This window comes from Dasypus novemcinctus, chromosome 21 (genome assembly GCF_030445035.2).
Source record: "Dasypus novemcinctus isolate mDasNov1 chromosome 21, mDasNov1.1.hap2, whole genome shotgun sequence".
Lineage (NCBI taxonomy): Eukaryota > Metazoa > Chordata > Mammalia > Cingulata > Dasypodidae > Dasypus > Dasypus novemcinctus.
Window position 1 is genome coordinate 35,124,217 of NC_080693.1, and position 124,979 is coordinate 35,249,195.

The 124,979-nt window shown below is 50.2% G+C and overlaps 4 protein-coding genes and 1 long non-coding RNA gene across 11 annotated transcripts; 4 read left to right on the forward strand and 1 right to left on the reverse strand.

Moving 5' to 3' along the window:
* Nucleotides 1-390: 390 nt before the first annotated feature.
* SEZ6 (seizure related 6 homolog) lies at nt 391-44,677 on the forward strand. 3 transcript variants are annotated; one of them, XM_004454336.4, is made up of 17 exons: nt 391-620; nt 18,898-19,545; nt 19,959-20,092; nt 29,915-30,110; nt 34,117-34,302; nt 36,658-36,826; nt 36,959-37,125; nt 37,737-37,931; nt 38,171-38,309; nt 38,438-38,634; nt 39,199-39,393; nt 39,801-39,992; nt 40,099-40,296; nt 40,576-40,614; nt 40,927-41,044; nt 41,141-41,243; nt 41,403-42,429. In XM_004454336.4, exons 1-17 carry the CDS (start codon nt 566-568, stop codon nt 41,433-41,435), a joined length of 2,964 nt encoding a protein of 987 aa, XP_004454393.1. In that variant the 5' UTR covers nt 391-565; the 3' UTR covers nt 41,436-42,429. The 3 variants fall into 3 exon arrangements, with proteins under 3 accessions (XP_004454393.1, XP_058139133.1, XP_004454394.1); XM_058283150.2 differs by lacking the exon at nt 41,403-42,429 and adding an exon at nt 44,565-44,677 and having other exon boundaries at nt 393-620; XM_004454337.3 differs by having other exon boundaries at nt 393-620; nt 41,419-42,429.
* LOC131274840 (uncharacterized) lies at nt 38,468-45,373 on the reverse strand. Its single transcript, XR_009182162.2, has 3 exons — nt 44,755-45,373; nt 42,807-42,883; nt 38,468-38,663 (listed from the first exon to the last, which is right to left on the reverse strand). It is a non-coding gene; the product is annotated as an uncharacterized lncRNA (long non-coding RNA).
* Nucleotides 45,374-45,775: 402 nt separating this feature from the next.
* On the forward strand, nt 45,776-99,439 carry PHF12 (PHD finger protein 12). 3 transcript variants are annotated; one of them, XM_058283151.2, is made up of 15 exons: nt 45,776-46,338; nt 46,984-47,165; nt 69,059-69,131; nt 71,778-72,171; nt 74,483-74,603; nt 75,836-75,968; nt 88,589-88,753; nt 91,506-91,664; nt 92,268-93,063; nt 94,236-94,361; nt 95,105-95,248; nt 96,313-96,411; nt 96,951-97,033; nt 97,641-97,779; nt 98,152-99,439. In XM_058283151.2, exons 1-15 carry the CDS (start codon nt 46,273-46,275, stop codon nt 98,484-98,486), a joined length of 3,015 nt encoding a protein of 1,004 aa, XP_058139134.1. In that variant the 5' UTR covers nt 45,776-46,272; the 3' UTR covers nt 98,487-99,439. The 3 variants fall into 3 exon arrangements, with proteins under 3 accessions (XP_058139134.1, XP_071066564.1, XP_058139135.1); XM_071210463.1 differs by lacking the exon at nt 45,776-46,338 and having other exon boundaries at nt 46,718-47,165; XM_058283152.2 differs by lacking the exons at nt 45,776-46,338; nt 46,984-47,165 and adding an exon at nt 48,583-48,859.
* Nucleotides 99,440-101,200: 1,761 nt separating this feature from the next.
* Nucleotides 101,201-105,222, forward strand: DHRS13 (dehydrogenase/reductase 13). The gene is made up of 5 exons (XM_004454326.4): nt 101,201-101,428; nt 101,519-101,637; nt 102,556-102,679; nt 102,844-103,155; nt 104,438-105,222. Exons 1-5 carry the CDS (start codon nt 101,302-101,304, stop codon nt 104,887-104,889), a joined length of 1,134 nt encoding a protein of 377 aa, XP_004454383.1. The 5' UTR covers nt 101,201-101,301; the 3' UTR covers nt 104,890-105,222.
* A 368-nt stretch (nt 105,223-105,590) lies between these two features.
* FLOT2 (flotillin 2) lies at nt 105,591-122,524 on the forward strand. Of its 3 annotated transcripts, XM_071210464.1 has the most exons (12): nt 105,591-105,780; nt 112,501-112,582; nt 115,549-115,639; nt 117,605-117,695; nt 118,644-118,767; nt 119,211-119,329; nt 119,442-119,555; nt 119,657-119,776; nt 119,865-120,079; nt 120,506-120,689; nt 121,053-121,202; nt 121,290-122,524. In XM_071210464.1, exons 4-12 carry the CDS (start codon nt 117,621-117,623, stop codon nt 121,326-121,328), a joined length of 1,140 nt encoding a protein of 379 aa, XP_071066565.1. In that variant the 5' UTR covers nt 105,591-105,780; nt 112,501-112,582; nt 115,549-115,639; nt 117,605-117,620; the 3' UTR covers nt 121,329-122,524. The 3 variants fall into 3 exon arrangements, with proteins under 3 accessions (XP_071066565.1, XP_004454380.1, XP_004454381.1); XM_004454323.4 differs by lacking the exon at nt 115,549-115,639; XM_004454324.4 differs by lacking the exon at nt 117,605-117,695 and having other exon boundaries at nt 105,595-105,780.
* Nucleotides 122,525-124,979: the final 2,455 nt, after the last annotated feature.

Here is a 124,979-nt window from a genome sequence, read left to right on the forward strand (position 1 = left end):
GCCATCTTCATTATCGGCCCAGGATGTAGCTGCCACAAGGGCACGCGTGCCTCGCCAGCTGCCTCACTCGCGGACATCTTCTCAGGTCATCCTTTGAGCCCTCAGGTATCAGGATGAGGTGGGAAGAGGTGGAGAGAGGATTGCTGGAGAATCGTGTTAGAACCCCACCTCCTTGGGTAAGCTGCTAAAGGGGGAGAGGGTGGCAGGCTTGGCTGGGCGTGGGCAGCGCGAAGAGGCGGGAGTCGTGTGCCCATATTAATAGGGCAATTCTTCCCCTGAGCAGGCGGCGGCTCCGGAGCCTGTGCTCCTGCCGCTGAGGCTTTACGCCTTTGCTCGAGACTTTACGGTAAGCCGCTCCTCCCGCGCCCCCGCCCCCAGCCCCGCGCAGCGAACCCCGCGCCGACGCCAGGCGCTGGCCGTGGTGCTGATTCTGTCAGGAGCTGGCGGCGGCAGCGGCGGCCGCACTCCGTCTTCTTCGCCGGACCCCCGCTCTGTCCCCGCTCCCCGCCGAGCCCCCCGCCCTCCCGCCGCGGCCCCGGCCCGGGGCGCGGCTGCAGCGGGCGCCATGCACCTGGCAGCCCTGCTGCTCCTGCCCTCGCTGCTGGCGCTCCCGGCTCACGGTAAGGGACCCGGGCGTCCGGCGGCAGGACCGGGGTGGCGGCGGGGTCCCGGGGGCTTATGAGGGGAGATCGTCCCGGCGCCCTGTTCCACACGTCCGGCCGCCCAGTCCAGACACCGCGCCTCGCCGCCCGCGCTGACCCCCGCGTGGGCCGAGCCGGGCGGGGCGCGGGCTCCGCGGGCGGGAACTGCCGCGGCTCCCGCCATTCGCGCCGGGCCGAGACCTCGCCTTTAATCATCTCTCTGGATCTAATGGGATTTCTCTGCTGCAATTCATCACGCCACCCCCTCCCCGCACACACACTCCCGCGTTCACCCGCGCGCTACCTCGCCACGCTCCGGGCGTCGGGGGGCGCCGGGGCGCGCGGGGGTGGGGGCGCGGGGCGGTGAGTTGGGACGCCCCGGCTGGCGGCCCACGGTGCCGCCTCTCCCGCCGCCCGCCAAACTTCGCTCGACTTTGCCGCCGTTTCGGGGCCTGCCTGCGGAGAGGCGGGGGCGGCCGGCGGCCGGACTAGGGGTTGGGACGTCGCTCGCCACCCTCCGCCTTGGCGCTGCCGTGCGGGAGTCGGAACCTAAGGACACAATTCCGGGGAGAATCTCGGGGGACTGGCAGCCCCACTCGGCTCCTTGCTCTGTCCCGGGCTGCGGCCGCCGAGGTCCCGAGACGGAGACTCTGTCCTCCCCAAAGTCTTCTCCTTGCACGCGCACCCCCTCTCACGCTCAGAGCTCGGCCTCCCTCCGGATCTGCCCTTCTACCTGCCCCCGCCCATCCCAGCGCCGCAGACTCGTCGTGGAAGACCCTACGCCCACCTCCGCTCGGAGCCGGGTCCCCAACTTCATCGGCTCTGGGTCGAGGGGAGCTTGGCCTTGGGGTGGGCAGCAAGGGGTGTTAGGAAGAGGATGGGGTTTCTATGCCCCAAGGAAGGAAGGTTTCCAAGTCTCCTCTAGCTCTACCTTCCAGGTTAAAGCAAACTCTCACCAAAGCTACGGCCGTCGGGGTCGTTCTGCTGGTGCAGTGAGTTGGCTGGTGGGGTCACCTGATCGCACTTGGAGTTGGGACCCACCGTCCCTTGCCATATGGCTCGTAGTACCTGGGGTGGAGAGGGAGACGATGGGCATATATACCTCCTCCTTCCATCCTTCCAGGCAGCGTCGGAGGCCAGGGTAGCCGGGCCAGGCTGGGCCCCTGGACGGCACTTTTTTTGGTTCTGCGGCCCCAGGGACGCAGGGGCCTCTCTCTGGGCCTCTGGCTCCACCCAGACGCAGTCTTGTGCTCTCATCCCACCGCCTGGCTGCCCAGGCCGGGTCCTCAGGAAGCACCTGGAACTCGAAACCATGTGCTCCTGTTGGGGGTGAGGTCCCGCAGGCCCCAGCTGCCCTGGACGAGGGAGGACCCAGGAGGAGATGGTTTCCAGGCTCAGCAGTCTGAGAGAGTTCGGAGCCTGTCTGGGAGTCGGGCCACGTCCCCAAGCTGGACAGCTCCCCTGGGGTGCAAGGCTCTCTGTTCGACAGGTTGTAGTCTCAGGCTGCAGGTGTGGGTGGGTGTGTGGGTCTGAGTGTGAGTGTGATCAGAGCCTTGTGGGTCTGGGGTGACGGATCCGAGTGAGTCGGTGTTTCAGGAGGTCTGGGTGTTGCGTGAGGGCTCAGCAGTAAGGGAGTGTGATGAATGCGGGAGGCCACTGGTGTGTGGGTGCAGCCCCAGCTGGCAAGCTCCCTGCAGGGCTGAAGTGAGATTGCGGGTCTCGGAAGGCTGTTGTGGCTGCCAGTTGGAGAATATATGAGCACTGCTGGGGGTAAGGGGCTGCATTTTGGGAGGAATCTGTCCCCTCTGGGGCCTCAAATCCATGTGTCCCCAGCCTGTGCCTTTCTCCAACACTCGCAGCTCTCTCTAGCGCCTGTAGGGCCACACACCCAAGGGGTGGGTGGGGTAGGGGTGCGTCTGTTGGGGAAGATCTTTATTTTAGCTCGCCAAGGGAGAGGAGGAAATTCCCCTCCGTGCCAGTACTGGATAGGTGAGAGAGCCACAACCTCAGAGCCGGGCTCCTGGGTGCACCTTCCCTCCCTGGTGGAGCTACAAGGTCCCAGTCTTGGGACACTGAGTCATCTGCTTGAGACAGTGTGCTTGTCCCTCTCCTGGCTTCTAGGGCCTTCAGCCCTTTGAAAGCGAGCCTGTGTCTCATTGCCACACAATGGACCTGCAGGGCTCTACTTACAAGCAGACCGCAGGCCTTGGGATGCCCTGGGTCAACCCAGCAGACAGAGGCCTGGCAGGTGGAGGCCACGGGGGCAGGGCGACATCACTCAGGGCTTCGCCCAGCTCAGCTGGTTCAGTCCCTTATGCTCCCCACAGGCATTGGGGCACGATTGGCCTCAGGAGTGAGGGGTACCAGGGGCCGTGGGATGTCTGCCCAACCCCAGGCCTGTGCCCCAGCGCCTTCTGCCACCGGAGTGAGGGAGGCTGTGTGGGAGGGGCAGCGCCTTGCCGGGCCTGCTGTGTCAGTTTAATGATTTTTAATGAGCAATTACCTTTAGTCATTCTCCTAATTTCTGAATATCAATAAAGTTAATTAAACTCTGCGTGTGTGAATGTGGCCTGGGGAGAATGCGAAGGTGGAAGCAGCAGGGATTGGGGTGGGGTTGGGCCTTGAGGGGCAGAGGCTGGCTCCCAGTGGCTGTGTGACCTTGGACCTGCTACTCCCCCTCTCTGAGTTCCAGGAGTGTGTGAGGGGGAAGGGGAGAAGGGGATAGCAAGGCGGGATTAGTCACTCTCTCAGGAACTGGGGAAGAATGTCTGGCAAGTGAGGCCCTGAGGAGGCCGGGAGAGAAGGGAAGAGGGCATGGCCTCCAGAAGCCCCAGGGCTGCAGGGGTTAACAAGCCCAGGCTGCCAAGTAACCTAAAATGGAAATTGCTGTTTCCTGCAGACTCCTTGGAGGGTGCAGGATTCTGACAGCACATTCCTGAGTCAGGGGGCTGCAGCAGAAGCTGACACGAGGCCCTGTTCCCGTCACCCTGCCTGGTACTACAGGGTCAGGAAATAGGTGCTGGGGACAAAGCCCAAGGGAGACATTCTGGATTCCACTCAGAGCCCCAGAAGTTTACATGGCAGGAGGGGGCTCCCCTGGGCTTCTGAGGAGACTAGAAGACCAGAGACTGCCATCCGAGGGAGGAGAAGGCTCGGTTGGCTCTTTGCCCCTCTCGGGCCTAAGGCCATCAGGCTTGGCAGGCCCTGGCAGCAGGCCCAGCCTCCTCAGCTGGGTGACAGTTTAAAATGCCTTGGGGACATGGTGGGGTGCTAATGGGGAGCAAAGAGACATGGGGACTGGGCTTAATTTGAAACTGGGCTTAATTAGAAATTGAGCTTCCAAGCACCCCTTCCTGCCCCTGTCCCTGCCCCCCACCCCTGGGCTGCCTAAATGATGGGGGCCTGTGAGAGAGCCTGCTTCCTTAGCCCCTCCCACCACCTAGCCTCAGGTCCCCACGCCTCCACCTGCCCTTCTTGTTCCTACCTCTCCAGACCCCTAGTTCCATTCAGCACCTGACTTGGTTCAGCTTGGGGCTGCTGCGCCCCCACCTGGGCGGAGCTGTCAGGGCTTGGAACCTTATCCCCAAGCAAAAAAAGAAGGTGTGGAAAGGACCTATAGGCAAGTATTTCTTTAGCAAAGGGACCTCTCAGCTCAGATGGTTAGGAGCTCAGGCTTCCTGTGTACTCTCAAGCAAGCCCCTAATCTCTCTGGGCCTCCACTTTCTGGAGCATTCAGTGTAAAACTGCACCAAGCCCACTGTTGCCAAGCCTGGGAGTCCATCAGGGGTTCCCAGGGCTGGTTAGTCATGCAGATTTCTGGGCCTCCACCTTACTGGCCTGCTCTCAGGAAAGGGGAGCTGGGATCTATGTGTGCAAGAGTTTCCTGAGCGAGACCGTGCTGCCCACCCAGGTCGGAAGCTGGGGTGTGGGAAGCAGGTACTAGGAGGTCTCCAATGCCCCCTCCACACTTGAGACTGCACTTCCAGCAGGGAAGCAGCAGGTCCAGCCAGCCAACTCAGCCTATTGTGCCAGCGGATTTTCAGCTTCAGTTCCCAAACCAGCCACATTCTCAACAGCCCTTGCTGTTTCCTCTGCCTGAAATTCTTTCCCTACCCTGGGCCAACCTGGTGCTAGCTCCACCTCAGCCTTCAGGGGTCAGCTTAGCTGGCACTTCCTGCAGTTCTTAAGCACTTATTTATGGGGCACCCCAGCCCTGGGTCTGGGACTCTTCTGTGCTCCCGCCATGCCCTGGCGTCCCCCATCAGGCCACCCATTTATTGGTCAGGAGCACCAGCTTGCTTGATGCTCCTACCCAGCAGCAAGGCTGATCTCAGAAAGGAGGGCACCAGGTCTATCTTGCTCATCTCCAGAATTCCTATTTCAGAAAAATTTAGGGTCAGCTGCTGGGATGGAATGGTGGGGTAGGCACATGGCAGCTGGGTTTGCGTAGCAAGCACACTATTTTTACATAGATTGTATGTTATATTTTTTTCTCCTTCCTAACAGTTGGCCAATTATCCCAACTGTAAATTACAGCCTTTACTTGGTTTTTTTTTTCCTTCCACAAATTAAGCTGTCATGCCGTCAGCCTGAGGTCGCTTGGGGGCGGGGTGCTGATGGCCACTCTAAGAGGCTAAAGCCTCTCCCCAGCCATTCTTAATGCCACTTCTTGAGTCCCCAGTGGCACAGAGCCTAGCACATGGGAGACATTGAATATATGTTGAATCAAATCATGGGAGTTGCACAGGGAAATAGCCACAGAGTAAAGCTAGGAGACCAGGCTTCAATGGAGAGGTATCCTTTGAATACCTAGAAGGCATCCCAGACCATAACAATTCAGATCCGCCAGTCTTCAGAGCTCCTAAAAGAGCAGGCCCTGGGGTACTTCCAGTCACCACCCATCCATCCATTCATTCATTCCACAAACAAGTACCAAGGTGCAAGGCCTGGCCCAAGACCCCTAAGGGCCCAGCCTTCCCAGGTCAGGTTTTTCACAAGCCTTTTCTATTTAATACTTATAACAAGAGACTAGTTATCCCCGCTTTATAGATAGGGAAACTGAGTTTCAGAGAGATTAAGTCACTCACTCTGGGTTTCACAGCCATGCCTGCTCATTTTGCTAAACCTCCCTGGGGCCAGCACTGGGTCTACTCCCCCAAATTACAACAGAGCTTCATTACAAGCATATGGGAACGAAGAAGATAATCACTGTTCAAATAATAATAATAATAAAAGCAGCAATAATATAGAGAACATTTTTTAGGTACCAACTGTGCCTGTCACTGTACTCAGTGCATTTAATGCATTAAATCATTTAGTCCTCATATTGTCTCCATGAGATATAGAAATATTATCTGCATTTTACAGGTCAAGGTCAAGCCCATCACCGAAACCCAAGACAGAAATGGCCCCTAACTCGCCTTTAGCACCCATTTCTGGTGATGCCAGTTGCTCATCTCCCTGAGGTCTTCCCTCAGTCCTTATTGCTGCAGGTTAGGGACATCTTATCTTGTTCAGTCCTTAGTGACAAAGGAGTAAAACATGTTTTCTGACACTTTGAGGACAGGAAAGAGCCTGGGGCCTGGAGTCAGGTGACCTGTTCTTATTAACATTTTGGTCCAGAGGTCAGTGACCTTGGATGACTGTTTATCTCCAACCCTTTGGGTGGCCTTGGTGAAAGAGAGGACCAGTCCCTCCTGTCCTGGCATCGTGGGCTGTCCCATTCCACCCTCTCAGCCTCCTCCGTGGCCCAGCCCCCATGTGGCAAGGGCCAAGCTTGCCTAAAGTTCACCTGGGCAGGGCTGGGCGCCAAACCCGCCCCAGCTTCCCTCCTCCTGCCTACCTGCTGCCCAGCCTCCAGTCCTGGAAGGGGAGGATCGATGCCACAGCCAGAGGCAGTGTTGTTGGCCATTGATTGTTGAGATTTCTCGGCGGGCTCCAGAGCAAACAAACCTGCCGCTTCTCTAACAACAATCCAGGTCTCTGGCTGCAGAGTCTGCAGCCTTGCTGGCAGGCAGGCTGGTGACAAGTGGAAGTGGTGGAAGGTCCTGGCTGGGCCCAGCAGGGACTTTGGGCATGGGAAGAGTGGTGATGGGGAGATCGGGTGAGGATGCTAGGATAATTCCTAGAACCTGTGCATGCCTTGTTTTGATCCAACTTTATATTTTTGCTTAGCCATTTTTCCCTCCCTGGTATGCCATCCTGGATCCTTCTGATTATTTTAGTTCTCCCACCCTCATCACCAAGTCAGAGTGTTCCCTGTCCTCCAAACATCAGGGGTGTTCTCTACTAGCCATCTGGAACTTAGTAGGTCCATCCTTCATCCACCCACCCATTCTCCATTTAACAGCTCTCCATTGAGCATCTACCAGGTGCTTTGCTAGGCAGGAAGACAACATAGTGTCTGCCCTGAAGGAACTGTTTGGAGGGGGAGCTGCCTTTAATAAGCTACACCAGGGACCCACTGATTTTAATTAAGTGAGATACAAATGAGATGCCAAATAGCACCTACATAATCCAATCACTCTGGCCTTCAGAAGTACTAGTGACTCCTGGCCAGAGATTGCTCTGGGCCTCAATTTCTCATCTTTGGCAAGACGGTCTTTGTGGGACCAGAAAGTCTTTTGGGGCCTTGGGGCACCTTGGCCAGGCCACGCTGCATGCCCTCCATCATGAGTCTCTCACCTCTAATGGCCCTGGGTATCCCCCTACCTCCCAACATGGCAGAGCAGGTGCACAGCTCCTCCTGCCCCCAACATCCTATGCTGCAGAGTACAAGCATTGGGCCCCCCCATTCAGTCCCCAGGGTCCGGTCAGAACGCTGACACCACTGTTTTATCAATCCCAGCATCTCCCTCAATCCTCTCTTCCTCCCCTCCCTACAGACTCCACTCTACCCTCAGGACCGGCCCTCTAGCTGGTGATCCGCTGGGACTGGAGAACTACGAGGCCCCTGTGAAAAGTGCCTGAACCACTGAGCCCCCCCAGATGCTCATTTGCATGCTGTTTCCTTGTTAAAGGCATAGACGCAGGCCCTACCCTTCCCCCCTCCCAGCCCAGCAGCTGAGCACCAGCTCCTTTGTCCTCCAAGCAGCCACTTGCTGACTGTCTGGCCGGGGTCCCATCAGCCAGCAGGTGCCTAGGGAGTCCCAGAGCCTGGGGTGGGGGTGGGGAATCAGGCAGCATGGGGAAGTCAAGTTATGTCTCAGGGAAGAAGGGCAGCCCAAAGGAAGAACGTGATCAAAACAGCCCTGGTCCTGGAGTCAGGACCTGGGGCCTGTACTCGTTCTTGCTGGCTGGGTGACCTTGGGTAAGTCAAGTCAGCTCCCTGTGCCTCAGTTTCTTCAGGAATTCGTGGTGCCTGTCCCACCTCTTTCATGGAACAGCATCAGGAGCAAAAGAAATCAGAGGGATGGTGCCGGGGACACCAGAAGCCCCATGTGAGGGGAGGCTCCTCCAGCAGCCAGAGCTGTTCAGCACTGCGCTGTCACCGGAGGGGTTGGATTAGACACTGGAGGAGCCCAGGATTGGCTGTGGGAATGAGAGAGTACCAGGTGGTCCAGGTTGGATGAGGAAGCTGAAATCAGCTGTGCAGAGGGTTAAAGACTGGGGTTCAGGTGGCTGGTTGGAGGAAAAGGGGGAGATGGGGTCACCTTCTTTGAGGACAGAAGAGCTCTAGTGTCTCCAGGCAAAGGTGTGAAGGTGGAACCAAACAAGGCTGTAATGAGAGACCTCACCCATGCCTTTCCTTACCCAGATCCCCAAACTACCCTTCCCACACCGCCCATCTCCTGGCCTGATGGAGCAGAGCCCTAGTTCTCCCTACTGGGTGCAGCCAGCTCCCTCCCATCCCCCTCTGCCTGCCAGCTAGCGTGGGAGGAGGCCTGCTGCTTAGGTCGAGGTGGCGCTCCTGAGGCCCCAGCCACCCGGGGGGGTGCCTGAGTCTGGTCCCTGCTGCACCCGCATCCTCATGCTGCCTCTGGTGCCCCTGCTCCTCCTCTGCTCTGGGCCTCAGGCACCAGGGTCCAGCCTGGTGGGGTCCTTGGAGGTCATGCCAAGGTTGGAGCAGGGAAGAGGCCTGAAGGGTCCATCTGTTCCTGGGCGTTTTGAGGGGGCGGGATGAAGAAGCCCCAGGTGTATACAGGTAACCTTGTCTGTGTGTGTCTCTGCCTGGCTCATCTACCTGTCCCTGGGTGTTGGTGTCCACATGTCCCCACATATCTGTACCCTCCTGTGCCCGGATGCCTCTGGCCCCATGTCCTATGGGCCTGGGTGTAGGCTCAGCAGGCCCCAGCTCAGGCTGGTCTCTCCCCTCTCTCTCTTCCTCCCCAATCTTGGGCTCCATTGACCCCTCAAGGAGACTCGTAGCTGGAGCTGCTGCTGCTATTTTTAGCAGCTCTGCACCCCTCCCCTCCCCCACGAAGGCTTGCTGAGGGAGTTGAGGGGAGACAGGCCAAGCCTGAGGGGGATCACAGGCTGGGGTGCTGGACAGGTGAAACCCTTTCCCTCAGATCACAACGCCACGGAGTCAAGGGGTCCTGGGCCTGTCCGCAGGTACTGGGTGCAGGCCCTGGGGCAGGCCAGGTATCCTCGCAGCTGCCTGGGGCCGGGAGAAGGCGCCCAACTGCCCCCCCTTCCTCCCCACAAGCCCCAGCCTCCCGCTGCCCTTGCACTTCCCAGAGGGATTTCACACCCCTGATGTGGCTCAACTTTGGCAAAAGGCCATGACGACAGCTCACTGCCACCAGACGCTTGGGGCACCCCGGCCTCCCCATTCCCACCCCACCTGCTCTGGAACTGGCAACAGCTGGAGGGGGACAGGGTGGAGCAGGGTAGAATAAGCACAAGGGGCCTGAACAGAGGGACTGAGGAGGGAGGCAGCCCTGAGCTCAGGCCACCCTTGCTTTCAGAGCACTTTTGTTCCCACATCTGTCCTGTCTGGCTCCTGAGCTCAGCAGGGCAAGGATGGCTCCAGGTCTGCCTCCTGGGCCCAGTCAGGCCAGACCCTCTGATCAGTTCAGCTCTGAGCCTATTTATCTGAGGGATAGAGGAGATTCGTCAGATGGTGCCAGTGGTGAATGGGCCCAGCACAGAGCCTGGAACAGAAGGTGCTCAGAGTACAGCCTCAATGGTTTTGCCTTCTGAGCCTCAAGATGGTAGGAGAGGCAGCAGCCCAGAGATGCTGGTTTGGAGCCCAGAGATGCTGCTCCTAGGCCCTGGTGCCTTAGGCTCCTGTCTTGCTGGGCTCAGTGGCTGGGAAGGACTGTCCTTAGAGGGTGTGTGGAGCCAGCAAGGGAGCAGAGGACGGGGGACATGGCTACTCATCCGTAGATCATCCCGTGTCCCTTAGTTCCACCCCTAGGCCATGCTGGGCAGGCCCTGGTTCTGGCTCCAGGGAGAATGCGTTTCCTGCCTCTGCAGTCTTCCGAGTCCTAGCTGACATTTCCAAGGTTTTCCATACAAAGAAATACGATTTCTGCTGCTGACATGCTAGTGGAGGAACAGGCTGGCGCTGGGGGGAGGGCCGACCCAAGCAGCCAGCTCAGGCCACCATCCCTCTGGCCACCCACTGCACACTTCCATCTTGGGACCAGCGGGTCGCTCCCTCACCCCTCTGCCTCCTGCCTCACATAGCAAGCAGGAGAAGGGGCTGTGAGAAGTGGGGGTAGCACATGGACAGAAAACCCTCCGGCAAGGGAAGGATGCCCAGCATCTCACCTCTGTTCCTACCTACGCAGTTGGCATGATCCGGGTGGGACTACAACGGAATGATTCGCTCTTTAGGGTGGGGTAGGGTGGGAGGGGTGGTGTCAAAGGAGGCCCCTGCTGTTCCTCCCACCCCTGCCAGACTTGCCCCCGCGGCTGGGGGTCAACTGTACTGCCAGTCCCTTCCTCTCCCCCAACTCCCACTCCAGGCCCCCAGCTCCTCCACCACCTGGCAGGGCCAGGGTCCCTGGATCCCCCGGGGCCAGCGAGCAGGCAGGAGGGGGGACACAAGGCCGCAGGAGAAGGTGTAGAGCGCAGCAGGTGACGCTGTAGCAGAGGCCTCATTAATCACTCCTCCAGCCCCCAGCTCTGCAGTGGCGAGACCATATTAGATTTTAAATTGGAAAGTGGCAAACATGGCAGTTAGCCGGGAGCTCCATGGACCCTGAGCCCTGGTCACAGCCTTGCGGGAGGCAGACAGTGGGGCGAAGCCTGGCCCAGCCGAGACCCAGAGAAGTCTGCCCTCCCCCCACCTCCCGCACTCTCCCCACCACATACCCACTTTCCAGACCAGATGCCCCTGGGCAAGGGTCAGATTAGAGTCCAAGAAGGGGTGGTGTGAAAAGCAGGGAGCAGGGCAACCACCTCAGGGACAAGCACATCCCTCCTTTAGGGAGCTGGGGCCTTTCTGGGCCTGAACTGTGTGAAGCCAGGCTCAGGGGGTGGGGGTGGGGTCCACAGGCAAGGACAAATGGAGGTGGTTTAAGCCCCGTGCGCGTGTCTGGATCTGCCACCACACATGCTTGCACACACATGCACCCACACACTTATAAGGGCACAATCACAGGTGAGAGAAATGTTGAGCCCAGGCTGTGGAACAGACTGGTTCAAGCCCCTCATTGGCCACTTTTCTTCTGTGTAAACTAGGATGAAGTACTTTGCCTCCCAGCCTCAGTTTCTTGGTCTGTAAGTATAGTGACTCCTAGCACAGAGGGCTGCGGCTCTGGGGGGGAAGAGAGCCCTCTGAGAGGTGCATGCCTGGCCCAGCGGTGATGGACAGGACATGTGGGTATCCTCCCCTGCCTGCATGGCCAAGCTCCCCACCCTCAGAGCTCCTGACTGGGCAGTGATGTAGGGCAAATCAGTCAAGTACAGCCATGTGTGGCCATGGAACATCCTGGGCCAAATCACATGAGGTCCAGTGCCCATGGCTGTCCTCTATCCACCTAAAGCTCTCCTATCGCGTTCTGCTGCAGCTTCCAAAATTGCCCATCAAACTCCCACCACTCACAGCACCAGTGCTCGGCCAAGTCTGGGAAGAAGAGACTGCTCTTTATTGAGGAGCGAGTGGTTGCTAGGCCAGGCTCAGTAATCCTGATGGCTGAATATCTCTGGGCTCCTTGACTCCTCACCTTACCCAACCCCAGACCCCAGTGTCCCCAGGCCCAACAGTAGTGTAGGGGAGCAGACACTACCACCTCATCTAAACTCTTTAACAGGAACCCCTGCCCAAGGCTCTTCCCTCCTTAGAGGTGGTGAACACGTAGGGGTTGAGAGGTCAGCCTCCAAAGCTATACGGCAACCCCTAACCACAGGGATATTTAAATGGAAATGCATAAACATAAAAGAAAATTCAAAAATTCAGCTTCTCAGTCTCACTACCACATTCCAAGTTTTCAGTAGCTACCTACAGTTCCTGGCTACCATATCGGACACATGATAGAAACATTTCCATCGCCCCAAAAAGTTTGACTGGACAGTGCTGCTCTAGAGTTGGACACCCTAGATTTGAATCTGAATTCTGACACATCCAAGCTGGTGACCTTGGGTAGCTGCTTTTCCCTGGTTGACAGGTTCCTTATCTATATATCAGGATAATAAAAGTGATACCTCATAGGGATATGTAGGGATTAAATGAATTGATGTGGGTAAAGTGCTTAGAATGGCACTGGGCGTGTGGCAAGTGGTCAGAAAATGGTAGAGTTCAACATTCTTATTCACAAAGCTCCTTCCTGGCTCAGGGATCCTGGAATGAGAGTTAGAGACTTTCTCCATTTTACTGACAGGGAAATGGAGGCTCAGGTTGGGAAAGTGACTTGTGCAGAGGAACCTGGTGTGTTAGGGGCAGGACCAGGACAGGGTGGCCCAACTTCTCCATTGCGCCCTCCATCTGAGAAGAAGACCCCAACCCTGGAGATGCCAAAGCCCAGGAACCCCAGGATCCCAAGAGAGGTAGCTGCCCCTGATGGTTCAGGAGGCAGTGAGCTCCCTGACCCTGGAGGTATGCCCAAATATGCTAGGCAACCCCAGGGGCCCTGGAGGACTCATTCTTCAGAGCAGTTGGGCCAGATGTCCTCTGAGTCCTTGACCTCCTGAGTTCCAACCCTGCCCCAAGCTTGCTGTGTGACCCTAGGAAAATCCTTTCCTCCTCTGGAGTGTTTCCTCACAGGAACATGAGGAAGGGACAAGATGCCCACAAAGGATAAAAGGGCTCATATTCTAGGGACCAATCTCGTCCTTGACTGGAGCCTGACCAAGAAAAGCTACCTCCATCCAGATTTGCCTTCCAGATCTGATTGGACTACGAGGGCCTGGTCAGGAAAAAGAGGGCGTGAGAGAGTAGGATGGGGGTGGTCAGCGGGAGGGGCTGGGGGCCACTAGCATGTGCTGGCAGGCACTTTCCATCACTTGCCAGTTGAGGCTGTGCTGGGGCACTGCCAAGGCTGGCTGCCCATCTTCTCCCTGCAGGACCCGCCCCTGCATGCCCCCACCCTCCCCTACCCACCCCTGCTGGCCAAAGGCCAGGCACTTTGGGGAGCAGAGAGACCTCCAAGTGTGTAGGCAGCAAACTGGCTGGGAGCCCGTGCTCCCTGAGCCCACCCTCCACTGTGCCAAGCACCAGGGGGCAATATCTGTGGGCAGAGATGTGGGAGGGGGATGCCTGATGCTGGACCCCTGCCCTGGTATTGGAGACACAAGCCCTACACATGCTGAAGTGCCCCCTAGGAGGTCAGATGAGGGTACTGTTGTCAACCACTGGTTTGGGCAGGATGGCTCCCCAGAGGAGGGCATGGCAGGTCTGAAGACTCACAAAGCTGCGGAGAAGCACATCAGGATGGGGCATCCTTGTGAGCAAAGGGACAGAAGGCGGAAGGCACCTCTTCTGGCAATGAGAAAGTCCCTTTCGAACTTTCTCTGTGCCCACCACAACAATGGGCCCTCCAGGACACCACCAGGACTTCCTCCCCAACCCCCTGAGCTGTAGGGCTCCTGGCACAAGTGCCCAGGAATCATGGCAGCCAGGCTGGTGGTGAAACGAGGGCCACGTGCTACAGCACAGGGGCAGTGGGTGTAGCACCCATGGCGGAGACGTGGAGCTGCCCAGCTCTGAGTTCTAGCCCAGGCTCTGCTACTCGCCCATGACCTTGACAAGTGACTTAAGCATTCTGGGTCTCAGCATCTTTATCTCTGGGGACAGTGACCCAAACCTTCCTGGATTGGGGGGAAGTTAGGGAATTAGGTACTTAGGGTGCAGGGTGTGTGTCAGGCACACAATACTTCCATCCCCAGCTGCTGCCTCCAGGTTATAGGAAGCAGGGGACCCAAACAAGGGTCTACTCTGGCTCTGCCATATCTCCCAGAGGCCTTAGAAAAGCCAAACACATACCAGCTCTGGGCCTCAGTTTCCCCATTTTTCATATGGGAGGGTTATATTGCTTTCCCTGTTAATACAAGAAGCCAGGCAGCAGCAAACCTACTTCAGATGGCAGGACACTGTGGGGCTAATTATTTCAGTAGCACATGGACTCAGAAACCTCTAGAACTGTGCCTCAGGCCTCAACGGCCCTGTGTAGCTCTGCCAGTCTCTAGCTGGGGACCCTCAAAACAGGGAGCAGGGCTGGGCCCAGTGGAATTGTCACTGTAGAGACCTGGCTCTGGCTCTAGGGGGCCCAGGAGCTCTCATTCCCAGGGCCCCCATTCTTTCTCTTGGGACTCTGGATAATGGGGGTCTACAGAGGCCAGGCCCTCACTAATCCCCTATTAGAACTTGAAAGGGGCCAGGGAACCTCCAGAATAAACTCATTAACTTTTATGGGATAATAAATGGATCCCATTAAATTCTCATTCTCCCAGTGCAGGGCTAAGTTAACCTCGGGAACCCAGAGGGCTGGGCTCCCTGCCCTCTACCTCCCTGGCTTCCCCTGGCTCCACCTGCTGTCGACTGCCCTAGCTGAGAGCCGCTGCTGCCACCGTGGGGCCGGTGGCCTGGACCCTGGAGGGGGAATGCCTGGTGCCTCTGCACCAGAGTGACAGGCAGCCACTCCTGGGGTGGGGCTGGCAGATGGGTGCCCCCACCTCTCTCTAGATGAACCTTCACCACTCCATGGATGACAAAACGGAGGCTCGAGTGGGCCAGCCTCCTGTCCAGGTCACACACCAGTGAGGCACAGATTCAGGATTGGATCCTAAAGCTTTCTGGCCATCAGGGATTAGGCCAGGTGCTCCTGAGGCTGGTTAAGTGGTTCCCCCAGGCAGGAGTTACTGCCTGATGACCCCTCACCCTTCAGGTTTGGCCTCTACCTTCACACAGACCCATTCCAGCTCCGCGGCCCACCAGCGCTGGGACCCGGCAGGCTCCTGGGCCTCTCCAAGCCTCGGCTTCCCCACACGTAAGACCAGGATGGTAACACCCATTAGCTGGCTTAGGTGAGGAAGGGTCCCCAGTTGTACTGCCCTCCCGTCAACAGAGGATGCGCCCATTCCGACCCTGGCAGCGGGGATGGGGCCCTGGGGGTCCGGGGGGAGGGAGGCAGGGCAGGCAGCCCTGCCAGGAGAGCCCAGGCTGGGGGGTGGGGCGTCTAATCCCCGGAGGGGCCACAGTGGGGGCGCGGCCAGGAGGCGGGAGCCGGAGAGAATCCACCGGGGAGGCATCCTGAATGGCTCATTAGTGCCGATGAAAGCCTTTTTTCATTTCGTCTAAATACTTTAAACAGGGCTCCCTCCGATGTCTATTTGCATAGCTTAAGAGCTAATGCGGGGGGAGGGCCCAGGCGCTGGCAGGGCCACGCCGGGCTGGGGGCTGCCGGGAAGCTCCGGGTGTCCTCTGTGCCGTGGGTGGAGGGGAGGAGGGTTTCCCCCGACCCAGCCGCTGGGAGGATGCAGCCCCCAGCCCTGCAGGAGGGGAAGGCAGAGGAGCAGCCAGGGAGTCCGTTCTTGGGTTCTGGCACCAAGTGGGGCAGGCAGGTGGGAGTGCCGGGGGTGCTGCCGTGCTCTGGGCCACAGCCCTGTCCCCCGGGGTCGTGCAGGGCTATGAAGGTGGCTACCCTTGCATGGATGCAGCAGTACTACCTCCATTCTATAGGTGAGGATGCCGAGGACCAGGTGCCCTTGGCATGCTGGGGTCACACACACCAACACCCAACACCCCCAGATTGGAGAGGCCTCATCCCTGGGCCAGTCCCTCCCCACTCTAGACTTGCCTCAGCAGAGCCCTAGCAGAGGCCACCCAACCTCTAACTATGGTCTATCCCTCACCCCCTGGGCACTGCTATTTAAAACATTCAGATTCTCTCAAAACCATTTCCAAGTACTCATTTCATAGCTGCGGAAGCAAAGGCCCAAGCTCCCATGACTTTTAAGTGGCAGGGCTGACACATGAACCCAGTTCCATGTGACTCTGAGCCCCAGCCCTGTGGAGCTGTGGAATTGGGTCTCTGGCTTGGATCCCAGACTCAGATGTGCTTCAGGCTTGGGGTGGGTGCTCCCTGGATCCCACACAGCCAGGCTTCCCAAGGATCCAGGTGGCTCAGGCTCAGCGCAGATCCCAGATGTCAGAAGCCTGTGCTCCATTCCCTGCTCCACTTCTAACCTGCATGAGATCTTGGGCTGTCCATTCCAATCTCTGGGCCTCAGTTTCCTCAACTGGCCAGAGTGATCTTCCCTGCTGGATCGCTCCAGTCTCCTCCTGAGAGGCAGCCTGGTGCCCAAGAGACAAAAGTTCAAATTCCAGCTCCTTAGGCAAGGTCTAGGCTTCAGTTTCTTTGTAAAGCAGGAATAAGACTCTCGTCTCACAGAGTTGCTATGTGAAGGGCTTGAGTCAGGGTCCAGCACACAGTAGGTGCTTGGTGAGCTGGGCAGCTGGGCCCCAAAACCTCCTTCCACTGTCCCATACATCACACTCTTCCCATTTGTCCACTCTCTTCATCCCTGAACTCCATCAGACCAGGCAGAGAGAAGCCCCTGACCTCCAGGTCCAAACTCCAGGAACATGGGGTCACAGGGCCTCAGGCCTGGAGGATACCTGGAGATGCCCTCTTCCCAGAAATGGCTTGTGTCCCAGTGTGTCTGACAGTGGGTGGCACCCGCCAGGACCAAGTGGCAGCTGACTCCAGAATCAATTTGCTCGTCTGATATGCTATCTCCATCTCATTTAACCAAGTGCTCAGTCCCCCCAGATAACACAATCAGTGCAATCGACAGTGACGGGAGGTGCCCATTAGCTCCGCTCTACTGCTCAGCACCCACCTGGCAGCCAGCAGAAGCTGTGCCCGCTGTGTCATTTCCCGAGACACAGGGCCTCTGTATACTCCCTCTCCCAAAGTAAAGTTCCACACAGATGCCTACCCCGGGAGCCATGGGCCACATGTCTCATTGGACCAGCCTGAAAAGGGCCACGTGAACAATGCACAACTCCCAGGGGTCCCTGTCTATGTGATGAGAAAGGTTCCTCCTCCTTGTACCATGCTCAGATCAGTCTCAGCTCACCTGACAAGATTGTGTGACATCTGATGGTTGGGGATGCTATGGGAGCAGCCCTGCCCTGGCATATCTCATATCACTAGGAGAGTGAGCACTGCCTGGGCCCTCACACAGAGTCAGATGAAAAACGCAGGGCACAGGCGACCATCTGCTCCAGGGGGCATGGGCCTGGCTGGGCATCTGGTTGGGCACCTCTGTCAGTGCCAGGCACAGAGTGCCAGAGCACAGATGGGCTGCTTCAGTGGGCATCTCAAGATAGGGTCCTGGTTCCTCAGAGTTTGGGGGGCCCAGGGCCCTCTGACCCAGAAGAATGGGGGGCCCTCCAACCTGTACCTGCCCCCCCACCCCAATTTTCTCCCTCCTCCCATGTGTCTGACACATTAGAGCTGCCATGGTCTCCTGAACAGAATGTAGGCCATCTGCTGCTTCCTCATGCCTGCCAATCCATGGGGTGGGTGTGAGCCCATGGAATGACAGCCCCATCACCAGACATGCAGAGGAACCAACCTTCTCCTTGCAAACTGCATTATCTCGTCCTGGCTGTATTTCCCTTCAAGTCATCCTGCAGCCATTTTGAGAGCTGTAAGGATCAGGAATAGCCTCCCGGCCTTCTCAGAAAAATTCTTTGTGAACTGAGACTGGAGGCAGTGTCCGCTGACCTTTTCCTGGCAGTTAAGGATCTGGGAAACCCAATGGGCCACATGCAGAAATGGATCATCTCCTCAGCTATGCAGTTGAATAAATCAACATCATCAATTGCAGAGCAATCTATACCTCAGACCAGAGATAGCAAATGTTTCTTCTCCACAGTCTAGCTAACCCATTGGTAGTGGCTGCCTAGGCAGCTGTGTTGAGGAGGATTCTGAAGTCCCATATGGCTTCAACATGAAAGACCCAAAATCAATCAGCAATGTCTGCCACAGGTGGGGTGGGGCAGAGCTAGTAGTATGCCTGTTGTGTATCTGTTGCACCTGCTTTAGACCCTGCCGTTGATGGACCCTGACTAGTATTCCAAGAAAGATTATGGGAATTCAGGAACTCATATCAAATGAGGAAGAACGTGTATTTGTTTGTTTCTGGAAGTTAATCATTATTTCCCCCATTTTACAGAGGAGGTAACAGGTTATGTGCCTGAGGTCACACAGCCCCAAAGTGATGAATCTGGGATTTGAAGTCACATCTGCCTGACCGCAGAGCTTGGCTTTTCCTACTCTACTCACATTATTGCTTATAAGGACCATTTTTAAAAGAAGGAAAAAGGGGGGATAGAAGAAATTATTTTCTGAAAAGTGAGAGACATGAGACATAAATGAGACTCCTTAACAACAAAGTCATGAACACACAAGGGATTCTAAAATAAAATTCTGAATATACAAAGCATTTGACTGAGGCTCTTGACCAGTAGTTTCACCGAGAACAGAAAATGAACTTGAATTCCCTGCATGCAAATACTTATTTGTCATGTCAGTCTGAGGCATTGTGCATGGCTGCCTGGAGTGCTGTGTTGAGAAGGATTCTGAGGCTGAATCTAAGAATAGCAGGAAATAGTGCAATGGTTCATCAGCAGTGTCTGCCTCTGATGCTGGATTAGAAAGGATATCTCCTCTGCCATCCTCGAAGTACACGATATCACCTCACTTCTGTCTCTAAAATTCTGTAGCTCCGTGACTGTCCACAGTGAGCACACTCCCCAAAGCTCTCTGTCAAAAGAAGGAGGGCTGTCCTGCCGGGCTCCTGTGAGGCTGCTCACTGTGCGGCCGGGGGCAAACCTGATCATCTCTTATTATTTCAGGACTCTCCTCAGAGGCCCCAACCATGGGGGAAGGGAAGGCCCCAGGCATCAATGAGCCAACAGCAGCCCCCACACCTGAGCAGCCAGAACTAGCCATCCACTTTGTCACCACTGCCCCCACTCTGAAGCTGCTCAACCACCACCCGCTGCTGGAGGAATTCCTACAGGAGGGCCTGGAGAGGAGCCAGGAGGAGCCGAAGCCCTTCCAGCCTGACCCACCTGTGCCCCTCACCCCAAGCCCCCTGCCCCGCCTGGCCAACCAGGACAGCCGCCCTGTCTTCACCAGCCCCACACCAGCCATGGCAGCAGTGCCCACTCAGCCCCAGTCCAGGGAGGGCCCCTGGAGCCTGGGCCCCAAGCCCTCTGTGCTTCATACTGCAGTCCCCCTACCTCCAGAGCCCAGCATGGCAGTGCCCACCCCGGGCCCTGGGGAGAGGCCCAGTACAACACCCCCAAGCAGGGCATGGACTCCAACCCAAGAGGGTCCTGGTGACATGGGCAGGCCATGGGTGCCAGAGATCACGTCCCAGACCACAGGGCTCGGGATCGAGGGGACTGTTGCCGCCTCCCCAGCTTCAGGGGATGACGAGGAGCCCACCACCACCACCACCATCGTCACCACTACCATCACCACAGTCCAGCCACCAGGTCAGTTAGCTGCGGGGCTTCCACATCTGGCAGGGCCATGGGGGAAGGGAGCTGTGGGGCCCTACATTCCTCTGTCATGGATACCATGCCAGCTTGCCCTGCCTTTGGCAGCAAGAGTCTACGGGGGGCCCATGGACTGTAACCAGACAGACCCTAGTTCTAATTCTGATTCTTCCAACTAAAACATGACCCTAGGAATTTTATTTAAACTCTCTGAGCCTCATCTGTAAAGTGGAGCTAAGAAGACCTATCTCATAGAGCTATTGTGAGTTGAGAGTAGAGCGAGTGTACACAGTAGATGCTCAATGAAATGAAGTCCCCTTCTTTAAACAAGAGATGGACTTCAATACACACACACACTAATCAGCCTTACTTGGACCCACTTTAGCCTTGTGTCTCCTCCTGCCTCCCAGGCCCTTGTAGCTGGAACTTCTCGGGCCCAGAAGGCTCCCTGGACTCCCCCACAGCCTCCAGCTTATCTCCCGATGTTGGCCTGGACTGTTCCTATTACATCTCTGTCTACCCTGGCTATGGCGTGGAAATCAAGGTGAGTGGAGTGGCCTGGGTCCAGAGAGTGGGGGCTAAAGCATTCTCTTGCCCAGGAAGGCATCAGCTATAGGGAAGTGGGGTTGCTCAGGGGCAGCGGTCGTCAGTTGGAGAGGGGGCCTGGGACCAGGGCTGGGTATACCTAAACCATGGTGAGATTTTGCCTGTTCACCAGAGAGTGGAGAGGGCCATTGCTCCCACTCAGCCCTAGGCTGAAAGGGGCTGTGGGAGGGGCAGGGGTGCCTACCTTCCCCACCCCGGGGATCTGATTAGGGGCTTAGGAGAGCCTGGAAGGTGGCTCTAGCCTTGGATGGGCAGGGGATTGATTGGGTGAGTGCAAACTCTATGTCTGAATCTAAGTGGCTGAGTGGAGAGAATTCAGGGCTGCCTGTGGGGGCCTAAGAGAGCCACAGAGTCATTCACCCACTCACTTATTCACTCATTCATTCCCTCAGCAAAGATTCCCTGAGCAGTTGCTCTGGGCCAGGCCCTAGGCTGGCTGCTGGGATACAAAGGTAGGGAAGATAGAAGCCCTTGTCTGACACAGAGGTGACAGTCCGGTTGGGAGTCAGACCCACAGGCAGCAGTGACTGCAGGATAGGTTGGCGCTGGCCCCTGCCCTCAGCCCAGCCCCCCTGGGAAATCTCATTTGTGCCCTGGTGGCATCTCTCTGCTGGTGATTCACACCCCCAAACTCCAGCTCATACTCGGTCTTATAGAGATCTATGGTTCTCACGGATGTCCCAAAGGCTCCTCAACCTCGATATGTCCCAAGCCCAACTCTTGCCCCTTATCCCCCCAAACCCACTCCGGGGTGCAACTGGATGGTGCCCTGGAGCTGTACAGGGTATGCGGAGGTAGGGCACCTTGGCCCTTCTCTCCTCCTCTCCACCCAGTCCCATCAACTCACCCCCAATTTCTGTCACCACAGCAGTCCCTGAAGCCCTTGGGTCTGCCTGCCTCTCCCCCTCCATCCCTGTAGCCATCAAGTAGACCAGTCATCCCTCCCCCAGAGCACTGCAGTGGCTTCCTCACTGCCCCACCCCACGCCAGCCCCCTCCTATCCCTCCTTCATCGGCACTGGAACCCTTTTCCTCAAGTGAAATAGATCCTGCCCCCAAGCCTCCGCATCAAGGCCAGGTCCCCTGGGCTCCACTCACACCCCTGGGGTTCACCTCTAGCCACTCCTCCCTTGTTCTCCTCTCCCCACTGCAATGAACTTGCAACTAACCCCATGGGCCAGGTAGTTCACCAAAAGCACCAACTGCACCTGCTCTTCCCCCTCAGCCTGGACCAGTTGTCCCACCATCCCCCCGTTAGGACTCACCCCCATCCTAGCTCTTACCACACTGCCTTCTCGCAGTCCCCTGACAGCTGTCTACCTCCCCAGCTAGCCTGTGGGCATCTTGAGGGGTGCCCTGGAGTACGGGGTCCAGGATGAAACTCTGTGTACTTACTGAATGAACAAAGGAGGGGAGGGAGGGAAGAGAGTAGGAGGGAAGGAGACAAGGAAAGAAGGTGAGATTTTACCTGGACCTTAGAGACCCATCGGGGCTGGGGAAGAAAGATGCATTCAGTCAGTCGAGGGAATCAGGCAGGTGACTGAGGAGCCACAGGGGAGGGGCAGGGGAGGAGTGCAGGGCACGGGGCAGCACTGCCATGTCCCCACTTCCCTGGCCTGCTGCCCCCACCCCCACACACCCCCTTTCCCCTGGGTCTGGCCCTGGAGCCATCTCTTCCTGTCGTGGGGTGGTGGCTCCAGCCCTCCCCTCTGAGGATGTTACATCTAGCAGATCTGGAGGTCTGTGAGCCAGGCCCTGTGGAGGGGGCACCCTCTCAGGCCCGCTCCAGCCCCCTCTCACCCCTGTGGGCCCCTCCCTTCTTCCTGCAACTGTTTGTTCCTGCTCTGCCAAACCCTGTGCCCCTCACTCTGGGCTGACTGGGAGGGTAATTAGGAACAGCCACCCCCTCCCAAGCCATTAGCACTCAGCACTGCTTAATTAAGGTAATTAATGTAAAATCATCACCTAATGAGAGGTGGCACCGGCTGTGGCTCACCGGGCGGAAGGCATGAGCTGCAGGTGTGGGGAAGGGGGTGGGAGGGGCAGATGCCAGGCTGGGTGCCCCCCTGCAGGTTTGGGCTGACTCCCTGCCTGCCCCTAAGCCTACCACCCCCACTGAAGCCCACTGGGCCAGGCTGGGTCCAGTCCTGGTATCACACACAATAGGGCGAAATGCTGCCTTAGCCTGTCCCTGCCCTGGCCCAGGCCACAACCTGGATGTCCAGCCCCTCATGAAAGCCCTGTGTCTGTTGTCTTGTGCTGCCACATTTTTCCATCAGAATGCAAAAGCTGTTACCAGGCAACCTTGAGATGAAGCCCTGCCACAGCCCTGGATTGCTGTCAGGAATTGTGGACACGCATGCCGGCCCTACCCTCCACCTGAGAATCATGGGGCAGGGCCCTTGGGGATGCTGTCAGCCCTGAGCTAGAGCCAGAGGCCAAGGGAGGAAGGTAGCATGGGGGACAGAATGGCCAGAGCTGGGTCAGCACCAGAGTTGGGGAAGGAGCAAGACACAGAATCAACCAGGGCTGAAGCAGGACTTAAGGTTCTTCTCTCAGGGCCGGTTCTAGCAACCTCCACGTCACCCAGGCTTCCCAGCCACACCACACAGGCCATGGGATCTGAAGAATCACTGACACTGCAAGCAAGCACCCAACAGATAGTTAAAAACAAACCAAAACCAAAAAAAAAAAACCAAAAACTGAGGTCCAGGCAAGGGAAGGGAATTGCCCAGCTGGCCTCTTTAATCATTCACTGTTTTTTGATGAACAAATTTGTTCCATGCACATGAATTGAGCACTTACTGTATACTAGGCCCTGTGCTGGGCGCTGGGGACACAGATCTTCACAGCCAGTGGGGGAGACAGGAATCATAAATGACCTCAGAAGGCTCAGAGCTGTTGGGGAAGGGGTAGGATGCACAGGGGACTGTGGGCACTCAGGGCAGGGCACACTCCACTGGTCTGGGGGTCAGGGCAGGCCTCCAGGATGCACAGGGGACTGTGGGCACTCAGGGCAGGGCACACTCCACTGGTCTGGGGGTCAGGGCAGGCCTCCAGGAGGGGATGGTACCTGCTCTGAGGCCTGAAGGGTAAGGAACCAGCAGCCAAGCCTGGACCCTTGAAGGCCATTTGGGAAAGGTGACTTTATTACATAGAACCTTCTAGGCTTCTGGATTGCACTCCTCTCAGAGGCCAGGCCTGAGAGTAGGGATGTCCTGCCTGGGGCTGGCAGTTGGGCCAGGCCGTACTGGCCATTGGGGCTGGGGTGAGTGAGGTGCTGGAGGCCTGGAAGTCTGCCCAGCACTCCTTTAGGCTTGAGGAGAGAGGCCATTGATAGCTTCTCTCTATCATGGAGAAGCCCCTGCCCACCCTTCCATGGATTCACAGAGGTGGTTCAGGGAACGAGGGAGTGACTGAGACCAGACAAGGAGGATAAGAAGAGTAATGGGAAGACAGGATTGTATACAGGACCCTGAAATCACACCTGTCAGCCTGACACCAGGCCAAGCATCAGCCCTGGGAATGCAGCCCTTGCTGGAGGCTGGGGTGCTGGGCAAGACCCTCCCACTTCCCTATTTGTGAGAAGTGGCCTCAGAAGAGTGCCAAGTCCCCGAAAGCCCCGCTCCCCGTGGCTGGGACACTTCATCCCTGCCTCTTACCTCCTTTCTTTGTGCTGCAGCTGTTTGTACCTTCTGAGGCTGAGGGGCTGAGCAGCCACAGGGTGGAAGCCAGGTCAAGCCCTCCATGATAGGGGAGCCTGGTCTGCTCTGGCCAGGGATTGGCCACTGAATAGGCCTTTTCTTGAAAGATCCAGAGACACCCCTCCCTTCAGGATGAGTGGGAACAAGCCCTAAGGCTCTTGTGGGTCCTACCTCCCGTGGGTGGCCAGCCCCCCTTGAGGGTTCTGGGCCTTTCTGGGCCTGATGCCTGTCTATCTCTGAGCTTGGCATTCCAGGAGCCTTCCCACTGCCAGCCTCCACCATGGCTTGGCTGCTCTCTGTACCATCTGGAGCCTGGGCACAGCTGCCCACAGCCTCTGCCCTCATGCTCCAGGTGGCCCTGTTGGCACACGGCTCTCCCATGCCAGGCTAGCTGCCAGTTTGATAGCCAGAACACCCTGTGCCTTAAAGCCATGTCAGGACCATACCTGATACAGGGTGGTAGGTTGATGGAGTGACATTTCTGGGCAACCTGCCTCTAACCTAAGGCTCTTTCCTGGTTCCTAAAAGAGCCATCTGAGGGGGACCACACAGGTGGCAGTAGGTCTGGCCCCATAGATTTGGGCTTCTCTCCCCATCCCTAAAAGAGACGTTACCCCATAGGGTTTTATGGGATAAGCATCAGTTCAGACAAAGGCACAGTCACGTAGGCCCTGGCTTTGTAGCCCACCTCCTGGTCACTAGGCTAAGTCACCTTCTCTGGGCCTCAGTTTCCCTCTATGTAAGAGGAGGAGGTTGAGCCAGATGATGCAGAAAGCCCCTCTCAGCCTGTCCTTATGTGTGTGGCTCCTTTTCTGGGTCCAGTAAGCTCCCCCACAGGCCAGAATGAGCAGTGGTACCTTGGGCCCTGCAGAGCCTGTACCAGGAAGAAGATGGTTCCCAGGTATGGTGCCTTCCAGGCAGAGCCCTGGCAGACCTGAGGGTGAGGTGGGCCCACAGTCAGCTGTCGCTATGACAAATGCCCAGGTTTTATCAGGGTGGGGCCAGGGCTCCTCAAGAAAGGGACTGCTAGTGCTGTGCCCCCTCCAGGCACCAGGACCTGGGCTGAGCCCCCTACGGGCAGGACCTTACCTCGCCCTCACAACCCCAGGTGGTGGCTGTGGTTCTCCATTCCACAGATGAAACTAGGGCTCAGAGAAGTCACACAACTTGCCCAAGGCCCCTCTGCTAGTCATTGGCAGAGCTGGGATGTGATCCCAGGACTCAGAAGCCCTGTCCTCCCCTGGCCAGACGGTGGGCGTGAGTGTGGCATGGGGCAAGTCCAGAGAGGGAAGGAGTTCTGGGCAGGGACAGGTGCCTCTCTGGGCTCCACCCCAGGCCCCCTTCCTCAGCCCAGTCCCACCTGGTCCAAGCCTGTAGGACACCCACCTGGAACCTTCCCAGTCCTGGGGCGGGGCCTCGGATGCTGTGTGTGAAGACAATGCTGGACCAGGAATCCGGGATCCTGGCTTTGCCCTGGACCTCCCAACTTCTCTGATGGCAAGGTTTCCTTATTCATAAAACGGAGGTAAACACAGCCTGCCCTGCTCCCCTTATTAGGTTTTGTGAGATCTGAGAGGATAATGGGTATAACGGAGCTTGGAAAATTGTGACTATACCTCTATTGGCGAGAGGGAGCAGGCTGTGTGCCTGCAAGTGGGCCTGTGCCAGAGTACACATGTGGGTAGGAGAGTCTAATGTGGAGCAGGGGCTGTGGCCAGCACCTCTGGGGAATGGGGGGAGGCTCATGGGCTGGGGGTGGCAGAGAGCAACCTGCACCCTCCCCACCTCCCATCCAGAAAGGAGCCAGCCACCCAAGTTGGCTGTATCTCCTTTTCTGCAGTGACCCCATGTTCTGCAGGAAGATAGCCCAGGTCCTGTGGGAGTTGTCTTCTGGTCCCTCTGCTGCTGTCTTCCCTCTGCCCCTCTGCCCCACGTCCCCTCCTGTCATTGGCTCTGGGTGTGGGAAGACAGTCCTCATGAGCAGAGCTGACATTTCAATCTGTCTCCCAAGCTCTGCAGATGCCTGCAAATTGCATCAAGACTTCATCACCCTCTTGTCCGACACTCAGCCCTGTCTGGCCTCTGTCAGGCTCGGCCCTCAAACAAGTGACAAATTACATTCCAGCCATCACAGCAGGCCCACAAGTGGGTGCCTGAAACCTGGGGGGACCAGAGCTGCCTTGACAGCCCCTGACTGAAAACATGGTGCCTTCTGGATAGGAGCCCCGGGTGACCCCGGCCCACTCCAGTACCTGCCGGGACCTGGGCATAAAGATGTCTAGAAGTCTGTTTCTGCAGGTGACCCCCCAAGAGGTGAGGAGAGGGAGGGAGCTGCCTTTCCTTCCTGAAAGGCTCTGCTCTGCTATTTATGTCTGCAAGTTCCTTAGCCTCTCCGAGCTTCTGATTACTTGCGGGGATTGTACCAACTACCTTCCAGAAAAAGTTTCACAGGCTGAAAGAACTTGCGTAAAGCACCCAGTGCAAGGCTGCCTGCACCTCGTTGCCCCAGGAATGGTCGTTACTGTGGCTGCTGTTGTGCTAGAAGCCAGAGGCCAAAAAGGGGGCGGCGGGGAGCTAAGAAGAAAATGCCACGTTAATTTCTATGTCCCTGCCTTTGCTGCTGCCCTTTCCCTGCAGGGACGGCCCGCCCTTCCCCACCCCCAGGTCCCTTCAAAGCACCTCCAGACCCCACCTGCTCTTTACACTCTCCCTGAGCCTCGAACCCCTCCAGCTCTCCCTTGAGGATTCCTGCTGCACGCATTCAGCGCCACTTAAGGCAGAATTACATGCTGCCTGGCATCTCTCGGTAATTACAGATTCCACGGGTGTGAGTCTTGTTTTCCCAACTCTAGAATCACAGAATCTCCAAGTTTGAAGGGACCTCATCCAGCCTCTGCCTGCTGCAGGAATTCCCTGAGGAGTGTCCCCGGCAGATGGTCAGGCAGCCTCCACCCCAACGTGCTGGGTGGGGAGCTCTTCACAGAGAGGAGAGGAGGTGCTTCTGTCCCCAGGACCCTGCCGTGAGCCTTCTCTTTGCCCCCTAGGATCCACCAGGTCTTACTTTCCAGGCAGGAGTGGGGACCCCCCCTCCCGGAGTCCCATTGGCACATCCATTCACCGCATCCACAGTCTGAAGGGCCCAGAGCCTGACAGGGGGCTGTGTCCCTGCACCTGGCTGGACTCAGAATCCCCTGTGCTTCTTAGCTCACAGGAAGCTGGTGAGGAACAAAACTCCAGTGGCCACTCATTCACTCTCTCCACACATCTTTTTTTTAAGTTTTTAAAAAATTTTTAAAAGTTTATTGAAATATATCACTCATACATAAACATACCTAAACAATAAGTGTATAATAGTTGTGAACTCTACACATCTTTATTGAGCCTGACCAGCAAAGAGGGCACCAGGACCCCAAATGCCACCCCAGACTTTAATAGAGAGATGGATAGAAGATGGGTGGGGAGAGCCTGAAGCAGAGGATGGTGGCCCTGAGATCTAAAAGGATGACTAGTTTCACCAGGAGAAAAAGACAGAAAGGCATTCCCTGTGCTGGGAGTCACAAATACAAAGTCCAAAGGGGTGGACGTGAGGGCTGACCTGTGGCTGCAGTGCAGGTAAATGAGGCTGGCAAACGGGGAGCTGGTGTAGCTCAGTGACTGAGCTCCTGTTTCCCACGTATGAAGTCTCGGGCTCAATCGCTGGTGCGGCCTTTAAAAAGAAAAAAAGAAAAAAGAAAAAAAAGGAGGGTGGCAAAGCTACTGGGGCCACTCTAGGCTGAGAAGTTTGTTCCTTATCCTCTGGGCAATCTGAAGTCACCAGCAGAGGTTGGGTAGGGAAAGACATGATCCAATCTGAGGCAACCAGAGACCCAGAGATGAGCTGGGGACAAGAAAAGTGAGACAGATACAGCCAGAAGGTCATTTTCCAGTTGAGAAACAGTGGGCAGGAACAATCAAAGCCAAGACTGTGACTAAGGGATGGGGAAGAGGAGTCAATTGGAAAGATGTCTGAGATAAGAATGGGAAGGATTTGGGACGCAGACTTGGTCCAATGGATAGGGCGTCCGCCTACCACATGGGAGATCCGCGGTTCAAACCCGGGCCTCCTTCACCTGTGTGGAGCTGGCCCATGCACTGTGCTCACGTGCACAAGGAGTGCCCTGCCACGCAGGGGTGTCCCCACGTAGGGGAGCCCTACGCGCAAGGAGTGCACCCCGGAAGGAGAGCCTCCCGGCGCAAAAGAAAGTGCAGCCTACACAGGAATGGTGCTGCACCACGGACAGCTGACACAAGATGATGCAACAAAAGGAAACACAAACACAGATTTCCGGTGCTGCTGATAAGGAAAGAAGCGGTCACAGAAGAACACACAGTGAATGGACAGAGAGCAGACAACTGGGGGCGGGGAGGGGAGAGAAATAAATCTTAAAAAAAAAAAAAAAAGAATGGGAAGGATTTGGTGACTCACTGGATGCCATTTAACCAGCCCAGGTGGTTTACCCTTGAAGGCCCTATCTAGGAGTAACCTGGTAGGGACGCTGGAGACCATGGAGATCAGTTCTTTGGAATCACCAAGGTCTCTTGCTGAGATTCTGCATTTCTAACAATCTCCCTACTGATGCTGCTGCTGTTGGTCTGGGGACCACATTTTGAGGAGCAAGGCTCTACGTACTTGAAGCACAGATCGTCAGCGTCCTCATCCAACATCACATAGTTAAGGTTCTATGGTTCCCAACCCAGTGCTGCTTCTACAGGCCACACTTTCACTAACCCCTCCAAGCAGAGTCCATTGTTCCTAGTCTTTATTTGACTAGAGGGAGGCAAGAAGCCCAGAAAGAATTCTCCAGGGATAGAAAGCCTGAGGATTGGGGTGATGGCAGAGGAGCCTGTGACAACCCAAGGGAGGAGGGCTGAGAGAGAGGCCCAGAAAAGAGAATCATGGCTGGGCACGAGAGGGGCATGGTGTACGGCCAGGCTGAGCAGTGCACAGTGGGTAACTTAGGCAGACCTTTCAGGACCACAGGAAGGAGCTTAGAGTAGATTGTACAGGATCCATGGGCTCCATGGGGAGCTGCTGGAAGATTAAACAAGGAAATAGCATGATCAGCAACAGGTTTGATCAGCAACATTGATCAGCACTATTAACTGGCTGCAGATCAGAGAATATTGATGTGTGGAAAGGAGTGGGTTAAGCCCTCCAGGCAAGGGGGCCAGCCAGGAGGCTGCTGCAGTGACCAAGTGAGCACTAAGAGTGGTGAACTGAGGAGCTGGCAGTGGGGATGGAAGGTAGAGAATGGCTGTGAGACCCAACTGACAGGACTAAATAACTAATCAGATATAGGGTCTGAGGGAGAAGACAAGATGCACTCAAGTGGCTGGTGAGATCATTCCCTGAGATGGGGAACCAGAGAACCTGCTGGCTGGGGAAAGTTTATCCAGTACGTATAAGGCAGGCAGGGTGCGAGGTGCCTGTGAGGTATCCAACAGGGCATGTCCATGGCAGCTGGGCACATAGGACTGATGCTTAGGACCTCACATTGCTGGCCAGGTCCTCAGAAGTCATCTAGGTCACACATCTACTCCACTCCCATTTTACAGAGGAGAAAACTGAGCCCAGGGAGGGGAAGGAACAGGAAGCAGCAGGTGTAGCTGAAAAGCTTTGAAAACAGAGACCTGTTTACAGATCCCAGTTCTGCTAATAATCTCTGTGACCCCGAGTAATGTACTTAATGTCTTTGAGCTTCAGGTTCCATCTTACACAGGAAGCAGCAGGTGTAGCTGAAAAGCTTTGAAAACAGAGACCTGTTTACAGATCCCAGTTCTGCTAATAATCTCTGTGACCCCGAGTAATGTACTTAATGTCTTTGAGCTTCAGGTTCCATCTTACAGAGGTGCTGGGAAGGACATCTGAGCTTCTACTGCACTGCAGTGCCTAGCTCAGGACCTGGGGGCTCCAGTGCCCAAGAGGCAAGGAGGTAGCACACTGGCCATGGCCCCGCCCTGCAGGAGGCAGATCCCAGGAAGAGGCCTGACGGCTCTGCTTCTCTACTCTCCTGGCAGGTGCAGAACATCAGCCTCTTGGAGGGGGAGATGGTGACCGTGGAGGGCCTGGGAGGGCCGGACCCACTGCCCCTGGCCAATCAGTCCTTCCTGCTGCGGGGCCAGGTCATCCGCAGCCCCACCCACCAAGCAGCCCTGAGGTTCCAGAGCCTCCCGCCACCTGCAGGGCCTGGCACCTTTCATTTCCACTACCAAGGTAGGCCTGGGATAGGAGCCAGCCTGGACTGGCTGCCCTCCTGGGGGACTCTGGTGCTTTTACACTCTGGGGAGAAATAGGGAGGGGCTAGTAACATACAAATCAGGGGCCCAGCGAAGTTCTGTATACCAAGAGGTGGGTTTTACCCATCTGACACTTCCAGGGCCTTTCCTCCACCACCTACCCACCCTGCAGGCAGTTGGTCTTGAAAAAGGAGTGACTAGGACCAGAGAGCCACTGGTGTGCCCACTGCCACTCACTCATTCATTCATGCAGTAAACTTTTCCCAGGCACCTGCTCTCTGCCAGGCCTGTGCTAGACTTTGGCAATATCAAGGTGACCATCCAAGGTCCCTGCCTTCAACAAGTTTATAATCTTAGGGGGAAGCAGATACACAGGCCATAAAAATTGAAGCCCTCCTCCCGAATGCAAGACAGTCAAGGTCAAAGAGGTTTGACAATGTCTAACTGGAGGTCCTTAGCTGTCAGTCTAACCTTTCTGAACTGCCTCAACCACACTGGACTCTGTCTGCCCCGTAAGCTGCTTAGAACACCTCTGGAAAGAGAGGAGTAACGTAATGTTCTAGGAAAATCACAGGCTCAGAAGACGAATCTTCTCACTGGCTGTTGACCTTGGACATCTCATTGGAACTCTCTGACCCTCTTTTTCCTCTGCTATAAGCTGAGACCTCAACACCTACCCCACAAAGTCATGGTGAGGATCAAACAAAATGGTGAATGCCAAGTGCTTAGCCCATGCTCCATCAAGGAAACTTGTATTAAATCATGGGCAGATGGGGAAGGGTGGGAAAGAGTGCCTGGGGTTGTGGCTCTGCTGCTCTCCCTTTGGCACTCTCCTATCTCTCCATCCCCAACCCCCACTGCAGGGCACAAGGTCATCTTAATTCTCTGGCAGAGCTGCCACAGCTTAACCCAGTTCAGATTGAGGAGTACTAATGAGGAACTAATTGGCGTAAACAATTTCAGGATTGTCCTGCACTGGTCTGGACCACTTCCCCAGTCCTGCACAGCCAGGAGGGAGGGCAGGCACTCCTCCTGGGACGCTGAATGCTTGGAACCCCAGCTGAGGAGCACTTGTCCCCTCCTGGCCTCTCCACCCAATGCCGGGTAACAGTCCTGCCATTGGCAGCAGAGAGCCCAGCAGAGGGCAAGGCCTGGATAGGGCTTGGCAGAGGCAAGGGGCCAGCTGAGGCAAGGGTGAGCATCTGGGCAGCCCCGGCCACTCTCCCTACTGGCTCGTCAATCCTCCCTGGAAGCGGGCATAATTTCACACCATGGTAACCTCTCTTGCTGCAAATTCCTTTGCACAAATGCCTGGACCTCCTCTCTGCTGGGCCAAAAGGTGGCTCAAAGGCAGGGAGTTGAGGCCCAGTGAGGATGAACAGACCCCAAGGAGAGGCTGGGAGAGACAGCTCAGTCCTGCCTCCTTTTCACTCCCAGAAGCCCTTCCTCCTCAGCCCAGTTTTTGTCAATGATCAGCTCTTTTCTTAATGAGTGTAATTCCCCTAATTATAGGCTGTAATTAGCCCTTATCCCAGAGATGGGAACAGAAGGAACGTGTGCCCACATGCATATCTCCGTGGGCTGGAGAAAGGGTGCCAGACGGGGAGATGAGGGGCCTAGGACCCACACCCCTGCCAGAGATGCCCAGGCTGCTGTTGGAGGTCACAACCATGAGCCCCACAAAGGCCTGGTCTGCAGGGCCAGGTTCCAACTCCCCTCACAGCCTCAGCCAGGGGGGGAGGCAGAGGGCCCTGCCAGGCATTCCCCTGTTCTATCCTGAGCATGCCTGGCACTGGACTTGGCCCCAGGAACAGATGCCAGTGAAGAAATAATTCCACAGATTGCAGTGGTGTGGGCTCCCCAGGAATGGTCGTCATGGCAACAGGAGGAAGCTCACCCCAGGAAGTGGCACTGCACCCACTATGGAAGCTGGGAGCTTTATCACCTGCCCTCATTCTATCACAGCCCAATTTTCTCATCTGTGAAATGGGAGACCTCCTTCCTTCCCAGAGTTGAATGAGAACTGAAGGGGAAAGATGTAAGCAAAATTGCTGAGCAGATGGCATCTGGCCTGTAGCCTACGCATTCCTGGGGGTCAGCCTCTCGCCCCTCACCCCACTCTGGGTTTTGTGCCCCACAATCTCTTCCCCAACCTGGCCCAGGATTCCTCCCCAGGTCAGTGTGACTGGCCACCAGCAACAACCACAAAGGGCAATTTGGCTGTTACTCTCGGGTTTTTCTGACCGAGCCCAGGTTTCCACTTCACCTGTAGAAGCAAGACAGGGGTATGGAAAGCAAGTGCACTCTAGAGTCAGGAGTGTCAGGTACCCACTCCACCACCTACTTGCTGTGTGACATGGGCAAGTCCCTCAGTCTCTCTCTGAACTTGTTTTCCTCATCTGAAAATGGGCTAATAGCCCCTACCTTGTCTTCCTTCTTCCCAAGCATGTTGTAGACATCAATAAGAAGAGTGTGAAGGCATTTTAGAAGCTGGTGGTGCAGGCCGATTGTGAGGTACTATTACCAATCAAGATTATAAACAATACAGCAGTGTCAGTGTGTTAGCTATTTGTTCTGTGCCAGGCACTGCACATATGTCCTCTCATTTAGCCTCTACAATGTTGGATGCAATACTCTAAATGGGTAGGTAAATAAGGAAACTGAGGCACAGAGAAGTTAAGTAACTTGCCCACGGTTGCACAGCAACTAGGGGAACTCATATTCAAACCCAGGCAGTCTGATCCCAGAGCCCACTTCCTAAGCACTGCCCTGTTCTGCCTGCCAATCACAATAAGCCTCTCATTTGCCACTCCCAAGAACCCTGTGAGACAGTAGGACTCACCCTCCCCCATTTCACGAACAGTGAGGAAGGCCAGGACAAGTGAAAGTCACAAAACTTGTTTCTGTGGACCCTGGCCTGCCCAGGGGCGGCCCCACTTTCTATGCACACAAAGGCTTCCAGAGGCCAGTGGAGCTAGCCCCTACCTAGACCTCTCTTCCCATCCACCTGGTGCCATCGTAAGGGCCGGTCTCCTCCACCCCAAGACCCAGGAGTATTTCTTCTCATTTGAAGCAGTCCCCATCCCTCCTACCACCCCCAGGGTTTTCGGGCGCTGTAGCCCGTCTTCCTCAGCCTCTTTGCTTGCCATACCCCCTACCTCCAGCCTCTTCATCTCTCTGACCGGAGGAGCTCTGACCCCCATTTTTAGCCACCACCTAAGCTGGGCCTCAAGCTGGGATTTGCCAGGTTATTTTTGTAGGATTTGCTGCCACCACTTGGTTATACTTGGTATGACAATTCCACAAGCTACCAAGTTTTCCAGGGCAACTTGTCCTTCCCCCAATTTTCCTGAAGCCTTGACCTGCCTCCCCACCTTCATCCTGGTTTTAAAAGACATCCAAAGCCTTGGCCATTGAACTTCTTAGTATTTCTCAGTGAATACTGGAGAAGCTTTTACGGCCTGGCTTTAATCTCTCCTGCTCAATTCATATGTCCCCTATAGGAAAAATAGTATCAACACATTACATTAGCATAAGCTTTTGACTATTTCAAGTGCTTTCACATCTACATGCCATTCAAAAAACATTTCTTGAAATGCTATCAGCTGGGTGCCAGGGATAACAAGCTGAATAAAATACAATCACATTTAATCTCACAACAACCCTGTAGGTAGGCTGGCATTTTGAACCTCATTTAATGAATGAGGAAATTATAATTACGACACAAAAAGGTTAAGGAATCAACCCAAGGTGTCACAAAATTGGACCAGTACCCAACTCTCATAACTTCCAGCTCTGTGCTTGTTCCACTGACCAGCCCAGATTGCTGGAAATATCATTGACAGCATGTGGTGAAAGGGATTGGAGTTTTTTCTGGAATTTCTTGTGCTTTCTCCAGCCCCAAATGACACCTCATTTTTCCCCTGGCTATGGCTCAGCACCCCCTACTCCCATATAACCTTCTCTCCCCTCCCCCTCTTCAGCCTACCTGCTGAGCTGCCACTTTCCCCGACATCCAACTTATGGAGATGTGACTGTCACCAGCCTCCACCCAGGAGGCAGCGCCCGCTTCCGCTGTGCTACTGGCTATCAGTTGAAGGGAGCCAGGCTCCTTACCTGTCTCAATGCCACCCAGCCCTTCTGGGATTCCCTGGAGCCTGTCTGTATCGGTGAGTGACCCAGGGGAGAGGACTCAGTGCTGAGCTCTCTGGTGTTATCTGGCACCTTTGCTGAACCTTGCCTTCCATTAGGAAACAGAAAATGGTCACACGCTTCAGTGGCATTCATCCAACCTGCACTTATTGAGCACCTACTATATGGAGGCACCCCCAGGTATATGGAGCTGAATTATATAGGGACTCTGCCCTCAAAGAGCTCACAATTCTAGGAAAGGGGAGAAGAAAGCACATAGGATAACTACCAGAGCAGGAAGTAAAAAGTACCATACAGGAGAAAACAGTGCCCTGGAGGAGAGGAAGCAATCACTTAATTGGGTATCTAGGAGGCTTCCTAGAGAAGGTGGCACTGAAGGTCTGATGTTTTAGTGAAGGAATAGGCAGTGGCACAGTGGCAGGCGGGTGAAGGGGGTGTTTGGGGATACTGCAGACAGCCAGGTTTGGCTGAAGCCTGAGATTTGTGACAGGGGCAGTGGGAGGGCCCTAAATGTCAAGCCAAGACACTAGCGATCCAGGTGGTTGGTGGCTGGTCTGAGGAAGCAGATTCTGGAGTCTGGGAGGCCAGCCAGGCAAGAGGGTCTGAACTTAGTGATCTTAGCAATGGAGAGGAAGGGAAACATTCCAGGAACACTCAAGAGGGAAAGGGCAAGAGCGAAAGGAGACTCCCAGATTCTGGCCCTGGTGATCAGAAGGTCTAGGGGTGCTGCCCATGGACCAGGGGCTTGTTGGAAGAAGAAAGATAGAGCATTTGGTTTGGGGTAGAAGAGGCAGTTTGGGCTTCTGAATCTTATTTCATTCTATACATCCTTCTTGGGTGCCAGGTACAACCAGAGATGAGTAAGACAGACATGGGCTCTGCCCTCCAGGAGCTCTCCATCTAGTGAGAAGACTGGCAAGAAGCCGAGAGAGTACAGTTCAGTGCAGAGAATACTGTGACAGGGTGCTATGGGAATCCAATGGAGGGAGAGCCGATCCAAAAGGCCAAAATGAGAGAGGGGGCAAGGAGGCTTCCTGAATAGATGGCAGGAAGGACTATGGGAATGTTAGCTAGAGGAAGTAGGCTGGATCCTGGAACAGCTTATGCATAGGTGTAGAGGCATGAAAGACAGAGTGAAGGAAGTGAGGTATGCCTGCAGAGATGTGGCTGAAGCTGAGAAAAGAGCCAGATTCATAAGGGCCTTGAAAGCCATTTTCAGCTTGGACTCTGTCCTGAGGATAATAGAGAGCCCCTGAGGAATTTTAAGGAAAGTATGAGGCATGATCAGATTTGAAGGGCAGTTCCATCCTGAAGCTAAGCAGACAGGAGAGCCTGCCTTCTCTGCAGAGAAGCTCATCCCCACCCCAGAAACTTTATTAGGTTAAAACAGTCCGCTGCCTTGAACATCTGGGGGCAGTGGTACTGTGAATCCATCATGGCAGCCTGGCACCTGAAAGCCAGGAGGGTCCTGAGCTTTGTATCCAGGAGGAAAGTGCTGCCTGGAACTGGCCATGCTCCTCCTGCCTGAGGCCCCTTCTCTGGACACCTAACTGCAGGAGCATGGGCCAAGTAACCCAACAGTCCTCATCAGTTGGGTGGGCGAACTGCTCAGCCTCTCCTTGGAAAGACAGGACAGGCCCAGGCCAGAGGGGTCAGAGCTGGAAAGTCCCTAAGGGGTAAGTCCAAGAACAACAGTGGTAGTGACGCATAGAGAGCCATTTCAGAAAGTGCCCATGCCCTGGCTCAACAGTGTCTGCTAAGGGCACAGATTTGGGGGTGGATGGCATGCACACCAAGTGTCTGTCATCCCTGATCTAGTCCTGCCCACTTTTTTACATTCATTCACTCATCTTACTCACCAAACAGCCACTCTGTGCCAGAACTGAAAAAACTAGTCCCTGCCCTGGGGGGTCCTAGTTAAAGGGCAGAGCAAACAAATTAGGAAAGTGGCATGAGGTGGTGGTAATAGATAAACCCAAAAAGGTTGGAGTCCGGAGTAAGAGGCTTTAATAAAGTCAACCTGTGGGAGAATCAGGGAAGGCCTCACAGAGGAGTCAGAAGAGAGAAATGACTTACCCAGGGCCACTCAGCCAGGCAGCAGTGGATCTACCTACAATCGAGACAGTTGTACACAAACAGTCCCAGAGGTGTGAAAGGTTACAAGGTAGGATTCTGGAGTCCAGACTGCCTGGAGCTGCAGGGCCACAGGGTATAAGATTCAGGATCCTGTGGGATGATGGGGACAAAGGCAGCAGGGAGGCAGAGGTCCCTGCTGCCCCATGCAGGGGGTACAGAGCTGGGGCGGGGAGAGAAGGCTTGTTAGGGCCCAGAGCAGTAAGGCTGCCTCACATGCCTGGGTTTCTGTCTCGCAGCTGCCTGTGGTGGGGTGATCCGCAACGCCACCACTGGCCGCATCGTCTCGCCGGGCTTCCCGGGCAACTACAGCAACAACCTCACCTGCCACTGGCTGCTGGAGGCTCCCGAGGGCCAGCGGCTTCACCTGCACTTTGAGAAGGTTTCCCTGGCAGAGGATGATGACAGGTGAGGGGCAGTCACAGTGAGATGGGAGGGACCGGCCCACTAATATCCTGCTGGAGGGGCGGTCCCTAAGCCCTGGGTCATGTCCCACCTGGGTCAGGGACCAGCCACCCAGCTGCCACTCTCCTGGCCCAGGCTCATCATCCGCAATGGGGACAACGTGGAGGCCCCACCCATGTACGATTCCTACGAGGTGGAGTACCTGCCCATCGAGGGCCTGCTCAGCTCTGGCCGACACTTCTTTGTGGAGCTCAGTACTGACAGCAGCGGGGCAGCTGCAGGCATGGCCCTGCGTTATGAGGGTGAGCCTGCTGAGCCTGCTTGGGGTAGGGTGCCTAGGAGGAGGGTCCTGGGCCTAGGATCTCTTCTCTTACACCCTCTCCTCTTCGCCCCCGCATTCCATCACCTCTTCCAACTTGGCCCCTGTCTACCTGGCACTTAGACCTCCTCTCCTTGCCCCTGCCCCTCCACCCTCTGGCCCAGGATTCCTGCTCCATCTTTGATTGAGACTCTGCCTATACCCACACTCTCTGGTCCAAGAGAAAAAGTTCTTCAGAATCTGAAGGCTCCAACCCTTAGAGAAGGAGAATTGCTGCAAAGAGACATTCTAGAGCCATTCATGCATATATGTTGTTTTACAACAACAACAACAACAAAACAAAACCTGTATTGAGTACCTTCAGTGTGCTAGGCATAAAACTTGGTGCTGGGAATACAACAGTGATCAAGATGGCCTCTGGAGCATAATGAGGATGGATGCCCTTGGCTGTCCCTGCCCCCTACTCCAAGCCCAGGAAATAAATTTGCTCATCAGTATTTGAAGAGCAAGGCCCTGGGGATGGGAGCAGGAGGATGCCTGCCCCTTTGTTTGCCCCAGTGGAGGGTGAGCTAGGCTGGGTTTTGTGGTTTACAGCCTTCCAGCAGGGCCACTGCTATGAGCCCTTCGTCAAATATGGCAACTTCAGCAGCAGTGCACGCTCCTATCCTGTGGGCACCACCGTGGAGTTCAGCTGTGACCCTGGCTACACCCTAGAGCAAGGCTCCATCATCATTGAATGCGTTGACCCCCATGATCCCCAGTGGAATGAGACAGAGCCGGCCTGCCGAGGTCAGTAGGTACCAGTGGATGGGCCTGCCGGGGGCAGGGAACAGGGTGGGCACCAGGGGGCCAACTGCAGAGCTTGGGGCTGCAGGGGCCCTGTGACATGTATAAGTCAAACTTCCCCTTGAGGAGGTGGGGGCTCCCAACAGTGGTTAGATACTCCTGCGGGCAGGTGACAGCCCCAGGACATGGCACTGGGGAGAACGCGGAGGGGACGCGCCTCCCGGGCCTCCCCTGCCTTCCAGCCGTGTGCAGTGGGGAGATCACGGACGCGGCCGGCGTGGTGCTCTCCCCCAACTGGCCGGAGCCCTACGGCCGTGGGCAGGACTGCATCTGGGGTGTGCATGTGGAGGAAGACAAGCGCATCATGCTGGACGTCCGAGTGTGAGTGGCCACGGGACCAGGCTAGCCCACTCCTGAGGCACGGGGGCCACAGGAGGCCTGGGGACAGTCTTGCCTAGCCCACCCTGGGTCCCCCAGGCCTGCCCTGCCCTGACAGTCCTCCTCCGCAGGCTGCGCATTGGCCCAGGGGATGTACTTACCTTCTATGATGGGGATGACCTGACGGCCCGGGTCCTGGGCCAGTACTCAGGGCCCCGTGGCCACTTCAAGCTCTTCACCTCTATGGCTGACGTCACCATCCAGTTCCAGTCCGATCCTGGGGCCTCAGTGCTGGGCTACCAACAGGGCTTTGTCATTCACTTCTTTGGTAAGCTTGCCCCTGCCCCACTCTGCCACCTGGGGGAGAAGGGAGGCCAGCATGCAGACCCCAAACCATTGAAAGTGAGAGAGACCAGAGAGTGCTCTAATCTGACAAGGGAACTCTGGAAAAGCCTCAGGTATCACCTGAAGAAAGCTGGCCTAGTTCTCCATCTTCCCTGAGGGCCCGATAAGAGAAAGGGAGTAATCTGTTACAGCAAGAGGGACTTGAGTTAGACAACAGAAAGAACTTCATAACAAAAATCAGGAACCAAAGAAGTGACATCCTATCCTACCTAGCACCATCTCTCTAGACTGAGGAACTTGCCCAGATGCTTTTGGAAGTAAGGCCAAAGCCTAGATGATAATCCTGGAGGCTAGGACACAGAGGGATGCCAGGGACAGGCAAGGAGCGGCCCTTGAGTATGGAGGAAGGAATCACTGAACCTGCCCAGGCCAGGATAGACTCAGGATAAACTGGCAGGAGTCTGAATGGCCTTGGGTGAGGTGGGCTGGCACACAGTTGCTTTGTCTCTGGCTGAGGGCCTGTATCTTGCTGCGCCTGTACCCCTAGAGGTGCCCCGCAATGACACGTGTCCAGAGCTGCCTGAGATCCCCAATGGCTGGAAGAACCCATCGCAGCCTGAGCTGGTGCACGGCACGGTGGTCACTTACCAGTGCTACCCTGGCTACCAGGTGGTGGGGTCCAGTGTCCTCATGTGCCAGTGGGACCTAACCTGGAGTGAGGACCTGCCCTCCTGCCAGAGGGGTGAGTGTACCTGTTCCCCACGCTCCCATGCCCAACACAACCTAAAAGCCTCTCTCCTGGATTCTGAATGAGACTCCAGCTGTTATTATTAGCTGGTATCTTCAAAGTTCTTTCATCTCTCATGGCCTCAGGGCAGTCTTCTGTAAAAATGGGGATAATACCTTTCCATGGGGTTATCAGCCAAGTATGCCAAGTACTGTTCCTGGAAATGCCTAATCATTGTGGACACTGGTGGGTGGGAATGGGGGACACATGAGGGGATACACCAGCAAAATGGTAGGGAAAGATAAGTAAGAGGTAGAGCCATATGGCATGAAGATGTTGGCAGGCCTGGAACATAGCCAGGTGGACTGACTTTTGCTGAGTTCTCCTGGAGCTACTTCCCTCCATCACCTGCCATGCCACAGTGACTTCCTGCCATGACCCTGGGGATGTGGAACACAGCCGACGCCTCATTTCCAGCAACAAGTTTCCTGTGGGGGCTACTGTACAATATATCTGCGACCAGGGTTTCGTGCTGACGGGCAGCGCCATCATCACCTGCCATGACCGCCAGGCCAGCAGCCCCAAGTGGAGTGACCGTGCCCCCAAATGTCTCTGTAAGTCTCAGAGGGATAGCAGGGGAAGCTGCTGGAAGGAGAGAGAAGATGCTGCCCCTGGAGGCTAGGAGCCTGGCACCCTCACTGAGCTCTGCCTGCTTTGCAGTGGAACAGCTTAAGCCATGCCATGGCCTGAGTGCCCCTGAGAATGGTGCCCGCAGTCCTGAGAAGCGGCTCCACCCAGCAGGGGCCACTGTCCACTTCTCCTGTGCCCCTGGCTATGTACTGAAGGGCCAGGCCAGCATCAAGTGTGTGCCCGGGCATCCCTCGCACTGGAGTGACTCCCCACCCATCTGTAGGGCTGGTGAGTGTGCTGCTACCCCACAACCCCTACCTGGCCCAAGGGGCTACTCTGGCAAAGATGCCCAATGTCAGAACCCCCTGCCCATGCCGTCTTCCTGTTATACTTGGTCTCTCCCCAGTTTCTGCCAGATCCTTCTGACCTGGCATCACCAGGACAAAGTCTGGGTGGGGCTCTCCTTGGACAAATCCTCCCCAAGATCAGTCCACCACCTACACTCTGCCTTAGTGGTTTGGCCCAGTGGGCTCACCCACTGCCCTTGGCCCTCCCCTCTTGTTCCAGCCTCTCTGGATGGGTTCTACAGCAGCCGCAGCCTGGACGGTGAGCCCCTACCCTTAGGGCCAGGAAGTGGTCTCCCTGCCAGTGGTTCTCATAGCTTCCAGGCTATGAGAATTCCCAGGTTCTCCAAGGAGGGTGGGTAGAAAAGGAGAGGTTTGAGCCTAGCAGGGCAAAGAGCTCCTTCTCTGCCAGGCCAGACTAGGTTCAGGATAACTGGCAGGAGCCTGAGGGCCCTGAGGTGAGGTGGGCTGGCACAGAGGGAGCTGGTGGCCAGATGCCCCTGGACAGGGGTGAGGGGATGTGGGCTCCAGGTGACAGAGACCTGTGCCTAAATCTCACCCTCTGTGCCTTCAGTTGCCAAGGCACCTGCTGCCTCCAGCACCCTGGATGCTGCCCACATTGCAGTGGCCATCTTCTTGCCGCTGGTAGTGATGGTGCTGTTGGTGGGAGGTGTGTACCTCTACTTCTCCAGGTGAGTCTTACTTCCCTTCCTGCCCTGCAGACCTGGGGGCTGCTGGATCCAGCTCTGCCCAGTACTCCTGATGCATAGGCTTCTCTTCCCCCATAGGCTTCAGGGGAAAAGCCCCCTGCAACTACCCCGGACACGTTCCCGCCCCTATGACCGCATCACCGTGGAGTCAGCATTTGACAATCCAACTTACGAGACTGGAGTAAGTACCCATGCCAGCCTTGGCACCCTATCCAGGACTCAGTTCTCTGCTCCCTCGGGCAGGTACCCTTGAGGTACTGCCAAGCTCTCTCACTCTCTTTTCCTTGGGAAGGTGGGTTATGGCCTGGCAACCCGTATACAAGTTTCCAACTCCCAGCAGTCTCTTTCCTTTGCAGGAGATGAGAGAATATGAAGTCTCCATCTAGGTGGGGGCAGCTTGGGAAAGCCGGCTCAGCCCTGTGTCACAGCCCGGCAGGACTCCTGACTTCCTGCTGCCCCTCCACCTCCTGTATATACCACCTGGGAAGAGACACCATCAATTCCCCAAAAAGCTGTGCCCTTCCCTGCGTGCAATGCCCACCAGGGCCTATAATCTGGGTTCAAGTCAGCAGGCATCTTCTATGGGCAGAACTCAGCTGGGGCACAGGCATCAAGAATCAGCATTCTCCTGACCCTCCCTCATGCCTGGACCTCTAGCCTGGCATCCACAGGCAGAGCAGGAATATCTCTCTCCACATGACCACCATCCAGCTCTGGCATGTAGGGCCCTGCGGCACAGTTAACTTGAGAGTGGTAAGAGTTGAGCCAGGCTGCTCCTCACAGGGCCATCACCAGTGGGCAAAATTTCTCTCTCAAGGGTGCCCTCTGGGCAGTCCTGGCATGACCACACCAGCCCCTCGGGAGAGACCTCTGGTTCTTCTCTGAGGTCCAGAGACCTCTGGAGATTCTGTCTCCTGTCTCTCCCCAGTGGAGGCTATAATTCTAAGAGATTCTAAATGGCTCAAGCTCATGTTGGGCTTCCCTGGGCACTCAGGTTCCACCCCAAGGCAGTACACCCCACTGCTCCCTGGGCAGCCCCAAACCCTGAGGAGAGGGGAGACTTTCCTCTGATGTCAATTGCTGTTACAAACACCCTCCCTACTCCAACCTCAGCCACTTGCCAGCCTCTCTTCCTGGCCACTGTGTTTTCGGATTAGGTGAGTGAGCAGGCTTATTACGGGAAACAGCAGAGGTCCAAAGACCCAGGAATTTGGGATGGAACAGGGGTTTAGAGAGCTCCAGGTAGAGGCCCAGGTGCTGGCTACAGGCCACTTTGTGCTTGTAATGTATGGGGTCTGGGCTCCAGCCAGAGAACAGTCTTTATTTCTGTTGTTTCCTTATTAAAATGGTGTTTTTGAAAAAATCAAGCAATGGCCAAGTAGATGGTACTTTCTTGGAGGGAAGGGAGGTGGGAGATAAATGGGACGTGGACTTCAGGACCAGGAGGCATGCTGGACCCATCAATCAATCATCCCCAGATTTTATCAAAAAGCAGTTACAGGGGAGCAGATGTGGCTCAAGCGATTGAGTGCCTGCTTCCCACATGGGAGGTCCCAGGTTCGCTCCCCAGTGCCTCCTAAAAAAAAAACAAAAGCAGACAACAAGCAGACAAACCAACCAACTCAGGGCAGCCAGTGTGGCTCAGTGGTTGAGTGCTGGCTTCCCACGTATGAGGTCCCAGGTTCAATCCCTAGCCCTGGTACCTCAAAAGAAAAAAATTTTTTAATTAAAAAAAAGCACTTACAGAGGAGAGGGTGTGGTTCAGTGGCTTGAGTGCCTGTTTCCCATGTACAAGGTCCTGGGTTCAATCCTAAGTATATCCTAAAAAAAAAAGCAGTTACAATGCAGGGGTTGCAAGGACCACTGTCCCAAAAGGTCAGTGCAAAATATGACAGGCAAAAATAAAATAGATAAATAAATAAAGACATACAATAATAAACAAACTAAACACAAACACCAATAATAAAGATGACAGGCGAAATGAGAGGCCCCTAGTGGCTGGCGCCCCAGAGGTGTGGCAGCCCAAGAACCTAACTGACCATCCACTACAATGCCTCATTTCCTCCTCTCTGCTGGTCCAAAACAACAGGCTGCACACCCCCAACCCCCTCTCAGTACCACTGTATTATTGACAAGGCTGAGGAAGCTTGATGCATCCCTCCTTTCTTTCTAGGCAAACAAGGCTTGGGAAATTGGAGTAGGAACCAGAGATTGAGCTCCTGGGCATAAGACCCTAGTCTGGCTTGGCCTCAGGGCACATTTAGACTATCAGAAGCCAGGAGAATGAAGGGACTTGCTCCCAAGTTAGGCAAAAGCCCTCCACGTGGACTCCAGAAAGCAGGACCTAAGCTGGATCTACTTAAGTTTGCCAGGTTTGGTCCCTCCCAGCCCACCTTCGAGGATGCCCAGGTTAGCCAAAAGAGGTTACTGCCGAAGGCATCTGTATCCCACCTGCTTGCTCTCTTCCATCCCCTTTCAACATCCAGGTCTAGAGCTCTCCAAGGTAGCACCAATTCTTGCCACCGCTGGACTGATACCATCCTCTCAGTTCCAAGAGGAAGACGTATGGAGTGATTAGCTCCCCTGACACTTATCAATAAAGCCTAGTCATATTTCCCTCATTAGCCCACCTGCTGTACCTATTCTCAGCTACAACTGATGGTGTTGATTAAAGTAAAGCCTTCATCTTTGGGTACAAGCCAATGGCTTACTTATCTGCCGCATAATGCCTTCAGGCTGACACAGCAGCACAGTGAGGCCCTTCCCTATGGTCCCCAGTGCCTCCTGAGATGGGGATATTTGTCCAGCCTTGGCCCGCAGCATACACATTCATGCTCAAGGAAGCCAATGAGAGAGGACACATGAGGTCCCCACTCTGAACTCCTGTGGCATGAAGTACAGCCCCAGAAGAGATGGGGCCTCCCCACTCCCATATAAGAAAACTGGCTCAGCCCTCCCCTCTCTCAGGGCTACATCTCTGACCCATAGACAATGAGGTCTCTGTGCCCTGGTAAAGGGCAAAGAGCAGTTGATCTACATGATATCGCACCACCACCATGACCTTATCACCCTTCCCAGGAACAAAAAAGATCATCAAAAAAGTCAGAAAAACTGAAACTGAAGACTCCACACACTGACATCCCCATCCTATCTAACTCACCCTCCCAAGTCCCAAAAGAAAGAACAGCAACAATCCTCAAAGGAAGTTAACATGACGCAGTGGACAGTATCCTTGCTTGGGAATCAAGAAATGTTTGGTTCCTAGGTCTGCCATAAAATCACTATGTAACTTAGGCAAATCACTACTGCCCTCTGGGTATCTGGAAATAAAGGGATTAAATCAGGTGGTCCCGAACCCTTTCCAGTTTTTAAGACTCCGAGGAATTTAAATGCGCCTCAACATCAAAGGTGGGAAAGGCACAGTTACCCGGCAACAATGCCAACTAAACGCCCGCTGTCAGGCACAATAACGCAGTTCCCTTTTCCACGACTTTATCCACAGTCAGAAATAACTGACCATCTCTGACCGTGACGCCAAGAGAGGCCAGCGCCCGGGAGCGGGAGCTTGAAGCCCAGCCCAACCTAAAATTCGAGGTGAGAACCTTGGACTACAAAACCCAGCATGCAGCACGGCAGCTCTCTTAAGGATCCCTTTCCGGCAGAGAAATCACTCTTCTCTGAGTCCATCTTACCGTACAGTGCATCGCACGCAGACGGAACTACGACCCCCACAATCCATCAGATTCATCGCGATCCTTGCACCCAGGGCGCAATGCACTCCCTTTCGTCCTTTGGCACGCTCCCCCCTCCCCTTCTTGCGCATTGCAACCTGGGAGTTGAAGTCCGTTGTAGGTAGGTAGCTAGGCATTGTCGTCGTTGGGCTTTTGGCGTCGTTTTGAGCAGATCTCAGAGACAGCGGTCAAGAGTGGGTGGTAACGGCCAGGCAGAGCTCTTCATGGTGCCATCACCACGCAAGGCAGAAATGCTTGGGCAAAAATTAACTGTCTAGAGCGGGAGGGAAGTGGGTACCGCAAGCCATTCAACCGGACACCAAAAGCGTCGTTTTCGTCGCAATGGCTTTTTTCCCTTCTTTACCAATATGGCAGCTTGGTCCAGCCACACCTAACACTGGAATCAAACAGTCCACTACAACGTCCCTAAGTGTACTGTCACCGATAGCCTACTATCTCAAGTCAACACCACACCTCACTCCTTCCTGTTACTGCCTAAGGACGCCAATGGCACGGTAGCCTATATCCCACTACCAAAATGGCGAAAGGAGACGCATTTTTGCGAGGACCGGGAGATAATAATACGCCTGCGCGGGAGGCGATTGTATTGCGGGGTGGGAGAGGAGTACCCCCAACACGCCTGCGCGGGAACAGAGTACTCTTGATCCATACACAAACACCAATGGGTGAAGAGTTTCCCCCAGTTTCCTGCGGCTGCGCTATGACCTTTATGAGTCCCCTCCAGGCGCCTGCGCGAGACCTCAGGTCCCGCCCTTTTACCTCAGTACGCTGGCGCAGGGCAGAGAGGCGGGGCTTCAGAGCGCCAGACGAATGCCAGCGCGGCTGCGCGCTGGGGGGTACCCCTTCACCGCGGCTGCGCGGGAGCCCGGCCGCCGGCTGTCACTGCGGTTGCGCGCGGCGAGCGGCGATCCCGGGGCGCCTGCGCGGGTGGCTTTGCGGGCGCTCGCGGTAAGTTTGCGCCAAGTGCGCGGCAGCCGGGACGCAGACGGCGGCAGCGGCGAGAGGCGGAGCCCGGGGACCACCCCCCATCACCCTCCCCCCAGTCACCTCACGTACTACAACCTCACCTAACCTCTCACCCCCCCTCCGATCCCCCCTACCCCGGGATGGCAGCGCCTGCCAGCCTTCCCGGCCGGACCAGCGGTCACCAGCGCCGGCTTTAGCCTGTGGGACTAGGCCCCGCCGAGGTCTGACCCCCGGAGCCGGGACCCACCGTGCAGCCAGCCGCCGGGCAGGGGCTGAGGGGCCGCTCCCCCCTCACGGCCCGTGGGGAGGACGCTGCCGTCCCGGGGACTGGGGGCCGGGGGGTGGGGGGGGAGCCAGGGAGAGGAAGCCCGGACCTGTGCTGGGAAAAAAGAAGGGGGGCCAGGGTCAGGAGCGTCCCCTCCCCCCGCTTCCCCCCTCCCTCTGGGGTTGGGGGGGCCGGAGCAGAGAGCGCCCAGCTCGGGAGGTGGATGAATGTGGGAGAAAATGGAGACCAAGACGATCGTGTACGACTTGGACACGTCGGGGGGGCTGATGGAGGTAAGAGTGGCCCTTCTCATCCCCTTCCCCCAGCGCCGGGAGGGAACCACCGCCCTCCGCCCCACAAAGCCGGTCCTGAGCTCACAGCGCCAGAGGGCCGGGGGAGGGGTATCCTTCCTCACCCAGCTTTCCCCTCCCATCTTTGCAATTCGGGGGGCCGAGCTGAGCTCCCGAGGACGTTTGCTGCAGTTTCACCTACCCGCCGCCCTCGATTCGCTCTCCCGAGGCGCCAGCCCACTCCATATCCTTGCACCGGCGGGCCTCCCCACCCCCTTCTTGTCGGCCCCTTTGTGCTTCCCCCAGCACGTCCGGGTACCAAGCTTCGGGCCTCTCCCGAGTCGGGCTTTGGAGTCCCCCACTGTCCATACAAGGAAGTGGTGAGAAGGGAACCGCGCACCCTCTCCCCATCCCCCTACCCCGATCCTCCCCATTTGGAAGAAGCTGTTCTCGTTGTTGTGCTGCGGGAACGCGGTTAGGGTGGGCTCTCCCCAGTTCCAGGGCTGAAAGGCTCAGGGAACAGCCTGGATGGGAGGAAGAAGGACAAAAGGGGGGAGAGGGGTGAGTTACGGAGAAGCTGCGCCGGGGGGGCGACGGACCGTCCGGGAGCTCCAAGTGTGCACACATGCCGTTTGTATGTGTGTGCAGCAAATCCAAGCTCTGCTGGCTCCCCCTAAGACCGACGAGACGGAAAAGCGGAGTCGCAAGCCTGAGAAGGAGCCGCGGAGAAGCGGCAGGGCTACCAACCACGACAGCTGCGATAGCTGCAAGGAAGGCGGGGATCTCCTGTGCTGCGACCACTGCCCGGCCGCCTTCCACCTCCAATGTTGGTAAGGTCTGGGGACCCCTCTGGAGGCCCTTGGCGGACCCTCCTTGGCACATTCCTTCACCCGGCCTGCCCCTGCCTGCCGAAATAACGGGTGCTTGCAGCCGCTAGTTGACTTTCTGCCACCGCTGGGGCGAGCGCCTCCCCGCCCCCAGGTGTCTCTCCGGATCTGTCCGTTTCGGGGGGGTGGAGCAGTGGTGGGTCCGGACCCAGAGCTTTGGGTTGGGAGGAGTGCGAAAAGCCCCATCCGGGATTGGAAGTCACTGGGGAACCGGGACAGAGCCGGCCCGGTTTGGCCGGTGGTGGCTGGAGAGGAAGGGGAGGAGCTCCGAGCCCTGTGCCGCTGGCCTGCCCGCGCGCCCGCCGCCCTTGGGGCTCCTGCCAGGCTCCGCTTTCCTCGGGCTGGGTGCGCGGAGCTCTCGGGCCGCGGAGCTTCCCTGATCCAGACGCGGGCGACTTGGCGCTTGTGGCTGTAGAGGAAATCATGGAGGGTGTCTCTCGAGTCCGCCTCTCCTCTGCCTCTCTGTTTACAATATGGCGACCTGCCTTTAAATTATATTTTTATTCTCAGCGCCATTTTGGCTACATATATGATTTGCAGGCGTCTCCCGGGAAACGGTGGGGGTAACTCCGGAGCCCTTTCTGCAGAGCTCTCGGGGCCGAGGCTGGGATCTCCACGCCTTGGTCTCTTTTCTCTGCCTCCGCCTGCCACTATTGCCTCTCGGAGCTGCCTCCCTCCCTGCGCTGCCTCTCTCCCTGCGCTGCCTCTTAGGAAATCGGGTCGGGTTAGACAATTAAAATTGCCCTTGGGCGGCGATTTCATTTCTCCACTCTGGATCCGGGAGCCCTTCCCCGCAAAATTCTTTGCTGCTGGGGCAGGATTGTATGTGGCGGCTCCAGGAAGGCATTTTTAAGGAGTGGAGAACTAGAAAGCCGTGGGCTTTTTTTTTTTTTTTTTTTTTTTTTAATAACTGAACGAGAGAGGAGGGGAGAGACCGGAGAGGGAGGGACCTGGGTTGATCGCTAGCTGCTTAGTCTGCTCAGCAGCTTAGCCTAGAACAATCCGGCAAAGAAGAGTTTAAACTTCAGCTTCTGCCGGGAGAAATCACTTCTGCGCTCCACAAAAATCCTACATCTGCGCTGGGAGCCCAGATTGCGTCTACCTCGGCTGTGTATTTTTTTGTTGTTCAGCAACAGTTGACTGAGGCAGGAGTTTCTGAGAGGAGAGTGGCTGGAGAGAGAGCGGGAAGGAGAATGGGGTGTTGTGTTTGTTCCCACCCTTTTTTTGGTGTTGCCTTTTTTAGCCCCCTGTTTAAAAAAATTTAAAGCTAGGTTTCCTTTAAGCTCGCCCCGCAGTTCCGTTCACATTCTGTCTCTTGGTTTGTGAAATTGTACCTACTGTATGTTTGTACTAATTGCAGGTTTTGAACACTTAATGGACAGATGACTGATACTGGGCAAATTAAACCTGTGGTCAGAAGTTACGCAGAAAGCAGCCCGTTACCATTCCCAAGATACCTTTGCTCAGGAGAGTGCCTATCTTGGCTTGTAACGTTGCAGGGAGTGATAATCCTAAAGGAAGCTTTGCTGCTGGCTTTAAAATTTTTATTGTGAAGTGACTAATACCATCAAGAAGGGTCTATGACTTTTAGCCTTTACTTTCTATAAGGTGTAATCTACCTGGAGAAAATATTTGTGGTAAGTTTCCTGTGCTGTTCTTGAATGCAGGGAAGATTCGTGCCTGGATACATTGTGTTGCTTACCACTTATTCCCAGTTCCTTACATTTTTTTTGTATGCTTTTTTGATACTTACAAACTGAGTTGTAGACTTGATTTAAAGCGTGGGTTAATGTTTTACTAGAGAATTTGAAGTTGGTGTTAAACAAGAATGGTAACTCCGGTGTTTAGTCTGAGAATGTGATAAGCCCTGTATTATCTTTTGTCTCATTTGTTTAATAAAGCTGAAATTGTTTCTTAGAAACCTTAGTCATGGAAAAAGTGTACTGTTGGTTTTGCCTGAGATTTGGCTTTTATACACTAAACCCTGACATCTGAATCTTTAATTAATGCTAACATCTGAATCTTTTAATTAGTTGTGTCTAAGTTTTGTCAAGTTGTAACAATTAACAGTTTCCACTATAGCTGCTGGTGCAATTCAGACTTGCACAGACTGTACATTTCATTGAATACCATTTTTTTTTTTTTTTTTAGAAAATGAATGGGAACTGGTAGTCAGAAATTTGAGAATTCTATTAAATGAGGTAGGACTTATTGCCCATCTCTAATTTGTCTTTGAAGATGGCAGAACTGAATGTAGCATAGTAATGATAATTTCCCTTATTTCCCTAGATTATACAAGAGTGAAGTTGGAGTTTTATAAATGCTGTAGGTCATAGTTGCAGTGCTGCTGTGGGTTTCTATTCAAAGTTCCATTGAGACAAGGCCTTTTTCAGTCTCTAGTGAGCCTTGCCAGCCTACCTTCCAGTGAACAGGATCTAGTAAAATGTTAGAGAAGTGATTGTAGGCACTTTGCCTCCTGGGCTTAGTGACATAGCCATAAACCATATGGAATTTTTCTAAGATAAATTACTAGAGGAGATGACTGGTCAGGTAAGCTGTTTTAAGTGAACTGTCTTTTCTCAGGCTAATTATCTGTATGAGTATCAGTGATCTCTTCCCAATTAGACTGGACCATTATTTCTGAGTTTTCTGTAGTGATCCTCTGGGTAAGGGACTGAATTGTCCTATGTTTGGTACTGTGACCTTACTGAAGAACTAAACCTGAGAGCTGATGTTTTCAAATTTAAATGATAGTTTAATTATTTTATCCAAGATTAACTGGCTTATAAATTATTCAGAGTGGTAGTAGAGATTACTAAACCTGCCCCTGGAGAATTTGGAAAGAGATAAGTTTTTGAGTGTTCTCTGATTTTTGGTTTTTTGAGTGTTCTCCGGTGAACGGTGAACGTGACCTCCATCATAATTGTCATTTCATAAGTTGAGCTTTCTGAAAAGAATGGTCTCCAAGGACTTGGTCCCTAAAATGAAGTAAAAAATTAGAATAACTGGTGGATGTTTAGTTGCTGTTGACTTATGTTTCTTTTCGAAATACAGGATTGTTCTCATTGATAAAGTAAATACCACAGGGTATTAGAAGTGAAGCTGACTGGAAACTGATGGTTTCCTCTGGTTGCTTTCTCATGGTGTTTTGCTCCAAGTAGACCGAGGGTCCAAAATGGTCTGATTGAGAAATGCATCTACCTCAGCAGACCTCAGCATGGTTGCTTCCCGTCAGACAGATTTCTGTAGCATTTGCCTCCGCATGTTATATTTGGAATTGTTGGCCGGCTTTCCTCTTTCTGGTGTTGGCAGCAAGATCCAAAATGAGGTTTTCGAAGAATGAGAGTAAAAAAGCCTGTGTGCATAGGCAGAACTAAGCTCTGCTTGGAGTTTTGCATATTTAATTTTCAGTGAGTCATAACAAGAAAGGTTTCACACATAGAGTAGAAAACTGCCTTGCAGAAAATCTTTGCTGCTATGAACTTTTGAGGATGTAATTTTTCTGATTTTGTTGTTTAGAGCTGTTTGGTACCATTAGAATAATACCAGGCAGATGATGGATTAAAATATTATTTATTTTAACATTATCTTGTGAATCTTGTTTCTGACCCTGACACTGAAGAACTGGAGGTTAACAACATCTGGACTCCCTCCATTCACCCTACCCCCTGAATAGTAAAATGATTAAAAAATAAACAAATTTAATTGGGTTTGTGATTTTTATGCTTATTTTATTTGCCCAATTATTTTTGCATTTGCTGTGTCATATTAGTGTTAAAAAATGATACCCAAACATGGAGGGTCCAATAACATTCAACTGTAACTCAAGTTCAGATGTCTGCTTCTTAAACTTGATGTGAGGATCGGGTCTAATTCTTGGGAGATGAGTGCTTTAAGTACAAAGATATAGGATAATAGCTGTTTAAAAATAGAAGAATTACATTTGGTATGAATTGTTTACTCACAAAATATTTGTGATCCACATGGCTTGAGTTGAGAAAGGAAGCATCAGAAATATTAAAAGTAGAAGAGGAGGTAATACTCCTGAAAGATGACGGTTATGTAACTTAAGGCAAGTACGTCAGTACATCGTGATACTGTGGTGAAAAGTTTTTTATCTTGGGCCTGTCAAAAAAAAAAAACAACAATTACCATACTCAGTGAAGCATAGGATACAGTTTTAACCTCTCAATCTCCTACTGTTCCTTAAGGCTCTCAAAATACTTTAGAAATGAGGTCCACTAATATATTAGGCCAATGTTTTACAAACATAAATATGTTAAAGACATATTTAGGTACTGCTTTCATTTGAATTTGGAGATGGAAGTTCATGTTGGATTTCTTTTTTTTTTTTTGAAATGCAATAATATTTTTTATTTTATTTTATTTTATTTTAATTTATTTTTTTAATATTTATTTATTATTATTTTTTTAAATTACATTAAAAAAAATATATGAGGTCCCATTCAACCCCACCGCCCCCGCCCCCCACTCCCCCCACAGCAACACTCTCTCCCATCATCGTGATACATCCATTGCACCTGGTAAGTTCATCTCTGAGAATCACTGCACCCCATAGTCAATGGTCCACATCATAGCCCAGACTCTCTCACGTTCCATCCAGTGGGCCCTGGGGGGATCTACAGTGTCATGTTGGATTTCTTTTAAATTCCTGGTCAGGTATGTCTCCAAGAGAATTTGTGTTTTTTTGAACCACATCAGCAAAATGTCTAATAAATTGTCTAATTTGAACTGAAAAGGGATTCAGGTAGTCACTATTGTGTGTTGAATGGAGCACACTGATTTTTATTAACCCCCCTGGGTGAAAGTACAACTGATGTATAAAATTATTCAAAGAGGTGTAATGTTACCACCTCCCTTTTTTTTGATAACAGCTTTATTGAACTGTAATTCTTAAATCATTCAATTCACATATTTAAAGTATATAATTCAGTGATTCTTAGTGTATTCACATAGTTGTACAACCATCACCATATCTATTTTATTTTATTTTATTCTATTTTATTTTTATTTATTTTTCCCCTCCCCCCCTCCAGTTGTCTGCTCTGTGTGTCCATTCGCTGTGTATTCTCCTATGTCCACTTGTATTCTTGTCCATGGCACCCGGAATCTGTGTCTCTTTTTGTTGCATCATCTTGCTGTGTCAGCTCTCTGTGTGTGCGGCACCATTCCTGGGCAGGCTGCACTTTTCTTTCGCGCTGGGCGGCTCTCCTCACGGGGCGCACTCCTTGCGCGTGGGGCTCACCTATACAGGGGACACCCCTGCGTGGCTCCGCACTCCTTGCACACATCAGCCCTGTGCATGGGCCAGCTGCACACGGGTCAGGGAGGCCTGGGGTTTGAACCATGGACCTCCCATGTGTAGATGGACACCCTGGGCCAAGTCCACTTCCCGAAACCCTGTATCTTTTAGTATTCGTCCCTATTCCTTTTCCCCTCCCCCCATTCCTCATAGCCCAAGGCAACCACTAATTTACTTTCTTTCTGTATAAATTTGTCTATTCCGGACACTTCATACAAATGGAATCATGTAATATATTGTTTTTTATGATTGGCCTTTTTCACTTAGCATAATGTTTTCCAAGTTTATTCATGTTCTAACATGAGTCAGTACTTCCTTTTTATGACTGAATAATATTCCATTGTATGGATATATGACATTTTGTTTATACATTCATCAGTTGATGGACCTTTGCTATTGTGAATAATGTTATGAACATTTGTGTGCAATTTTTTTGTGGCTATATATATATATATATATATATTTTTTTTTTTTCCTTTCCTCTTGGATGTGTACCTAGGAGTGGAATTCCTGGGTCATATAGTAATTCTGTGCTTAACATTTTGAGAAATTGTCAGACTGTTTTCCCAAGTGGTTATACCATTTTACGTTCCCACCAACAATGTATGTGAGGGTTCCAATTTTTCTACACATCCTTTAGAACACATGTTTTTGTCTTTTTTAATGTAGCCATCCTAGTGAGTATCATTGTGATTTGATTTGCATTTCCCTGATGGCTAGTGATTTTGAGCATTTTTTCATGGGCTAATTGGCCACTTATATATCTTTGGATAAATGTCTATTCAGATCCTTTGTCCATTTTTTAATTGGGTCATTGTTATTGTTTTTGTTATTATTATTAAATTGTAAGAGTTCTTCATATATTCTAAATACAAGTCCCTTATCAGATACTTGATTTGCAAGTATTTTTTTTCCTATTCTGTGGATTGACTTTTCACCTCCCATATCTTTGTTTTAATTTAAGCACAGTTTACTGTCTATGCCCGAATTATCAATGTAATGACAGTAGTAAATGGTTTCTGTGAGCTCTGCTTAGGATGGTCATCTCAGTGGACAGATCCTAACACTGTGATTTGGTATGTTAATATTTCAACTTTTCTGCATGGCCCTTCCTAGCAAAAAAGTCTAAGGCTGGAAGTTACCCCCGATGGATTATTTAAAAAAAAACAAAACTATCACCTGACATTAGGCAGGCTGCCCAACCAGGACCCCATTAGCCATAAAGGAAAACATGTGTGTGGCCATGTTTCATATTTGGAGGCTCTTGATTTAAGAAGGAAATTATTTTTAAAAGATTTATTTATTTATTTATTTCTCTCCCTTTCCCCCCCACCCCAGTTGTCTGTTCTCTGTGTCTATTTGCTGCGTCGTCTTCTTTGTTCGCTTCTTTTGTTTTCAGCGACACAGCAATCTATGTTCCTTTTTGTTGCGTCATTTTGTTGTGTCAGCTCTCCATGTGTGCGGCGCCATTCTTGGGCAAGCTGTACTTTCTTTTGCGCTGGGCGGCTCTCTTTACAGGGCGCACTCCTTGCGCGTGGGGCTCCCCTATGCGGGGGACACCCCTGAGTAGCAGGGCACTCCTTGCGCGCATCAGCGCTGTGCATGGGCAAGCTCCACACAGGTCAGGGAGGCCCGGGGTTTGGAACCATGGACCTCCCATGTGGTAGACGGACACCCTAACCACTGGGCCAAGTCCGCTGCCTGGAAAATTTTAATTGCCTCAGTTTGATTGGTAATAGCATGTTGTGGAACTAATTCCAGATCAGTTTGCGAGCTGGCTTTTGAACCCGGGTCAACAAAAATAGAAAGTTCTATGCCGTAGTGAACCCTCCTGTTTGTATGTGTCTTTATGTAGGCCCAAATAGCAGCAAATAGGGGGTCAGAGTATAGATAATGTTTGCCTGAAGATTAGATAGCTCACGATAAGAAAGTCTGCTTTGATGCTCCCATTTTTACCCTAGAAGTGCAGATTTCCTGCTACTTAATAGAAGTGGGGGTACCTTTCTTCCTGTAAGTAACAGACAATAGAGAATAGATGAAGCTGAATATTGTTTGCATTTTGGTTATGGGTAAAGAGTATTAAAATCCATCTCTGAACTTTCTTATCCCACCTCTGACACATACACAACAATTCCTTAGATGTATGGTTAAGCTGGCCACCCTGTTAGATGATTCTCATGGCACGTACTGTGTTAATACACCACAAGCACCTGGGAATGCTTCTTCTTTTAAGGTACCAGGGTTTTTAAGTCACCAGAGTGGGGGAGGGGGGAGGGGGGCAGGGGGGTGCAGAATTTGTTTTTCCACCTCTAGTGTATTCTTTGACTTAGAGGCCCCAGAGAGTACAACCTGGCCAGCTGCATTGCGTATCAATGAGTGACACTTATAAGAGCACCTCTGCATAATACTAGCCTCCTGAGAGACATAACAGAGGAGTATATCTGTCCCCCTGCCAGTTTCCTGAAAGAGGAGGACATTGTATTCAATGCAAGTCCTAGACCAAATTTCAGAAAGGAACTTTGGTATTCATAATTGTCACCATGCCCAGGATGCATGCACAGGTCACTAGCTGATTGCTTTTCCCATGACTTCAGAGCAGTTAAGAAGAATGAGAAAGTGACTCCTTTTTTCTTCCTACCATTTCTACATGTCAAAATCCTCATCCTTTAATCCTAAAGTTATTTATTTATTTTTTAATTTATCTCCCCTACATCTTGCAGACCAATGAAATTTTCTAAGAAATGAAAAACTTGACTGGCTCATCCAAAGCTGCTCTTTCTTCTCCTTTGCCCTTGTTGTACTAGATGCTCACTAAACTATATGAAAGCCAGAGCCTGACCTATTTTCTCTGCTCGCTGCTGTATAATACCTACTGGTATAACAAATGAGAGATGCACAAAGATAAAACTGGGGAAGCGAATGTGGCTTGAGTGATTGAGCTCCCATCTACCACATGGGAGGTCCAGGTTCGGTTCCCAAAGCCTCCTAAAGAAGACAAGCTGATGCAACAGGCTGGTGCAGCAAGATGACACAAGAGACACATGGGGGGAAAACATAATGAGAGGCACAACAAAGCAGGGAGCAGAGGTGGCTCAAGCAATTAGATGTCTCTCTCCCCGTGGGAGGTCCCAGGTTCGGTTCCTGGTGCCTCCTAAAAAAACCATACAACAGACACAGCAAAGGCAACAGCAAGCAGGTGGAAAGAATTAAAGTAAATCTTAAAAAGAAAAAACAAAACTGGTTGGGCGACAGAAATGATATCTAGGTTGTTCCAAGTAGATGGTACCTTTTGTTAACACAAATATGTTATGACCATTCCTTTCCCCCTAATTATGCTTGCTTTCCTATATGTCAGTAGCTATGTGACATAATTTTTGTTTTCTGACAAATTGTACAGACTATCTCCTGGGAAATGTTTCCCAGGCTTGAAAAGGACAAAAGGTTTATAGAATAACAACAGCAGGGTGGGGAGAAACTCCATACCTGAACCTACCTTCAGTCTTGTCCACTGATTTGGACCCTGCATGAGGCTCTTTTTGGAATAAGCTTGAATGATCAAGAGAGATCTCAGTGGAGTTTGAATTTAACAATAACCCAAATATATTGCTTTACTGCCAGGCCAGGCAGGGGTGGGGGAACCTCTCAGAATTACTGGCAAGTTTGAGTTCCAAGTGGAGACCTATGTGTGGCAGCAAAAGCACACTGACAGGGGTTTACTCAGCTGTGATCCTCAGGGGAATGTTGAATATTATTTTTCTTGTATATCATTTGTGCAGAGAACAGACTCAGACCTAATGAAGCTAATGAAATGTGCAAAAAATTTAGAGAGGGTAGGTTTAGGTAAGTCTCTGTATTAGAGAAAGGTAGAGCTATTCTTGCTCTTTCCACCAGTCCTGGGCTCCTGTGATGAAGTTTTTAACTCCCACATCCACTGAACCCAGCAGATTCCCTGGATCAGCAAGTTCTGCTGATTCTTGATTCTAATGAAGCTTTGAAAACATTAGAGGGAAACTCTACAGTGAACTTTCAATTGATTGTCATCAATTATTGGTCAGAATACATTTTAAAGAGTAGGCTTTATTTTATACCTTTCCAAATAACTACATTTCTAATTAGGTTTTTTGGTTTGTTTGTTTTCATTTTAGTTTTAAGGAGGTTCTGGGTACTGAACCTGGGACCTCGTATATGCAAAGCAGGCACTCAGCCACTGAGCTCCATCCTCTCCATTAAGTTCTTGAGTGTGTCTAAACCTATAACTTTTCATAGTCATATGCATAGGTTGGCTATATTTAACTTTCTTTGATCTTACTTGCCAATTTTTGAAAGAACATTTTGAAAGTAGGGAAAATTTTGTCACCAACTTTGGCCTTTTGATAAACTTACCATTTTTATTTTGCTTTATGTCCTCCTTTGTGTCTTCATGGTTTTGCCTGGCATAGGTGACACTTCAATATACTCATCGTAATTTAGCAAACTATCATACCAAAAGAAACTCCTAATTCCAGGATATCAGACATCTGTGACTACAGGCTCTGATACGTCAGTATTGAAATAAGATGTACTCTAAGAAAAGTGTCTGCAGTTCATTTAAGTTGTGGCAAGGCTTGTATGCTTGTTGCATTTCTTGGAGGGCTTTCCTCAAATTTAACCATTTGTGTGTACACATTTGAGCCTTTAGGGTGATCATACTTTGGCTAGGGACACCTGAGAGGAAAGTGGGCCCAAGGTAAAGTTGTGGCTCTTTATCTCTGAGAAATGTGTTTAGCTCCTAAATAGGTCGTTGGGGGTATAACTGGAAGGCTTTGGAAGCCCAAGTCAGCACTTAGCTGTGGCATTAAACCACGACAGCATGATTTGACAGTGTGCCCAGGAGATTACTTGTCATGTAGGGCAGGGAGCTTTGAAGTTTATGAGTAGAACTAGGGGAGGCTGTGGGGTAAAAGAAGGAATGAGGCTTTTACTGTTTGGACCCATATAATATTTCCTCTCCTTCCCTTTTTTATAAGACCCAATCATGGGAGCGTAAATGAAGTAGAAATCCATCCTTGGGGAAAAGCAGCAGGGTCTAAAGTAGAAAACTACTCGATTTAGTTGAGTTTCAAATAAAGATATTATAAGTGATTTTTGTCTCCTGAGCCTTTATAGAATTTTAGGTCCAATAGCTATAGCCAGGATTCCCTGAGCTGTGTCTGCAGAGTGTGGCCTGGCTATTTCCTTTTTCATAATAGAACACTAAATTTGGTCACAGAACAGTACCCAGGTTTCCATACCTCCAAGACACTTCTGGAATGCAGAGTTGCGATTGTTGGTTGCGCCTTCCATTTGGAACATTCCCTAGTAGTGTTAGAAAGTGACTGTTGAGCCAGAATGTTGACTCTTCTCCTAAAGCCAGGTACGTTCCAGCAGCTATCCTGAGGTGAATGAATAAAACCCTTTTTTAAAAAAATGTTTGAAAAAAATTTTGCAGCTAATGGAAAACGTGGAGGAGTTTGCAAGGATAGCCAAATGCCCAGGCCAGTGATAATCAGGCCTTGTGGTAACCAGAGCTTGGCTTACAGAGAAGTTAGCAGAGGCAAACACCTGGTATAACTGTTAGTGCTCTACCCTCCCACCCTCCTTCTTTCCGTGCACCACCTTATAATGCCTTTCTCCAGGTGTCCTTTTCTGGGAGGGTGCCACAGCCAACTCTACATAGAAGGCAGTAAAACTTGAGGGCATAGTCAGCCAGTTTGAAAGGACTGTATGCCTGTAAAAGTGATGCAACTAGCTAAGTTTCTCAATGGGGCATTTGTAATGGCCTGGCATTTCATTGGCTTCCTTGTTAACACTGTCACTGAGGCTGTACATGAGAAAACCAGCAGTCCTTGTACTTTATGTACTTTGTAGCATTAGCTATATTTGAGTCAATAGCTAGGATGAAGTTCTATAAGGGATGGATGAAGGTTCAGGGACCTTCTTTGTTTTCATTTCTCCAACATCCTTCAATATGGCCACCTTCCCTGCCTTTGAAAGGTAGTGGTACTTGAAGGTAAAAGCTGATTCCCCCAGAAGTATCCAGAGGGATCTTACTGTTTCTGCTAATATTTGAGATTCATTAAATTTTATTCCCTCAAAACATATACCATTAAATTTGGATAATACAAGTTATAATTTAATTTTTTAAATTAAACTTTACCCAGCACCTCTTAGCTTTTCCAAGACATGAGCTGGTTTCCGTTGACAAAAGCCTTGTTTTCTGTGCTCATAGACCCCTTTATATATCAAGATGGCTGCTGGAAAGCTGAGGTATGAGTGTGGCACTCTTGGTGATAACCTTCACTCCCTGTTTTGACAAGTACCAACACATTTCCTTAGCTGCCCAAGGGCAGCAGGACCAGTCTCTGAGAGATGAGGCCTGTTTAAGCATGTATTGTCTTTTGCATTTGGCCTTACACAATTTTCCTAAATATAATCGCAGGATTTTATCTGGTAGTGGACCTCAGATGGATGGATGAGACCCATGAACTGTGAAATTAAAAATCACAACTGCTCAGTGCTATTGTTGACGTGCTGAACGCCTCTCCCCACCAAGAAAAGGGCGGCATACAGATGATGGTGGGGATCAGTGATATCTTTCTTAGTCTGATATTTATCTCACTGAAACTGAGCCGTATATTATAGCTAGGGAGTTCCTGATTCTGAAGAATGTTGGATTCTGGCATGAGGGGACCTACCAGTTCATGCGATTGACCCTTATATATTGTGCATAGAGGTAGTACACAGATAGGGTGTTTGCAGTGTTCTTGTTAACTATTGTATTAAGTAGACTATTTTGTCAGTCCGGGAAAAGAAAATGGTGTGTTCTTTCTTGAATATTTTTTCATCCACTTGCTTCATTTTGCCTTAAGACATACACCAAAGCTTTTAATTTGGTTGTGAGCTTTTCTTGTCTCTCAGACTGCCTTGGGCTCAAGTTTTAAAATGTCAGTGTCTCTTAGCTAGATGGACAGTTGCAAGACCTCACATTAAAAAAAAAAAAAAGAAGCCCAGAGCCCAATACCTGGTTTATCTGTATTTTGTAACACAAAAGAAAGGTCTCTGCAGTAAAAGGCAGCCTTTCTGCTTCCTTCTCCCCTCCTCCCTTTGTTCTCTTCTCCCCTCCCCCTTCTCCCTTCCAATTCCATATTGAAAAACTGCTTGCACTGGATAGATAATTAACACAGAGCTATGGAGCAACAGGTCCCACTTGTGGAGACTAAATTTGAAGTAAATGTTAATGCTGTGCAGGTTCACATTTATTAATAGGCAAGGGAGATGAGGGAGGTTAGACTCAGATCAACCACACTGATATATGACTTGAAATAGATCCTCTTAATTAGAGAGCCAAGAACCATGACAACTACCAACATCTTCCACCTGCAGTGGTGAGCTTGCAGCCTCATTAGTGAATGAAAGAGGCATTCTAAATTAAAACCGGACTCCGTCCTTTAACTGTGATTTGGGATCATCTGGCTCTGGGCTTTGAATCTTTGACATGGGAAAGTCTCTCAGTACAGGCATTACAGTTAACTGAGAGGTGTATGTTTGTGGTTTTCTCTTGGATGATCAGAAATAGACTTAATTCAGACACCCTCATCAGTAATAGAGATGGGCCATTTTGGATTTAAGGGAATCATGCTACAGAGGTTGGCTTTAAGAAGTTTTAGTTTTAAAAAGTTGTTGTCCTTAACCAGCTTCCTAACTGGATTGTGTACATATCCTAGTGCTAACATTTTATGGGCCCTCTCAGGTCTCACAGAGAGCCACACTGTGAACTCTGAGAAGCATATCCTTCAGTTATAAAATCTCCTATTAGGTAGTAGTTAAATAAATACTGAGTTGGAAAGTGGTGATCAGTCATTTTCTGGCCAGAAATTGCAGGCCAGGTCTTTTAAACAAAGGGTATATCCATGGAAGTGAAGATGGGAAGACATGCCACAAGCACTCCATCCTAACAGACCTCCGTCTCTTCTCTACCTGTGGAAAAAAGTGCCTGTCTAAGCCTTGTGGGTCATATTCTTTTGAAGCCAGAAAATAAAGTAGAGGTTCTTGGCCTGCATGCAGAAAGGCTACAAGTTTTCCAAGGCAAGCCAGCTCAGGTACAGAAGATGACTATTCCAAGGCTCACCTTTCTTCTCAGAACTTAAACAGCTCTCAGAAGAAATCTAACGGTTCAAACACTATTGTGCCCAAATGGGCTTAAGCATCCATTCCCAGGGAAAATGTCCCCACTCCCAGAGCCTTCTTTTTATCAGATGGCTTTTCAAAATACAGAAATATACCTGCTTCTGAAACTATAGCTTCCTCTTGATCTCCTCAAGATCATTAACTTCCTCATCTTTAAAGAATCACTGGCTCAATTAGCATTTGCTGAATACCTCTGAGTTGTGGAAAGAGAGTAAGGAAAGGGCCATTGTCACCTTCTGCTACCAAATGACCAAACTTCTGGGCTCCTCACTGATTCTGACATCATGAGCAATTGAGTACTATGATCTGTATGGCAAGGAAAAGTTTATAGTTGACTGCATGTGCTCACATTGTGAAGTGTCCTCACGTTGTCTCTAGCCTGTGATCCTTGAAAGGAAGGAACATGTTTGAAATCCTAGCACTTAGCACATTGCCTAACATAAAATAAGTGTCCAATAAATGTTTGAATGGATGAATGGCTTTGATCATCTGCCCCCAAGGCATCGTTTCTGGATTGGGGTAGATCATAACTTGTTTGCTTTGTGTCCATTCTCCAGTATGGTACTTAGTGAATTGCATAATAAGCAGTGGAGGGAAACGGATGGGCTCCCGTCTGCCGTATAGGAGGTCCAAGGTTCGATGCCCAGGGCCTTCTGGTGAGGGCAAGCTGGCCCACTCGATGAGCTGGCCCCGTGGAGTGCCAGCCCATGCAGGAATGTGGCCCTGCTCGGAGAGCAGTCCTGTGTGGGAATGCCGCCTCACATGGGAAAAAGCTGCCCCACACAGGAGTGCTGGCCAATGCAGAGAGCTGGCACAGCAAGATGACGCAACAAGAGACACAAAGGAGAGAAAATAAGACATAGCAAAACAGGGAAGCTGAGGTGGCGCAAGAGAGTAATTGCCTCTCTCCAACTCCAGAAGGTCCCAGGATCCGCTCCCATAGCTGCCTAATGAGAATACAAGCAGGCACAGAAGAACACACAGCTAATGGACACAGCAGACAATGGGGGAAAATAAATAAAAAATAAATCTTTAAAAACAAAACAAAACAGTGGAAACCCAATAAATATTGACTTATATGGAAGAAAATGCTTGGCCGTATGATTTAAGGATAGTACCCTGATGGATAGTCTGCTGTGTTCCCCAGAAATAAGAAAATTGTTAAAAGTTTTTAAGAAACAGCTTCATGGCTTGGGTTCAAGATCTGAGTCGAAAAACTTCTCTTTGGGTTCCAGTTCTGCTACTTATTGCCTCCATAACTTTAGATAAGTCAGTTTCCTTTCCTGTATGATGGAAATAAGAATTAATTTTCTGACTGTATGGTGGTGAAAATCAAATAAGAGCATCAGTTAAAACTTTGTGAATGGTAATACACTAGATGTAAGATGAGGTTATCACTCTGCCATTTCTAGGCTATACTGATTAGGAAGACTATCAATGTCTTTAAAGGCAACACTAGGTCATTTTATTGTGTTTTCATGGTTTTCACTACTCAGCAGCTGAAAGTCTGATAGAATAATTTCAGTGTTATCTGACTTTTAACTTTTAATGATTGCCTTTTGTAAAGGATGGCTTCCAGCACCCTGTCTTCATTGACATTGGGATTAGAGGGAGCTGGGCACAGACTTTTATTCTTGACAAGCATATCAGAGTTTAGAGTCTACATGTAATAATTGTTTCAAAGTTGCATGCTAAGCTTATGGGAACACCATTCTTATGGGGAAGGAGCTTTGAGATGGGCAGTTGAGGTGGGGAAGTCTTCAGAATATGAGTACATGAGTACCTTGAGGCTGTAGAATCTTCTCCATGGAATCCCTTCCCTGATAGCAATATTTCTGATAAGAAGCAAAACTAGTCCGTATGCAAAACAGCGTCTTCCAAAATTGGTTCCTGAGCTTACCTCAGTGGCAGTTTGTTTGTCTTGGAGCAGTTTCTTGAATCCTTTTCCCCTATAAATTTGAGTTGAAAAGCTGCCTTCTTAATAGCATGAAAAGAATTGCTTGGTGCAGAGAGGAAACATGATCGTGAGAACACTTTATGAAGGGTGATTTTTGTGTTCCGAGTATGCCTATGGTGATTATTTTCTGGAAACGTAGACTTCCCTTCCCTATTCATCCCATCTGTATTGCTGCCTTCTTTCAAAATGCATATCCCAGCTCCAAGTAAACCTATCAAAAGTTTGGTAAGTAAGTAAAGAAATGGTGTTAAATGTTCTGTATTCACCTTAAAGATAACACTGTCTTCAGCTAACAGCCCCCATCACACCCTTCAGGGCAGACCTAACAAGAGGAACTTGTGGCCATAATCTGAAACTCTGAGAAATGTACCATCTTTTTTTTTCCCCTCTCCATACTTTTTATTTTTTAAATACTTGCATACTTACAGGACAATTGCAAAAATAATACAAAACCCATACTGGGTATGTCTACCTACCACCCCATACTCAGATCCACCACTTTTAACATTTGCTATATCATTCTATCAGTCTGTCCATCTATCTATGAATCCATTTCTGAACACTTTGAGTATAGATTGTGTATACATCATGCTTCTTGAACACTTAATACTGCCACGTGAACAAAGGTACTCACTTATGTAACTGCCATATGTACAGTAATGAAGTTCAAGAAATTTTTGGCACTGATGTAAAGCTTACAGTCCATATACCATTTTTTTTCTTATGTCCCAATAATGTCCTTTTGGGCATTTTGTCTTCCATTATTAGGTCCAGACTAGGATTGTGTATTGCATTTAATTGTCATTGTCTTTTTAGTCTCTGTCTTTCAATTGTAGAAACATGTATATACAACATAAACTTTCCCACTCAGCCACTCTCAAACGTACAGTTCAGTGGGGTTAATTGCACAGTGTTGTACTACCCTCATACCATCCATTACCAGTACCTTTCCGTCACCCCAAACAGAAACCCTGCACCATTGTGTATTAACTCCCATTCCCTTTCCCTCCTGTCCCTGGTAACATGTGCTCTACTTTCTGGCTCTATGAGTTTGTATATTCTAGCTATTTCATATAAGTGGAATGATATATGATATGACTTATTTCACTCAACAGAATTCTTCAAGGCTCATCCATGTATCAAAACTTCATTCTTTCTACAGCTAATATTCCATTGTATAATTATACCACATTCATTTGCTTATAAACATTTGAGTTGCTTCCACCTTTTGGCTAATGTCAGTAATGCTGCTATGAACATTAGTTCCTGTCCAGGTTCTTTTGGGTATACATCTAGAAGTGAGATCATATGGTAGTTCTATGTGTAACTTTTTGAGGAACTGCCAGACTGTTTTCCACCATTTTACATTGCCACCAGTCGTGTACTATTTCTCTGCATACTTGCCAACACTTACTATTTTCAGTTTCTTTAAACTGATAATTTGTATATTTTCTTTGGAGAGATGTTTGTTTAAGTCTTTTGCCCATTTTCTCTTTGGGATGTTTGTCTTTTTGTTGCTATGGGACTTCTATATACTGGATATTAAACCCTTCTCGGATACATGGTTCCCAAATATTTTCTCCCATTTTATGAGCTTTATTTTCACGTTCTTGATAATGTCCTTTGGTGCACAAAAATTTTTAATTTTGTGTAATCCAATTTTTTCCTTCGTTGCTCTTGCTTTTGGTATAAAGTTTAAGAATCCATGGCCTAGTCTAAGGTCCTAAAGATATTTCCCTATGTTTTTCTTCTAAACCACTCTTATATTTAGGTCATTGATCCATTTTGAGTTAATTTTTGTATGTGATGTGAGGTAGGGATCCAATTTCATTCTGTTGCATGTGGATATTCTGTTTTCCCAACACCATTTGCTGGAGAGAGACTATTCTTTCAACATTGATTGGACCTGGCACCTTGTCAAAAATCAATTGTGCTGTGGGCAGTGTGGGGAGCAGGGCATATGGGAATCCCCCCCCCCCTTTTTTTTAAATTTTTTTTTTAAGATTATTTTATTTATTTCTCTCCCCTTCGCCACCATTGTCTGCTTTCTGTGTCCATTTGCTGTGTCTTCTTCTGTGTCTGCTTGCATTCTTGTCAGGTGGCACCAGGAATCTGTGTCTCTTTTTGTTGCGTCATCTTGCTGTGTCGGCTCTCCGTGTGGGCGGCAGCACTGCATGTGGGCCAGCTCGCCACACTGGCCAGGAACCCTGGGTATCAAACCCTGGACTTTCCATATGGTAGGCAGATACTCTTATCAGTTGAGTCACATCTGCTTCCCATCCTATTTTTTTATGTAACATTTATGTAATCTAAATATCATTTTTTAAATTAAAGATTAATTTTAAAAAATCAGTAGATCAAGAAAAAAATTTTTTAAATCAATTGACCATAGATATGTGGGTGAAATGTTCATTCTTAAATATGTTATGTCTAAAAGTAAGTTCTTTAGAATCCAACAAGGAGCTACTTTTGAGAGTCTCTTAATACGTTTTAAGTATTTAGGGGATTATGTATAAGGTGATTCAGATACTAGTACAGTGTGGCACAGAAATGCTACAGGGAACTAAGAACGGTCAGAAGGTGTCCTGGATATAGTAGCTGGTTTGAGTCTGAAGAAGGAAAGACACAGATATGGCTCAAGTGACTAAGTGCCTGCCTACTATATGGGAGATCCTGGGTTCGGTTCCCAGTGCCTCCTAAAGAAAAAGAGCAAGACAGCGAGCTGACGCAACAAGATGGTGCAACAAGAGACACAAGGAGAAAAACATGATGAAACAAAGCAGGGAGCAGAGGTGGCTCACACGATTAGGCACCTCCCTCCCACATAGGAGGTCCCCAGTTCAGTTCCTGGTGCCTCCTAAAAGGAAGACGAGAACACAACTAATGGACAGCAAACATCAAGAGGGTGGGGAGAAATAATAAATCTTAAAAAAAAAATAATGAGTTTGTCAGGTGAAGGAATTGGGGAAAGCCCAGCCCATCTGGTTATCAGTAGAAGCTCTGAAATGAGCAAAGAGGGGAGAAATAGCATGAGCCATGTGGTGTCAGGAGCTTGGCAGAACAGAGTTAGGATTCTGGCCATAGGTATCTTATCTGCATTCCTGAGGAGCTGGAACTTTATCCTGGAAGGGATGGAAGAGCACTGAAGGCCTTTTTAATTAGGAGAGTGATATCATCAGAATTGTGTTTTACCTAAAGCATTCTGCCAGCAAGGTTGGGAATAGATTGAGGGGAAACATGAATGGTGGTCGGGAGGCCATTCATATCTTGGTAAAAGATCTAAGCCCATTCCCATTTCCTGCTTTACATGTCTGGTATAGGGTATCTTGGTACAAAGCCAGACAGCAGATAAAAAGAAATGATGAAAAACAGAATCAGAAGTGATAGACTTCAGGGTTAATTTTAATATGACAGCTACTGAAGCATAGCAGAGTCTGTAAGCCTTTGCATATTACCTGCATTCATTTCATTAATTTGGCCTGTTGCATAAATACACTGGAGAATACTAGGGAAGACTTTATAGGTAACGTTCATATGCAGTCCTCCAGGGCTGGAGACCTTCCCCAGCAGGCCAGTGTGCCTCCAGTTTCTTGCTTCCTGGTAAGCATCCTCCTAGGATTTCACCAAGGAAACAGGGAGAAAGGGAAGCAGTGAGCTGTGAGGGCTTGGTGAACATCCTGACATGTATGCTCAGGGCACCGAGAAAGGAGGCACATCAGGAGCTAGGAAAATTTACCAAGCCAAGTGCTGTTTTAGGTAGAAACGGCAAAGCAGCAAAGCATCCATCCTTGGCACTTAATGGAGAGTTCTTTTTTTTTTTTTTTAAATTTCTCCTCCCTCTTCCCCCTATTGTCTGCTCTCTGTGTCCATTTGCTGTGCGTTCTTCTGTGTCTGTTATATTCTCATTAGGTGGTTCCAGGAACCCATCTTGGGGACTTCCGGAGTGTGAGAGAGGCAATCATTCTCTTGCATCACCTTAGCTTCCTATTTCCTTGTGCCTCATTGTCTCTTCTCTGTCTCTTTTTTGTTGCATCATCTTGCTGCATCAGCTCTCCATGTAGGCGGCACCACTCCTGGGCAGGCTGCACTCCTGGGCGGGGTGGCACTCCTATGCAGGGAGGCACCCCTGTGTGGAGCAGCACTCCTTGCATGCGGCAGCATTCCACATGGGCCAGCTCAGCACACAGGCCAGGAGGCCCTGGGTATCGAACCCTGAACCTCCTATGTGGTAGGCAGAAGCTCTATCCATTGAGCCACATCCGTTTCCCAAGAGTTCTTATGTATATACAGCCCTCAAGTATTTTTTGAGTATTTCTCACATTTTTGAGGAAAAATTTCCTTCTTGCCAATCCAGGCAGGTGACGCCCAGGAACCAAAGCTGGGAATTTCTTAAGCGTAGCCTTACATTGTATAGCCATGTTTTTCAGATTTTGCTCTTCAGCAGAATCCCCTTGAAGGTTTTGTTAAGCATGCATTGCTGAGCCCTGCTCCCAGAGATTCTGATTCAGTAGGTCTAGAGTAAGGTCTCAGAATTTGCATTTCTAGTACATTCCCAGATGATGCTGATGCTGTTGTTCTGAGGAACATGCTTTGAGAACCATTGCCGTATAGACATTATAAGTGTGACCCCCCCAAGGATTTAATAAAGTCTTATTGTGACTGTTTATGTCACCTGAATGGAAATCACTGATCTGGAGGATGATGGAGGAAGGCCCAGCCCTACACTGCTCTAATTTTGATTCACTCTTGACTTACTGAGTGACTACTGTGTGCACAACCTGTATATTATTGACATACAAAGAGATCCAACCCTTGTCCTGACCACTCTAATAAGAGAAATAAAAGAACTGTCCAAGAAGGCAAAGCACGAGAAGTGACAAAAGAGTACTAAAAACCATGCACTGAGAGTTCCAAGATGTATGAATAATCTGGGAAGACCGCACATAGGAGTTGGCTCCAGTTATCCGTTGCTTTATTTTTTTATTTATTTTTTTTTTTTAAAGATTTATTTATTTATTTAATTTCCCCCCCTCCCCTGGTTGTCTGTTCTTGGTGTCTATTTGCTGCGTCTTGTTTCTTTGTCCGCTTCTGTTGTCGTCAGCGGCACGGGAAGTGTGGGCGGCGCCATTCCTGGGCAGGCTGCTCTTTCTTTTCACGCTGGGCGGCTCTCCTCACGGGCGCACTCCTTGCGCGTGGGGCTCCCCCACGCGGGGGACACCCTTGCGTGGCACGGCACTCCTTGCGCGCATCAGCGCTGCGCATGGCCAGCTCCACACGGGTCAAGGAGGCCCGGGGTTTGAACCGCGGACCTCCCATATGGTAGACGGACGCCCTAACCACTGGGCCAAAGTCCGTTTCCCTATCCGTTGCTTTATAACAGGCTAAAGCCCCAAAACTCAGTGACTTAAAACAGAAACCAGTTATTGTCTTTCAAAATTCTGAGGATTGACTGGGCTCAGCTGGGTGGTTTTTCTGCTCCCTGGTTGTTGGCTGAGACTGCAGTAGTCATTTGGAGGCTTACTGAGCTGGACTTTCCAAGATGGCTCACTCACATGATAGTGGTTGGTGCTGGCTCTTGATTGGAGTGCCTCAGACCTCCTTCATGTCGCCTCTCAATGCAGGGCTCTGAGATGGAACATTCCAAACACATAAAAGGGACTCCACAGATCTCTTAAGGCCCAGTCTTGGGAGTTACAACTTTGTCACCTCTGCTACAATTACCTGACATACAGTAGCTTGTATGTCATTCTCTTGGTTCTAAACAAGTCACAGGGCAAGCCCAAATCAACGAGAGAGAAGGGACTATGGGATGAGTAGCAATAAATTTCAGCCATCTTTAATCTACCACAAGTTAGTTGAGACTGGCCTTAAACAATGAATAGGGTTTGGAAAGGCATAGCTCTCTGGGAGAAAGGCGTTCTAGAGGAAGAAATAGGTCGTCAGTTTGACTGGGGGAGGACTACCCGAAGGGGGACTGGAAAGATAGAATGGGGCCATGTTACAGAGGGCTTTGAACAGCGGTGGAAGGGCTTGGCCCTAACATTAACAGACTTTGAAAAAGTGTGGACCTATCCGTGATTTTATTAGCATGGTACAGAGTTGGGGAATGACGATAAAATCCAGGGCACCCAACTTCTTTATGCTTTTTCCTCTAGGGCCAGTGTTAATCGTCACGGCTCAGGATTCGTTTCTCTTTTTAAGTTGTGGGAAGAGGTGCTCTTTCCGACAACTCCTCGGGTTCTTTTCAGTGGCACCTAGTGAGCGTTGTGAAGGACGAGCGCACCCTAGCTGGGCTCTTCCTGCCGCCTCCAAGGACTCGCTACTTAAGTCTTGCTCTTCTTTTCCCTGCAGTAACCCTCCACTGAGTGAAGAGATGTTGCCTCCTGGGGAGTGGATGTGCCACCGCTGCACTGTTCGCCGAAAGGTAATAACACTATTTCTGAAGGCTTTGCTTAGAATGCCAGTTGTGGAGCATTGATGTTCTAGAGCTAAGATGACTTGGCCTTGAAGGCATTTGTCCCTTCTTGTCTCCTCTGGCCCTGAAATCACCGTACTCTCCCCGTGATAACTGGAATCCAGTAGAACCTAAAAAATCCAAGCATGGGCTGCTGAAATGGGCAGAAGAGGTCTGCTAATTTACTGAGATAAGTTCAGTGACAGTGACAGGAGTAGTTTGATCTCCTTGTTGACGTCTTAGTAAGTGACCTGAAAGTGATGGCCCTCTCCATGGTTGAAACCGACTGCAGAAAAAGAAGGCTGCTTTTCTAGCTTGATTAAAAAAGAATTTCCCTCACCCCCAAGCAGATAAGTCATTGGTATCCAGAAGCTTGACCAGGTGTATGGGAGGGAGAAAGAAGGGACTTTGAATCTCCTTGCACCCCCAGTTGCCTAATCTCTCTTTAGCATCCCTTCCCTTGGCCTTAATAATTCAGTACTAACTTAAAGAACATGCCTCATTATTTTCTACTTTAAGAATTTTTATGGGCTGCAAAAGCTAAATTCTCTCTTATCAAACAAGGAAGTAAGTATGTTTCCACCCAGATTATAAGAGACCCAATCCTCAAATTATAGGTTGTGGGTTAGGATTTGTCTGTGAATTGTAAAGCTCACCTCCTTTACCCTCCCCCTATACTAATTATACTTTGAGCAATTTCCCTTTATTGTGACATCACCTATGCTCTCCTGGCTCCTAAACATGATGTCATAATGAATGATGACTTCCTTGGTTACAGAAACAGGATAGAGAGATGATTCAGAGATTGTGGTTTATGTAACAGTCTTCAGCTTTTAAGAAGTTTAACAGGCAGACATTTTTCCAAAATGTACACTTGGATTCCTATTAAAAAGCAAGTCAAAGCCTAACCACAAGTGCAGTTTTATTTCTCCTAAAGTCCACAAGCCAGGCTGTCCTGCAGCCTGTCTATATTACAATAATCCCTTCCTTTGCACCCCCAATTAGATTAGATCTTGGCCAATTAGAAGTACTTGCCAGTCAGGGGGCCTTTCAGAAACTTGCCAGTCAAAAGAAGCTGGACCTGAAAAGATTGGAAAGAGCTAAGAGGAAGAAGTGAAGCTGGAAAAGGGGGTGGAAAAAGAACCAATTGTACTTTAGTGCCCACCATAGAGCAAGTGTTTTCTTTTTTACCCCACTTAATCCATAAAGGTATCTGTGGGTACAGGTCATACCTCCATTTTAGAAATGAAGAAACTGATGCTCAGAAGTGTAGAATAACTTTCCCAAGGAATGAAATGAATCGACAGAGCCAAGATTTGAATCGATTTCTACCAAACTCTTCATTAGTTTTCTAAAAGTAGAGCTACTTGCTGGGGATTATACTTTCTGACCTTCTCTCACGTGGACCTCTTTGCCTACCAATTCCTGCCTTTTCCACAACCACCACTCCCCACTTCTGACCTTGTGTAGTTAACACTGAAGTAGATTGAAATGAGACATCCTTTGGGCTTCTTCCACCTCTGATGTTCAGGTCTTACTGTGATTCCTGGTGGAGGCTAGATCTCCCCCAACTCAAAGCCATCCCTTTCATATATGTAACCCTCTATCCCCACCATATACCTGAGAGAAGAAAGGTTCTACTAGTTCCACTCTACAGTTGGAGAAGTTCCTGCCTACCAGCCTGAGTCACCCAAGGTCAGAGAGAATCAGTGGCAGAACTGGGACACAATCCCAGGTCTCCTGACTGGAGACCAGTGTTAAACCCTCATTTGACCATTCTATTTGGAGTCCTAGAGGAAAATATATTATCAGTCATCTAGCTCTTCCAAGTACACTTAGTCTTTTCCAAGTTCCTTACCTTTCTGTTCAAATAAGTGTTATGGGGGGGAGTGGGGTATATTGGAACCTCTTATATTTTTTAATGTAACATTTTGTATGATCTATATATCTTTTTAAAAAAAAAAGACAATAAAAAAAGAAAAAAACAACAAGTATGACTTTCAGGCTTCTACTCAAACCTGAAACATTGAAAGCTGCTATTATTGGACACCATGATTGTTGGGCTGTTTCTCTCCATACCCACACCTCTACTTTGTATTGCAATTACCATCCATGCCAGCACCCAACCTCCCTGGACAAGGAGTTTTTCCTATTTTTTTATCTTTGCTTTTGCCAACTTTCTTTATCTTGAGCAGTTTTTAAAACCATTTAGGTCAGGATACTCCAAGGCAAACTACAGTGATCTCTTTTAGGGTTCTGATACAGACTTCTATGTGTTTTTGAAAATTTATTTTCACTATATTAACTTTTTAGGTCTATGTCCTTGTACTTTTATAGAGATGATGTGTATCCTATGATGAGTTAGAGTAAATGATGTATAACTTGTGTAATTGTTTCTAACTTTTCATCTTTTTTGTTTCATTCACTACTGCAAGCATTATTCAGTTATAGTTTTGTCAACTTTAACAGACCAGTTCCAAGTTTCCAAGTGGATAATTTGGTGTTGTATTAGAGTTTCTCATAATTTTGGTTAGTGATATAGCAGGACTTTGTAGCATCTGTCCCTTTGTATTTTATGATACTTTTTATGATGGGCTCACCTATTCATTTGCACAGAAACGAGAACAGAAAAAGGAGCTGGGCCATGTCAACGGACTGGTAGACAAATCTGGCAAACGGACTACATCCCCCAGCAGTGACACTGACTTGTTGGACAGATCAGCTAGCAAGACTGAGCTCAAGGCCATTGCCCATGCCCGGATCCTAGAGAGGAGAGCCAGCCGGCCTGGTACACCCACATCCAATGCCAGCACGGAGACCCCCACCTCTGAGCAGAATGACATGGATGAAGACATCATTGACGTGGATGAGGAGCCAGTAGCAGCAGAGCCAGACTATGTGCAGCCCCAGCTGAGGCGGCCCTTTGAGCTGCTGATTGCTGCTGCTATGGAGCGGAACCCCACCCAGTTTCAGTTGCCCAATGAACTAACTTGTACCACTGCACTACCAGGTTAGCCAGACCTTCTGTGCCCTTCCTCACCCCGGTTTCCCCAAAGAGTTATTGTCCAGCAGAAGAGTAGTGCTTCCTGCAGGGTCACTGTCTGCATAGCCACTGCCTCCGCTTCCTGTTCTTGGCTCTGCCTGGAGACATCTTTGATGGTTTTGGCCATTACAGTGTTTATTCATTTCTCCATTTTTTAACTGAGTCTCTAAACTCCTTTCCCACCCTTTCTCAGTACTATTTTTTTAAATGAGTAATATATTCACATCTTTCAAAAATCAAAAAATTTTTTTTAAAGATTTTAATTAAAAAAAGGTAAAAAAATATATAAAGGCTTATAATGAAAAACTCCCCCCCCACTGCTGTCTGCCAGCTGCCTAGTTTCCACCCTCCTCCCCTTCATAGATAATGCTCCATCTATGTGCTTGTTTTTTACTTGTTTTTTTTATCCTTTAGGAGGCACCGGGCACCAAACCCGGGACCTCCCAGGTGGGTGGCAGGCATTCAACTGCTTGAGCCACATCTGTGCCTTCTTTTGTTCCTGTGTGTCCTTCTAGAATTTCTTTGTGCATATATAGGTAAATACAAGTATGTGCTCATTATTTCCCCCTTTATTTACACAAAAATTAATATTAAAAATACATTCTTGATATACACTGTTCTATACTTTGCTTTTCTCACTTCAGATATGCTCTAGAGGTCTTTCCATATTATTGGAGAATTTCCTGTTTTTTTCATGGTTGCAGAATGGTAATGGTACAATAATTTCTTTAACCAATTTCCTATTAATGGGCATTTAGATTATTCCCAATCCTTTGTTACTATAGATAATGTTTCCACAAATAACTTGTAAATATGTCATTGTGCACATGTGTACAAATGTTGAGTGTACCTTAGAATAAATTCCTAATATTAGAATTGCTGGACCAGAAGGTATATATGTTTAATTTTTATAGCTATTACCAAATTGCCCTCCGTTCCTTTTTCTTTTTCAATTGAGTCATGGCTTCTACTTGACATCGCAAAGCTGGTAGATCTTATTTTCTTCTTCCCAGAGAAAGCTAAATTAGAAAGCTTTAAAAAGAACCTACTGGCCAGTAGGATGTATATAGAACCAAAGCTTTTTTTTTTTTTTTAATTTATTTATTTCTCTCCCCTTCCCCCCTCCCACCCCGGTTATCTGTTCTCTGTGTCTATTTGCTGCATCTTCTTTGTCTGCTTCTGTTGTCAGCATCACAGGAATCTGTGTTTCTTTTTGTTGCGTCATCTTGCTGCGTCAGTTCTCTGTGTATGCGGCGCCATTCCTGGGCAGGCTGCACTTTCTTTCGCGCTGGGCAGCTCTCCTTATGGGGCGCACTCCTTGCACTTGGCAGGGCACTCCTTGCGTGCATCAGCACTGCGTATGGGCCAGCTCCACATGGGTCAAGGAGCCCCAGGGTTTGAACTGCGGACCTCCCATGTGGTAGGCGGACGCCCTAACCACTGGACCAAGTCCGCTGCCACCTTGAACCAAAGCTTTTTTGATTTCTCTAAACGTGTGGTGAAATTGTAGTCTTTTTCTCAGGTACTTTACCAGAATAGTTCTTTGTTGACCATTTGACTTGGGCATTTATTCTTCTTGGGGTGCCAGTACTTAACTTAGGTTTCTGGACACTTCATGTTTTCAAAACATTTAAATTATGTTTCTGCCATGAAACAGGTGAATGTTCTGATTTGTAGTTCTGGCTTATGTCTCAGTCTCCCTTTTCCTTCTCATTCTTTTTCTCACTTGACACCAGCCCAGGGGGCCCTAGAAAGAGATCCATATCTAGTGCAGGGCACATGCTTTTGCTAAGATCTGTTCTTTTTTTTTTTTTTTTTTTTTTTTTTTAAGATTTATTTATTTATTTAATTCCCCCCTCTCCCCCGGTTGTCTGTTCTCTGTGTCTATTTGCTGCGTCTTGTTTATTTGTCCGCTTCGGTTGTCGTCAGCGGCACGGGAAGTGTGGGCGGCGCCATTCCTGGGCAGGCTGCTCCCTCCTTCGCGCTGGGCGGCTCTCCTTATGGGTGCACTCCTTGCGCGTGGGGCTCCCCTACGTGGGGGACACCCCTGTGTGGCACGGCACTCCTTGCGCACATCAGCACTGCGCATGGGCCAGCTCCACGCGGGTCAAGGAAGCCCGGGGCTTGAACCGCGGACCTCCCATGTGGTAGACGGACGCCCTAACCACTGGGCCAAAGTCCGTTTCCCAAGATCTGTTCTTTTCACTCTCTGTTTCCATCTTCCAGGGTGGGAACTCTGAAGCCAGGTATAGTTCAGCACCACCAATTTCTTTTCTAGGTTCTAGCAAGAGAAGAAGAAAGGAGGAAACCACAGGGAAAAACGTTAAGAAGACACAGCATGAGTTAGATCACAATGGTCTTGTTCCCTTACCAGTCAAAGTCTGCTTCACATGTAACAGGTATTTTTCTTCCCTACCTAGGGGTTTTTCCTCATATTTAGTAACTACTCTTGTATCTCTCCCGGCACCTCTTCCGAACTATTTATGTTAAATGTTGATAACCATATTCTTATGGTTCAAGTACACTGCTTAACTAATTGAGTGACCAGAGCCTTGAAGGTCAAGATTCCATAAAGAATCATAGTAGAGAAGAACTACCATTTTCTGTGTTTATAGAGGCTAGAACAAGAGGAGTTGGGCTTAAAGTGAAGCACGAGATACTTAGACTGACTAGCAGGAAGAACTCTGGCCAGCAGGGACACAAGTCCCTGGGAAAGACAAAGAGTTTTTAAATCACCAAACATGAGTTTAAAAGTAGTTCAAGAATCCTTAGTAGCTAGTTTGCAGAGGACTGGATGGCTTACAAAAGCCTCTGGGCTGCCCCAGTTGTATCGAAGCTGGGACACGGTTTTCTTCAAACTGGACAGGAACCAGCTGGTTCAATTACTGAAGCTGGACTTGTTGGCTTCGGTGTGTTAGACTGTATTATCGTTAGAGCAAGATAGCAGGAGAAAATAGCTATCTAAAAAAAAAAAGAAAAAATAGTTCCATGGCAAAAGCTATCAGGAACTAGATTATAGAGCAACAGAACTCCAAGCCAGGCCCAAACTGTGTCAGCCACTGTATCTCAGGGACACAAGGAGTGTTGTTGTACTTATACATCGTTACTGGCATTTGCTTAAGCCCCCTCCCTTGAATCATGCTTACATGAACACATTACAAAAATCATTTTCCGAGCACACCTCTCTCTGGCAATTCTGCTGAGTGCTTGATGTAGAAGAGAAATCTTTTCTTGCTGTTGTTAAAGACTTAAATGGTTGCTAGTGATTTTTTTTAAATGAAGTAGTTGCTCTCTCTTGAGGAGTAGGCAGATCAGAGTAGAGTTGGCTGTCTTCCCCCAGTGGGTACTAAGCATTGATCATTCCTGCTCTGACAGCTACTTTAACTAAACTCCAAATAAACATTTACTTCCCAAAAAGACACATTCCTCTTAGAAGAAAGAATAATGGAGAGCCTAGCAGTAGCCCCCCAACTTAATCCATCTTCCTGATCATGAATGTAACTTGAATCACTGGGGGGAAGGAGGTGGGAGAATGTTGTTAAGATTAAGCAGGGGAGGCTGTTCCACAGTACAGAGTTGGTTTGAGTTCTCCTGTCTTGCCACAGAAATGACCAATATGTCTTCTTTGCAGGAGTTGTCGCGTGGCCCCTCTCATCCAATGTGACTATTGCCCCCTCCTGTTCCATATGGACTGCCTTGAGCCGCCGCTCACTGCCATGCCCCTGGGCAGATGGATGTGTCCGAATCACATCGAACATGTGGTGGTAAGCACAGCATTGTCCATTCAATCCTCTATGGGCAGAGCTGGGGCATGGGCTGATTGAGTAGAAGGTATACTAAGGTCAGCTTTGTGCCAGAGTTCACTGTAATCCCTCAGATGCTGGTTTCTACAAACCATCCTACTCAATTCCAATTATTTTGACATATCTCAGCTATGTAGTTTGCCTTTTCCCACAGTGCCTTGTTTTAGCTGCATAGGCAGGCTTTTTAACCCATTAATTCTTGGTTGTTCATGTGTAATTTATTCCACAGCGAATTCAGCAGTTGATGTAATAGACCTAAAGGGAAGTATATTAGATCCAACCTTAAGGAAATAAAGTGCTCCTTTGGTAGTTGTTTCCATATTTACTACTTCTTATTTTTAAAGGGAACAAACAAAATTCTAAAATGTTTATTCTTATACCCCAGGGATTAGCATCAGTGGTTAACTTCATGATAACTTCTGTGAATTGAAGAATTGGCATAAGTTGTTGAATGAATGAATGATATGGGACCTATTGACTTATCTTCCTGGGAGTCTTGGGTACATTTTCCAGGCTGCTTCCTGGGGCTAAAACAGCTGTAGTGTGGTATCATTAAAAAAAAAAAAAAAGTTTTAGAAAATTAGAACTGTCACTCACAAGATTGAATGGGAGAGGGTTTCAAGAGGAGTTCTCACTCGTAAGAGCAGCCTTTCCAAAATAAATAGGTTACTTCTTAAGACATATATTGTCTATCACATGGTGACAACCATGGACCGACTATTGACTTTAAACATGACCATGTGCATCCAGCACCAGCCTTAGGGGCCAGGTTACCTCAGTTATAGACTTGCATACATGGAAGAGAAAAGTTGCTTTGCATTCTTATTTTGGCTAATTGTCACTCAGAAAGATTTATCTAGGAAGGAGCTTTTGAAGTACTATATGAGAGTCTTGTTTTGCCTCCTGCTGAGCCAGAATCATGAGCAGTCTATCCAAGTTTGAATTTTTTTTCCTTTTTTTTTATTGTGATAAAATATACATAACATAAACTCCAGGAGCTCTGGTTCTTCTGGGTATGAGTGTCTTCAGGCTGGAAGCTTTTGCAGCCCCCACCTCTGATGCAGCTTGGACTTAATGTCTGTACTGCCTTTTATATGTACAACATTAGAAGCTTGTTTATGAGATTTTAAGATTAAATCATTTTAGCCATTTTCGTGTATAATTCTTTGACATTAAATACATTGACAATGTTGTATAACTTTCACCACTCTCTATTTCCAGAACATTTCATCATCCCAAACAGAAACTCATCCATTAAGCTGTAACTCCTCATTCCCCCCTCTTCTGGCCTCTTGTAGTCTCTAATCTACTTTCTGTCTCTGAATTTGCTTATTCTAAATATCTCACACAAGATAGTCATCTGATATTTGTCCTTCTGTCCAGCTTATTTCACTCAACATTGATGTCTTTAAGAGTCATTGATGTACCATAAAACAGCGCTTCACTTCTTTTTATGGCTGAATAATATTCATTATATAGATATATACCACATTTTGTTTATCCATCCATCTGTTGGTGAACACTGTGGGTACTTTTACCTTTCAACTATTGTCAATAATGCTGCTACAGTTAACATTGGTGTACAAATGCCTGTCCTAGACCCTGCTTTTAATTATTTGGGGTATATAACTAGGACTGGAATTTGCTGGGACATGTGATAATTCTATGTTTAACTTTCTGAGCAACTGATAAACTGTTTTACACTGTGACTGCACCATTTTACACTCCCACCAACAGTGTACTAAGGTTCCTGTTTCTCCACATCTTCACCAGTGCTTGTTATTGTAGTTTTTAAAATAATAGCCATCCTAGTGTGTGAAGGGGTTTCTCATAGTTTTAATTCACATTTCTCTAATGGCTAATGATGTTGAATTTTTCATTTAAATATCTTCTTTGGACAAATGTCTATTCAAATCCTTGGCCCATTTTTTATTGGGCTGTTTTTTTGTTGTTGAGTTTTAGGTTTCTCTCTATATTCTGGATATTAAGCCCTTATCTGATAAAAGGTTTCCAAGTATTTTCTCCCATTCTGTATATTGTTTTTCACTTATTAATGTCTTTAATGTACAAAAGTTTTTAAACCCATTCTACTACTTTTTCTTTCGTTGCTTGTGCTTTTGTTGTAAAATCTAAAACTCCATTGCCTACTATCCTGAAGATATTTCCCTATGTTTTCTTATTAGAGTTTTATAGTATTAGGTCTTATGCTTAGGTTGTTGATCCATTTTGAATTAATTTTTGTGTATGGTGAGATGGAGGGGCTATATTCATTCTTTTGCATGCGAATTTCCAGTTTTTCCAGTACCCTTTATTGAAGAGACTATTCTTTTCACCATTGAGTAGACTTGGCACCTTGTCAAAAATCAACTGGTTATAGATCCATGGTTTTATCTGTGGATTCTCATTTTTATTCCTTTGGTCTGTATGTCTGTCCTTATGCCAGAACCACAATTTCAATTGTTGTAGTCTTTTTTTTTTTTTTCATTCTTCCCCCCGCTTATTGTTTGCACCTGCTGTCTGCTCTCTATGTCCTTTTGTTGTTTGCTCTCTGTCTGCTTATCTTCTCTTCAGGAGACACCAGGAACCAAACCTGGGACCTCCCATGTGGGAGAGAGGCACTTAGTGCTTGAGCCACCTCAGCTCCCTGGTTTGTTGTGTCTCTCATTATCTTTCCTCTTTGTGTCTCTTTATTGTGTCATCTTGTTGCATCAACTCACTGCACCTGCCTATCCCGCCAGCTCACTGTCTCGCTGGTCTTCTCTAGGAGGCACTGGATGCCAAACCTGGGGACCCTCCCATCTGTTAGGCTTGAGCCACATCAACTTCCCTGTAGTAAGTTGTGGTTTTTTGTTTGTTGTGGGGTTTTTTTTTTGAGGTTCTGGGGCTGGGGATTGAACTTGGGACCTCATCTGTGAGAAGTTAGTGTTCAACCACTGAACCACACTGGCTCCCCTAAGTTGGTTCTCTCATTTGTTTGTTGTTTGTGTTTTTGTTTTTAGGAGGCACCGGGCCCTGAACCCGGGACCTCCCATAGGGGAAGCAGGCACTCAACTGCTTGAGCCACATCTACTCCCCTGTAGTAAGTTGTTGTTGTTGTTGTTGTTGTTTTAAGATTGATTTATTTATCCCCCCATCATGATTCCCTCATCTGTCTGCTCATTGTTTTTGCTCGTTGTCTGCTTGTTGTGTTTGCTTGATGTCTACTAGTTGTCTGTTCGTTGTTTGTCTGTCTTGTTTAGGAAGCAGTGGGTACTAAACCCAGGACCTCCCCTGTGGTAGGCAGGTGTTCAACTACGTGAGCCACATCCACTTCCCCTGTAGTAAGTTTTGAAATAAAAAAATGTAAGTCCTCCAACTTTATGCTTCTTCATATTGCTTTAACTATTCACTTTCTTGGTTAAAATTATTCCTAGGCATTTTATTCTTTTAAAACATACAATCTGAGGGGTGGATGTGGCTCAAGCAATTGAGTGCCTGCTTCCCACATAGGAGGTCCTGGGCCCCAGTGCCTCCTAATAACAAAACAAAAAAACCAACAAGCAAACAAACAAAAAAAACAACTCAGGGGAGCCAATGTGGCTCAGTGATTGAGTGCCAGCTTCCCACATAAAAGGTCCCGGGTTTAATCCCGGGCCCCAACAAACAAAACAAAACATACAATCCACCCAAAACATTCAATCAGTGATATTTGGTATAATCACAAGAGTTCAATATTAGGGTGTTTTTATTACTCCAACAATAATAATGATAAACGAACAAAATAACTCTGCCCCTTAGTAATCTCATCTTTCTATATCTCTATCTAGAATTATTTTCTTGATTTCCTTTTCACATTGTCTGTTACTGGTGTATAGAAATCCAACTGACTTCTTCAAGTAATCTTGTCTCCTGTAACTTTGCTAAGTTTGTTAGTTCTAGTAGCTTTCTTTTAGATTCCTTGGGATTTTCTGTATATGGCATCATGTCACCAAAAGTAGACATAATTTGCCATCTTCTTTTCCAATTTGGATGCCTTTTGTTTCTTTCTCTTGCCCAATTGCTCTGGCTTGAACTTCCAGTACAGTGTTGAATAATACTGTTGACAGCGGACATCCTTGTCTCATGACTGATCTTAGGGGGACAGCTTTCATTCTTTCACCATTGAGTATATTGGCTGTTAGTATAAATGCCTCTTACCATGTTGAAAAAGTTCCCTTATATTCCTAATTTTCTGAGTGCTTTTATCCTGAAAGGATGTTGCATTTTGTCAAATGCCTTTTTGCTTTAATTGAGATGATTGTGTTTTTTTTTCCTTCATTCTATTAATGTGGTATATCACATTGATTTTCTTATGTTGAATCATTCTTGAATTCCTGGAATAAATCCCAACTGATCGTGGTATATAATCCTTTTAATATATTGTTGGATTCAGTTTGCCAATATTTTGCTGAGGATTTTGCATCTATATTCATAAAGGATATTGGGCTGTAATTTTCTTTTCCTGTGCTGTCTTTCTTTACCTGGCATCCTTGACTTGTTCCTAATCTTAGGGGGAAAGCTTTCAGTCTTTCATCATTGAATATGATATTTGCTGTGAATTTTTCATAAACGCACTTTATCATGTTGAGAAAGTTCCCATCTATTCTTAGTTTTCTGAGTGCTTTTGTTATGAAAGAATGTTGGATTTTGTCAGATGCCTTTCTGCACCACTTGAAATGATCGTACATATTTTTCTTTTGTTCTATTAATGTGGTATATCCCATTGAACCAATCTTGCATTCCTGGAATAAATCCCACTCGGTCTTTTTAATACAGTTAGGTTGTTTCCGTTTGCCAGTATTTTGTTGAGGATTTTTGCATTTACTTCGTAAGGGATACTGGTATGTAATTTTATTTTATTTTATTTTTTATTTAATTTTATTTTTTTTTATAGATTTATTTTATTTATTTTTCTCCGCTTCTCCCCCGCCCCAGTTGTCTGTTCTCTGTGTCCATTTGCTGGGTGTTCTTTTTGTCCGCTTCTGTTGTTGTCAGCGGCACGGGAATCTGTGTTTCTTTTTGTTGTGTCATCTTGCTGCGTCAGCTCTCCGTGTGTGCGGCACCATTCTTGGGCAGGCTGCACTTTCTTTCTCACTGGGCGGCTCTCCTTCCAGGGCTCGCTCCTTGCACGTGGGGCTCCCCTTTGTGGGGGACACCCCTGCGTGGCAGGGCACTCCTTGCACGCATCAGCACTGCACATGGGCCAGCTCCACATGGGTCAAGGAGGCCTGGGGTTTGAACCGTGGATCTCCCACATGTTAGACAGATGCCCTATCCACTGGGCCAAGTTCGCTTCCCAATTTTCTTTTCTTGTGTTGCCTTTATCTGGCTGGATTTAGTATCAAGGTAATGCTGACCTCATAGAATGAGTTAGAAAGCAATCCCTCCTCTTCTATTTTGGGGAAGATTTTGAAAAGAATTGGTGTTAAATCTTCTTTAAATGTTTGATAGAATTCAAACATTTAAATCTAATTTAATCTGGTCCTGGACTTTGTTGGGAGGTTTTTCATTATTCTTCATTATTGATACACTCTCTTGTTACAGATCTGTTGAAGTTTTCTTTTTCTTCTTGCATCAGGTTAGGTAATTTGAACATTTCAAGGAAGTTTTCCATTTCATCTAGGTTTTCTAATTTGTTGGTATAAAACTACTCATACTACTCTTTTACAATTTTTAAAAAATTTCTGGAATATTGGTAATAATGTCCCACTTGCATTCCTAATATTAGTTTTTCTGTCCTCTCTTTTTCTTTGTCAGTCTGGCTAAAGGTTTGTCAATTTTATTGATCTTTTCACCAACCAACTTTTGACTTTATCGAGTCTCTACTGTTTTTTTCTGTTCTCTATTTCATTTGTCTCTGCTTTAATCTTTTCTATTTCCTTCTTACTAACTTTGGGTTTAGTTTGCTTTTCTTGCTGTGGTTTCTTTAGGTGTGAAGTTAGGTTATTGATTTGTGATCTTTCTTCCTTTTTTTTTTTTTTTTAAGATTTATTTATTTATTTAATTCCCCCCCTCCCCTGGTTGTCTGTTCTTGGTGTCTATTTGCTGCATCTTGTTTCTTTGTCCGCTTCTGTTGTCGTCAGCGGCACCGGAAGTGTGGGCGGCGCCATTCCTGGGCAGGCTGCTCTTTCTTTCACGCTGGGCGGCTCTCCTAACGGGGTGCACTCCTTGCGCGTGGGACTCTCATGCCGGGGACACCCCTGCGTGGCAGGGCACTCCTTGCGCGCATCAGCACTGCGCATGGCCAGCTCCACACGGGTCAAGGAGGCCCGGGGTTTGAACCGCGGACCTCCCATGTGGTAGACGGACGCCCTAACCACTGGGCCAAAGTCCGTTTCCCTCTTCCTTTTTAATATAGCATTTAGAGCAATAAATTTCCCTCTGAGCACTGCCTTCACTGCATCCCATACATTTTGGTATGTTGTGTTTTCATTTTCATTTGTCTCAAGATACTTCCTAATTTCTCTTGTTTATTTAAGAGTATGTTTAGTTTGCATAAGATTTTATTTGTGGCCTAACATGTGGTCTGTCCTGAAAATGGTCCATGTTCTTTTGACAAGAATGTTTATTCTGTTGTTGGGTGGAGTTTTATATATGTCCATTATGTCTAATTGGTTAACAATGTTGTTCAAGTCCTCTATTTCCTATGGGTCTTCTTCTGTTTTGGTGTTCTATCAGTTATTGAAAGTGGTGTATTGATGTCTCCAACTGTTATTGTGGAAGTATCTATTTCTCCCTTCAATTCTGTCAATATTTTTTTCTTATATTTTAGGGCTCTGTTAGAGATGTATGTATGTTTATCATTATATCTTCTTACTGGATCAAACTTTGTCAATATATTATATCCTTCATCTCTTGTAATCTATTTTGTCTGAAAATAACATGCCAGTTTGCCCATTTCTGCCTTTTAATAGGGGAATTTAATCCTTGACGTTTAAAGTAATTACCGCGAAGGAAAATTTTATTTCTGCCATTTATTTTTTCTGTAGGTCTTTTTTGTTTTTTATTCCTCAATTACTCCATTACCACCCTTTTTTGTATTTTCTTGCTTTGATTTTGATTTTGATTCTCCTTTCCTTTTCTCTGTAATTTTTCAGTTTTACTTAGTGGTTATCTTTGTAATTACTTTAAACATTTTAAACTAATAACAGCCTAGTTTAACTAGTACCTACCTAGTTTTAGTAGTTTCCATACCCTCTACTTTGTACATTGTATACCCATTAACAAAGATTTACAACATTATTTTACTCATTTGCCTATTAAATCACAAGGAGGAAAAAGCAGTTATATACCTACAGTCTTTTCATATGTACCTACGTAGTTACCATTACCAGCATTTTATTTCTTCATACAGCTTGAAGTTCCTGTCTAGTGTCTGAAGGACCTCCGTTAACATTTCTTGTAGAACAGGTCTTCTGGTAATGAACGCGCTCAGCTTTTGTCTATCTATAAATGTTTTACTTTCTCCGTTTTTGAAATAGAATTCTTGGTTGACAGTTTTTTTCTTTAGGGACTTTAAATATGTCATCCCACTATTTTCTGGCCTCCGTGGTTTCTAGTGAGAAATCCTCTGTTAATCTTATTGGGGATCCCTTGTATGTGACAAGTTGCTTCTCTCTTGCTGCTTTCAAAATCTCTTTGTCTTTGAATTTTGACAGTTTCACTCTGTGTCCTGGTGTGGATCTCTTAGACTCTCTTTTGCTTGGAGTTCATTGGTCTTCCTGGATGTCTTGGTTCATGTCTTTTATCAGATTTGGGGAAATTTCCAGCCATTTCTTCACTTTTTCTGTCCTTTTCTCTCTCTTTTCCTTCTGAGACTCCAAATGTTTGTTGATAAGCTTCATGGTGTCTGACAGGTTCCTCAGGCTTTGTTCAGTTTTCTTCATTTATTTTTCTTTCTGCTCCTCACACTGGATAATTTCAATTTCTTCAAGTTTATTCATCCTTTCTTCTGCCTGTTGATAACTGCTGTTAGATCTGTCTAATGATGGCATTTTCATTGCAATTACTTTAACTTTTGCAGCCCCCAAATTTGTTTGGTACTTTTTTATAATTTCAATATCTTTGCTTTATTCAGTCAATGTTCTCTTCATTTCCCTTAGTTCTTTGTAAATGGATTCCTTTACCTCATTGAAAATATTTTTAAGAAAGTTGATTTAAAGTCTGTTGCAGTTTGATATGGTTATGAATTCCAAAAATAGATATTGGATTATGTTTGTAATCTGATCTGTACCTGGGTATGATTGAGTTATGATTAGGACGTTGAGTCCCCACCCCTTGGTGGATGGGGACTCACAGATAAAAGGCATGGCAAAGAACAGAGTTGGGGATTTCTGTTGTTGGAGGTTTTGGGTTTTTTTTTAAGATTTATTTTTATTTATTTCTCTCCCCTTCCCCCCCCGCCCCAGTTGAATGCTCTTTGTGTCCGTTCGCTGTGTGTTCTTCTGTGTTTGCTTGTATTCCTGTCAGCGGCACCAGGAATCTGTGTCTCCTTTTGTTGCATCATCTTGCTGCATCAGCTTTCCGTGTATGCGGCACTACTCCTAGGCAGGCTGCACTTGATTCGCATGGGGCAGCTCTCCTTAAGGAGCGTACTCCTTGCATGTAGGGCTTTCCTACGTGGGGGACACCCCTGTGTGGCACAGCACTCCTTGTGCGCATCAGCACTCTGTGTGGGCCAGCTCACCACAGGGTTCAAACCCTGGACCTCCCATGTGGTAGATGGACACACTATCACTTGAGCCAAATCCACTTCCCTGTTGTTGGAGTTTTGATGTTGGAGTTTGATGCTGAAGACTTAAGCTGGAGCCCTGGGAAGTAAGCTCACAGAGGAAAGAGAAGCTAGCCCCAGGAAGAAAGGAAACTTGAACCCAGAGAAAAGCAAGCCCCAGGAACGTAGGAACCCAGCAAGCCTGAATCCTCACAGACATCAGCAACCATCTTGCTCCAAATAGACTTTGGTGAGGAAAGGAACTTATGCTTTATGGCCTGGTACCTGTAAGCTCCTACCACAAATAAATACCCTTTATAAAAACCAACCCGTTTCTGGTATTTTGCGTCAACATCCCTTTGACTGACTAATACAAAGTCTTTGATAGTTCTAATATAGGAGCCTCCTCAGGGATAGTTTCTAGAAAATTCTTATTTTCTTATGAATGGGGCATACTTTCCAGTTTCTTTTAGTATGCCAGAAATGGGTTGGCTTTTATAATGGGGAATTTATTAGGGGAAAAGGTTACAGTACCAGGGCTGTGAAATGTCCAAATCTGAGCACCATCAGATATACTTTCTCACCTAAGTCAGTTCCTGTTGATTTTGGGTCCTGCCATGTGGTGAAGATTCTCTGCCATGGTCCATGCATTCCCCTCCAGAATCTTCCATCTCCCAGAGCTCAGCTGTGAACAACCAGGCATAGGGTTTGTCTCTTACAAGGCCTCCTCTCTCCGTTTCAGCTGCTCCAGCTTCTTCCTGAGTCCAGCTGTGAGCTATCAGGCATATGGCATCTCTTCAGTCTGGCCTCATCTCCTCAACCTTGAGCTACTCCATTGGCCCAGCCTCTTGGGGTCTTCATGCTTATCTCTGGCACCTAGCAATCCTCAAGTCCTCCTTCCACACTGCAGGGTCAAAAATGGCAGAGCTCCTTTTTCCTGTGTGTTTCTCCCTCTGTGTCTCTGTTTTTATCAGACCCAGCAAGAGGGCAGAGACTCAACCTCTGAGTCACACTTCACTGACATAGTCCAATCAAAAGGGTCTCACACCCATAGGAAAGATGCGTTCAAAAACATCATCTTTCTCTCTTGGGGATTTATGAAAAAACTTCAAACTGTTACATGTGTTTTAAAATTTTTTGTTGAGAACTGGACATTCTGAATATTATGTTGTAAAACTCTGAAAATCTAGTTCTCCCACCCACTAGGATTGCCAGTTGTGGTGTTATAGTTGAGGTCTATAGCCGTCCTTCAATTTGTGACTTTTCCAAACACTTTTTGCTCCCACTTGGGGAATGGAGAGAGAAAAGGGGAGGTGGGGGGAAATAGGTGCTGACTTTTTTTTTTTTTAAGATTTATTTAGTTATTTTTCTCTCCCCCCCACCCCCCATTGTCTGCCCTCTCTGTCCATGTTCTTCTATGTCTGCTCATATTCTCATAAGGCAGCACTGGGGATCTGTGTCTCTTTTTGTTGCTTAATCTTGCTGCGTCAACTCCCTGCGTGTGTGGCACCTCTCCTGGGCGGGCTACAGTTTCGCACGGGGTGGCTCTCCTTGTGCAGGGGCCACTCTTGCGTGGAGGCACCCTTTACATAGCGGCATCCCTGTGTGGGCTGGCACTCCTTGCACACAGCAGCACTGCACCACATGAGCCAGGAGGCCCCGGGTATCAAACCCTTAGACCTCCTATATGGTAGGTGGATGCTCTATCTGTTGATTCACATCCACTTTCCTGACTCTAAAATGTCTCTGCTGCTTTTCCCTGAGGGGGATTGGTAGAATGGTAGCCCTCAGAGCCAGCCCCGAAGAGATCTGAAGTAGCTGACCTCATCTGAAGGCTGTCTTATTAACCTAGCCCAAGCCAGCGTTCATTCCTGGGAGCTGAGGAGAAGCAGCAGTGGGGAGGGAAGGGAGCTACGGGATGGATATCCTGCCATTTTTTTCTGTGAATAAATGTCACTTTTTAAAAAATCAATTGTATTGAAATGTATTCATAAGCCATATAATCATCTAAAGTATATAGTCAATGGCATTTGGTATAATCAGAATTGTTCATTCATCACTGTAAGCAATATTAGAGCAATTTTCATTACCTGCTCCTCTTTAGTAGTCACCTCTCAATCCCTCTATCCTTCCCCTGCCGTACGTAATTGCTAATCTATTTCCATCTCTATAAATTTATTTGTATTTACATTTTGTATAGATAAAGTCGAATATGCAGTACTTTGTGTCTACTTTCTTTCACTTAGCATACTTCCTTTTTTTTTAACATTGATGGAGGAGTATTAATATATTACTATACCTTACAGTCCATAGTTTGCTTTGATTGTGTTTTTACCCAAACATCACTCTTATTATTAATTATTAATATCTTGTAACATTACTGTAAATTTGTTCTGTTTCAGATAAAAACTTGCTTATATATGCACTATCAGCCATACTTGTTTTCCACACGAGGGTTGGCTATATAGTCCTGTGTTTCATCTTAGCTTTCCTTCTAGTGATATACATGACCTTAGACTTCCCTCTAACCACTGTCATACCCAAATATTAACACTGCTGATTACAAACACTATTACGTACTTTGAACATTTCTATCCATTTCCAAACAATTTTTTAACAATTCTGCACCGATTAAGCCTCAGCTTTCCATTCCAGCTTTCCATTCTGTATCCTTGTTCTAGCTTCTGGTGTCCTATATTCTAGCTGTTAACTCCATGGGTTTGCTCATTATATTTTTGAGGCAAAAGAAAGAGAAAAGACAGTGATCAGCAATCAGAGCTCACTCACAGAGAGTTCAGAAGTCTAGGTACTTACAGCCCACCCTAGCACCCACAAACTATACCAAGACCCTGAGCTGCAGTCCCCACAACTGGAGAGTGAGGAATGGAATGGAAGCCATGGTACAGAGGGTGAAATTCACCAATATTTACTACAATTTACTATCTTCTTCCTCCAGCTCTTCCCTGGATGCTATGCAGTATTCCTCTAGTCTCCAGAGTTCCAAAGTAGTTGATTGAGACAGTTCTGCCAGTTCAGTAGTTGTTTTGGTAGAGGGACTGCTTCACCGAGCTTCCTATTCCACCATCTTTCCGCAGTCATCTGCCCCAAATATGAATCTTAAATAACAGTTTTCTAGCAGGTGAAAAATTAATTTGGTAATTTTCCATTAGTCACTTAGGGAATTTCCCTATTTCCAAATTAGGAAGCTGCCACAATAGTTCCTTTCTTTTGAATTAAAGCATAGGGGACCAGATGTAAAGGAGAAAAGTGGCATAATTTTTATATGCCTTCTGCATGCTACTGCAGGAACTCTTCTTTCTTCCTTCTACTTGTCCTCTAAGAACAGTCTAAAGTTTTTCCCCACCTATAGAGAAAGACAGTGATATCCAGATGGGTTCACTAATGTTCCGTGGAGTTGGAATAGGGCAGGACACACGGGATTCCAGTGCTGATCCAAGCTGTTTGCCAGGCACCAATATATGGGAAAGTCCTGCTTCCTCTGGGAGAGAGTCCCTTGCTAGTTAGGGAGTCTGGGTCTCTCAAGGGCCAAGGCCTGTGTCTCCTTTGAAACATGTGCTGTTATTAGGATCCCCTGACAAAGGATTCTCTGACCTAGAGCAAAAGACTGTCAGAGGCTGAATTTGGCAGGGCACTTCTTGGCATATTTCCTATTTCCTGTCTCCCATTGGATTTGGGTAGGGCTGGGGAAGGAAGTCTTTTCCTTGTTCCCAAGTCCTCTAACAGGACTGTTGATATCCTAGCCCCCTGACTGAAGGAACCTAGAGAAAGAGGTTTACTGGGAGAGGGGCACCCTTGAGGCTCACCACAGGCACTGTGTCTGCTTTGCCCCCAGCTGAACCAGAAGAATATGACACTGAGCAATCGGTGCCAGGTGTTTGACCGTTTCCAGGACACCATTTCACAGCATGTCGTCAAAGTGGACTTCCTGAACCGAATCCACAAGAAGCACCCTCCTAATCGCCGTGTGCTCCAGTCAGTCAAAAGAAGAAGCTTGAAGGTGAGTCATAGCCTAGTGTGGTTCTCTGAGTGCCTTCATGGGATAGACAGAGGATCATTGTCCCAGTTTTACAGATGCAGAGACCAATATCCTCGAGATTTGTCTGTGGTCTCTCCACAAGTAATGGATGAGGCTGTACATTTTCATACTTGGAGATAGTGGATAGTGGTCAGGATTAACTCTGCAAGTCTCTAGTTCTCCTGAGAATCATACCCTTTGGCCAATCCCACCAAACCCAGACTTGTTCTTTCTTGCACTCATCCTATCTGTTCCCTTTAGATGGCCCCTGTCCCATAGCTCTCTAGTGAAGTGAAGGAGATGATGAAGCAGAGAGAGCCATGTGAAAAGTAAGGAGCTAATAAACAAAATATATTAATCTATTTTTAAAAAAGAAAAGTAAGGAGCTATTCCCAGCTGAGGAACTTAAGGGGAACGGTCTGAAAGAGTTGATTCTGTTTTTCCAGGTTGCTGTTAATATATCACCAGTGTTCCAAATTGTGGCATTGCCATAGTAATAATTGTATATGCTGGACAGTTTCTACAGTGTGTCCACAAAGATTAACACAAGAATTCCCTTTGTTGAAAAGCATTTGGTAGGGTAGAGGACGTTTCTCATAAACCATTTAGTCCCCTCATTCAATTATCCTAGAGAGCCCAACACTATCTACGCTTATATAAACCTGCAAATAAATTGATTTTTCTCTTTTGAAAAAAATCCCTCAGACAAATCCTATGTGCCAGTGAAAAACAGCAGTTCTCAAATACAGCCGCTTGATGGCAGCCACACTTTAAAACTGCTCACACCATTCCCATCACTTCCAGTAGGTGTCAGCGATAGCAAGATGCTAACTGTTGAAAATTGTGTAACAGACTCTTAACTGTGTAAATATTTATAATTCATGGAAATCGTGGAAGCACAAGTTAAGATTATTTTAGACCAGAGGTAGGGGGTATTAGAGGTAGCGTACTTCATACTTCAGTATCTAAAGTCATCCAGATTCTGAAATTCATTGTGTAGATTTTGGAAGAGAGCCTAGCTGCTACAGTGAGCAGGCAGGAGGAGGCCTCGATAAAATCCTCTTGTTTTATGGTGCCCCCTTTTTTTTTTTAAAACAGTTCCCTATTCTTGAGGAAAATCCAAGGGCATGAATTGCCTGAACAGCATTTTGTACTTGGACAATTTTGAGAGTGAAATGAGGACTGTAACCCTACAGGACAGTGGCAGAGAAATGTTCTAGCTCTCTCCTGGAACACTGGCATTTATCCCTGATGCATAGGAATGCAGGCAAAAACTGCTGAAAGCTTTGTATCTTCATTGGGAGCTCCTCTTCCACCTACCCCTTTCTCTTCCCCAGGGGACAGCCTTTGACCAGCCCAGTGCTCCATTCTTCCTCCTCCCATTCCTGAATGATCTCAGACAAACCTATGGCACCAGCTAGCCCTGTTATGGTGATAACTCTCAATTCCATATTCCTTGCCTTTCTCCTCATATCCAGATTCATACCTGCACGCCCATCCCACAGATACCTCAGTTTCAACCTGCCCAAGACCAAAAGTCTTCTGCCTCTCTACATCTGCTCTTCTTCCTGTTATTTCCTATTTCATTGAATGACAGCAATCTCCACTCAGGCCTCAAGTCAAAATTCTGGGAACCATTTTCAGCTTCTCTTCCCTTATCCTCCATAAGGACTTGGTCACCAAATCTGTCAGTTCTCCAGTTGTTTTCTGGATCCACCAAGTACTTTCACACCTCTGTACCTTACTTGCTGCTCTCCCTACCAGGGATATTTTCCCCTATAATATTTTCCCTTTGCCCTTTGTCTGCCTGGAACTTCTTTCTCAACTTCCAAGTCTCAGCTCAAATGCTACCTTCTCTAAAAAGATCTTTCCTAATGCCAAGCTCCCTTCCCCGCCCCAGATAAAAATAAGGACACTCCTGTATGTTTTTTTAGCACCTTAGACATGCCTCTCTTCTAGGTCCCATTATACTGTATTATAATGTTTGTGTGTTTGTCTTCCTACTAGACTGTGAGCTCCTTGAGGGCAAGGCTTAAGTTTTATTCATCTGTGGATCTCTAGGACTTGGCACAGTGCCCAGACTCAGGAGGTGCTCAATAAATGTCAGTCGAATGTATGAATGACTCTTGGCTTGTGTAGCTCTTTCATTCTCACATGGTGTGATTCAGAGTGTGTTGTCTTTCTTTGTGCAACAAGGAAGTCTTCTGCTGTTTCATGAATCATGAGGGGATGAAGAAAACTAGCACTGATTAAGTACTTATGATCTGGACATAATGCTGGGTATTTCCACCATGAATGTGACTTCACTTAACTTCTTATTGCTCAGTTTTTGCTCACACATCTCCCAAACTTGGTACTGAGCAGTAAGAGCCTAGAGTACCACTCTGAAGCCCTGTCCAGTGTCAGTTCTCCATGGAATCTGTTCAGGCCCCAACAGAATCCAGCATGCAATGGTGTCTATTCTGCAGGCCTTAGACCTTGGTGAAGAAAAGTGGGGGGGTCCACCTGCTGCCTTATCTTTGTACCTTCTCAGGCCATTGTGTGTGTGTATCAGAGTCAAAGGGATGGGGCACAGAGCAGTTGCAGTACACTGAGCCCCCTAGTCTTCAGTGAACCCCCAAGTAGATAGTCCCATGGGCATCAGCACTACAGAACAAAACATCATGGCCAGGGAAGAATCAACTGGACCTGTCAGCATTATCTTCCTCTCCTTCCTTCTATCTACCCTGAACAGGTTCCCGATGCTATAAAATCTCAGTACCAGTTTCCACCCCCTCTCATTGCACCCGCGGCCATTCGGGACGGGGAGCTGATCTGCAATGGGATCCCTGAGGAATCACAGACGCACCTTTTGAATTCTGAGCACTTAGCCACCCAGGCAGAGCAGCAAGAGGTGAGTGAAGGCAGGGCTGGGATTCCAAATGCAATGTTCCTTCCATCTCACCACAGCTGTTTTTGGAACTAGCCTCAGTATCACTCCCATTCCCATCTTCCACAGCCCTACCCACCCCAACCCCAAGAGTTTGAGTGTTCCAGAGAGAACATATGGCTCAGGTCCTGAAGGCAAGTAAGAAAGAACTACAGTCAACCGGTCTGCTCCGTTCATCAGTCCCCCGTTGCACTCTCAGATGGGCAAATCTTTGTTGTAAAAAGAGATCAGACCTATAAAGTTTGGGTGATAGTGCTGGACACACAGCTGGCACTTTAGGGTACTTGCCAAATGCTGGTTACAAAGCAAGCCTTAGAGGCAGAGGCAGAATGATGGGAATCCCAGGTTCTGCTGGCCAGGGTATTGCCTGCTGAGTGTTACCAACAAGTCTTGCTTGGGAATGGAAATGGAAATCTATCAGGAGTCAAGCACACCCTTCCTGGGCATTCTCAGTGGGACCTCAGAAACTGCTTGTCAGCTCTACTGTAATCCTGGCCGCTGTGACAGGAAGGACCAGCACCTCCCAGGCCTCTCACCCTCCTCTCCTCTCCTCTCCTTCCATTGCAGTGGCTCTGTAGTGTTGTTGCGCTCCAGTGCAGCATATTGAAACATTTATCTGCTAAGCAGATGCCTTCGCATTGGGACTCTGAACAGACAGAGAAGGCTGATATTAAGCCTGTTATTGTGACTGACAGCTCAATCACCACCTCCCTGCAAACAGCTGACAAGGCACCTACGCCTTCCCACTACCCCCTGTCCTGCTCCTCAGGGATTAGCACCCAGAATTCCCTGAGCTGCTCTCCACCCCTCCAGCCCCCAGCCCTAGAGGACATCAGCTGCAGTTCTTGTGCGGAAAAATCCAAGAAAATCCCCTGTGGGACTGCCAATGGGCCAGTGAACACAGAGGTGAAAGCCAATGGCCCACACCTCTACAGCAGCCCCACTGACTCCACGGACCCCCGGCGACTTCCAGGCGCCAACACCCCCCTACCAGGCCTCTCACACCGGCAAGGCTGGCCCCGGCCCCTCACGCCACCAGCGGCTGGGGGGCTTCAGAACCACACCGTCGGCATCATTGTGAAGACAGAGAATGCCACTGGCCCCAGCTCTTGCCCTCAGAAGAGTTTGGTTCCTGTCCCAAGCCTGCCCCCTTCCATTCCCAGCTCTTGTGCCAGCATCGAGAACACCAGCACTTTGCATAGAAAGACTGTCCAATCACAGATAGGACCTCCGTTGACAGATTCAAGGCCATTGGGCTCACCCCCAAATGCCACCCGGGTGCTCACTCCCCCCCAAGCAGCAGGAGATGGTATCTTGGCCACAGGAGCCAACCAACGATTCTGCTCACCAGCTCCATCCTCAGGTGAGTGCTCCTCAGCCCTGGGATGATTTGGAATAACATTATGCTCTTCCTGACAAAAAAAGACTTAAGATTCAAAAAAAACACTTCCATTCCTGTGATAGAAAGGAAAACACATGTTAACTTGTCTTCATTTTATAGGTTGGACCATTTAGACTCTGAAAGGCTAAGTGATTTCCTCAAAACTGCCTAGCCAGTCAGTGGTAGAACTGGAACTACAGCCTGGGTCTCCTGAACTCCACTTTCCCATACCTTCCAAGCCTAGTTTTCTGCCTGTTTTGTCCCATCACCTTAGAGAAAGGCTGCACGCCCTCTAGAACCACAGTGGTCAGCGTGAGGTATTGGGGAATAGTCTCAGTGTTTCATGCTTCGCATGAGAGAATAGATCATGCCTGAACCAGAGTACAGAGTCAGCTCATTTGAGGAATTTCTGTGTCAGAGAAGCAGGGAGTAGAAAACACCGCTGCCTTTCAGAATAGCTACAGAGGGTGATCCCTACAGAGGTTGGGCCACATGCCAGAGGGCAGTCTCTTAAATCTGTATTTGGCCTAGTTTGGACCTGCTCTATCAGCTGTCTCCAGTCAGTACTCAGGACCCCTAGGTTGCTGATCTCAGCATCTGAACCAGGTTTCAGATGCTGCTGGAATCCCCCTGTGGTCTCTCCTGTCTGAACTGAAGCCAGCCTCCTAGTCAGTTTCGAGTCTCGGTAACCAGGTGACTGACCTTTCTGCATGGGGGCCCCTGGTCCCAGGATGGTCCCTACTTTCAGGCTGTTTCCCTTTCTCTGGTGATCTCTTAATACCAGCCTGGATAAATTTTTATACCCTGAGAGTCAAATTTCAGGAGACAGGAATTGCAAGGGTAGGCACCACTTATTTCAGAGTAGAGGCAGCATGGCCTAGAGATTTAAGTTACCATACCACTTTGCCCAGAGCAGTAGATTTCACTAGTTCCTGGTGCTCTGGAGACACCTGCGTACCCGGGTGCATTGTCGTTGCATCTTCCCTTCCTCACCACACGTTTTTAGCTCTAGGAGTTCCAGAGCCTGTGGGTTGAGAATCAAGAAGGGAACATCACCTTGGGTCCGAAATCCAGACCTGTCTCGGCAGTGGGGGATTGGACCGGTGGGTTTCCCTCAGGCGACGTAAGTAACAGTCTTCCTGCTCCGTCCCCAGATGGCAAGGTCAGCCCCGGCACGTTATCCATAGGAAGCGCTTTAACCGTACCCTCTTTCCCAGCCAACTCTACTGCCATGGTGGACCTCACCAACTCGCTTCGAGCATTCATGGATGTCAATGGAGGTGAGTGAGCTATTGCCCTTCCACAAGCTGCTGTGGTGAAGGTGTTTTCCTTCGTAGCTTCCAGCTTGTTTCAAAAAGGGAGAGAAGGGATGCCTGATCTCAGGGGTCTAGGAAGATAGGGATGAGAAGAGTATCCCTTTGGATAGGGAAATGGAGGAAGAAAGAAAGCCCCTTCTCCTGTCTCTGGCTTTTTACACATATATTAACCAAAGGTGAAGGGAGAGCAAAGCCAAGCTAAACCAGTGAAAAGAGAATAAAATCACTTTAGGCAGATCACCTGTACTTGCAGAATAAAATCAGGAGGAGCCTCCCTCCCAAAGAAGAGACATCCCATGCCCCGTGTGTGGGAAACCCCCAGAGTCAAATTGAGCAGGGACAGATGTTGATCTCTGGGAACAAAGGACAGGAAGAAAGTCCAAACCTCAGTATCAAACGTCCAGGCCCTCCCTCCCAGCCAGGCAAGTAGATTGTTGATCTCTGCTTTTCTGGAACCATTTTGACCAAGATCAAGCTACCCAACTGCAGGAGGCATCTGCACAGCCTCATTGGGGCCCATCTTTCACCACAGACTGGCTAATGCAATGCCCAGCTCCGGACACCTGTACCATTTTGTGCTCTGGTGTTTGATTGAAAATGATTTGGCTGGATTTTAGAAATGCTGAACTATTTGCCCTCTGGCCCTTATCTACTTCTATATTCATTTCCTCCTCAGCTGCTTTTTAATCTTTCTCTTTGGTTAATAGAAATCGAGATAAATATGCTGGATGAGAAGCTGATCAAGTTTCTGGCCTTGCAAAGAATACATCAGCTTTTCCCCTCGCGGGTCCAAGCTTCACCAGGCAGCGTTGGGGCACATCCATTGGCTTCTGGAGGGCACCACACAGAAGGTGCGTGTGCACACACCTGCCACCACACCTTCAGATCTCCCCTCTGTGTGTGTGAAGGACCAACTCCCCTCCGTGGAGAATCTCAGCTTTCAATATCTCAAGCCTCCATGTGTACCTTTAATGGACTTAACAAAAAAAAAAAAAAACATGGTTTCTCTTCTCAGAGAACTATGGCAACCACAGCTTTCAGACTGAGGATATTCTGCTGTAACTTGCTTTTCGTAAGAGTTCACTTTGAGACACAGAAAACAGCTACCAATACCTTTGGGTATTCGCAGTGTGCTTTTTCCTCAATTGCTTCCAAATATTTCAGTTAGAAGGGCTTGCCAAGGAACTTTTCAAATTCAAGGTGTGAAACAGTAACAGTGGGCTAGCCTCCTGAAAATTCTTCCCAAGAGATTGTCTTCTTAGGGTATCTCTTTGAGCATTAGCTGTCAAGAATCTTCCTACTTGAAAGTGTGGTCCCTAAACCAGCTGCATCAGCATCACCTGAAAGCTTGTTAGAAATGCAGAGGTCAGGCCTCACCTCTGACCACTGAATCAGAATCTGCATTTTTACAAGATCTTTAGGTAATTAATATTTACATTAAAATTTGTAAAACATTGGTCCATGCATCTTCTTTTTCAATAACCTCCTTATGGTATCAGCTAGTGTAGGCCTGATCAGCCGGCCCATAGCTCAGGAGCTTAAAGTATTATTGTTGGGGAGTGGATGTTGCCCAGTAGTTAAGTGCCTGCTTCCCATGTGCAAGGTTCCAGGTTCAAACCCTGGGACTGAAAAAAAAATACTATTGTTGCCTGCCCTTCAATTCTGTAATCATTCTCAAAGTTGGTCCCTTTACCCCATGTTGGAGATGGTATGAGATGAGGACAGGAAGGACCCAACCTGAAGCAGCCAGTTCCCAGCATCAGGTATGTGTTTGGAAAGATGAGTCGTCTGGTGGGATTATTTTCTCTAGGCCATGAACCAAAGGGAAGGATTGGGAAGGTCCAGATTCTGTTGGTTTATATTCAGGCCTTAGGCTCTGAGTTTCTAAATGATCTTGTCTATGTTTGTCTTGTAGTGCAAAGAAAGGAAGTACAGGCCCGAGCTGTTTTCTACCCCCTTTTAGGGTTGGGAGGAGCTGTGAACATGTGCTATCGAACCCTCTACATTGGGACAGGTGAGGCAGTTGGGAAGCCGGGAGAGGGGCTCAATTTGTACAGCCCAAAAGATGAATATTGCTATCCCCAGAGGCTAGAAAAGGAGAGAGAAGCTTTTTTCAGGGCTGCCTGATTTAACTCAGTGGATGCCCAGATATCACTTAACCTTATATCTGGTGCAAATGAGTGACACATTGACTCTCGAAGCCATTAGCCTAGAAATTTCACTTTCTTTGAAATGATATGGTTTATAGTCCCTACACCCTCGTGTTATGCTCTTGTGGAAATATCCTAGTCCTTCTTCAGTAACTCAGAACTCCCCTCTGGGCAGCAGCCGCATAGTCTAAAGGAGGTCATCTGGCAAGGACCACTATTCTTTAAAGGATTGAAAGAGACATGAGTTTTTGTTCAGAAATACTAAGGAGAGCACCCTGGGCTCACTACCCCAGAAGTTTGTACCAGCACCTGCCCAGAAACTAAGTCCCACCCCTTCCCTCACATATAACACCTTACAGTCTGTTCTCTGCCTTCCTTTTCCTCTACTCCTGCCACCTTGCAGGAGCTGACATGGACGTGTGCCTTACAAACTATGGTCACTGTAACTACGTGTCTGGGAAACACGCCTGCATATTCTACGATGAGGTGAGGGGTGGGGATAGGGTGGGAGGGAACTCACCCAACCTGAGGCCTCTCCCAGGCACCCCATCTTTTTTCCACAGTACACTGGGTTGAGGAAAAGGGGGTTGGGATTCCTCTCCTTTTCTTTTCTCCATCATTCCTGAAGAAGAGTCTTGGTGTGAAAGTGCCTCCTCCTAGGAACTAGGCTACCATTTCCCCTATGGTCAGTCACAGGCACAGCACAGCATGGGGAGGCCACCCTAAGGCAGAGGAGTAGACCAGCAGAAAAAGAAGCCAAGCCCTCTGGGTGTGTCCCTACAAGTTTCTTGTGGGGGCCTTGCCTTGTGGGCCTCAAGCCTTCATCATCACGTGCCAGTAAATGTCTTATCAACAGGAGTCTTTGCTGCAAGGACAGAATGCAGGAGTGGTAGGAGTGCAGGGGGTGTGGGGGTGCTAGTAAGGACGGTTTCCTCTAGGTGAGACGAGCCTCGTTCTAAGTGGGGCAGGGGCCCGTGATGAAGGAAGAAAGTAAGGGTTCCCTAGGTAGAAGAGCACAGCCTTCTCCATTTGTCTCTCTCCCCTTTGCCCCAGAAGGCAGACCACACATCTTATCTTCCCTCCTCCTCCTCAGAATACCAAACATTATGAGCTGTTAAACTACAGTGAGCACGGGACAACGGTGGACAATGTGCTGTATTCATGTGACTTTTCTGAGAAGACCCCGCCAACCCCCCCAAGCAGTATTGTTGCCAAAGTGCAGAGTGTCATCAGTAAGTTGGAGCAGAGGCCAGAGGCCACAAAGCCTGCCACTTGTTGATGCATTCTAAGGCCTGGTTGGGTGGTTCTGGCTTGCTGCACATGACCTGCTATATCTGGGCTCTTTTGTGCCTTTTCAGTCCTGTTGGCCAGCCTTTCCTTGATCATGGGGCCTAAAGGCCATGGAGAAGGGAGTGCAGTTCCCTCACATACGTAGACACACCTACTTGGGGACTTCTGACTCCTCCAGCCCTTTCTGAGACCTCTTACTCCCCTAGTCATGCAGCAATCAGTGGGGTGGGAGTGCAAGGGTCCAATCCAGCCAAGAGCCCAGATAGGTTACTTGCTCACTGTGCCTCTCCTCTAACCATCCCCCTCTTTACCAGGGCGCCGCAGGCACCAGAAGCAGGATGAAGAGCCAAGTGAGGAGGCAGCCATGATGAGCTCCCAGGCCCAGGGGCCACACCGGAGACCCTGCAACTGCAAAGCCAGCAGCTCGAGCTTGATTGGGGGCAGTGGGGCCGGCTGGGAGGGCACGGCCTTACTGCACCACGGCAGCTACATCAAGCTGGGGTGCCTACAGTTTGTCTTCAGCATCACTGAGTTTGCGACCAAACAGCCCAAAGGCGATGCCGGCCTATTGCAGGATGGGGTCTTGGCTGAGAAGCTCTCCCTCAAGCCCCACCAGGGCCCTGTGCTGCGCTCCAACTCCGTTCCCTAGGGCTGGTGGCCACCCTGCCACCCTCCTGTCTACCCAACCCAAGACTCCTGCAATGCAAAAATGTACACAAACCAAGCCCGGGTTTTTTTCTATACTCTACCAGAAACCCTTCAACTACAATCTTTGCATGAAATGAAGAAAACCTTTTGACTGTTTTTTAAAAGTCCTTTTTCTTTTCTCAAGTTCTAGGGGGCATTTGCACATATATTTGTACTCGACATTTCATGGGAAAGCGGCAGACCCGAGCTGAGGAACAGCGTGGGCAGGGAGGGGAAGCCGATGGTCTGGACACTTCTCCAACACAAAAACCGTTCCCCACCCACCTCCTGCTTCCTCCCCCTTGCCCACCGTTGTAAAATAATCAAAAACTTGTTCTATTTTGTGGCAGTGACAATAGTTTTATATTAAAAGAAAAAAATACAGTTTTCATACAGCAAAATCTATACAATATCATTGTTTTATTTAATATAAAGATCGCTACCCACCTTCCTTGGTTCCCGCCCTCCAAGTTATTCTCCCTTTCTGCAGCGGTTGCACAAAGGTAGCTACTGTGTATTATGGACAAATGAGAAATGAATTCTTTTTCTGGCTGTCCATCTATTTTATTTCAAATAAGGAAAAGTGTATTTGGATTTTGTGTAAATACATCTAGTGATGACATTTTTTCAATGTTTTTAAAAACTGTACAGTACTACATGTGGTAGAGCGTTTTCTTCAAATTGTCTATTGTAGCAAAAATGTTTTTGTCGTAAACCTGTTTTGTCTTTTTTTTTCCTTTTTTTTTTTTTTTTTTTCTGTTCTCTTGCCACTTCTCTCCTCTTCCTCCCCCCGGCCCTGGCCCCTCCTCTCCTCCCACTCCTACAACTAGTACCATTGTACATAGTAATTGTAATGTTTTAGACTTTACAGAAACTTTCCTGTATTCTGTATATAAAAAAAAAAAATACTTCAAATTATGTTTTCTGCCTGTCTGTCCTACCTGTCATCACCCTTAAAGGGACCCTGCCTCAGATCCTGGTCCCACAAGCGGGGAGGTCCCCTTTAAAGATGTCTCAACCGCAGGTACTCAGTCCCCAGGGGAACTCAAGAGAGGGGAGATGTTGGAGAAGAGAGCCAAGGTGGGTTGGGGAAAATGGGAGGGTGGGGGTGTAGTTTTGTGGGTGGCAAGGCAGTTTGGCATGGTCAGATTCTGCAAGAGCCCCTGCACTTGGTGACTCCAAAACCAAGGCATTAAACAGGAGCTAGTATGAGACCTCGGCATTCTGGTCTAGAAGTTTTAACCTAAGGAGTCAGGGCTGTCTTTGATTCCTTGGGTTTGTTTGCTATCATTGTCCTCTCCAGTTTCTCTGGGAGAAGTCTTACCTAGTAGCCTGAGCTGGGCAATGGGCAATTCACTTATTTATTCAAGTATCACCTGGTTCCCTGCTCTGTGCCAGGCCTCTGCTAGTCTTGGGAACACAGCAGTCACAGGGCAGATAGGGCATCTGCCTCTTAGAGCTTAGAGTTTAATGCAGAGCAAGTTGTTGATTCAAATCTCTGGGGAACATGATAGTGGCAAATCCAGTCCCTAGCCCCAGCCATGCCACTTCTAGTTGTGTGATGATGATCACATTCTCTACAACTGCAGTTCATCAGAAGACTAGTCTGCATTATCTTAATTCCAAGGTCCTGAAAACCCTGTCATACAAAACACATCTCTTCCTTTTCCTAGATCTTTTGAGAAACTTTCTTCTCTGGGAATTTCTTCCTGAAGACAATCTATTCCTTAGATAGAGAGCACCTCTGCTTGTATCCTAGCCCCGTTGGAATAAATGCTATCTATTGTTTGTGTATCAGGAGTTTGCCTGGGGGTGGGGGAGAAAGGATGCATCCATTTATTTCACCTATGTTCCATCCCAGTCTCATCCCACAGCATCTACAGGTGAACCCTGAATACCCAGTGAGGCTAAATAGGAAAGTTCTCTTAGAATGGGAGGTCAGTTCTAGGCTTCCACCTACCCCTCTGGCTTTGTCTCCACACACTCTGCTCCACCTCCCCAATGAGCCTCTTGAACGCCCCAAGGGCAGAACTTTGTTCCATTTGGTATTTCCAAGGCTAACCACCACGTTGGTAGTCACACCCTAAGTTCCAAACGGGGGTGCTAAATTGTACTGAATTTAGAGCAAGTTCTTGCTTCTGTCAAATCACCTGATCAGGAAGGCCCTTTCCCCTGCCTGCTGAGCATCTCCAGGAGGCAAAGCCTGCTACATAGTTTACAGCTGAAGGAGTCACACACCCGATTCGCCCCTCACAGGAAAGCTTCCCTATCTTTCTCCCACTCCTAGCCCTCACCTAGAGAGCATGCGCACAGGCACACACTTGACTAGGTACCTAGATATTTATTCAAGCACACACCTTGGCAGAGACCACAGACTTGACTACTCACCTAGATGGGACTCTAAGCTCGCATACACGCACACCTACAAGATGTTCACATGGGCACGCACGCAACCTAAAGGGCCATCCCAGGGCTCGTGGGCACGCACCTAGTAGTCATTCACACAGACCGTGCAGATGCATGTACATCCCTAGAGGGCACACCCAGGGAGCCGGTCTGCACGCGTGCAGCTGGAAGTTCACACAGGCACACCTCAGAGAACGCGGACGCACGCCTAGGGGGCGCTCGCCGGGCCTACACGCGCACGCTTGCACACACTCCCGGAGGCCGAGGCGCGCCTGGCGCCCTTCCAGGCCGGTGCGTTGCTGATCGCGAGCCTCCGCGCGGGGACCCAGGACCGCGCCCGGCCTGCGCCAGAGCTCAGAGCGGCTGCGGGCATGGAGGCGCTGCTGCTGGGCGCGGGGTTGCTGCTGGGCGTCTACGTGCTTGTCTACTACAACTTGGTGAAGGCCCCGCCGTGCGGCGGCCTCGCCAACCTGAGGGGCCGCACGGCCGTGGTCACCGGTGAGTCCGGGCGGGCGGGCGAGACCCCGGGCGGCCAGGGCGGCGGGGATGGCCCGCCCCGCTCAACTCCGCTCCCGCCGCCGCCCGCAGGCGCCAACAGCGGCATCGGGAAGATGACGGCGCTGGAGCTGGCGCGCAGGGGAGCGCGCGTGGTGCTGGCCTGCCGCTGCCGCGAGCGCGGCGAGGCGGCCGCCTTCGACCTCCGCCAGGTGAGGGCGGACGGGGGTGGACGCGGCGGCGAGCGGTGAGCCGAGCGCCCTCGGGACGCAGCGGGTGGCGAGCAAAGCGGGTCTGGGGATCCGGTCTCTGAGAGGAGAGTGCGGCTCTGTTGCTTAAGTGCAGAAGAGGGGGTGCATAGGTCACACAGTAAAGGGGCTCCAGGCCTAAACTTCCTGAAGGAAGTGCCTGCAGTTCCAAGATGTTGAAGCGCCAATAGGAGTTGGGTTAATGAAGGACAGTGGGGAGCAAAGGTTCCTGACCCAGGAGAGCTGTTCTATTTTCTGAGAATCTGTATCAAGAGTTTAATGAGGCTGGGAAGAGGGGCAAAAGAAGTGGCTGCAGACTCCGAGCCAAGGTGAGGCTCTGAGGGCCTTGTAGAGCTTACAGAGGAGTTGGATTTTATAGGATGTAAGGGTCCTCAGCAGGGTCCCTGGACCAAGTCAGAATAGCCTTTTGGAACTAACCTCTGGGTGGCTGTGTGAAGGGGCAATGAAGGATGGAAGGGGACCAACGAGAAGTCGGTTGCAGGTTTTAGGGTAGCTGATAATGGGCAGAAGGAATGATAATAGTAGAAGCAAGTACATACCAGTGTTGACTGTGCTGGGCACTGTTCTAAGTGCTGTATATTTATATTTTAATCCTCACAACAACTCCATGAAATGGGTCCTATTATTATTCCCATTTTACAGTGAGAGAACTGAGGCCCGTGGAGATTATCTTGCCAAGGTCACACTCCAGTAACGGGCAAGGTCCAGATTTTCATCCTGAGTCCACACCCTTATCCACTATACTCAAAGGCATAGGGGCAGATTTTAGTAATAGAAGGTAGATTCTCAGAATTTGGTGCCTGGGACAAGGGAAGAAGAGGGAGGGAGCCAGTGTCAAGCCCAACCCTTGCCACTCCACAGGCGAGTGGGAACAACGAGGTCATCTTCATGGCCTTGGACTTGGCCAGTCTGGCCTCTGTGCGGGCCTTTGCCACTGCCTTCCTGAACTCTGAGCCACGCCTGGACATCCTCATCCACAATGCTGGTGAGAGGCAGTAAGCCCTGCGGGGGGTGGGGGGAGTCAGGGGGCAGCTTCCCCCTCCAGCCTGGCCAGGGGCCAGTGTACCTGTGGGAAGGATGCCCCCTGCTCCCATCTTACAGATGGGGACTCCCTCTAGAGCAGTTGCTCACGCCTAGCCCCTGCCCCAGGGATCAGTTCCTGCGGCCGGACCCGCAAGCCCTTTAACCTGCTGCTGCGTGTGAACCACATCGGCCCCTTCCTGCTGACACAGCTGCTGCTGCCTCGGCTGAAGACATGTGTCCCCAGCCGTGTGGTGGTGGTATCCTCAGCAGCCCACCGGCGTGGGCATCTTGACTTCACACGCCTGGACCGTCCCGTGGTGGGCTGGCAACAGGAGCTGCGGGCATATGCCGACAGTAAACTGGCCAACGTGCTGTTTGCCCGGGAGCTTGCCACCCAGCTGGAGGGCACTGGCGTCACCTGCTATGCGGCCCACCCAGGTAAGGCCTGGCTTTTACCCCTCCATCCTTGTCCCACCCTATGCTTCCCCAGCCACTCACTGAGCCACGGGATCTCAGAGCAGGAAGGAAGCATGGCCTATGGAGAGACTTGTCCCTCTGCTGATCTTGGAACTGGGTCTCCTAATCTGGGTTCTACCTCTCGTGCCACAAGCTTGGACACTGACCACTGAGTGCAGTATGGAAGAGGACAAGACCCAGGTCCTCACCCCCGGAGCCATCCAGACTGACAGAACTGACAACAACGATGATGATGATGTTTGTAGCAAGTAATTCTTCAGCCACTCAAGAGACATTTCCTGAGCGCCTATTATGTACCAGGCACTGCAGTGAACAAACCAAAGACCTACCCTCATGGAGTTTACATTCTAGTGTGGGGGAGGGGGAGCCAAACAATAAGTAGACCTATACAATGACAGGTGGAGATAAAGTACTACGTGGAAAGTTAAAACAAGGTAAGGGGAATGCCAAGGGCTGAGAAAGGGGTGCTATTTCATCTATGGTGCCTAAGGAAGTGAGGGAGTGGACCATGTGGCTCCCTGGGGACAAGAGTATTCTGAACAGAGCAAATACCAAGTGCAAAGACCCTGAGGCAGAAGTGCCTGGTATGCTTAAAGAAGAGCAGGGAGCCTGGAATGGCTAGAAAAGAACGAGGCACCAAGTGGCAAGAGATGCCTTGGGCCCTGTAAGGTCTGGAGGTCTGCAGCAAGCACTTTGGATTTTACTCTCAGGTAATCGGTGATTAAGACCCATCCCTGCCTTCAGGAAACAGGTTACACTGGGATAACAAGATCTGCCCTACTTATGTTACCACACTGCATTTTACGTAGTCATCGCCTAGTTCATTAATAATTAGATGATAAGAATTATAATCACCACCAACCTTTATGAAGCTTTTATTACACTATATATCCCTAATGTCCAAAACAGTGGCTTGTACACAAGAGGTGCTTAATAAATGCTTGCTGGTTAAACAAAGGAGTAGGGCTTGAGCTAGAAACAATGGAGAGACTGAATTATTTCAGGCAGGGGCATAGCATGAGCAAAATCTGGGAGGTAGGAGTGTACAAGGAGTTTGGATGGCGGGGAAGAGGCTTCCTGTAGGAAATCCTCCACAAAGTCACTGTGTGGGGGCCCAGAACGCGTGGTAGGTTCCACCCTGGCTTCCCTGGAATTGCCTCTGTCCCTCACTCCCCTATTAGCCCTTTCCCACTGCCCTTATCCTGGGTCCTCATCCGAATCCTTCTTTTCTTCCTGCCCACAGGACCTGTGAACTCGGAACTGTTCCTGCGCCACGTTCCTGGATGGCTGCGCCCACTTTTGCGCCCACTGGCTTGGCTGGTACTACGGGCGCCCAGAGGGGGTGCCCAGACGCCCCTGTATTGTGCTCTACAGGAGGGAATTGAGCCCCTCACCGGGAGATACTTTGCCAACTGCCGTGTAGAAGAGGTGATCCCCGCTGCCCGAGATGACCGGGCAGCCCGCCGACTGTGGGAAGCCAGCAACAGGCTGGCAGGGCTGGGGCCAGGGGAGGAGGCCGGAACCAAAGAAGACACCCGGCCTGAGGACCCAGGAGCCCCATCTTCTCTGGGCAGTCCCCACCCTGAGGGGCCCACCATTTCTGAACCCTATCCCCGCCCTCAGAGCTCACCAGACTTATCTCGGTTTACACGCCGAATTCGGGTTACAGCTGAGCCTGAGAGCCACGTCTCCTAATGCCCAGCCTGGGGTGCTTTTCTTGGCACTCTGTGGCCTTTGAAAGCCCTGCCTGTGTGCCAGGCCATGCCGTGGGCATGGAGGGAGTTGACATTTTTACTTCCATGGTCCCTTTCTGGGGCCTCCAGCTGTGTCCTGGGTAGCCATTTTCCTGGTGCAAGGAAATAGTGGGTGATTGCTTCTTCCCGAGGGTTACAGTAACCCCAGGCTGAGGGGAGGGAGAGTGATGTGCCAGGCACGGGCTTTGGGGAATTTGAATTTCCAGGCCCCACCCTCAAATTCTGTTCAGCTCTGGGAACAGAGCCTGGGAATTTGTAATTTGACACACTGCCAGCACGGAGATTTACTGAACTGGGCCCTTTGCGACCATACAGCTGGGTAGTTACAATCACCCCCATTTTACAGGGGAGTATTAGGTTCCAGAGGCAAAGGACTGACTCAAGATCTCACAGCTAGTAAGCGCAGGGGCTCTGGCTGCGAGGCGGGTGCTGTTAGGTGTGTGCTGGGAGGTGAGGCAGGGCAGTTGTCACCGCAGTGGGCGGTGAGAGCAGGGGGAGCCTTTTCCGGGCGCCCTACGGCCGGGGCCCGCCATCCGGACGTCCTTTGGATAAAGCCGAAACTCGCCCGTTCCTGCCTCACTCAACATGCCGGCCCCGCCCTCCGCCGCCACACTTCCGGCGGGGCTGCGACCGCGGAGGGGCGCGAGCGGGCGGCCGCTGGGGGTGGCGGGATAGGTTGGGCGCGGCCGAGGCGGTGCGGGCGGGCGCGGGGTGCGGGTTGCGGGTCCGCTGCTCCTCTCCAGCTTTCTGCGGTCCCCGAGGACCCTCTGTCCCGCCGGCGCCATGGGCAATTGCCACACGGTGGGGCCCAATGAGGCGCTGGTGGTTTCAGGTGAGGGGACAGCGAGGGAGGTGGGTGCTGAGGAGGATGTTTCGGGGTGGGGGGCTGTGCCTGGGAAGGTGGGTGAGGAGGGGGCTCGGAGTGGGTGCAAGGCTGTGTCTGGAAAGGGGCTGCGAGGGTGGAGGGCAGTGCGAGGGGGGCGGGGGACGAGGTGGGGCGACGTTCCCCCGAGGGCCGGGAGCGCTGTGTGTCGGGCCTGAGTACTGCACTCTGCAGGGCACCCGCCCCGGGCCGCACCCGAGAGGCGCCTTCCCGGGAAAGACCCCCTACACACTCCGGGCTCCGCGCCCCACTTGGGCACCCACCAAGCGCTCCCCCTCCCACTGCGTGCTTCCCGTGTTTATCTCCTCCTTTCTCCGCCTCCTTCCTAGGCAGAACCTTCCCTCCACGCCACCAAGGGTTTGGGGGCCCCCAACTGAAGTCCTGGGGTTCCGGAGGGAGGGAATCCGTGGTTCTGGGAACATAGCGGTTCGCCTGGATTCCAGCGCCCGCGACTGGGGGGGTGGGTGGAGCGGCTCTGCAGGGCAGGTGTCTGTTTGTGGGAGAGCCCCGTTTTACGGGCGGGTCCTTTCTTGGAGCACAGGCAGAGCCGTGAATTCCGAGCAGGCTGGGCCTCGCCAAGGCTTCCTGGCATCGCCCGCCCTGTGGATGTGTGTGTGGCCTCTACAGGTTGGGAAACCGGGCTCTGGGTGATGCAGCTCCCGGTTGCAAAACGCTGTGGGCCAGAATTTCTATAAAGGTGGGGCTTGGGGATTGCAGAATGGGGAGGGGGTGTGAAGGTGGGGAGGAGACTTGTCTTAAAGCTGCTATTTAGACCAGCTTTTGCAGCGGGCAGTTTGTGCGCTTCCCTTGGCTGGGGAGGAGCCCTGCAGCCTGACAGCTCCTAGGCCTGTAGCTGCAGGAATCCCTAATGTCTTACTTCCCATTGTCGATGCCAGTTTTCAGCCTGTGTGCAGAATTCTCAGGGCTGACTTCTGAAGTGGGGATAAGGTGGGTTGACCAGGGCTTGTAGTTGCCCACCTCTAGGGAGGTGTAAAGATCCACTGGAAACTCTCATCCCAAAGCATGGCCTCTGGCCCAGTTTGGATCCCAAAATCAATTTCTCCACTGGAACAGGAAATCCCCACTTCCCTGAAGGCCAGAGACAACCTTGGGGTCCTGAAGGAGACCCCTGGAGAGCGCCAAACTTGCTCCTCTAAGCCTGGGCGAGTCTCCTAGCCCCCATCCCTAGAGAAGGCTTTTAGAAACCGGATTGGGCACTACCGTTTGTTTTTCTCATGGAGTTTCTGAAAGTCCAGACTGGACCGATAGGACAGAAGCTGTAATTCTGGCTGGGGCAAGTCCTGGGCCTGAAGGGTGATTCGAGCTCCTGAGCTGGGCAGCTCTGTACTTTCCATTTCTCTGGACCTTGCCTGTCAGGTCAGAGGCCAGTGCAGTGCTAGCATAGACACTGTTTTGGGGTGGGAAGAGGAGGCCCTGGCTGAGATTTGAGGGTGCTTGGGTCAGGGAAGGGTGAGAGAGGAGAGAAAGGGATAATGCCTAGCATACTGGTACGGGGTGGGGGGTTGAGATGAACAAGCTGAAATGCAGCTTCCTCTTGTGAGTAGACTCAGAAGAGCACAGCAGCTATTCCCATCCTGCCCGCACCTGTCCGCCTTGTTACGTGGGCCTATGTCTACGTCCAGAGGCATCTTTCAGCCCCGGTTTCAGAAGGAGGATGCTCAGTCTCATGCTCATTTTTTCTACCTGGAAAGTTTTGAGGTTCTTATGGTCTAACGTCCCTCCATCATTTCGTAACTTAAAACCTTTCCCTCTAGTTCTACTTTCAGTAAGGGCAATCCAAATACCACACCTTTCACTCATTGTGAAAGGTTCACCATGTCAAAGGTTCTTCATGTCAAAGGTTCTTAACCTGGGGTTAGTGGGTAGAATTTAGAATTTGGAAAAACAAATTATGTTTTTATTTTCTCTAATCTTAAATGAAATTTAGCATCTCCTAAGATTATGCATATCTCAACAAATCATAATGATATTGGCAGATACTATCTTACCACCTTGCAGTTGTTGCAGCTACTTTGCATCATCACTACTTTGAAAAGGCAGATATCAGATCTGCTGCTGGATTTTATTATTGAATGTGTCAATAAAGAATCACATATTACTAGAGCACACATTTGGTTGCTGTAATATTTTGATAACTTTCAATATAATTTGTGTTTTATTTCTTGTATTTGCTGCCTTTATGAACATTGTGAGAAGGGGGCCTTGGCCACTGCTAAACTACTAAAGGGGGTTGTGGCTCAAAAAAAGTCTAAACTTCTTATTGTCATCTTCTTGACTAGAAGGAAGAAGAAAGTGGAAGGGGGCAGGAAGGGGAGGGATTGTTCCTGGGAGGGCAGAGTGGGCAGCCTGTATACCTGCAAGGGCTGCGAGAGTTGGATGGAGGTGATCTTGTATTTTGTGGTTTTTTAGTTTGCAAGGGAAAGCAAATTGGGTTAGAAAAGTGAGATCAAATTAGGAAGAAATGTCCTGGTTTCAAGACATGTGAAAGCTAGGGAAGTCAATGAAGCGGTGCCAAGAGAAGCCTCTGTTAGAGCAGCGTTCATCAGGCTGAGAGTGACCAGGAAGCTGGGAGGAAGATGCTTTCCAGGGGAGGAGGCTGCTGGGGACAGGGCTGCCTGGCAGTCCAGCTGCCTGTTGCTAACCCTGGGAACCTGGTCATATTTCCCTTAGCCAAGGCCCAACTTGAGCTGTGGCAAAGTCACAGAGTAAGTTAAAAATGAAGGAAGCGTAGACCCTGGCCTTGCCATCTCATCCCACCATTCCTCCCATATGTGTTGAGAAACCCCCTAGAGCTGGCTGAGGCAGCCATGCCCTGGCCTCCAGCAGGCCAGAAGAGTAGAACAAGCTGTGATTTTTGACCCTCTTCCAGTTTCACATGATCCTTGATGGTTCGGGTTTCAGACTGACTGCTTGTCCTCAGAGGCCTCCCCAGCCCCTACCTCCCAGGGCCAACAGGCCTGCATGGCTTGTCCTGAGCAGCAGCCTGTGGACAGGTTTTTCCATTCCAGAGAAACGGAGACCTAAGTCTTCCTCTTCCTGCCCCTGCCCCCACCGTGGTACTGCTCTTTGCTCCCTGCGCCTCTGACTTGGCTACTTGCACACTGTACCCTGTAGACCCTGGAATCAGTTTGGCCACCCAGTGAGCAGTCTCAGGAGCCAGCTCTCCAAACTTCCAGGCCCATCCCCTTCCTGGATCTCATCCCCAGTTGGCTGTTCTCTCCATTGTTTCTGTTCACCGCCCCCCCAAACCAGGACTCCAGAGCTGTACTGCCCGATATGTTACCCACTAACCACATGAGGCTATAAAATTTAAACTAATCAAAATTAAAAGTTCAGTTTCTCAGTCATACCAGTCACATTTCACGTGCACAGAAGCCGCATGTGGCCATCTATCAAACAATACCGACGTAGAATATTTCCATCACAGGCGGTTCTCTTGGACAGCACTGCTCCACAAGTTAGCCCAGATGCTTTTTGTTTCCACCCCACACATTAGCCAAGAGATTACAAGAGGTGCCTACCCGGTCTCCTTGACCGCCAGCATCTTCCTTCTTATGCAATATGGTGTTTCTGAAATGTAGATCTAACCTGTTGCTCCCCCCCTTAAAACCCTGCTTGCTCCCTGTTACACTCAGAGTGAAGCCCTAGCTCCTTGGCTAATACCTCGGCCACCCTGTGATCTGCTTTCTGCCCCTCCACCCAGCTTTGTCCCCTGCCATGGTCCTCAGAGATGCTGTTACCCAGCTACATAAAACTATCCCAGCCCCTTGACCCTGGGAGGCACACACTCAAGTTTTCCTGGAAACCCAAGTTTGTGAACTCGGAAATGGTAGCACCCACTAGCTTTTTCCCAAATCACCCGTCCTTCAAATGATGTTTCCTGTGCATTTCTCTGCACTGCTAATTAACTGCCTCTCCAGCTTTTATTAACATTTCCTTGAACTTGAATAATTTTGGCATTAACAGAAGGGTTCACTATAGGAATTTCAGGAGCTGATTTTTCTCGTTTCAGTATAGGGAGTGTGCCGGAAATGCTCACAATGGGGCTCTGGGTCATGGCTGAAGTGGACATGCTATTTAGTTCATATAGAGTTTCTGGGACCACTTCCTTTGTAGACCTTTTCCCCTTCTCTTCACTTCTCCTTTTGGCGTCATCAGTCGGTTTTTGTCTTGAGGTCTTTCCTTCCCCATCCCTGCCTACAAAGAGGAACATGGTCACCTTGCAAGCTCGGAGTAGAGAGCCCGCCTCAGTGGGAGTAGATCCGCCTTGGCTGGAGGCTCCCGCGCTCCCACCAGCCCCCCACTAGCTCATCCCCTGCCCCCCTCTGTTTGCACACACCTTGATAATAGGCAAATCACCTGGTGTTACAATCTGGATAAGGCCCACCTCCTTCAAGAGAAGAATTATCTCTTTATATCCCTAGCACATTAAAATACTCTCTACTTTTTTGTTGAACAAATTAATGAACAGTTGAATGGAAAATGGAAGTTTCCCCTGCCCACCCCTGCCCACTGACGTGTTTGTTCTCTGGAAGCACTTAGATTCAGAGCCAGTCACTGGATAGTATTCCTTCTTTTCATGCAAAGTTCTTGTCTACCAAACTATATTCTTTGTTTTATTTTTTTATACCTAGTCTTCTCCCTCCCTCCCCTCAGAACCTCTTGTGTCCACTGCCTTTATATCAGTGTTACAAGTTCTTCCATTTCTAGAATAATAATAAGTCTACTTTAGTCGATAGTTGCATTCCCGCTTTATGTTTGTTCGTTCTTCAGTCTCGAGGATTTGGGGGTGGTGATGCTTGCTCTGCTTCTGATTGAGAGGGCCCTTAGATCCCATGGGGTAGATAGGTGGAAATGATTCAGGGCTCACCTGGCATATCAACAGCCAGAAATTTTAAGTCTCTGGCATACATATTTAATGGGTATAGTGCTAATTTTAAGTTCAAATAAAAGGGGAATAAGAACCATATGTATCGCAAAATTATGAATGAGTCTAACTCCAATTGGGGGGAACCAAACTATTTCTTTTTTTTTTTTAAGATTTTAAAAATTTATTTCCCCACCCCACCCCTGTTGTCTGTTCTCTGTGTCCATTCACTGTGTGTTCTTCTGTGTCTGCTTGCCTTCTCTCTTTTTTTTTTAAGATTTATTTATTTATTTCTCCCCCCCACCCCAGTTGTCTGCTCTCTGTGTCCATTCGCAGCGTGTTCTTCTGTGACCGCTTCAATCCCTATCAGCGGCACCAGGAATCTGTGTTTCTTTTTGTTGTGTCATCTTGTGTCAGCTCTTCCGTGTGTGCGGCACCATTCTTGGGCAGGCTGCACTTTCTTTTGCACTGGGCGGCTCTCCTTACAGGGCGCATTCCTTGCACATGGGGCTCCCCTACACGGGGGACACCCCTGCGTGGCGGGGCACACTCCTTGCACGTGGGGCTCCCCTATGCGGGGGACACCCCTGTGTGGCAGGGCACTCCTTGTGCACATCAGCACTGAGCATGGGCCAACTCCATACGGGTGAAGGAGGCCCAGGATTTGAACTGCGGACCTCCCATGTGGTAGGCGGATGCCCTATCCATTGGGCCAAGTCCACTTCCCTGCTGTCTTCTATTTAGGTGGCACTGAGAATCAATCCTGGCACCTTCCAGAGTGGGAGAGAGATGCTCAATCTCTTGTGCCACCTCAGCTTCCTGGTCTGCTGTATCTCATTGTCTCTCCTCTGTGTCTCTTTTTGTTGTGTCATCTGGCTGTACCAGCTTCCTGCTCGGGCCAATGCTCCTGTGTGGGCCAGCACTCTACTTGGGCTAGCTTGCCCTACATGCCAGCACTCCACGTGGGTCAGCTCACCATGAAGGCCAGCTTGCCTTCACCAGGAGGCCCCGGGAATCAAACCCTGGGCTTCCCATGTGGTAGACGGAGCCCAATCGCTTGAACCACATCTGCTTCCCCAAACTATATTCTAAGGTCCCTTAGGGCAGAGAGAATATGTCTCCCATTGTGTGTCATTAATGTAGCCGCAGCATTTTCCACCCAGCGGTGGGTGTTGTCAAGTCTCAGAGAGGGGGAGCCAATGTGGCTCAGTGGTTGAATACTGGCTTCCCACAGACAAGGTCCTGGGTTCAATCCCCAGCCTGGGTACCTCAAACACAAACTGAAATAAACAAAAATGGGCTCAACAAAATTGGGAAACGGACTTTGGCCCAGTGGTTAGGGCGTCCGTCTACCATATGGGAGGTCCGCGGTTCAAACCCCGGGCCTCCTTGACCCGTGTGGAGCTGGCCATGCGCAGTGCTGATGCGCGCAAGGAGTGCCGTGCCACGCAAGGGTGTCCCCCGCGTGGGGGAGCCCCACGCGCAAGGAGTGCGCCCGTGAGGAGAGCCGCCCAGCGCGAAAAGAAAGTGCAGCCTGCCCAGGAATGGCGCCGCCCACACTTCCCGTGCCGCTGATGACAACAGAAGCGGACAAAGAAACAAGACGCAGCAAATAGACACCAAGAACAGACAACCAGGGGAAGGGGGGAAATTAAATAAATAAATCTTTAAAAAAAAAAAAAAAAAAAAGTCTCAGAGAGGGGTAAAGGGCCAAAGCTGAGGGATGAGGGGAGACAGTCCCAGGAACCGACTGACCAGCAGTGGTTTGCTTTGCTCCCCAGGGGGCTGCTGTGGTTCTGACTATAAGCAGTACGTGTTTGGCGGCTGGGCCTGGGCCTGGTGGTGTATCTCCGACACTCAAAGGTAAGGGCCTCAGAGCTCGGGGACCTGATGTTCTCGTGGGCAGCGGGGAAAAGTGTTTCAGCATTCCTCCCTATACCCCCAGTCAGCTAGAGCATCTGTCATTTGTCACAGTCCATTCTGGGGAGTGAGGGCCTCCAAAAAAGCAGGCAAAATGGCTTGCACAGCGGTGCAGGAAGTACACTCCTCCCCCTATTTGGGTGTTCTTTTCCACCGGAAACTGGCATTAGTTTCGTCCGAGAGAATTCAGAGTCATGCCAATTTCCTGATTTTAGTTCGTAGTTAATCAGGAGCCTTATTTATACATCCTGTTTGGACTGGGTAGAGGGAGGAAGGAAGTGCTGAAGAGACCGCACACGTACACGCTGACCTGACCTTACCTTATCTGTGCAGGCCCTGGGATGATTCAGGTGGAGATGTGGGTAGAAACCAGCCAGAGATAGCTTGAAAAGATTGGGTGTAGAGTCTGAAGTGGCTGTGACAGCTCTGGGTTGGAGACAAGGGATGGGGACCTAAGGAATTTGTGCTAGGGCCAGGTGAGGCAGGCCTGGACCTCCTAAGCCAGGCTGGAAAGGCTCAGTAGCATCTCCCCAGGAGATGAGGAATGCAGCCACCTTTCCACTGTCACCCCTTCTTGATAATCTGGGGTGCCCAGATTCTCCCAGACCAGGACCCAGGCAAAAAGGACAGCATAGCAGTGAAGGCATGGGCATGTTGCTGGGACAAGGGCGGTGTCATCCTGCAGGGGAAGCGACGGAGAGTCCAATGGAAATCCCCCTCTACCCCAGTCCCCACCAGTCACTGGATAGAAATCCCGGGAGGCTGAGTGTGCCTGCCAGGGTGGTGGGTTGAGAAGCATGTCACGACTTTTTACCTTCACTGATTTCCCAGTAACACCCTCTGCTCTCCCATCTCTCCCCTCACTTTCTCCTGCCTGAGTTGAGGGATCCTGGGGAAGGTTTCTGGTCTGAAGCCAAAAGTGTCAGAGAATAAGCAATACCAGCCACATCTTCCACTCAGGGAGCTCCTAGATACTCCTTGGTGGGCCAGGAGTCTGCCCAAAGCCTGTGGGGAGCCCTCTTCAGACACACTGCCACCTCCCGCATCCCCTCACACAATCCCCAAACAGCAGAGAATCTTGTCCGAACACCTCGACTTGCAACTAGGCCCAGACCTGGGACTCGCCCAGATGTTTGGGCTCCCAATGCTGGGGCAACAGTCTTGCAACCCCTTCTCCACGTTCTTGGTCTCCTCCATTGCCCCCTCTTCACTCCCAGGAGCAGAGCCCCAGGACAGCAGGGAGGGACCACCAAGCCTCTCTGACTGCAGGTTTGGAAGGCCGTGTCCCTGGTGCTAGGAAACTGATCCCAGGCCCCGTCTCAGCGTCCTTCCTCTGGTCCCGCTCACTGGGTCATCTGAGCCTGCAGTCCCTCCCCCTCTTGGGCCCTTTTCTACGGGGCAGCCCTTTCCCCCCACCCTTCACCTGCTTGGGGGCCCTTGATGTGCTCCACAGGCTGGCAGGAGCCTCTCAGGTCAGAGTAAGGCCTCTAACCCAGCGTGGATGCTCAGCCTTGCCTTTCCAGGTGCTCTCAACAGCTACCCTGTGTCACCCACCATCAGGGTCAGCCCTTCTTCCTCTAGGCTCAGTGAAATCCTTCCTGCTACACTTTGCTGCCACGTCCTGTACTGTCACAAGGCCCTAATGCGGGCAGCTCACTCTCTCTTCCCAGAACCATTCCTCCACCTCTGGCCTCTTGGCATCTGAGCTGCAGCCTCCCACCTTCCCTGCCTCCTTCCTTACCTCCCTGCCTCTCCTGTTTCCTCCATCCTCCTTCCCCAGAAGAGAGCTTGGTGGGTTCCTGTCTGAGCTGGGTGGAGAGTTCTCTCAGGCCCAAGGGCGCTAGTGTTAGGGGCCTGAAAGGAGGCAACCTCTGCATGTCTGCATGCATGGCCAGAGCCAGGGCTGGCACAGCGCATGGGGCCCCTCCCAGAGTTGAGGTGGAATTCCGCAATTCCACTGCTCCCTAGTCCCTACTCCCCCCAGTCTGCCTGCTGCTGCCTCTTCAGCCTCAGCCTCTGTGCTCCCCTCATCTGGTTTGTCTAAGGAAACCTTCCATGCTGTCCACAGCCTGGCTATTACCTAGCCCACCACCCTACACACACACACTGCGCACTGCCCTTGGGAGGCCCGAGTACCCAGTAGCTTCGAGGTGCCTCCTTTACTTTTTAAAAGTATTTTATTTTATTTTAGGAGGCACTGGGGATTGAGCCCAGGACCTTGTCATACATGTGAAGCAGGTGCTCAGCCACTGAGCTACACCATCTCTCGTCCTTTTCTTTGTCCCAGTTGTCCTTGTGAATAGTCTTGCAGGTGCAAACTTTCTTCTCCTGCCTTCCATGACACCCTCCTCCCCACCAAATCAGAAAATCCAAAAGTTTCTTTGAGGTTTTCTGGCCCTAAATTGCCTTCTTAGCAATGTGTAGCACAAGCCTTGAGGGTTTGTGCCCTGAGCAGGATTCCGTATTTGCTGTGGCCAATTAGTTCCCAGAGTGACCTCTCTCTCCCAATTTCTGGACATGCAGGTTTGCCTGTGTTTGGAGGGTGGAACTGAGGCAGAGTCCCCAAGATTGTGCCAGGAATCTCCTGGGAAAGTGAGGTGGGCCACCCGGGTGCCTGCTCACCTGTCCTCCTGGCCCAGGTCATGGACCCAGGGCATCAGCAGGCCTCTCCCCAGCCCAGCAGCTCCTCATTAGAAGGACACCCGGGCTGGAGAGGAGACTCAGAACCTCAGACCTCTCCCCGATAGCCTGGGCTGAGCTGGCAGTGGGAGATTGAAGTCTTGAGAGCATCCCACCCCGCCCCCAGGCATCAGGCATCTGTGCTTGTCTGGTAACCACTGTGTGTGTTTGCTGTGTCCCTCCTCCCCCTTCCTGCCCCTACCTCTCCCTACCCCCTGGCTGCTCCTCAGACTGTCTCTGGAGGTTATGACCATCCTGTGTCGCTGTGAGAATATTGAGACGTCGGAGGGGGTCCCGCTATTCGTTACGGGGGTTGCACAGGTAATAACCCACCTGCTTCCTCCTCTGTGTCTAACCTTCTCTCTTCCTGCCCCTTCCGGGACCTGGCAGGCAGGAGCCAGATGGACTCGCCTCGTGAGAGGGTGCCCCTTCCCTCTGCTCCCACCCTCTGCTGCTTGGGCACAAAGGCGGCCACAGGCAGGAGGGATCCTGGTAGATCCCCAGACCCCTCACCTTGCTACCGGGTCTGCAAGTGGGGAAAGAGCGAGGGATTCTGGATTTCTTTAGAGGCCAAGCCTGAACTGGAAACAAGCAGAGGCAGAGGAGATGTATTAATAGAAGACACAGTCCTCTCTGTGGCCCAGGCACCAGGCTGGCCCCTTTTTGAGCCCAGTGCTTCTCTGCCAGCTCTAACCCTCCTTCCTGCAAGGCCAGAAGATGGGTCCCATGAGACGCTCTTTTCACCCAGCCCCTTGGCTCCCTCTACAGCTTCTGAGGGTAATCTCCTTGACAGGCTTGAGGGAAAGGCCCTTGGCCCTGTTTCATGCTCATAATTCTTTATTAAGAGGCCTTTGAGCAAATCATCTCTGTCAGTGGGCCTCAGTTTCCCCATCTATGAAATGAGAGAATCCTGCCCTCTCTCTGCCTTGTAGGAATTTTAGAAAGGCAAGTAAATGATGTGAGAACACTTTGGGAATAAGGGGAGAAAGTTCCTACAGTTGCGATTATTAATGCTATCTCCTGGTGAAGAGCGCCTGAGCCTCGGGGTCTTGTCCTTCACTACCTCCCAGCCGTAGCCAGTGAAATCTGTTCTGGGGCCAGGGTGTTAGGTGACTCCAAGTGCTTTCCAGGAACGTGCAGGTACCCAGTCTTCATTACTCCATTCACCAGCTCATGCACCTTCTCAGTTCCAGGCACCGGGGATGTGGCAGTGAACATCAAAAGGCTCCTGCCCCTTTGGAGCCTGCATTCCATGAGGTGCCCAGGCCGGAAGAGACCTGAATGTCATCTCATCCATCCCCTTCCGTCTGTCTGAAAGAGCCCTTCCCAGGCAAAAATCCCCCCACGACTCCCTTCCTTGCGCATCCTGCCATCTCTCGCAGGAAAGGCAGCCGTCCCCATCCAGTCAGCCCTTGTGGCTGTGGGAGGCCAGTTTCAGTGCAGAGACCTGAGGAGGAGCTCAGAGCCCCTTGTGGGGAAGGGGAGGGCCCAGGTCTTTCTCAACAGCCCATACGAAGCGGCCTGAGCCCCCTCCAGACCCACTACTATACTTGAAACATCAGCAAATGCCCAGGTCCCTTTAAACTTGGTGATTGTGGGCTCCTGGGGAGGTAGATTGTCTGGGCAGAACGGCTCTTTCAGAGGATTAGAGCTCCTTTGCCAAAAGGTCTGGGTGACCTGCCTGGGCTCAGTACCAGAGGGAGAACCTAGCAGGGATTCCCCGGCAGAGGCGGGGGTGGGAACACTTCCAGTTGGCCAGGCAGGGGGCATGCTCCCAGGATGTGACCAGGCAGTGCTCTCTAGGCAGTCTAGTGGGACATGGCAGCGTGCTGGGCAGATGCAGGGACTAGGAGAGGGCCCCGGGGGTTCAGAGCACATCCACGGACAGCCTACACGGCACACTTCCCAGCCCAGGACACACATCCAGCTCCACTAGGACTCTCTCCCACCCCCTCACCAGCCCCAGACCACCCCCAGCCATTTCCTGCCAACCTCCGTCCCCCACTACTCAAACCAGGCTGATGTGCACGAAGGAAGCAAGTGCACCTGTGTAGCACCTGTCACTCCTTCCCCTAGCACCACCTGCACCCTCCCCGCCCTGCCTCACCTCCTCCTCCCTAACTCCCATACTAATCCAGCACTAAACCCTCGTGGAGAGCCCCCACTGACCGCCTCAGCAGGACCCTCGGCCCTTCCCAGCCATGGCAGTGAGATATTGGACCCTTTCCTCACTCCCCCAGGCCCTGGGCCCCCAGACCCATGCCCCTGTTTTGCGTTTCTTGGCAGGATTTCCCTAGAGATTATGACGTTGCAGCCCCGCTGCGAGGACGTAGAGACGGCCGAGGGGGTAGCTTTAACTGTGACGGGTGTCGCCCAGGTATAGTAACTCAGCAGCCCCCCGCATGTCCACTGAGCTGCCTCGTCCCCCTGCTGGGGTTTGGGGGGAGGAGGAGGGGACGGCAGCCAGGGGCAGTCTCTCTCCAGCGCCCCTGCCCCCGCCCCCCCCCTCCCAAAAAAGGGTCACCATCACTGGAACATGCTCGCCCGGCCCCCTTGGCCACTGGCAGGACTAACCAACAGCCCTTCTCTCCTCAGCGGGCCCACGAGAGACAGAACCAGTGCCGAGGCTCCTGGCTTACTAACGCCCCCACCCATTCTTTGCAGGTGTCGGAAATGCCAAGCCTCAGAATCCAGGCCTCCCCTATTTCCTGGGTTGGGGGAAGGGGTGGGACCCAGAGGCAGCGTGAGGCTGAGGAAGCTCTGGGCTCTGGGAGTCGGAGGCTGCTTTGTAATCCAGCTTGGGGGCTTGGATGAGGGGCTCCCTGCCCTACTCCACCTCTCAACACAGAGGGCAAGGAGGCTCAGCCATGTTATAGGCTTGCCTTTCCCGGCCTGTCTCCTGCCCTGCTAGGCCTCCTTTCTAGTCTGTCTCTGTCCCTACTGCTCATTCTTCTTTTTGCAATTTCTGCCCTTCAGCCTGAGGTCTTCCACTTGTGGGTGTCCCTGGGGAGCCTGCAAGGCAGCAGTTGGCTGGTGAGGGAACAGCAAGCTGGATGGGTGGGGGGACAAGCCCCAAATGCCCAGGAGAGAGGCCGTGTCACAGCCTGGGGCTGCCAGTGAAGATGGAGTTTCTCGGTGTAAGAGTTCTTTATGCAGCTGCCTCCCCACTAGGGGCCTCAGACAGACCCTCTCCCAGCCCCTGCGGCCTCCAGGTCTTGAAAAGGAAGGGAGGGGCCCAGCCACTACCCTCCGCACCTCTGGGTCTGGGGCCTCTGCTGCCCTCCCTCCAGCCCAGCTCAGGCAGGCATTTCTGTGGCACCGGCAGGTGAAGATCATGACAGAGAAGGAGCTCCTGGCCGTGGCCTGTGAGCAGTTCCTGGGCAAGAACGTGCAGGACATCAAGAATGTCGTCCTGCAGACCCTGGAGGGGCACCTGCGCTCCATCCTCGGTGAGGCCCTGCCCAGCCCAGGGACCCCTGTGAGCCTTCCAGGAGCCTTCCAGGGTCCTGACCCACTGAGCCAACCTAGCAAGGGTGCAGGGCTGGGCAGGGAGCCTGTCGGTCCCACCAAGGTTTCAAGCTGACGGGCTGAAGCATTGTCCCTCAAGGAAGTCATTTCAAGACTCCAGGTGATTTGTGTAAAGGTGAGGGCAGTGGGAGAGGCGAGTTGCCAGTTGGGTCAGGCCCCTGGCGCCACTCAGGACACTTTTCCTTCATCCAGCTGGACCCTACAGAAGGGAGGCTCGGGGCTAACTGCTATTAACAAGAAATCCCAGGAAGGCTCAGCCCAGCCTGCATGGCCCTTGCACCCACCCAGACCTCTACTTGCATGCCTCCTCGCTTTCCCAGCTGGCTAGGCCCCTGGGAGCCATTCGTGAATGCTCTACCCCCAGGCACGCTGACTGTGGAGCAGATTTATCAGGACCGGGACCAGTTTGCCAAGCTGGTGCGGGAGGTGGCAGCCCCTGACGTTGGCCGCATGGGCATCGAGATCCTCAGTTTCACCATCAAGGTGTGGTGTCATGGGAAGACTGCAATGTCCCCCTGGGAGATGGCGGCTTGGCGGGAGGGGACCTTTGTGCCTATGGCTGTTTCCAGGGGGTGACTCTTCCCTCCCTCTCCAGGACGTGTATGACAAAGTGGACTATCTGAGTTCTCTGGGCAAGACACAGACAGCCGTGGTGCAGAGAGATGCCGACATTGGCGTGGCTGAGGCAGAGCGGGATGCAGGCATCCGGGTACGTGGGCTCTCCTTCCCACCCCCAGAGGCAGGGAGCTCAGGGTTGGTGGGACCATGGTGCCTCAAGGGACTCGCAACACCTGCCCCTCCTGCTTCCAGGAAGCTGAGTGCAAGAAGGAGATGCTGGACGTGAAGTTCATGGCAGACACCAAAATCGCTGACTCCAAGCGAGCCTTTGAGCTGCAGAAGTCAGCCTTCAGTGAGGAGGTCAACATCAAGGTGAGAGGTTGTAGGGTGACCTGACTGGGTCTCAGGGCCTAAGACCCAGTGTCCAGGCTCTGACATTCTGGCTGCACACCTTCCACAGACAGCTGAGGCCCAGCTGGCCTATGAGCTACAAGGTGCCCGCGAGCAGCAGAAGATCCGGCAGGAGGAGATTGAGATCGAGGTCGTGCAGCGCAAGAAGCAGATTGCGGTGGAGGCGCAGGAGATCCTGCGCACTGACAACGAGCTCATTGCCACAGTGCACCGCCCGGCCGAGGCTGAGGCCCACAGGATACAGCAGATCGCCGAGGGTGAAAAGTGAGTGCTGCCCCAGTGCCAGGATGGGGTGGGGGGCACAGACTTCTCTGCCACCAATGTACTCCCTCCACACTCCTGACACGGCTGGAAGTCACTTCTCTCCCTGACTCGGTTTACTCACTGTGAAATGGGAATAATGACCCTCCCCTGCAGGCTTGTGAGGAAGACTATATGAGATGAAGGAGGCGCGAGAGCCTGGCATGGTGCTTGGCACTGAGGGCACTGGACTAGTCCCCCGTCCTGCCTTGCAATTGGGAGCTGGTGGCCTCTCCTTGGCCGAAGCCAGCAGGCCAGGCACCCCCCTTCACACATGGTCCACCCCAATACCTGCCAGAGCAGAGGGTTTAAGAGTTTGCTTGCTCCCAAGCAAGGCTTGAGGGATTCCTGGTACCTCTCACTGATCCTGCCCGGCTTGGGCTCCCCCAGGGTGAAGCAGGTCCTCTTGGCGCAGGCAGAGGCTGAGAAGATACGCAAAATCGGGGAGGCGGAGGCAGCGGTCATCGAGGCGATGGGCAAGGCAGAGGCCGAGCGGATGAAGCTCAAGGCTGAGGCCTACCAGAAATACGGGGATGCGGCCAAGATGGCCTTGGTGCTAGAGGCCCTGCCCCAGGTGAGGCTTCCACCCCAGTCTGGGGCCCAAGTGCTCTGACCAGTAGAGGCTGCCAGGCCTGGGTTCAAGTCTCCCAGCTTGAGTAGCTGAATAAGGGCCAGAACCCCTCCAGGCATGGTCAATAACTCAGCAACAGACTGACTGGAAGGATTAAATGGAGAGAGCACTTAGCAGGGGGGCAGGACCCCTGTGACAGGCACAGGCTTGGCCCTGGCCCGGTGGGCCCTCTTACAAGGGTTTATGGATAAGAGCCAACCAAGGCTGTTCGGGGGTTGGCCAGGTGGAGGAGGAAGGCGGGGAGCAGCAGACCGGGCGGATGGGACCAGAGCACCAGCCAAGCTCTGCTCCCACCCCACCTCCTAGATCGCTGCCAAAATTGCCGCCCCACTGACCAAAGTCGATGAGATTGTGGTCCTCAGCGGAGACAACAGCAAGGTGACATCAGAGGTGAACCGACTGCTGGCGGAGCTGCCCGCCTCCGTGCACGCCCTCACAGGCGTGGACCTCACCAAGGTATGTACCTCCCTGCGGCAGGGAGTCGCGCGGGCAACCCTTTAGACTGCTGGCCCAGGCCTCACTGGGATCTCCCCATCCTTGCAGATACCCCTGGTCAAGAAGGCCACCGGCGCACAGGCGTGAGGCTCCAGCAGGCCCACAGCCTTCAGCAGCCGCCAGCTCCTCCCTCCAGCACCGATTTTAATACCACAGGGACAATGGGACGTTACTGACTCTGGTGCCTTATTTTGTAGGGACCAGAAGTGCTGTGTGTTCAGGCCATCTCTGTCTCCCTCTTCTTCTCTACTACCCCACACCTGCACTTTCACTGCCACATTCATCTGGTGTTTTCTCTTTCACCTTCATTTTCCTGTTTGTCTCTTCCTCTGTCTTTGTCTTTCCCTCTCCTCCACCCACTACACACAACATGTAGTTTTACCTGAAGACGTTTATTATAATCACTGTCTGCCGGGGGGGTGGCCCTGCTGCTCCTCAGAATCCTGGTGCCTTGAAGTTCTCCGTGCATCTCTCCGTCCTCCCTCCCTGCGGCCCTGACCAGAGCTCAGCACGGCGCCGGGGTTCTGGGGAGGGTGGCCACGCTGCCCTCTTCTGGCCTGGTCTTCCCAGCCCTAAACCCCACCCCAAGTAACCCCCAGCCCCACATGTTCTGGACCATCTAGGTGTGAGCAGCCATGGACTGCAGGGCCCAGGGCCACTGCCCATCACACCCCCCTTTCCCGAGCCCCAGGCCTGATTCACCCCCCTCCAGGGGCACAGAGGCAAGGTCTGCTGTCTGTCACACCTCCCTCAGTTTACTGCTGCCTTAGGAGGCCCCTGCCTGTGCTCAGGGAAGTCTCCTTCATGGGCATGGCCCTGCTGGGTGGGGAGAGGCTTGGTCCCAACTCTGCTAAGCCTTTCTAGAATTAGGGTCTAGTCCTATTGGGGACAGGAAAGTGTGTAGAACCCCTTCCGGCTGGGGCTCCAGTGTCCTGGGAATTGGGCCTTTCTGCTGGCTGTGTGCACAGTTGAGTGCCGCAGACTGGCTGGACACTCCCTACTCCTTGTGCCATCTTTCCTCCTGGCCGGGGTGATAGGGTTTCAACCCTGGGGACACTGCCTGGGCCTCTGTCTCCTTGCTGCAGTGGAGGCAGAAGAGCTCAGGGCCCAAACGTCCTGGCAGGGGTACTGTGGGCATCCTACACTCCCAGTCCCGCACCCCAGCCCTGCCCCAGCCTGTGTAGCTGTTCCTGCATGTGGATGCTGCATGTCTGGGCTGGGGCTTGGATCTGCACTGCCCCACTGCCTGCCCCTTCCGGTATAATAAAGATCTCTTATGCCAACCCCCTGTATTGTGTCTTCTGTGGAAGGAAGAACAAAAGCAAGAACCAACAGGTTCACACATACACACACACACCTATGAGCTTCAAGCCAGGCTCTTTGCCTCTTCTTCCTCGCCCCCTAGCCACTGGGGGGCGCCAGCACACTGGCCGTGCCCTCTCACAGCAGCCAAAGACTGGCCAAGGAGCTGAGGAGATCTGAGCACTGGGACATCCGGCTAGCCGCTAGCCGGGCCAAGCCTGAATTCCGCTCGTTAGAGGACCCACGGTTTGGGCTTAGGAATGTGAACTCTGGAGTCAGGCTGCTTGGGTTTAACTGTCAGCTCTGTTATTACCTGCGTGATCATGGGCAAGTAACTTCATCTTTCTGGGCCTCAATAGTCTTCCTCATTTAAAAAATGTATCTAGTGCTTGCTATGTACCAGGCACTGACCTAGATGCCGAGAGACAGCAGCTAACAAAACAAAGCCCTGGGGAAGCGGATGTGGCTCAAGCAGTTGGCTACCTGCCTACCACATGGGGGGTCCCAGGTTCAGTTCTTGGTATCTTCTAGAGAAGATGAGCAAGACGGTGAGCTGACACAACAAGATGATACAACGAGATGATGCAATGAAGAGACACAACAAGGAAAACACAATGAGAGACATAACAAGCAGGAGTGGAGGTGGGTCAAGCCATTGGGTACCTCCCTCCCATGTAGGAGGTCCCAGATTTGGTTCTTGGCGCCTCCTAAAATAAAGAAGATAAGCAGACAACCAGTGCAAATGCAGGGTTGGGGGCGGGGGGAATAAATTAGTAAGACTTAAAAAAATAAACAAATCCCTGCCTCTGTATAGCCCTTGACCTCCGAAGGGGCAGAAGGAATAAAGGATATTATTGCATTCATGGACATGTATTTGATGAAAGAAGACCTGGAGAATATCATGGAAATTAGCTAGAGAAGCAAACCTAGTCCCTCTTCCAAGCTGGATCTTAAAGTCAAGGTAGACTTCACAAACTATTACAATAAGGAAACCTTCCTTATTCCACACTCAGTCCAGGCAATAAAGACATCTAGATGCAGCACAAACCCAGTGCTGGATTCTGAACACAATGAAGAGTTAAACGAAGATGAATCTCAATCTGATGAGAAACACCAAGACATTGAAAGTGACACTATGACCAAGAAAAAGACAAAACCTTCAAAGCCTTCAAAACTGGAAGAGGACTGTGAGAAGAAGGTGCAAATCTCCAGGCCTCAGTCCCTCCGCCAAAACAGCTATTGAAACGGCAGGAATGGGAAGCGGATGTGGCTCAACTGATAGTGTATCCCCCTACCATATAGGAGGTCCAGGGTTCAATACCCAGGGCTTCCTGACCCAAGTGGCGAGCTGGCCCACGTGCAAGGAGTGTGCCCTGCAAGGAGAGCTGCCCCATGTGAAAAAAGCACAGTCCACCCAGGAGTGGCACCACACACATGGAGAGTTGATGCAGCAAGATGATGCAACAAAAAAAGCGACACAGTTTCTAGGTGCCGCATGACAAGAATGAAAGTGGACACAGAGGAGTGCACAGTGAATGGACACAGAGAGCAGACAATGGGGGCGGGGGGGAAGGGGAGAGAAATAAATAAAATAAATCTTTGAGAGAAAAAAAGGGCAGGAAATGTCTGAATCAACTGTTTTGGAACTTGAGTCCAATGAAACACTGTGCAGTATCTAGGGAAGAGCTGGAGGAAGAGTTGGTAAATTGTGGTAAACATCAGGAAATTTCACCCTCTGCACAACTGCTGCCATTCGCTATTCCCCAGCAGTATGGCAGATAACAGTGGGATGCAGCCTGGGCTCCTGGGGCAGCTTCCAGGTGCCCAGGTGGGTTATAAGGACCTAGTCCTCCAAAATCCAGGCCTGCATGGTCTGATGACTTGATCACTTCTTTTGATCCCCTTTCTGGGAGGGCTTTGCTGGTGGCCATTTTTCCAACCTCTCTCAGACAAAGCGGCCTAGGAAACTTAGAGAGTCAGAGTGGCTTCCCCCCTCCCTTTTTTCTCTTTCTATTCTCTGTTTGGGAGCAAAAATAGTTTGGTAAAGTCACAAATTGACAGCTCCAGTCCTCAACAAAACCAACAACAGCAAACGCTTGCAATCCCAGAGTGGGAGAACTAGATTTCCAGAGTTACGACAGCATAATGTCCAGTTCTCAACAAAAAATTACACAACACACAAAGAAAAAGGAAAGGAGGATCTATTCATAGGAAAATAAAAATTTGCCAGAAACCATCCCTAAGGAAGTTCATAGTTGGAACTATTAGACCGTCAATCAACTGTTTAAATATGTTCAATGATCTAGAGGAATCCATATACAAAGAACTGGATACCCATGTGGAAAAAATGGAATTTTAACCCCTGCCTCACTCTGTATACCAAAATTAGCTTGAGATGGGTCATAGACCTAAATGTAAAAACATGAGCCATAAATC

Bases quoted from the DNA above. Each gene is read 5' to 3' on its own strand.
- SEZ6 (XM_004454336.4), top strand. From the start codon at position 566: ATGCACCTGGCAGCCCTGCTGCTCCTGCCCTCGCTGCTGGCGCTCCCG. The intron at 38,635-39,198 runs GTAAGCTTGCCC...CTGTACCCCTAG, and splicing joins CTTTGTCATTCACTTCTTTG to AGGTGCCCCGCAATGACACG. The intron at 40,615-40,926 runs GTGAGCCCCTAC...CTGTGCCTTCAG, and splicing joins CAGCAGCCGCAGCCTGGACG to TTGCCAAGGCACCTGCTGCC.
- PHF12 (XM_071210463.1), top strand. From the start codon at position 46,864: ATGGGAGGAAGAAGGACAAAAGGGGGGAGAGGGGTGAGTTACGGAGAA. The intron at 75,969-88,588 runs GTAAGCACAGCA...CTTTGCCCCCAG, and splicing joins ATCACATCGAACATGTGGTG to CTGAACCAGAAGAATATGAC. The intron at 96,412-96,950 runs GTGAGGCAGTTG...GCCACCTTGCAG, and splicing joins AACCCTCTACATTGGGACAG to GAGCTGACATGGACGTGTGC.
- DHRS13 (XM_004454326.4), top strand. From the start codon at position 101,302: ATGGAGGCGCTGCTGCTGGGCGCGGGGTTGCTGCTGGGCGTCTACGTG. The intron at 101,429-101,518 runs GTGAGTCCGGGC...CGCCGCCCGCAG, and splicing joins CCGCACGGCCGTGGTCACCG to GCGCCAACAGCGGCATCGGG. The intron at 103,156-104,437 runs GTAAGGCCTGGC...TCCTGCCCACAG, and splicing joins CTGCTATGCGGCCCACCCAG to GACCTGTGAACTCGGAACTG.
- FLOT2 (XM_004454323.4), top strand. From the start codon at position 105,732: ATGGGCAATTGCCACACGGTGGGGCCCAATGAGGCGCTGGTGGTTTCA. The intron at 118,768-119,210 runs GTGAGGCCCTGC...CTCTACCCCCAG, and splicing joins GCACCTGCGCTCCATCCTCG to GCACGCTGACTGTGGAGCAG. The intron at 121,203-121,289 runs GTATGTACCTCC...CCATCCTTGCAG, and splicing joins CAGGCGTGGACCTCACCAAG to ATACCCCTGGTCAAGAAGGC.